Source organism: Xyrauchen texanus, chromosome 12 (genome assembly GCF_025860055.1).
Source record: "Xyrauchen texanus isolate HMW12.3.18 chromosome 12, RBS_HiC_50CHRs, whole genome shotgun sequence".
In the NCBI taxonomy this organism is placed as follows: Eukaryota; Metazoa; Chordata; class Actinopteri; order Cypriniformes; family Catostomidae; genus Xyrauchen; species Xyrauchen texanus.
Genome location: NC_068287.1, coordinates 25,041,502 through 25,185,680, shown reverse-complemented (window position 1 = coordinate 25,185,680; position 144,179 = coordinate 25,041,502). Strand labels below are relative to the sequence as shown.

The window sequence follows — 144,179 nt, the reverse complement described above, 5'->3', positions numbered from 1 at the left end:
CCAATTCACTGTACTTCTCATCCAGTCTCACCTGGTCAACATGCAACTCAAGTTGGCCTTGCACTGCTTCCTTGTATGGTTTTACAAGGTTTAAAATTGTATATGGTTTTCAAAATAATTCCTTCCAGATTTTTTAGTACAACCGTCTTCCCTCTGATAGTGGAAATGGAGTAGGGCCCAGAAAAGTCTGGCTGGTGTCTACCCCCCCTTCCATCATTTTTATTTTTTTTTTGTGCATTAAAGAGTAAAACCTTGTTACCAACATTGAAAGTGATGTTCTTGTATTTTTTCTTTTTTGCAAGCATTTTATATGTCTCCTTTTTCTGGGATTTCACTATATTTTCACTTGCCCTTTCTTTAACAAGTTCTATTTGTTCTGCTCTGGTTTCAACAAATGATCCAGAAGTGTGGGGGAGAACAATGTGTGACAGCTAAAAGGTAAAACAAAAATAGTTAGTTCACCTTTAACATAACTCAGTGTTAAATAATGTGCAGAGTAAGCCTATAGGTGCTGTTAGAAACTCAGCTAATCATAACAACAATGCTATATTTACACTGCTAGGCTTAATACACAAACCTTTGACACATATTAAATTTTTTGTTGTTTTCCCACTTGTTTACTATTAATTCTAATCTCATGTTACAATTAATATCTGTTAGTCTTAAAACATTGCAAATATCTATTCAGTCCTTTCTAATATTTTACTCTAAAATGTAATATATGGCTAATTGATATTGGCACTAATAACTTTAATGCATGTTTTCAATTATGAATTATGTATTTTAAGAAAATGATAACAGTTCTGTAAAGCTGCTTTGAAACAATGTGTACAGTGATAAGTGCAATACAAATACATTTGACTTGACATTGACAGACGCATATCCAATTTTTGTCCCACTTGTTTACATTCACTATAATATAACTGTTTGTTATAAGGTTTTACATTAATATTACTACATTAATACCCCGCAAAAAGATGGAAACTAACCTGTCTTTCGTGAACCACTTCCAGAATATTCATGTAATGTGCAAACAAAGCATGAAAAATGATTCTCGTGATTTCTACACATTCGTTTCATACTAACGAGCTGATGAGATTAATCAGGTGTGTTTGATTAAGGAGACAATGTAGTGTTGGGAAGCACTGGTCTATGACCATAAAAATGTATTTAACATCACCACATATACTACTTGCCAATTTAATATATTACGCTAGCATAAATCGTGGTTGTTTTTCACGTATGATGTCTTGTCAGTTACATAATTCAATAAGTTATTTGTGCTATACAAAGTTCCATTTGAGTAGATTTCAGAGTAGATTCAAAAATATACACTCACCTAAAGGATTATTAGGAACAACTGTTCAATTTCTCATTAATGCAATTATCTAATCAACCAATCACATGGCAGTTGCTTCAATGCATTTAGGGGTGTGGTCCTGGTCAAGACAATCTGCTGAACTCCAAACTGAATGTCAGAATGGGAGAGAAAGGTGATTTAAGCAATTTTGAGCGTGGCATGGATGTTGGTGCCAGACGGGCCGGTCTGAGTATTTCACAATCTGCTCAGTTACTGGGATTTTCACGCACAACCATTTCTAGGGTTTACAAAGAATGGTGTGAAAAGGAAAAACATCCAGTATGCGGCAGTCCTGTGGGCTGAAAATGCCTTGTTGATGCTAGAGGTCAGAGGAGAATGGTCCGACTGATTCAAGCTGATAGAAGAGCAACTTTGCCTGAAATAACCACTCGTTACAACCGAGGTATGCAGCAAAGCATTTGTGAAGCCACAACACGCACAACCTTGAGGCAGATGGGCTACAACAGCAGAAGACCCCACCGGGTACCACTCATCTCCACTACAAATAGGAAAAAGAGGCTACAATTTGCAAGAGCTCACCAAAATTGGACAGTTGAAGACTGGAAAAATGTTGCCTGGTCTGATGAGTCTCGATTTCTGTTGAGACATTCAGATGGTAGAGTCAGAATTTGGCGTAAACAGAATGAGAACATGGATCCATCATGCCTTGTTACCACTGTGCAGGCTGGTGGTGGTGGTGTAATGGTGTGGGGGATGTTTTCTTGCCACACTTTAGGCCCAATAGTGGCAATTGGGCATCGTTTAAATGCCACGGCCTACCTGAGCATTGTTTCTGACCATGTCCATCCCTTTATGGCCACCATGTACCCATCCTCTGATGGCTACTTCCAGCAGGATAATGCACCATGTCACAAAGCTCGAATCATTTCAAATTGGTTTCTTGAACATGACAATGAGTTCACTGTACTAAAATGGCCCCCACAGTCACCAGATCTCAACCCAATAGAGCATCTTTGGGATGTGGTGGAACGGGAGCTTCGTGCCCTGGATGTGCATCCCACAAATCTCCATCAACTGAAAGATGCTATCCTATCAATATGGGCCAACATTTCTAAAGAATGTTTTCAGCACCTTGTTGAATCAATGTCACGTAGAATTAAGGCAGTTCTGAAGGTGAAAGGGGGTCAAACACAGTATTAGTATGGTGTTCCTAATAATCCTTTAGGTGAGTGTATATTTAGACACCTTTTTCGAACACACGTATGCTTCAGTTATGTAAAGGTGGTGTTTAACCATCAAATTCCTACCGTGTATATTTGTATCAAAGAAAATGCAGAAATTATTATAATTATTGAGATTTGTATTTACCATAAAATACTACATATAATTGTTTTATTATTCAGCAAGATTTTTACTTACTTTTCTCACCCAAAATCGTGATTTTAAAGGCAAGGTAGCTCAAAATTTTGGGCGTGTCTTCAGATATACAATTTCCAAGCTAGAAAACGTCTTGCGCATGCGCAGTGCATGTGGGTAGCACATTCTGAGAGGTAGGTCAGATTGTCAGAACACCTGCCGGGATTTCTAAGTTTGTGAAAATGTCCGGGATTCATCTTTAGTTGCATTATGATGTGCATCTGGTCTAATATTTCATTGTATGTGTGCGCATATTTGCATTGCTTTAATCCCTCATTGTAAGTCCAGTCTTCTCGCACAAAAATTGGTCAATTATAAGAGGCTTGCAGCAACTATTGGCCAAATTCCTGCCTGTCAATCTCTCCACGAACACGCAAACTGCTGTTGTGTTCGGAATCGGCATCAAACAGTTGATTGACAGTAGCAGCTGAGTGGAAACTATGCCCAAACGAAAGTGCAAATTTACAGAAGATTTGCACAAATAATCCCCATGCTTTGGTCCAGGCCGAGATCTGTGGTAAGCAGAATGTATGACATGTAAAGCTGGCACTTATGTCAGTTGCTAATAAAGGTGTAAGTGATTTAGAAGCACACATTAGTTCTGCAAAGCATGAGGGGTCATGTGAAATGAATAAGGCTTCTCAACAACTTCTCTGGGTGATGTAGCTTGCTGTGTCATCACAAAGCAAAGCTGCCCCTTGTAAGAATAGGATGTTTCTATAGGAATGTGTTTCCTGTCTCTACTCTCACATTTCACACATAGCTCAAACATGTATGTCACCCCCATATAAGGTAAAAAACTATTTAATTGGTGGGGGTCCAGTGGAATGTGTTTTTTCTGGACCATATAACAAAGTGCTGAACAATAAACTTTGAAGAAGGATTTGATAGCATTGGGTCTCTGTGTAATTTATTTCTTCCCTCAGCTGAGCCGTATCGAGACGGGGATTGCAGATCAACAAAATAAATTAAATACATTGGATCACAAAATCTAATTATCAAAATCTGTTATCTAACAGGTCAGTAAAAGGTGAAAGTTCATCAGGTAAATTAACAGACTACTTTTTGCGACCAGGTAAAATTATCTAGTCAACGAAGGTACACACATGGCATCAATATTTTATTTTAGTACATGGACATTCAAAAGAATGTTGGAAATTTGTATTTATATATTTATGTTATGCTAATAGAGTGTATTTTTTACTGTATTAAAGTTTGCATTCATAGTAACACTGTTCTGAACCTATTATTCCACCCCACCCCAATCCCAAAACGTCTTCCAAGTTTCACAGAACAAGAGAATTGTGCATGGGACTGTACATAAATAGTGGAAATTTGGATTTGCTATTGGGACAGTAAATCCCAGCGTATAATTTCTGTGACACTAGCAACACCAAATGTGGTGGTAAAACTCGTAATACTAAAAAATCTAAATTTTAACAACAATCTCTTCTAAATCTCACACGGGACTTCTTCTTACCTCTATTCTCACCTCTAGTTTTATTCAGATGGAATTATTTTTTTTTAGTTTATGACTTATATAATGATCCTTCTATTCAGTCGTTTGTTTTCCAGCAAGACATGCAATCATGTGCTGACTTACATTTATGGCAAATACCTTTAACAAATACTTTTTACAGGTAGTTAAAAGGATAGTTCACCCAAAAATAACTCGACCATATTGTTCCAAGCCCATAGGAATTTCTCTCTTCTGTGGAACACAAAAGGAGACGTTAGGCTGAACGTTAGTCCCAGTCACCATTCGCTTACATTCATCTTTTTTTCTATACATTGAAAATGAATGGTGACTGAGACTAACAGTTTGCCTAACATAACATGAAATAAAACCATATGGGACTGGAAAAACATGAAGGTGAGTGATGACAGTTTAAAGTTGACAAAATGCACCGAAAATGTACAGAAGAAATCCTGAAAGAAGGGACCTTGCTGCTAAATAAGTTATGTTATTTATTGAAAATAGAAAATATTATGTATAAGAAAGATAGGTAATAACATGACATTTTAAATATTATGCATGTATATTATTAATAATATAGTTTTTATTTTAAGTAAATTGTTAAGCAGGCCTGGTTATTACTAAAATTACTATTTCACAAGGCAGAGAAAGGGGATGAAAGTACATTTATTTACATTTATGCATTTGGCAGACACTTTTATCCAAAGCGACTTACAGTGCAATTATTACAGGGACAATCCCCCCGGAACAACCTGGAGTTAAGTGCCTTGCTCAAGGACACAGTGGTGGTGGCCGTGGGGTTAGAACCTGTGACCTTCTGATTAACAGCCCTGTGCTTTAGCCACTACGCCACCACCACTCACAAAGTAACACCTTTTGTTTGAGCTTCAGTAACTTGTAAAATATTTCTGTGTGTGTGTGTGTGTGTGTGTGTGTGTGTGTGTGTGTGTGTGTGTGTGTGTGTGTGTGTGTGTGTGTGTGTGTGTGTGTGTGTGTGTGTGTGTGTGTGTGTGTGTGTGTGTGTGTGTGTGTGTGTGTGTGTGTGTGTGTGTGTGTGTGTGAGCGTGTATTTATCACTTTGTGGGGACCAAATGTCCCCATAAGGATAGTAAAACCGAAATGTTTGACCTTGTGGGGACATTTTGTCGGTCCCCATGAGGAAAACAGCTTATAAATCATACTAAATTATGTTTTTGAAAATGTAAAAATGCAGAAAGTTTTCTGTGAGGGTTAGGTTTAGGGGTAGGGTTAGGTTTAGGGGATAGAATATAAAGTTTGTACAGTATAAAAACCATTATGTCTATAGAAAGTCCCCATAAAACATGGAAACACAACATGTGTGTGTGTGTGTGTGTGTGTGTGTGTGTGTGTGTGTGTGATGTGTGTGTGTGAGCGTGTATTTATCACTTTGTGGGGACCAAATGTCCCCATAAGGATAGTAAAACCCGAAATTTTTGACCTTGTGGGGACATTTTGTCGGTCCCCATGAGGAAAACAGCTTATAAATCATACTAAATTATGTTTTTTGAAAATGTAAAAATGCAGAAAGTTTTCTGTGAGGGTTAGGTTTAGGGGTAGGGTTAGGTTTAGGGGATAGAATATAAAGTTTTTACAGTATAAAAACCATTATGTCTATGGAAAGTCCCCATAAAACATGGAAACACAACATGTGTGTGTGTGTGTGTGTGTGTGTGTGTGTGTGTGTGTGTGTGTGTGTGTGTGTGTGTGTGTGTGTGTGTGTGTGTGTGTGTGGACTGTATTCCTGAATGTGCATGTGTCACAGGTTCAATCACTCACAATTCAGTCACAATTGTGGCAAATGTAGATGGCTGCCCCTGGAGTGCAGGCAGTGTGGGCCCATAACTGACATTTTACACACTTGACCCATACACGATGCAGAAATTCTCATCATCTGAGGTTTCAGAATCCTCTTGATCATTGGGCTTGGGCCTCTTGCTTCTTTGCTTTGCTTTCTTCTTTTGCCCCTTTACAGATGGCAGGGTTATTCTTTTTTTTTTTTTACACTTTTTTTTAATGGTCCTCTTCCTTGCTTCCTCTTCAAGTGACTGTTTCACAGGTGTATTTGTCAGTATTTCCTCTTCTTTCTCTTCCCACTGGCAGTCTTCCTTGGTCCTGCTTTGGGAAATGGATGGAGAGCAGATGGACTGAAACCTTTTTGAGCAGCTTGAGTTGAGAGGTCCAGCTGAGTCTGAGAAAAGGCTTGACCTGCCTGGTCAACTGGAAAAGAGGCTTGGGCTGCCTCAGCTGAGATGGAGGCTTGGGCTGGGTAAGCTGAGGTGGAGTCTTGGGCTGGCTCAGCTGAGGTGAAGGCATGGGCTGCCTCAGCTGAGATGGAAGCTTGGGCTGGCTGGTCAGCTGAGGTGGAGACCAGAGAGGCAGATGGTTCAGGGTGATCTGTGACCTGTGATGGTGCATAGTCACACTCCTGGAAAATGTCTGGATTGAAAGGCCAGATGTTTGTACATCTAAAACCAGTTTGTACGTTGCTTGGCGGAGCATCATTGGGGAATGAAGTCTTGACCAGGCTTGGGATGTCATAAACTGACATTGTTTTGGCAGGATTCATTCTCATCCATGCATCACTGGCTGTGTTGATCAACTCCTTAAATGGACCATAGACATTACGATCAAGGGCCTGTAGCTTATGAGAACAGTGGGAAGGGAAAGAAAGGAGCTCTATCCCATTTTCTTTGCAGTAAGTGACTGCTTTCATCAAAAGGAGATGGTTATAAAAATTGTTATGAACTGTTACAACAATCCCCACAACAACCAGCCATTACATAGCTAACTGTTTAAGGTATGTGGGTTTAAAGTTAGCATGAATGCAAAGCATCAAATTAAACTAGAGAAACGGCTACTTTAGGTGATGTAAGTTGCAACACTGCATCTACAATAAAATGAACGCTAGGCAAAAAATAATCTTGATTAAAAAAAAAATACTTCATAAAATCAGTTTTTTGGTTGTAAAATTCACAGTGTTGCTTACAGCGACATGCCACTTCTCATGTGAGCTCGAAAAGGAAATGGGAGTCTATGATATTGATGACATCACCGCAGCTCTTTTCTGATTGGTCAAACTAATAGTGTTACAACTAACCCAGTGTTACAACACTCCCCGGTCTCCTCCTACTTGTACAGAACAGATGAAGTTTAACTGTGTTTAACAGGATGATAAAATAGGCTAGTATGATGAGTTTTTCTTCATCCTACAGCTGTTCTGGAAGCATTACACGCAATGCGATTTTGCTATTTCTGCCTTTGTTATCATAGCAGCTGTAAAATTAGTGAACACAACGATGTGACTAGGCAAAAAGATCGCTTGAGTGTCACGCGATTGCATTGTAGACAGCTCGTTTACTTTACAATCAGGCTAGGGCCGTAACCGCAATATACATTGAGTTAACATAAAGGTAAAGGCTTGTCAATATAATTTGAGATAGCCAATCATGAAGGCAGGATTCAAGCTTCGGATGTTGAGCGGGAATCTCGTGGATAATTCCAGTGCCATGCATCAGCAAGAAATTCAGGTTAAGAGTGTCAGTGACATTGACTGACTAAATGTTTAGATAGATACTTACATCTTACATGACACTGTGTCATGTTAGATGTAAGTATCTATTACCCACTGTTTTATGAATAACATGTTGTACCAACCGAAATAAATTTCCAAGGATGTATACTATTCACCATTTGTTGAAATTTGCCGTTTTGAACTGAAAAAATGTCATGTACAGTACATGATTTGTATGTCATTCATAATTTTTAATGTGAAAACATGAACAGGGTAGTTTTCAGCATATCAGGCTTAAGCATATATACAAGCATATATTGTAAAGGAGCTGAATGAATGTGGTAAACTGGTATGCTTTTGAAGGAGCCTTTTAGAAAATTCTCTTGACATTTTCTAAAAAAAAAATCTGTTAAACACAAAGTAGAGCATTTTCACTCACAGATTAAAACTAGAACAAAGACCTGTCACTTGTGGCTTCCATTGAGTTTTTAGGTTGTGACAAGGACAGTGTCATATATACTTAATGCAAATATTATTAGGTAATAATTAGAAATCAATTCAATATTTTCTAAATCATTTCTTTATGTCTTTAATTAATTCTGAATTTTGTACAGCATCTCCTAAGTGTCTTCTTTTAAAAGATACTTTATTTTGTATATGTCCTTGTCAGGCCTGTGCTCAAAAAATAATCCACCTAAGAATGGAAAATGTACTTTTACTCACTAATGTATTGTCAGGAATAAACTTGGATCTCTTTGTAATCTAGAATACAAAACTTCTGCCATCAAGAATTCCTCGGTCCCTTTCAGTGTATGCCCAGCTGAATGCAGTCGGGAGTCTGTGTCTCTGAAGACTTCATGAAGGGAGGAGAAAGAACGACAACATACAGAGTGCTTCTATTCAATCTACTCAAAGTTTATTACAGCAAGCATAATATTTATACCTTTCATAGAACAAGGAACAACCAACAGCCAATAGTATAGTGACAGCAGGACAGCAAGACAGACAAGGACAAGAAATTGTTGACCGGAATAGTACAGGAACAGTAATCATATGAGGTCAAGCAGTCCTAGATATTTGTTACATCTTATAACTGAGATATTTAGCTCAAGAAAAAGGAGTATGTGCTCGTTGGAGCACAGAACATTCCAAAAGAGGATAAGATAAGAGAAACTAACAGCATCTTGGAAGGTCATGGACTCTTCGTGCGTGTGGTGTGCTTCTGTGGTTAGCACACACACACATACGGATACATACACACATACATACAGAGTTAGATGTCAAACTAAAGACAGCATGTACAATTTATATTTCTCACATGTATTCACCCTTATGTTGTTCAAAACCCATATGCTGTTACAGCTCTATTCCATAGAATAACAGTTTATAGTGAGCGGGAGCTGTCAAGCTTCAAAAAGAGAAAAAACTGTAAAGAACTATTAAAGGATCAGTATAAATCATAGCACTAGTTCAAATGACTTGTGCACTATATTCCAAGATTTCTGGGGCCATAGCAAAGCTTAGTGTTGTATGGAATACATGTATGGTATTTTAATGATGATTTGTTCCCCTCTTTGGACCTTGACAGCAATTAAGTGTTTTTGAATGTAAAACAGCAGCGTTAGGATTCTTGAGGAAAAGATTGTGTTAAGATTCTTCAATAGGACAAGGACAGAGGACCATTACATTTGTGACCTCAACACCATGACCCCCCACCCCCAAAATGGTTTGGTCCCACTCAGTGTTCAAGACATGGTTACAGCCTTGGAAACAGGAGCAATTGTTTATCTTGTCACTCTCTTGAAGAGGCATGATATAGCAATGTGCTTCCTTGGCTCACTGCGTGTTTGTCTAGTGTCCAATGAGCCCAATGAGCAGCAGAATGCTGCATGCGTGAGTGACAGAGAGAGACCCAATGGCAGTAATAATATTATTATTATATCATTATTAAGGATTACAATTAGAAGTTTATGTTCATGTGTATTTATGTGCAGTTCCCTGTCTGTCACTCACTCGACACTGTGTTGATGTAGTGACACTAGGGGTCACTCTTGGGAGCACCAAACACCTCTTATCTTTGAGAAAAGGCCAATAGGAATACCCGGACATACGGGTAAAAAAGGAGCTGGCTCGCAACCACTCATTCAGATTTTTTCTTTGGAGCTGAGCGATTGATTCGCGGAGAGCTGAATTCCACTGCTGGTCCTCACTAAGAAGCACATGCTGTTGGATATACCAAGCATTTCATCTGCTTTATCTCCCTCTGTGCGATTGATGCACCCTGGTTGCTTCGACATCTTAAAGAGTATATATTCTTGCAAATAAAAGAGTATATTTCCTCTAAGAGAGTGCAATGACGGATAGTGTCTTTTTAAAGACACCTTTCCATCTGTGTGTAATTCCTGGTTACGGTCGTTAACTCTCAGTGATTGCTGCCTCATGTGCCTGGGACATAATCATGTTGAGGCAACGTTCGTGGATGGTTCATGTTGTCATTGCGAGAACATGACCATGGCAACTTTGCGGTCATGGCTTTCTTCTTCCGGGGGAAAACCACTCCAGCCGTCCCCCACTCCGGGCCTTCTACTTACAGGTACGAGGCCGGGTCGGTTGATGCTGGAGGCGATTTGGGGACTCCAATGGAGTCAATGCGGCTCAATGTTTCTTTCGCCTGAGCCAAGTCCTCGGCCCCGGTATAAAGCCCCCCGCAGGAAGCTGACACCCCCCTGTCTCATGGTCCAGGGCTAAGACCCAGAGGAAGGCTCCTAAGCGCCCCTAAGATGGACGACCAAGGGAGGAAGACATCTGCCAGAACCCTCAATCAATCAATCAATCAATTTATTATTTATAGAGCACTATTAAAAACATGGCACACAGTCAAAAAATAATACAAAAAGAGAGCAAATACAGAAAAGCATCACGTCACAAATTGTAGGCCAAATCAAATACAAATGTTTTTAGCTTAGATTTAAAAATAAGTAGTGTGGGGACAGTTCTAATTTGACTTGGTAGGCTGTTCCAAAGTTTGGGAGCTGCTATGGCGAATGCCCGATCACCCCAAGACTTTAACCTTGATTTTGGAACCATTAAAAGGCTTTGATCGGCAGACCTGAGAGCTCTCACTGGGTGGTGATCTATCAACAAGTCAGAAAGATATAAGGGTGTTAAACCATTTTGTGACTTAATAGCCAATATTAGCACTTTAAAATCAATTCTATAGAGAACAAGTAACCAATGTAATGACAAAATAGGGGTAATATGTTCCCGCTTTTGAGCCCCTGTTAAAACTCTAGCAGCCGCATTTTGAACCACCTGAAGGCGACCTAAAATGGTATGGCTAATTCCCAGGTATAGAGAGTTGCAGTAAGCGAGCCTAGTGGAAATAAAAGCATGAATCACCCTTTCAAAGTTCTCAAAAGAGAGAAAATACTTTTTTCCAAGGCTCGCAATTGATAAAAACTAGCTTTTATAACCTGGTTAACTTGTCTATCAAGTTTTAATGCACTGTCCAAACACCTTAACATAAGGTGTTAAGACATTAAATTTAAATTGGCTTTACTCTTGGTGTTAGAAGATGTAAATACCACAATCTCTGTTTTAGACTCTAGACTTTAGATTTTAAATTTGTGTGTCCCTGGAGCTGGTGTCCAGACCACTCCGTCCCATGGTGGGGGGCCGTGAGGAGAATCTTTTGTTCCCTTTTGTTTAGTCCTGGACGGGCTATGGTACACACATTTTCAAAAGAAAGAGCAGTTTCCTCACTGCTTGTGTCACACAGCCGGCGTCATCATGGCAACCGGACACCGAACACTCGCGTCCAAGGCACTGCGAACGCAGGCCCACAACACTCACACCCATGGTCAGTGGTTGTAACAAGCTACGAGCACGGTCATAGGGCCCCTCCTCCCCCCGTTGCTGACCCGCCCTATGCCGGGTACATGGTGCAAGTTAAGTGCTTCGAGGTTCCCCTCAGCGTAGCCACAAGCTCAGGATGATGCAAGACACCTTGACGTAGCGTCTCCTGCTCCCCCCTGCCGTGAGGCCCCACCCCCAGGTACATCAGACACGATTGTCCCCTTAGTGCCCCTCGCCCAGAACTAGGAGGCGTGGCTAGCACTCTCCAACCCATCGCAATGGCTGGCCAGGCCCATCTGACTCGGCTACGCGATTCAGTTTGCCAGGCCCCCGCCCCCGTTCAGACCTCAGTGAAGGGGTGAGAACACTGTCGCCCTGCGCTTGGAGATCGTGGTCCTTCTGCAGAAGGATGCAATATAGCCTGTCCCTCCAGCCGAGTTGAAGAAAGGGCTCCATTGTTGTATCCAGTTTGTGTATCCACCACCTGAGGCTGAATATCCAGTAATCTTACAGGCAATTGAAGATGATTCCCCAGGTTTTATTACCATGACTGCAGGTTGATCCAGTTTTATACAGTCAAGACTTTTAAACAACCATTCACAATTAGCTACACATTGCCTGTCTAAAAATGCTTGTGTTATGTTGAAGGCTAACACTCACAGGGTGCAGCTACCAGAATCAGCACTAATGACATACAGTACATGTTTGTGACTGTATTTTCTCTCTGCTGGTGGTCTGTAAAAAAAACTTTAATTATGTCTGTATGTTCCTATTTACATAAGAAAAGGGCAGAGATATGCATTGATGTAAAAAGGTTGCTAAATAAATGCAAATAAAAATGTAAAATACACAGAGATTTGATTTAGATTTTTGCATTTCAGCATTTTTTATGGGATTTATAAACAAAAATGGGTCCCACTTTATAAGTGTCTTTAACTACAATGTACTAACATTAAAACACATACAGTACAATACAATGTGCTTATTGTGTAATTTCTTCTGCACAATTCTCACAAGATTCACATTTGCTGCTACTGAGGTTGAGGTACGGCTAGGTTTAGAGGTAGGGATAAGGTTTAGATTATAGTTAAGGTTTCGAGTAAGGGTTGGGGCAGGGTTAGGTTGAGGTTAGGGCTTAGGGTAACTACAGATGTAATTAAATGCAGGTCCTTTAAATGTTACAATGCAACAACACATATGTATATAATAATTCATTGTATCAAATGCTTAAGTACATAGTAGTTAAAGACACCTAATTCAAGAGGGTCCCAATGATGCAAGATTCTGCTTCTGAAATGTGAATTTGTGGTATCGAGTTATAAAAAAGTTTCAAAGAGTAGCAAGATATATTTATTTACATTTTTAGTGTAAATTTGATCAAATAATTTTTTACAAATGAATGTGGAAATCACTTTAAATTTAATTCAATTTACAATCATGCATTGGATGAAGGAACAGAGGGATAGTGTCACGATGTGGGAAATCAGAAGGCAGACAGAGGGTAGGATCCAAATGCGGCTTTATTGAAACAATAAATAAACAAAACACGGGAACAAAAGAAAGGGCCACAATGGGAAAACAGAGACAGAACCTTGGAAGGACACGGGGACATCAACAGGGGAACAGGAACCACGAACGAGAGATTAGTCACAAGGAACTCGGGCTGGAAACAGGGAGCTAACAAATACATCCATACACAAACAACGACTGACAGAGACTGAACAAACAGACAGGGTTAAATACATGAACAAGGGAAAAAGGGGCCAATGAACAAACAGAACTCAAACAAGGTAACAAGGTGATAGACAGAAACCAATGGTAAATTAACGAGGGCAGGTGAAAACAATGAACGGAGAACACGAACGCTAACAGGGAGACTGTGGAGCTACAAAAGGGACAAAAGTGAAAACTAAGGAATTACAAAAGTGACAAAAATGACAAACAAAGGGCAACAGTGAAACAAGACAAGGTAATAAAGGAAACTACAAAGGACTACAAAAACCAAAACAGGAAACAGGAACTAAACTAAACTTCAACATAAAAGCACAAAACAAAAGACAACAGTGAACATGACAGATAGAGGTATGGATGAACATTTAAAGATAAATGGGGAATTTAGGGGGAAAATGTATTTTAAAGCACTTTTAAGGATAAGTACCAACTGCACTGGCCAATAACATGTACATATTAATTTGTATATGTATTGCATCCATTTGAAAGGCAAGGTATGATAGTATGTATAGTGCTAAATATTTTTAGACTTGTTTTTTTCCAGAGCTGTGGTTTGTTTTGTGGAAAAGATGTTTGTTGAGATGGAAAAAGATACTTGAGGTTTTAAAACCATAGATGAAGACTGAGTGAGAACAACACAGTAAACACCACTTGTGAATAACAATGAAAGAATGTGTTCTTAATTATGTCCCAAAACATTAATGATAACAGTTCAGTTTAATTTAGTGATTGAAAGCGGTAAAAAAAAACATAATTGAAGCTCACAGTATGCAGCTGCTGCCAGCAGTAGAGCTGATGAAAGGATCATCATTTGATGTTGATGTGAATGTAACTTTATTTTTCCTACTGACCCACAGATGCATTGAGTCCACTTTTGTACAAAAATCTGAAAATTTTCATACAGCTATTTGGATGTCATAGACATAAAACACCCTTGCAAAACACCAATGTTTTTTTATTTGGTATCTGGGAAAAATTGCTTTCCACAAAAGAGGACAACATTATTTTATGACCACATAATCACTCGGGGAGAGACATTGGACATTTACACTGGTGGACAAAAGTTTGTAAGGAAATTAGTATTTTAATTTACCAAAGTGGCATTCAACTGATCACAATGTATAGTCAGGACATTACTGATGTCAAAGAACAGCACCATCACTATTTCAGCAATAATTATTTATCAAATCTAGACAAGCCCCATTTCCACCAGTCATCACTCCAAAATATTATCCTTGAGTAATCATGTAATCATCAGTCAATCATTGTTTTGAGGAATGAAGGCTATACAATGCATGAAACTGCAAATTTGTATGAAAACTGAATATTTCATACAAATGTGTGCACTACAGTATTCAAAGACAAAGGACAACTGGCTCTAACAAGGACAGATAGAGATGTGGAAGGCCAGATGTACAACTAAACAAGAAGATAAGCACATCAGAGTCTCTAGTTTGAGAAATAGATGCCTCACATGTCCTCAGCTGACAGCTGCATTAAATTCTAACTGCCAGTTTCATGTACAACAGTAAAGAGAAGACTCAGGGGTTCAGGCCTTATGGGAAGAATTGAAAAGAAAAAGCCACTTTTGAAACAGAACAATAAAAAGAAAAGTTTAGTGTGGGCAAAGAAACACAGACATTGGACAACAGATCATTGGAAAAGAGTGTTATGGATCTTAACCCCATTGAGTTTTTGTTGGATCAGCTAGACTGTAAGTTGAGTGAGAATTGCCCGACAAGACAGCAACAACTATGGGAGTGCTACAGGAAGTGTGGGGTGAAATGTCACCTGAGTATCTGGAAAAACGGACGGCTGGAATGCCAAGGATTTGCAAAGCTGTCATTGCTGCATGTGGAGGATTATTTTATTAGAAGTCTTTGAAGTAGTTTAAGAAGTTCTTAAGCATTTTATTCAAATTGTAGTAGTAATTTTTCACATTATTAATGTCCTGACTATACATTGTTATCAGTTGAATGCCACTTTGGTGAAGTACCAATTTCTTTCCAAAATCTGTACATTATTCCAAACTTTTGGCAACCAGTGTATATGAGGTCCATTTGCATTCAAATTGTTCAATAAACAGATTCTTAACTTGTATTCTTAAATTCTTAAAGTATTTCATAATCTATTGAGGAAAAATAAACCTCTGATGTTTTGGAAGGTAAAATGACCCTCCAAAGATATTGTTAAAAAAACGGAAAGCCAAAGGATTTCACAGTATACACAGAATTTTGGTTGGTCAAGTATTTGTTGCTTTTATGTAGTTATTTAATTTTATTTAGCTTGTTTTAAGGTAAGAGATGATTGACCAATACATCTACCCGTCTATCACCTTTTACTGTATAACATTTATAGCATAAACATTCTTGGAGATTAATATTATTTTATTTATTTTTTGTAAATCTTTTAAATGATATAGAACTGTTTTTCTTCTCCCCTTTGTCAACAGTAATTATGCATGTATTTTTGGGATCTTTCACTGCATACAGTATGACACCAGTTGGTTCCCACTGAACAAATAAATGAGTGTGAAAAGAAAGAATATTTTATGGATTTTACTGGCTGTATATAAAGAACATTAAGGTTACACTTGTGCAGTTCTTTCAGTATTTTGAAAACAAATAATGAAAAATTAAAACAAAAAAATAATAAAAAATAAACAGTATGGTAAATAAACACTTTGAAAATAGTACCTTGTAAAAGGCTTGTAGCCGCAAGGATGGTAAATGGGTAAATGGGTAAATGAGCCTGTATTTTGAGTTGTGCAGTTATTTCCCCCTTAATAAATATAAACATAACAGACAGCAGACAAAGTGGCTTGTTGGCTTGGCTTGGGCTTGGGCTTGGGCATAACACGACATACACAATCAATGATAAATTAACAATACCTGACCACAGACAATGGCAAATATGAGGGCTTAAATACACAGACATGGGTAAACAAGACAACCAGTCACAAGACTATAACCACTGGGAACAGGACACTTGAACATGAGGGAAACAGGATAATCACATGACTTGTCATGGAAACATGACACGGAAACACTTTTTAAAATAAAAGACTTAGAAAGCAGAAGAAAGTGATCATAAAATGCAAAACAAAAATATATATATTGTTTTTTTTTTTGCACTTTTATATGACTACAATAATTTATGTTTGTGTGCTTCCTAAATATAACAGGATTATTGCACAGGTCCCTTAGCAATTTGTAGCACTGTGTATTTCGAACACAGTAATATACAGCTGTGTTCTTGGTATGAAACGTTTGCCCTTTTAAGAAAACGTTGTTGCTTGAAGTTTCAGCAGAGAAGCTGATCTTGTTCTTCATTGTGTCACTGGTGCCTGTATCACAAGAGCTACAGAACCAGCCAATCCATTCGAGTGCTTTTCCAGTTCAATGTTGTATCCACTTGGTACAACCACTTGCTGATGCTGAATATCCAGTATTCTTACATGTGTTATGATTACTACTCACTGGACACAATAGTTCATGTTTCTGTCTGTAGTCTCTCAGTTGGGGTCTGTGAATCTCACCACTACAGAACTTGAAGTGCTCTTTACTGTATCTGTATGCTCCTGTGTGTGTAAAGGAGTCCTTTCAAGTTATTATTTTATTTGTTTCCCTTTGACTACTTCATAGCAAGAATATAATCATCTCTCTCTCTCTCTCTCTCTCTCTCTCTCTCTCTCTCTCTCTCTCTCTCTCTCTCTCTCTCTCTCTCTCTCTCTTGTTTCAAAGTGTATTTTGAAAGTGTTACACATCTGTCAATTACAATAGAAGATAATAGTAAATATTTTAGATGTACTTGGTGCATCTAAAATATAGTTAAAGAGTACAGTCATACAGAGGGTAAAATTGAGGGTATAGGGTTAATGTCAGGAGCTGAATTACAGTATAAAGGGAAAATTAGAACATATATAGTTTAATTTATAAGGATATATGCTCTAAATTATCAAGTGTAATGTGATGCTCCTTCAGATTTCAAACTAATCAAATATGCAGATGGCACAGTCAGTTTATTTACAGCAAAAAAGATTCTTGGTTAACAGAAAAAAGTAACACTTTATTTTTCAGTGTCCTTGTTATACATATTACATGTATTTACTACAGTAATAACAGTGGTGTAGTGGGCTAAAGCACATAACTTGTAATCAGAAGGTTGCTGGTTCAATCCCCACAGCCTATTGTGTCCTTGAGCAAGGTACTTAACACCAGGTTGCTCCAGGGGGATTGTCCCTGTAATAAGTGCACTGTAAATCGCTTTTGATAAAAGCATCTTCCAAATGCATAAATGTAAATAAATGTAAATATAACTCAACACTTACTTTTGTAATTAACCTGTAACAAAGACAGTGTAAATTAAAGTGTAAACAAAACCACAAAAAAAACTATTGTCAGGTGATGTTTGTGTCAGTCAACCAATGAGATTAACAAATAGTTAATCTGATGGACAAGAGTGTTACCTCTTGGAAAAGTAACAGTACACCTGGAGCATGAGTAAAGATACTAATTAGATATTAACAATAAATAGTTGTTAATATTGTTCTAATAAAATTAAATAGATCATGCAAACACTAGCCTGCTGTATGCATTTATTGCAGCATTAGCATGATACAAGAATGAGGAAGTGGTTTTTGTGTTGCTTTGACATTGGACTGATTCACTGTGAATCTCTAGCACAATAATACACCGCAGTGTCCTCAGTCTTTAGGTTGTTCATCTGTAGGTACAGCTTACTGCTGGAGTCATCTCTGGATATTGTGAACCGTCCTTGGGTGGACTGGGAATAGTAGATTTGAGAACTGGCTGTGCCGATAGTTGCGACCCATTCAAGTCCTTTACCAGGAGCCTGTCTCACCACAGCTTGCCAGTATCCGCTGAATGTAAACCCTGAGGCTGTACAGATCAGCCTAAAAGATTCATCAGGTTTTTTCACCACTGCCTCAGACTGAGTGAAGGTTTGACAATGAATTTCTGTGGAAAATGTTAATATAGAGAAAATATTAATATATTGAAAATTCGGTAAAATGCATTAAAAGTATGTTTAATTTCACCAGAGAATTTTCTCAACAAACTTCAGTATTTACTGACCATTGAAAAATAATGTTATTAGGTAATAAATTAATATTGTCATTGTTGATTAATTCTCCTTCACAGTAATCGCATCTGAAGTCAGTAAATACAGACACACGTCAAAGATTCATTGCAGCTTATGAAGAAAATGCATCAGAGTTTTGCATTAACTCCTCCTCTTAACAAACTGCATGCCATCATTTTCTTATTCATACCTTTTCCTGCATGTCCTAAGTTTTTTTCATACAGTACGTGTGCACTTTGATTTTATTTATACAGTCCTTATTTTTATGATAAACAAGAGCATAAAACACTTTTTTTTTACGGCAAACCCTACATTAAATTGTCTTGAAAGCAATACACACTAGTTCTATTGAATCTTATTTGGATAATCTTAGATAATGTAATAGTTATCAGAAATCCCATTAATTACAGAGAATGAATAGAGGACAAAAGAAAAAGAATCTAAATAAAAGGTCATGTCAGCTGGCAACAAATGATATCACAGAAATGCGCAATGTTCACAGCCTTGTGTAGAAGCTGCACAATATCTTAAAGTATTAATAAATAGATAGTTGAGCACTGCACCTTTGTTGAAAAATATTGTACAATGTCTTCAAGTGAAAAATAAGATTTATATATGAATAAGAAATGGTTTATCAGACTGAAAATACATTGTTTTATTAGAAAAAATTCCAACCATGGAAAGGTTAAAAGATCATGATTTTAAAAGATGGTGATATTTAAAAGAAATTATGTATGGATGCAGTAAGAGGGAAGATAATATTTTCATATGTTTACTGCTGAGAAAGTTTTTGTCTAGCACTGTGGCTTGTTTTGTGACTGTGGTTGTCTTGCACAGTAATACACAGCTGTGTCCTCAGTCTGAAAATTATTTCCCTTTAGGAACACAGTGTTTTTGGAGGTGTCCTGTGTGAAACTGATTTTATTTTTTACTGAGTCTTTAACATTATTGCCACCACCACTACACTGATATCCAAGCCATTCCAGTGCTTTTCCAGCAGGTTGACGTATCCAGTTAATGCAATAGCTTGATTCTGAAATCTTGCAGGAGATGGAAAAAGATTCTTGAGGTTTTACAACCATAGATGAAGGTTGAGTGAGCTCAACACAGTATACACCACCTGTGAATAACAATGAAAGGCATGTTAGTATTTATCTCTCAAGACATATTTAGTTTAATAAGTTATGAAATATTACTTATTTTAGTGCTTTTAGAAGAATTTTGAGTTAAAATAATTCATCAATGAAGCTCACAGGATGTCGCTGCTGCCAGCAGTAGTAGAGCTGTTGAGAGGATCATGATTTGAGTGTGAATTATTCCACTTACTGACCCACAGACTTCACTTTTGTACTGAACAGATCGAGGATTTGCATACAGCAATTAGGATGTGCAAGATGTAAAACGCCAGTGCTTTGGTTATATAATATACGTGTTATCTGTAAAAATTGCTCTAAGGGGATATTGGTTTGTGAACACAAACAGATGTAAATGTCTATAGTTTTGTTAATGTATCATTGATTGTGTACGTCGTGTTATGCCCAAGCCCAAGATATTTGAAGCTTCAAAATGTGCATTCAGATCGTTTAATGAACAGATTTTTAACCCGTCAGTATTGTATTGTGAGAGGACATGAATTGTGTATATAAATGTATGGCAATGTGTTTTACAAAATTGGCCTTTGATGTGAAATTTGGATTTGAAAGGCCAATAAAATATTTTTTATAAAAGAACTGTGAGAAAGAAAGAAAAAAACATTTCACACGATTTGGTTGTCCAAAAATTCTGTTTTTGTTTGGTGAGTAGATTTGTTGTTGTTTTTTTTTTATTATTATTAATATTATTTAAAAGAATGTTCTGGGTTCAATACAAGTTAGGCTCAATCGAAAGCATTTGTAGAATAAGGTTGATAAACACAAAAATTTGTTTCAACTCGAGAATTAAAAAAAAAAAAAGCTCAAATCTGTGTTTCAGTAAATGGGGCTAATTTTTAGAGGGTTTAAACACAGAAATGTGAATGGTATAATTTTATAAAAGCGCTTGCATTTATTCTTCTGTTAAGACTTGAGTATTATTTGAGCTGTAAAGTTTTTAAATTGTCATTTTTACAGTCGTTTTATGGTTCGTTGACCTTACATCGTCGTGGTAATGAAGTTGTAAAATTAACTATAACTATATATAGAAAATGTTAGCATGTGATTTTATGACACTAAACTTATTTTTACATGCATATCCTTTATTTCTTGTTTCTATCATTTTGAAAAGTATTTTAATGTAAAAAAAATTGACCCCCATTCTCTTCCACTGTAAGTGATTCACATTTTGCCACAAAATACATTTTTGTGGTAATCAATATCATGCACAAATGCTGTTGATTGAGTTCAACTTGTATTGAACCTGGAACATGGAACTTTCCATTTGTTTGCCTCTCAAACCTTTCCACCACATATCAACCAATGAGATTCCACTGAAAAAAACAGTTCATCTGAGGACGAAGAGTGCCCCCTCTTGGAAAAAGGAACAGTTCATCTGGAGCACGACTTTTAATAAGCATCTCCAATCTTTCACAGTCATTACCTGGTCAGGTAATGACTGTGAAACATTGGAGATCGTATTCAACAACTACAAACTAAGCGATTCTTGGATTTGAAAAATAAATAAATACATTTTGTATTGCTGCATTAGCATGATACAGAAATGAGGAAGTGGTTTTTGTATTGCTTTGACCCTGAATTATTTCACGGTGTCTCTCTAGCACAATAATACACTGCAGTGTCCTCAGTCTTTAGGTTGTTCATCTGCAGGTACATCTGACTGCTGGAGTCATCTCTGGATATTGTGAACCTTCCTTGGACAGTCTGGGAATAGTAGATTTGAGAACTGGTTGTGCCGATAGTTGCAACCCATTCAAGTCCTTTACCAGGAGCCTGTCTCACCACCGCTGGCCAAAGTGTGCTGAATGTAAATCCTGAGGCTGTACAGATCAGCCTAAAAGATTCATCAGGTTTTTTCACCACTGCCTCAGACTGAGTGAAGCTTTGACAGTGAATTTCTGAGGAAAAGAGAAAACAAAATATTCAAAGAAGTGTCAGCTAAATGTTAAACCTAAGGAAATTGAAACACAATAAATAATGTAATTAAAAGATGATATGCAATATTTATATAATTAAAATACACACACACACACACATATATAGCCTATATATAGTTTGCGGAATCAAAAATTAAAGAAAAGCTAATTAAATCCCAATAAATACACTGCTTAAAAAAATCGCATTATTGACTGACCCTGTAAAAATACTGTTATCAAGAGTGAATAAATTATTATTGTCATTGTTAATTGATTCTCCTTTACAGTAATTTGTGAAGTCAGAAAATACAGACAAACTTCAAAGACTCATTGCAGCTTATGAAGAAAATGCTTCACAGTTTTGAATTAACTCCTCCTCTCGACTGTCTGTACTAATTTTCATATGTGTGTATGATAAACAAGTGTACAGTATTTTGTAAAAGATAAAACTTTGTTAGTTAACAATGTAAGTGTCACTGTAAAAGATAATGATTTTAAATGATGATGGAGGGATGTAGGAAGAGAGATGATACTGCAGTATAGTATATTATTTTAATGCTTACACTAGAGAAAGTTTTGAAATATGACTTGTTTTGATGATGAAAAAAGAAAGATGACTGAAACAAAATCCATATAAACATTTTAATATCCAGAGTTAGGGGTTAGATTAAACAATGATATTTCAACTAGAAACCGCTGTGGTTTCAAAACACTAATGTTACTCTTTAATACATGTTTAGTAATTATGGATCTGAATCAGAACCTATACCAATAATATCAAAGGTACTGAAGAATTTTGGTGTAAAGCTGAGTATTTGAATGTCAATGCTTCATAGTTTAAAAAAATATATTTTTATTGCGTTTTATCCAGCTTAATGGTGGGGCTTTGAGTCACAGTAAATCAAAATGTAAATTACTTTGCATCTATGTAAAATCACATGTAAGACCAATGATATTCCACCAAATGTTGTTCCAACTGGTCAAACAGTGTTGTATGAATGAACAATTTCATATTGAACAGTGTTGCTGATGTGTGAGTTCACAGCATACACTTCAACATGAATAAATTATATTATATTATATTATATTATATTATATTATATTATATTATATTATATTATATTATATTATATTATACTATATTATATTATTTAATGAATAGCTCATCTTTTAACTTAACAAGGTTTGCTGACTGTCACCGTTATTGAGGTTTCTGTCAAGCTCTGACTCCAGAGACTGTGGGAGGTGCTTCATCCTGCAGATTCGTCAAAAATCTATGATGCACAAAGCATTGAGAAAGGACAGGAGCCCACAGCCACCATCAACAACTAGCTGCCACTCAGAGGATTTTACAATTCCCTCAACTGAAATAAAATAAAACCAACAAAGTATCCAAAGAGGATCACCCGTTTCACATATGACTATACCGAAAATAAAGTAATTTCTGGATTATTGATTAATTTAGCTCTGTTATACACTAAACCTTCATGAAATCTAGTTTACATGAGGGAAGCATTTCAAGCCTGTTACTGTATGATAGAAGTCAATGAGTATTTCAGTACAGTCATTTTTGAGTAATAAAAGCCTTTATGGCAGGGCTGTAACAACGATATTCTTTGAGGTGAATATGGAAAATAATCAGGATACCCAATAATTGGATATGGCGATAAGTATTCTAACACCACTCGTCATTATGAGTCAATCAAATGGATTTAGGCAGGACTCAAACGGAAATCTCGTGAATTATTGCAGAGCAGTGCATCAGCAGTTCAGGTTAAGAGTGTCAGTGTCATGTAAGATGTAAGTATCTAACTAAACATGCAAATTGTGTCCACTGTTTATGTTGTAAAGACCAACGGTTATTTCCAAAGGTGTAAACTTTCACCATTTGGTGAAATTTGCCGTTTTGAATTGAAAAAATGTCAGCATATCAGGCTGAAGATAAAGCATGAATGTGTTTATTGTAAAGGAATTTAATAAATGTGTTAATCTGGCAAGTTTTGAAGGAGCTTTTTAAAAAATGCTCTTGACATTGTCTAAGAAAATATTCAATAAAACACAAAGTAGAGCATTTTCACCCTCAGATAAAAACTAGAACAAAGACCTGTGACTTGTGATTTTAGGTTTTGGCACGGACAGTGTCACATATTCTTAATGCAAATATTATTAGGAAATAATTTCTTTATGTCTTTAATTAATTCTGAATTATGTACAGCATCTAAGAGTCTACTTTTAAAAGAGACCATTTTATTTTGAGGAAGAGCCACAAGTTAATGTTTACTCATCCTTATGTAGTTCAAACCCATATGCTGAGTTTTTCTTTGGAACATAAAATTAGTTTTTTGTGAGCAGGAGCTGTCAAGCTTCAAAAAGGACAAATACTATACAGCAGACGCGGCGTCATCCGATTTTGCCGGAGCTTCAGCCCCAAATGTTTTGAGTGTAGCCCCGAATGTATTTTGAAAAGTTGACTGACAAATATGAAGCCAATAGCCTATGTAAACCCCCGAAATCATAAGTTGCTTTTTTTCATTGTGCTTTGGCTTTGCACATACTGCATACAGCCTGAAAAAATAGACATAGGTCTTAAAAATAATCTAGCCTATAGAATAAGTTTCTTTAATGCCGGTAGCCTATGGGCTACTCCGTTTCTTCCTCTCTCTTGAATATGCAGCAGGTAGGGGAGGAGCTAGCACAGTCGTTGACACAATACACAACAGTTCATATTATGTTCTACTAAAGTCTCACACAATTAAGATGTACTTTGACTGAAAGTAAAGTGTTACTGTAAAAAAAAAAACTCTTCGAGTGATCCCTGTGTTTGCATAAAATGGTCTGGCTAAGCCCCGGATGTCCTTCAATGCTGGAAACGCCTCTGCTATAAAGCACTATTAAAGGTTCAGTATAAATCATAACAGTAGACCATATGACTCATGCACTATATTCCAAGATTTCTGGGGCTATTTTTTATGGACTATTTTATTCTATTTTTATAATGATTTTTTTTTCTTTGTACCTTGACGGCAGTGGTCAATATGAACTGTTTTTATGTGGAAAAGAGCAGCGTTAGGATTCTTGAAGAAAATAATGTGTTAAGATGTCGTCCCTTTACTTCCTTTTCCCATCTTTCTTGCCACAATCCCTCAACACCCTTTTTAATGAATCCTTTGTCTTCAGATATACTTAATGGTTCATTGGTGTCAGTTTTTGAATGTGTAAGAGCCTGCTTAACCATATTATCCACTTCCTCATTACCTACTTCACTCCAACATGTGCAGGTACCCATAAAAATACAAGTATTATGCTCTGCTGACTTATTCTGAACAAACTCTGAAGAATTTCCAATAAAATATCTTGCCTAGATTGGGATTTTCCACTCATTAAAGTCATAAGTGCTGAATAAGAGTCAGGGCATATAACTGCATTTAGATGATGGATTTCTTCCACCCACTGTGTAATCAAAAGTATAATCTCAGTTGTATAAACTGATAAATGATTTGATGTCCTTCTATCAATATTATATTTGAAATGGGGAATGGACACTGCTGCAGCTGAATGCTCAGAAATAGGGTCTTTTGAACCATCAGGGAGTGTATACTTTCAGAAAGTATTACTCATCCAAATAATGCTTCACTACTACCTCCTTTGGAACTCACCTTGTTTATGGTTAATGATATTCAACAGTTGGAGATCAACTGATGGGATGTACGTTAAACCAAGAGGGTGAAACTGGTACAGCCACAGTTGAGCTAACATCAGAAGTAGCTTTATTGCCAGATTTGCTTACACATACAAGGAATTTGTCTTGGTGACAGGAGCTTCCAGTGAAAAGCAGACGCTTCTTACTTGAGTTTTTGATACAGAGAAACAAAATCGTCTAGGTTATGGATGTAACCTCCATTCCCTGATGGAGGGAACGAGACGTTGTGTCTGATAAGCGAAAATAGGGGTCTCTCTTGAGAGCCGAATATGCCTCTGATCTTTGAAAAAAGGCCAATGAGAAGTTGGCAGATAGTATTTGTATACCCACGGACATACAGTTATAAAGGCGAGGAAATAATATGAGTTCATTCAGGATTTTTCTGAGGAGCCGGAAATGGTCTGGCCACTACAGTGGCTCAGCTCAGCGACGTGGCCGGGAGGTCACAATGTCTCATTCCCTCCATCAGGGAATGGAGGTTACATCCGTAAACTAGACGTTCCACATCTGTCGCTCTCTAGGGGTCCAATTTAAATCACACCATGCGCTGAGCATGTATGTGTTTGCTGACACAGGAGCGGGCAGGTATTTTACGTGCACAGGCAACCAGCTGTGTCATACTGCACGTACCCATCCCCAATGCCCCAGAAAAGTCGTCGGAATCCTTCTGGTTACCCTAGACAGGGGAACAAGTCGATGATTGCCAACCTGGGAACAGGCCGAGCCTGGCTGGGCCTCTTTTCTCTCTATGTTTCTTGCATAGAGCAATAAACGGCTGGGGCCTTACATGCATCAAGGGAAGGGGGTCTTACCCAGTTTCCTATTCTTTCAGGGGAAAAGACCCTACGGAGACCACACCTGCCCGGAAGGGGAGGTAAGAGTGGTGAATACGTCACATGGGTTTTAGGCGACCTGTGGAAAGTGGCGTGGTGGTAGATCCAGCCTCAAGGAGGGGAAGTTGCTACAACACGGCGACCGAAGGAAAACGCGGGTCCACATTTGTAAGGGGACCATACCACGGATAGTGCACACAGGGGGAGTCCATGTAGGAGTCCTTAACCTGTGGAGCACCTATTCCAGTACAGGGTAGATTAAGTACCTGCAGTGGATTGGGTCGGCGAGTTCCTCCGCTGAACTGTGAACCCACAAGGGCTAGAGAGGAATCATCCAGGGATCCGAGGAGTGGGATCTCCTGGGATAAAAAGCACACAATTTTACCTCAACCGAGGGAAAGGGTGCTATATGCAAGTCATTCACACGGCCAGCCCATCAGCGTGTTACCGAGTTCTACTGGCTCGGACCTGAGAAAACATGGGATGATACTGAATCAACCCTGAGACTGTAAAATCTTGCAAAGGTATTGGGTGTTCATACATATGTGCTCTACATATGTATGCCAGGGAGGTCCCCCTGGCCAGTGCCCATGAGGACGCAACACTCCTTGTTGAGTGAGCTCGGACCTGCAAGGGGGGGCACAGCCTGGGTGTGATAGGCCAATGAATGACGTCCACTACCCAGTGGGAAAGCCTCTGTTTGGAGAAAGCGTTCCCTTTCCGCTGTACCCCAAAGCAGACAAAGAGCTGCTCAGAACATCTAAAGCTCTGCGTGCGGTCCAGATAGGTACGTAAAGCACGTACTGGACACAGCAACGAAGGGGCTGGGTCTGCCTCCTCCCAAGGCAGCGCTTGCAGGTTCACTACCTGGTCTCTAAAGGGCGTGGTAGGAACCTTGGGCACGTAGCCTGGTCGCGGTCTTAGGATCACGTACGTGTCTGCTGGACCGAACTCCAGGCAATTGTTGCTGACAGAGAACGCTTGCAAGTCCCCGACCCTCTTGATGGAGGCGAGCGCGATCAGCAGGGCAGTCTTAAAGAGAGGGCCCTGAGTCCAACTGATTCTAGCGGGAGGGATTTAACCTCCGGGCACCTCTTAGGAACCTGATGATTAAGTCGTGCTTACCCAAGGACTTGCCATCTACTGCGTCGTTGTGGGCCACGATAGCAGTGATATACACCTTAAGGGTGGAAGGTGACAGCCTCCCCTCCAGCCTCTCTTGCAGGAATAAGAGCACTGACCTAACTGCGCACCTCTGCGGGTCGTCGGCCCGGGAAGAACACCAATTTGCAAACAAGCGCCACTTCAGGGCGTAGAGATGTCTGGTAGAAGGGGCTCTGGCTTGGTTGATCGTGTCTACGATGGTAGGTGGTAGACCAGCTAGATCTTCCGCGTCCCGTCCAGGGTCCAGACGTGGAGGTTCCAAAGGTCTGGGTACGGATGCCAGAGCGTGTCCTGCCTCTGAGAAAGAAGGTCCTTCCTCAGGGGAATTTTCCAGGGAGGGGCTGTCACAAGGAGTATGAGGTCCGAGAACCAGACCCGGGTGGGCCAATAGGGAGCCACTAGTGTGACTTGTTCCTCGTCCTCCCTGACCTTGCACAGCACCTGTGCAAGAAGGCTCACTGGGGGAAAGGCGTACTTGCGCAGCCTCATGGGCCAGCTGTGTGCCAGTGTGTCTGCCCCGAGGGGAGCCTCTGTTCGGGCATACCAGAGCGGGCAATGGGAGGTCTCTCGGGAGGCAAACAGATCTACCTGGGCCTTGCCGAATCATTCCCAAATCAGCTGGACCAGCAAGCGTGATGGTTGGGAAGTGAAAGCCACGCATCCAATCTCTGTGCTAGGGGCACCAAAGGGACAAGTATTTTTGATGTACCCGGCAGGGTTTCGCAGCGGGCGGAGCAGGTAGTATGGCGTCGGGAGGCAAGGGTGCGTCCCGAGGCTCTAGTGCTGAGAAAAGACTCAAAGCACTTATCTTGCTCCGCACACCCGGCAGGGGGTGGGTTAGCAACTGAGGAGGAGGTCCGTCCGCTGAGGCGTCCTCTGAACTTGTCGGAACCGGCCGGCCGGGGAACAGTCGTGGGGCTGAAGGTGGGGGGTCCGCGTCCAGCATGCCGGGACTGTTGAGATCTGGTGGCAGAGTGCTGTAAGAATGGCATTTGCGGGCCAGGTGACCCAGAGACAAACGAAATAGCTCTATTATTGAGAATTTGGGTACCGCAGCCCCATCTGGGGGGGCGGCAAATGAAATGAATTCAACAAATGATTATCCTCCCGGTCCTCCAATGGTGGACGGAGTGGTCTTACCATCTCGAGGAGGTCCGTGAGACGGGGGGGGGGGGGTCTGCTTCCTGCGAGGACATGAACCATCCACAAACGCTGCCTCGGTGTGATCGCAGCCCAGACACACGAGACAGTGCCTGTGGCCGTCTGAAGCGGAGAGCACTCTACCGCATCCAGGAACTACACAGGGGCGGAAACGCATCTTTACAAAGACGCATCCTGAAAAGGACGTTCAACACCACTGTGTATTGCTCTTTTAGAGGGAATTACTCTTTTAGAGAAAATCACTCTTTTATGTAACACTCTTTTAAGTTTTGCACTGTCGAAGCGCCAACTGGGGAAAACTGCACTGCCGTGCAGAGAATGAGAAAGCCACTGAAGTGCACCGTAGATCCAACAGCAGTATCGCTCAGAGGTAGAGGAACAGGCGTGTGACTTGCAGCTCACTGCATACACGAACATCAGCTCCGAAGAAAATTTCTGAATGAAACAGACGTATTTCCCCGCCTTTATACCCATATGTCCGGTGGCAGGACATGCAAATTCTGTCCGCCAACTTCTCATTGGCCTTTTTTCATAGATCAGATGTATATTCGGCACTCAAGAGAGACCTCTAGTGTCGCTTCTTCGACACAACAAAGCTTCTGTGAGCTGAGAGCGCGGATCTCTTTCCAACAAGAGATGAGAGATTGCTGTGTTATCTGCCTTACAGAAACCTGGCTGGCTGCGGAGATTCCAGACTCGGCCATCGAAATCACGGGCTTTTCCGTGCACCTAGTGGACAGAGCGAAAGACCTCTCTGGTAAAAGCAGAGGTGGTGGTGTATGTTTTATGATCAACAAATCATGGTGTGATCAGAGGAACGTACATTTCATCAAGTCTTTCTGCTCTCCTGATCTGGAATATCTCATGCTTCTGTGTCGACCATTCTGGCTACAGAGGGAATTCACAGCGGTCATCATCACAGCTGTGTACGTCCCCCCACAAGCTGACACAGACCGGGCACTCAGTGAACTGTATGGGAGTATAAGTGAGCAGGAAACCGCGCACCCTGAGGCTTTGTTCATTGTTGCCGGGGACTTCAACAAAGCAAATTTTAAAACAATAGCACCAAAATACCACCAACACATAAACTTCAACACACGAGGGAACCGGGTTTTAGATCATTGTTACTCTCCTTTCCGGTATGGCTACAAATCCCTCCCCCGCCCCCCATTTGTCAAATCGGACCACTCTTCCGTTCTGCTACTGCCCGCTTACAGGCAGAAACTGAAACGGGAAGCACCCACCCTCAGAACGATCCAGTGCTGGTCGGACCAATCAGACTCTGCGCTACAAGACTGTTTTGATCACGCGGACTGGGAGATGTTCCGGTCCGCCTCTGATGAGGACATCGAGGTTTACGCTGACAGCGTAACGTGTTTCATCAGGAAGTGCGTAGGGGATGTTGTTCCGACCAAAACAATACGGATATACCCCAACCAGAAACCATGGGTTAACAGCGATGTTCGTGTGGCACTCAATGCACGGACCTCCGCTTTTAATTCTTCTAACACGGAGGAGCGTAAACAAGCCAGTTATGCCCTCCGTAACACTATCAGTGAAGCTAAACGCCAGTACAGGCACAAACTTGAAGGTCAGTTCAACAACACTGACTCTAGACGTATGTGGCAGGGAATTAACATCATCACGGACTACAAAGGGAATAAAGACACCGCTGCATCTCTCCCAGACGAACTTAATACATTTTATGCTCGTTTCGAGGACAATAACACCGCCCTCGCGGAGAGAGCACTCGCGGCTGACGCTTCAGAGGTTGGTTCACTCTCCGTCTCTGTTGTGAATGTAACCCAATCCTTCCAACGGGTGAACATCCGTAAAGCTGCGGATCCAGAGGGCATTCCGGGCCGCGTCATCAGAGCGTGCGCGAATCAACTGGCTGGTGTTTTTACGGACATTTTCAATCTGTCCCTCTCCTTGTCTGTAGTCCCCACATGCTTCAAAACATCAACCATTGTGCCTGTACCGAAGCAAGCCACAATCACTTGCTTAAATGACTGGCGTCCTGTTGCTCTGACTCCCATCATTAGCAAATGCTTTGAGAGGTTAATCAGAGATTACATCTGCTCTGTTCTGCCCACCTCTTTGGACCCATTGCATTTTGCCTACCGCAACAACCGCTCCACTGATGATGCCATTGCATCTACACTACACACTGCTCTCTCCCACCTGGAATAAAGGAAAACATATGTGAGAATGCTGTTTGTAGACTACAGCTCAGCATTCAACACCATAGTGCCCTCCAAGCTTGATGAGAAACTCCGGGCTCTGGGCTTAAACAGCTCGCTGTGCAGCTGGATCCTGGATTTCCTCTCAGGCAGACGTCAGGTGGTTAGAATGGGCAGCAACATCTCCTTATCACTGACCCTCAACACTGGAGCCCCGCAGGGCTGTGTTCTCAGCCCACTCCTGTATTCACTATACACACATGACTGTGTGGCAACACATAGCTCCAATGCCATCATTAAGTTTGCTGACGATACGACGGTGGTAGGTCTGATCACTGACAATGATGAAAGAGCCTACAGAGAGGAGGTGCACACTCTGACACGCAGGTGTCAGGAGCACAACCTCTCCCTCAACATCAGTAAAACCAAGGAGCTCATAGTGGACTTCAGGAAGAAAGACGGAGAACACAGCCCCATCACCATTAATGGAGCACCGGTAGAGAGAGTCAGCAGTTTCAAGTTCCTCGGTGTCCACATTACTGAGGAACTCACATGGTCCGTCCACACGGAGGCCGTTGTGAAGAAGGCTCACCAGCACCTCTTCTTCCTGAGACGGCTGAGGAAGTTTGGAATGAACCACCACATCCTCACAAGGTTCTACACTAGTACTGTAGAGAGCATCCTGACTGGCTGCATCACCGCCTGGTACAGCAATAGCACCTCCCGCAAAGGGTGGTGCGAACTGCCAGAAACATCATCGGAGGTGAGCTTCCCTCCCTCCAGGACATATATACCAGGCGGTGTGTGAAAAAAGCTCGGAGGATCATCAGAGACTCCAGCCACCCAAGTCATGGTCTGTTCTCACTGCTACCATCAGGCAAGCGGTATCGCCGCATCAGGACCCGTACCAGCCGACTACATGACAGCTTCTTCCCCCAAGCAGTCAGACTGTTGAACAATTGATCTATCAGGATCAATAATTAGCACTGCACTTTATTCATCTATAATCTCACTCTGGACTGTCAACATATTCTCCTCAATACAACTACTTATATATATTTCATATCCTCTTTACTTATTGTATATTGTGTGTATTGTCTACTGTACATTGTATATAACTGTGTTGTGTAAGTATGTGTACAGTTGATATGTAAATTGTGTTGTGCAAGTATGTTGTTTACTGTAATTGGTATATGTCTCATCACTGTCATGACTGCTATGTTGCTCGGACCTGCACACAAGAATTTCACCTACTGTTGCACTTGTGTACATGGTAGTGTGACAATAAAGTGATTTGATAAAGTGATTTGATTTAAAATAATCATAACAAAATCATTATAACAAGTGGTAACCTGCAATATAGCCTAGCATTTCTATCTATATCTACTTGACTTAAACATTGGAATGATTTTGTCTGAGATATTCAAGTTGATTGAGTTAAATAATATTTGTTATTGGAATCAAAACAGTTAATTTATATGTTTTAAGATTTACTTTTTTTCAGCAATGTTTAAACAACCGAAAATTAGTGCTATTAAATATACTGTAAGTTACTGCCACCTACTGCTATTGGGACCAAAATGTACTTGCAGCTCACACAGCACTTCAGTGACTATTGTAAAAGTGATTGGAAGAAAACAGAAAATATGCAGAAAAAGACAGCTTCAGGACGATTTCTCTTCCCAGTTCAGCCCTGTATATATATACTGTATACACTGTGTACACTGTGTAATATATATATATATATATATATTAGCTGTGCAGCAAAGCTGTTAACTGTATCTGTTCAAATTACAAAATGATCTGTCTATGTATTCGGAAATAACCGGGGTGTGGGCGGAGCTTAAATCGGAAGTGCATCAAAACTAAATCAAATGTCCATTTTTAAATGTTACTCTACCATTTATAGGCTATTTATATTTTATAGTTTCTATGAATAGAATATGCATTTTCATAACAATAGCATAATAATAATTATTATTGTTATTATTATACAACAATTATATAACATATTTTTTTCTCTTACCAGATTAATTTGTAGGCTACATTCCTGTGGAATATGTTGTGGATTCTCCTGGTATTTCAGATATTGATATCTGCATAAAACAGAATTTTATCTTGTACATGTATAACAACATTATTCAGGAGTGAAATGTGAAATGTCAAGAACACATTTTGCAGTGAATAATAAATACAAAGTCAAACATCAAAATAAATTCAAATAAAATATAGCATAAAAACAGGTGACAATTCCGTAAATCTATCAGTCTTTTTTATAATAAGACACCATTATTTAGTCAAATAAAATAATGTAAAATTTAGATAGTGCCTTACCAGAGTTAGCACAGTTTAAAGAACAAGAAAAAAGACAGAGCATGTTTCAGTTTCTTCATTTTACATAAGGAGGAATATTCAGAATAGAAGAATACACTATTGATCATTTACGGAGCATTTCAACTTTATTCAGAAAAAAAGTCTTAAAAAGATAATTTTCTTAATCGCTGATGTGGATATAAATGTGGTTACATTTCAAAGACAGATAGATCCGGCTCCGAAATGAATAACTTCAGGTCAGGAATTTAACATTTCCTCAGTTTTAGGCCATAAATAAATACATGAGAACCACACGTGAATCGTGTGATATATTAACATAGATAATTCAAGAAATGGAAAGTGTATATGATGTGGTATCTTAAGGTGGGTGCACACTGTACGATTTTGGCCACGATTCTGCCATCTGAGACAAAGACCTTCACTCGTCGCAGGGCAAAATCTGCAATCTTACAACAACTTTCACTTTTCATGTTCACAAAAGGCTGATTAATAGCCTTTGTGTTGATCTTTTGTTAATGCTACACTTGACAAGCTCCAGACGTGCACAAGAAACCGCAAACTGAGTCGAAAACGTGCCCATCCGATCTGAAATCACAACGTGCGCATTTTCATTCATAAGGTTTAAAATTTAGAAATATTAGCTGCACAGATTCAAAAATTCGTTGTAATTTTGGACATGTTTATTTAAAATGTCGCTTTATCCTTGTGCCTCTTGGATAATCAGTCATACAAATAACTTGTTTTTCAGTGAATCCTTGTAGTATAAGCTCCCACTATAGTAGATCACTCCAATCCACTCCAGAGCCTCTCCTGCAGGCTGACGAATCCAGCCTGTTGCTGCACTAGTAACTGAATAGGAGACTTTACAGTTGATAGTCAGAGTGTCACCAGGTCGAACAGTCAGGAACTCAGGCTGAGTGATGTCTAATGAAGAAATACCTGTTTGAAATTAAATAATACAAGATTTGTGAGATATAGTGCATTCAGTTTGAAGACTAAGATTTTATTTATTTTGATTTTATATATGTGTGTGTGTGTGTGTGTGTGTGTGTGTGTGTGTGTGTGTGTGTGTGTGTGTGTGTGTGTGTGTGTGTGTGTGTGTGTGTGTGTGAAATCAACATTGTTCTATATCACAGAGAAAAGTGAACTTACAGGATGCCATTGCCAGAAGCAACACTGAAAATGAAGAGATCATGATGAAGGTAGCAGCCATATTTTACAAGCCAGTTTGAACTGCCGCTGTTCTTTTCCCTTCCTCTAGTGATCAGATGAATGTCTATAAACTGGCTCACTGTTTAAATATGGAGCAGAAAATTTACATATATGTGCCGAGCTGGTAATGATCCTAACATACTCAGTCAAGAATACTTGGATTGCACAGTATACAGAACACACACACACACACACACACACACACACATACACATATATATAGTATACAGTATACATTATACAGTACATATAATATATATATATATATATATTAATGCTTTTGGAAAACCCTTAGTTATTTCAATCTAAGCGTTCAACTATTTTAACTATGTTAAAAAATAGCTTTCCCCCATATTTGTTTTGTAGCATCCAATCAAAGTGTTTCATTGTTGGCTTGTCTTATCCAATGTGTAACATGATCACAAAAATGATTGCCTTGCATGATAAGTCTGTCCTGGCCAACTTATTGAAGACACTATTGTAAAAGGTTGTTTAGTGCAACCAGTATGTTTTTGTGATTATTTACAAAAGACTGATGGCCTGACTTTTGCCTTTTTGCAGTAATAGCGTGTAATCCTTTTGCTTTTTCCTTTTTACATCCAAATGTCACTCACCACATCCAACATAGGAGGACTGTTAAGTTAAAATTAATCTACATGAATTGGTTTTACAATTTGAGCTTTGCTCTGTTTGACAATAGCCCTGTTCACACATGCAACCAGATAAATTACAGGAAAATCAGAGAGTTGGCTTTACTGGTAAATGTACCAAATGTGCTTTTCACGCATACTATCAAGGAAATGTACAGTATAGGTTATGATACAACTTCATATTAAGGAAAATTGCCAGAAAATATTTACCAGTATTTTCAAAAGGGTCGTGTTCACAAACTGGAAATTGTAGGTCATTTTCTGGAAAAGGCTGTATGTGTGAACGCGACTATTGTGTATACAGATAGTCTTTACATTTGTTGGCCTTCAAAAAATAGTCACATATAATTTAATAAAATATTTATATACTTTTGTTTTACATACTTTTTATTTCTTTTGTGCTTTTCATTCAACATGTTTTTGAACAGAAGTGCTTGTGGTTTGTGTCACTGTGTATTCTCGAGCACAGTAATACACAGCTGTGTCCTCAGTCTGCATATTCTGTCCTTTAAGAGTTACTGTGCTGCTGGAAGAGTCTCTGGTTACCTGATATCTACTCTTCAGTTTATCACTGTAATATGTGTTACCGCTACCACATATCTCTCCAATCCATTCCAGAGCTTTTCCTGCAGCCTGACGTATCCAGTGAGTGCAGTAGCTGCTGTCAGTCAGTGAATATCCAGATACCTGACAGGTCAGTGTCAATGCCTGACCAGGCCTTAAAACACTGGAAGCAGGCTGATTCAGTTCAACACAGTGGACACCTGGTGAAATTATGACATGATTAAGCATTGTAATTGCGAACATTAATTTGGAATAGTGCTGTGGTTACTAACACTTACAAGATATAGCTGCAAGCAACAGCAAGAACAGATTTGAGCAACACATGGCTTCAGTTGAGCTGAGCTGAGCTTGAGCAATCTGTTTATAGTCATCCATCTCTCAAACTGAGGAGAGGGTGTGGAATATTTGCATACAGGACTGTATTGTAACTTTTTAACTCATCTCTTTTTAGAAAGAAAGTAATTAGGAATTAGCAATAACATATAAATGGTGTTAAAAGAGTGAGATTCATATACGCTGAGTAATACTTGAGATTTTATTGTGTACTACACTGATGTGCTAATAGATATTAAGAGATAATACTTTAACTCAGTGGTTTTCAACCTTTTAGACTCCAAGAACACCCATTGTCGGAGAAAATATTCAAAGGCACTCCATGTAGTCCATAAGATATTTATATTATCAGATATTTCCTTAAAATTTGTGATTCCAGAAATGTGTAGAACTATATATTTGTCATAAAAAGCAAGCTGTTGAAAGGAGTTATTACATTTTTAGCATTTTCAGTAAGTTGAATTATAATAATTATATAAAAAGTATAACAATCTATCATATTTCAAATCATTTTAAGAGATCTTGAGGCCCCCTAGTGGGTCCCGACCCCCTGGTTGAGAATCACTGCTTTAACTTATCAGTAAATGCTGGAATTGAATGTGCATGGTGTACATTTATGTGGTGCACTTAAACAGGCACTGCCTGGTCTTTTTGAAGAGCTGCAACACTTGTCGAGCAAACTATTATACTATTATATTATTTGTGTGTGTGTGTGTGTGTGTGTGTGTGTGTGTGTGTGTGTGTGTGTGTGTGTGTGTGTGTGTGTGTGTGTGTGTGTGTGGGTGGGTGGGTGTGGGTGTTCACTAATATATGTGTAATAGCATATGGAATTAACCTTAAAGCTTAAATAGGATCCACATTTAGCAAGAAAATCTTTTTGTGCTTTATTTTATTTGTTTGTTACATCCACACAAATGCTCATGGGGTTTGCTATTAAATAGAAAATAAAGAATATTATATGTGTCTTGCTGATTTATACATGTAGCTGTATTAAATAAAACAGACCAGTAGAAAAGAAGAGAGAAGCAGACACAAATATGTGGTCTCATGCTGGAACAGGTGCATCCTGTGTCATTACTTCAACAGAAATATATTTGAATTTTCCATTTCGATAATGCTAAATAACACAAGAAATAAATGTAATCTGCATTATTAATATTTACTATTTTGATCAGATAAACTAACTTTAAAATTAAGATTATACAATAACTTCCTGTATTTTAGATTACATTTAAATTCTGCTTTAGATTCCACTAAATCGATTATTTATTACTGATCAAAAGTTAAAACATTTGATCTCATACTAAAAGGATCTGTATGAAAATCCAAATTGACTTGGGGTAGTCCATAAACCCTTTTCCACCTATTAAAACACTATGAACCAATGAATACACATAAACATTGTGTTTAGGCTCATCGTCCTCTGTGTTTAGCAGACTTTTTTATTAGTCTTTTATACAACTTAAAAACTTACAAATATTATACTGGTAAATTATAAAATTAAAGTAAATAATGGTGTTTGAATGTTCTAAAACACACTTTTCTTTTTTAACTTTCACAAGATCAGTGAAAATGAAACGTTTCCATCAGTAATGCCAAAAATGGCATCTACTATTTTATAAAAAATATTATATTTTGCCTGTATGTTAGTAATAGTAACAGTAATGGCAGTAGTTGTTGTTGTTGCAGACATTTTCCATGAATGTCCTAATTTATGATATGATGATGTTTTTGTACTGGAAGGCTGTTAGTGTGTGTCACTGTGATTCTCTGGCACAATAATACACAGCTGTGTCTTGAGCTTGTATATTATTCCCCTTCAATGTGATTGTGTTACTGGAGGTGTCTCTGGTGATACTGAACTTGTTTTTCAGTGAATCCTTGTAGTATAAGCTCCCACCACTGTAGATCACTCCAATCCACTCCAGCGCTTTTCCTGCAGACTGACGAATCCAGCCTGTTCCTGCACTAGTAACTGAATAGGAGACTTTACAGTTGATAGTCAGAGTGTCACCAGGTCGAACAGTCAGGAACTCAGGCTGAGTGATGTCTAATGAAGAAATACCTGTTTGAAATGAAATAACCAGATAGAGAGATAGAGAGAATTTAAAGAATATTAGGGAGCTTTTTAAAAAAAAAAAAAAAAATTCTGATTCACATAGAAAAGTGAACTTACAGGATATGATTGCCAAAAGCAACACTAAAGATGACCAGAACATGATGTATTTTACAAGACCGTTCAACTGGACTACAGCTCTTTGCAGCTCCTTCTGCTGATCAAATGAACATCCATAAACTGACGGATGCCCACTGTTTAAATATGGAACAGAACATTTACATAAGCATACAGAGCTGGTAATGAACCACCCATGCGGATAACAAGAACATACAGGTTACATGAAGAGACATGACACTATAAACGTGGTTTTAAACAAGACTTTGCTTGAATTTAATGATGAATTTAATAATTAATGATGAAGTCTTTTATTGTGTGTAAACAGTTTACAGACAATGTTGTTTAATTTATTTAATCTACCAAAATGTAGACTAAAGGAAGAAACATTTAATGACTCACGCTGCGTTTGTGCATGTGTGTGTGTGCATGTGTGTGTGTGTGTGTGTGTGTGTGTGTGTGTCCTGTTTATTGCATGGAATTAAGATGCATATTATGCATCTCTTTTGACCAATTGTGTTCAGATTTCGAGGAGATTTCTGCATAATTGAAAGCATATCAGTCATTACATTATTGTGTTACTGCATGATCAGTGTATCACTTTATTAATAAGGCACAAAAAAGTATAGTAACAAAATGAAAGCACTAAAAATCGGCACATCGTTGCAGCCAATTACTTGCATTTAATCAAATTGCAAACATTAGCTATACTATTAGAGCAGAATTGTCAGTTATTTTAGAGGAGTACCTGCAGTAGAGCTGTAGAGATGTGTATGCTTCTCATCTGACTTTATTGTTATAGGCTATCAGGCACATTGAAGAAGTTCCATGAACTTGTGCATTTTCTGACCAGACAGTTATTTCATTTAAAAGCCGCATGTACCGGTAAAGTTTAAAAATCTTGTTTTAACGCAGTCGTTGATTGACAGGTAGCTACTTTCCCCCAAGAATTCCTTGGTTTCACCAGACTTATGCTTAGGGAGTCAAAGATATCATCAAGCCTGTCCACTGGCATGTACAGTTGAAGTCAGAAGTTTACATACACTTAGGTTGAAGACATTAAAACACATTTTTTAACCACTCCACAGATTTCAAACTATGGTTTTGACAAGTTGCTTAGGACATTTACTTTGTGCATGACACAAGTAATTTTTCCAACAAGTGTTTACAGAGAGATTGTTTCACTTTTAAAGTTAACTGTGCCTTAAGCAGCTTGGAAAATTACAGAAAATGATGTCAAGCCTTTAGAAAATTAGCCAATTAGCTTCTGATCAATATGAGTCAACTGGAGGTGAAATGTATCCCACTACAGATGTAATGCTATTCCATTAGATTACTCAAGGTCAGTAACATATTCTAAATACTTTGGATTACTTCTTCAGCATTGGTAGGTTTTGACTATAAAAACTCTAAGACAAAATTCAAGACAAAACACACATGTTAAAAATACATTCTCTGTAAAACCTAAATATCTTCTTCAGTGTTATTTCTAAAACAAGATCAATCAAACTGATCTTGTTTTAAGGATTTTTAGATATTTTTACAGGAAAATAATACAATAATTATTATCAAGAAAATTTGTATGCCCTAATATCAAAGGTCTTACTAGAAAAAAGAAGTACGATCCAACGTGAATTTTCTTGATAAAAAAATATGATCGTGTCTGGTAACATGCATGTAAAATTGCTAGAAATAACATTTTAGCTTAACGTAAAGCTGACAATTTAAACAAGATTTATTTCTGTTTCTTCTGCTCCAAACTTACTCCAAACTTCTCTGTCTGCTCGTATGAATGTAACACATTATAAGAAAGTATTTAACCGCTGTTCAAATGCACATTAGAATGTTTTCCATCTGAAAGAACGAAATATTAAATGAAACAAATGACAATAAAATGCAAAGTAATCTCTTCAGTAATCAAAATACTTTTTTAATGTAACTGAATTATAATTACCAATGTTTTAAAATGTAACTTAAGTGGAAAACAGTTACTTATATTTTTATTTTAAATACGTGTTCCCGTTTTTAAAAAAGTTTTATAAAATCATCAGAAGATACAATGCCACATTGCCACAAACCTTAGGAACTTTGGCGGGTTCTTTATCATGTGTTGGAGTAAAAAAAAACAAAATTCTGAAATTTGCCTCTTCATATACCTATATTTATTTAATTCATTAATGGAATGCATTCATTATTAATTCATAGTACAACTCTTAAGAATTTTTTTAGATCAAATTCCAATTTATCAAATTAAGTTGTTTTTAAAGTTTACGTTTCATTAAATAATCAGATTATTTTTGCCAGTCCTAATATATGTTTAAATTGAGTACACAAAACTGAAATCCATACCTATAATAAGATTATGAAATATCTCCTTTATTGTCTCAAAATAAAACAATAGCCTACTTGATGGTATTATGTCACACCACAGTAGCGTCCTCTCTCCAAAACTCCACAAAACAGCATAGAACTACCATGTATTCAATGTTACGTAATGCGCAGTTCTTAATTTGTTCATATTAGCAGTGTCCATAAAATGTATGCAATTTCAAGAGACACTACATACGTACTGAATTTTTTTTTTAAATACATGCTATCTGGAGTCTTCTGTGTTTTACTGTCTTAACATTTACTAACTGTGACAGGCCTCTAGATTTCTTCTGAAGGAGGAAGCGGGAGCCGTGTACCAGAAACAACACAAAGCGATGTCATTTGGGGTGGCCGAGGGATTCATCAACTGACATTCACGGCATGCCATACACCACCTGAGAACATCTCAGTGAATACCCAACCAATAGAAACGGGCCATCAGATGGTCTTCTAGTGTTTTTCCCATAAACTAAGTGACCTGCCATCAGATTATAATGAGCCATCTGGAATAACATTTCCTGATGGCTCTTCGGTACTAACAATTGGGTTGTATTCTCCTTTGTCTGAGCGTCCTGCGTCACTCGATACAACCAATCTTTAATAATTTAAAAATATGGATATGCCCCACATACAAAAATGTCAATGTACAAAATTAACACAAGCATACAATACAATAAAGAGAAAATTACAACAAACAGGACTTAAAACCAAGAAAATAAAAATAAAAGGATAAATAAAGCACATGTACTAATTACTAATAAAGTACTATAGAAAAAGTAAATAGTATTAGGCTATAGGTAATGGACTTCTTAGAATTAAGGGAAAAAAATATCAGCTGACAATCGCAGCCAATGAGCATTAAGTTGTGTCGTCAGCAAGTCGTTTCCCATCATGCTTTTGATCAGCGCAGTCGGTGGAGAGCAACTGCGCGCGACTGCAGAATCCGACACGTGCGCCTTGCGCTCGCGAGTGTTTTTTGACATACGTCAGCATGACATCAGAGCAAGGCGGACTGCTCTCGGACACATTTCTAACCGGCATGCATTACGCGCTGATCACCGGTGATCGGTTCTGCGCAGATTTTGCTCATCTCAAACAAGCCTAAGATCTCGAGTCGAGGCCATGACTTCATATCGCGTGGCCACAACATAAGGATATCGTTCCCTCAACTTAAGATCTCGAGGCCATGACTTCACATTGCGTGGCCACAACATAAGGATGTCGTTCCCTACACAAAAATATATCGTGGCCACGACTTATCATCACATGATAAGCATATTATCACGTTCCCATGAGTTAATATGTCGTGGCCACGACAAAACCAAGTGAATCGAACATGTCCCCTCCCGGTCACCATAGCATACACCTTTTAAAAGTGATCCTGCATCTGTCATGCAGCTGAATTAAAGTTTTGAATTTAAGATAAAATCCAGTGGAGAGAATCTTCTTCACAAGCTCAAGAAATGATGATGGATTTATTTTCAGTCATCTCCATGCTGGATCATTTCAAGTTTGATCGGATGCTTATTTATTTAAATGTGAATGGATGCAATTAAAAAGGAATGTTACAAATGCGGAAACACTCGTTTCAATGCTACCAGAATCTAATAAATAAGTAGGCCTATTAATGTAAGAATTGCACTACATTATTTAATATTTGTTTTAAAATGTTAAATTCTTTCAGAAATAAAGACATTCTCCATGACATAAGAGATTAACATTTTAAGATGGATTTGCCCATGGCCACTGATCTAGAGTCAGCTTTCCCTTTACGCTTGTTAACGTTTGTATATGTGGTGGGGAAACCGATTTTAGACATTTTACAGGTGCAGCTATGAGCAGTGTTATTCCGGAGCAGCAACAAGAAATCCAGATCCCGAGTCTCTTGTTTTGAATTGAGTAGTGTTAAAGTCTCTAATATTATACTGTACTAGTGTAATCATTTAAAGACATTATTTTATTGAAATAATCTTGCAGGTGTCTTTTGATGTCTATATTTTTTTATATCACTGTGCAACATATCAGATGTGCAGAGTTTGTGTGTGAACCAAACCAGGTCTCCCACTGAGTAGCTTTATCATTATAAGCACTTTACTGTAATCATGGGTTTACTATAGTTACCCTGACTGCTGTGGTTACTAGGTTTTACTACAAATACCATCTTTAAACTATGATGACTGATCTATAATGTAGATATAATAATCAGTGATAAGTGTTTTAAAACCATGGTTCATTTTAGTAAGGTTAAATAAAACAGAAGTTTTTATGCCTTTAAATGTAAAAAAAACAAAAAAAACACACAAACAATATGGATTATAAATGACCACTTTTATCCTAAGTATTTGCTGAATTTTCAGATAACATTTTCATTTTAATAATTGAATAGAGTTATCGTATTGGTATCAGAATTAGCGATATTGGCCTTGATAATGCTTGGATTGAAAAGAAAATAAGTGGTATCGCCCATCCCTAGTGACTTATGCTCCAGCGTCATCTGCTGGTCTTGTGACAACATCTTTCATTTTCCTCTCTGATGTTTTCTTGTACAGCTCTGTGTAGTGTTTGCATCAATGTGTATGACTTGCACAGTAATACACAGCGGAGTCCTCTGTTTTCAGATCAGAGAGTTTCATATACACCATGCTGTTTGGATTGTCTCTGGTTATCTCTATTCGTCCCTCAAGACTTTTAGTGTACACTGTTTTACTGGCATCGTACCATATAACCCCCATCCAGATCAATGTTTTTCCTGCAGCCTGTCTGATCCAGTGCATGCCAGATTGTCCAAAATCAAATCCAGATCCTTTACAGGAGAGATTCAAAGTTTCTCCAGGTTTTTTGCTGACAGAACTTGAAGGGATGGACTCAAGACTCTGACCATTAACACCTAAAACAAAAGAACATTGAAATGAGCAGTTGACAGTGTCATATTTAATTCCTTACATTAGTTAATGAGTTCAACACTGAAGTCAGAATTAAATATGAATCCATAAAGAAACAGATTGTCTGTCCATACTTGTAAAGCACACCAAGACGAAGAATAAGAGTGAAATGTGTGCCATCTCAAGGCATGCAGGGAGACCAGAGAACTGCAAATGAATCATTGAAGACTGTAGGTAGAAATACTTTGTGTATTTACATTCTGATTACAAAAGGGGCGGGGCTTTAAAATATGGTATAAGAAGTTATGATAATATCACTGCTATCAGAATCTCTTCCTTTCATAACCTTAGATTACTGTATAAGATATAGTTTTGTGGGATATTTCTATAATTCAATTTATAATCATGGCACTTACAAACAATTTTTCACTTGAATCAGGCTTCAGTAGTCATGACCTTCAATTTCAAACTCATCTGAACTAAATTATTATCTTTTAAAATAATAATTTTAACTACTGTTCCTTAATATTACTTTGTTGGCTACGGCAAAAAAAAAAGTATAACAATCTATCATATTTTAAATCATTTTAAGAGATTTTGAGGCCCCCTGGTGGGTCCCGACTCCCTGGTTGAGAACCACAGTTTTAACTTATCAGTAAATGCTGGAATTGAATGTGCATGGTGTACATTTACGTGCTGCACTCAAACATGCACTGCCTGGTCTTTTTGAAGAGCTGTAACACTTGTCGAGCAAACTATTATACTTTTATATTATGTGTGAGTGTGTGTGTGTGTGTGTGTGTGTGTGTGTGTGTGTGTGTGTGTGTGTGTGTGTGTGTGTGTGTGAGCATGTATTTATCACTTTGTGGGGACCAAATGTCCCCATAAGGATAGTAAAACCCGAAATTTTTGACCTTGTGGGGACATTTTGTCGGTCCCCATGAGGAAAACAGCTTATAAATCATACTAAATGATGTTTTTTGAAAATGTAAAAATGCAGAAAGTTTTCTGTGAGGGTTAGGTTTAGGGGTAGGGTTAGGTTTAGGGGATAGAATATAAAGTTTGTACAGTATAAAAACCATTATGTCTATGGAAAGTCCCCATAAAACATGGAAACACAACATGTGTGTGTGTGTGTGTGTGTGTGTGTGTGTGTGTGTGTGTGTGTGTGTGTGTAAAATTAAAGTAAATAATGGTGTTTGAATGTTCTAAAACACACTTTTCTTTTTGTAACGTTCAAAAGATCAGTGAAAATTAAACGTTTCCATCAGTAATGGCAAAAATGGCATGTACAGTTTTATTAAAAATATTATATTTTGCCTGTATGTTAGTAATAGTAACAGTAATGGCAGTAGCTTGTTGTTGCTGACATTTTCCATGAATGTCCTAATTTATGATATGATGATGTTTTTGTAGTGGAAGGCTGTTAGTGTGTGTCACTGTGATTCTCTGGCACAATAATACACAGCTGTGTCTTGAGCTTGTATATTATTCCCCTTCAATGTGATTGTGTTACTGGAGGTGTCTCTGGTGATACTGAACTTGTTTTTCAGTGAATCCTTGTAGTATAAGCTCCCTTCATAGTAGATCACTCCAATCCACTCCAGCGCTTCTCCTGCAGGCTGACGAATCCAGCCTGTTGCTGCACTAGTAACTGAATAGGAGACTTTACAGTTGATAGTCAGAGTGTCACCAGGTCGAACAGTCAGGAACTCAGGCTGAGTGAGGTCATATGAATTAATACCTGTTTAAAATGAAATTAGAAGAAAGGGTTTTCAGTTTAATAACACTTAACAAGCTTTTTGAAAATCTGCAACAAACCTAAATGATGTTCAGAAAAATGACTTACTGTCTAAGCTTGCCAGAAGCAACACTAAAACTGCAGGCAACATTATGTATTTCTCAGGAATTTCTCAGCCTTAATGAATAGAAGTAGCTGTTCCCTCACACTAGTGATCAGAAGAATAAACTGACTCATGTCCACTCTTTAAAGGGAAGAAATTTACATAAACATATAAGCATATTTACTGTGTGTGGGCCGAGAGTGCCCCCTATCAGCAGTTACAAAACCTTTACTTAAACATCAAATATGAAAGAAAGGATTTCACGTGGTAACCTTTCTTAAAGCCTTCACAACTTAACATCATATATATATATATATAGTATATTGTATATAATATGCTGTTGTTGCCACCATTATAAACTCAAAACTTGCAAATCACATAAATGTGGGTTTCCTGCCTATCGAGCTTATTGTAGGTTATTAATTGAGTGTTATAGAACACACTGTTGTAATGCCGTAGACACTAGTGGTTCTTAAGTGGATTAACACATAACTATAACTGATGGGCTGTCTTCCTGTAATTCTATAACACAGAATGACACAGAATGACACATCAATGTATGTGCTCTTAAGACTAAATACTGTATAAGTGCAGCTAAAGCACAGTTGTCTCTGAACACTATGATAATATACCTGAAAGCCGCATTGTATAAACCTTTTGAAAACAAATGTTGTTAAAGAAAACATCAGTGGTTCTATCATAGACCACAGTATTGTGGGTTTCCTGACTACTGGGCCTAATGTGGGACAGGTCTAAAAACAAGCAGGACATGTTTTATGAGATTGTATGCGTGACATCCCTTTTCATGCTATTGACATTAAAGCGCAAAATATCTTTTCTGTTGTTCTTTTCATTCAAGCTGATTTGAACAGAAGTGCTTGTGGTTTGTATCACTGTGTATTCTCGTGCACAGTAATACACAGCTGTGTCCTCAGTCTGCATATTCTGTCCTTTAAGAGTTACTGTGCTGCTGGAAGAGTCTCTGGTTACTTGAAATCTACTCTTCAGTTCATCACTGTAATATGTGTTACCGCTACCACATATCGCTCCAATCCATTCCAGAGCTTTTCCTGCAGCCTGTCGTATCCAGTGAGTGCAGTAGCTGCTGTCAGTCAGTGAATATCCAGATACCTGACAGGTCAGAGTCAATGCCTGACCAGGCCTTAAAACACTGGAAGCAGGCTGATTCAGTTCAACACAGTGGACACCTGGTGAAATTATGACATGATTAAGCATTGTAATTGCAAACATTAATTTGGAATAGTGCTGTGGTTACTAACACTTACAAGATATAGCTGCAAGCAACAGCAAGAACAGATTTGAGCAACACATGGCTTCAGTTGAGCTGAGCTGAGCTTGAGCAATCTGTTTATATTCATCCATCTCTCAAACTGAGGAGAGGGTGTGGAATATTTGCATACAGGACTGTATTGTATCTTTTTAACTCATCTCTTTTTAGAAATATAGTAATTAGGAATTAGCAATAACATATAAATGGTGTTAAAAGAGTGAGATGCATATTCGCTGAGTAATACTTGAGATTTTATTGTGTACTACACTGATGTGCTAATAGATATTAAGAGATAATACTTTAACTCAGTGGTTTTCAACCATTTAGACTCCAAGAACACCCATTGTCGGAGAAAACATTCAAAGGCGCCCCATGTAGTCCATAAGATATTTATATTATAAGATATTTCCTTAAAATTTGTGATTCCAGAAATGTGTCGAACTATATATTTGTCATAAAAAGCAAGCTGTTGAAAGGAGTTATTACATTTTTAGCATTTTCAGTAAGTTGAATTATAATAATTATATAAAAATTATAACAATCTATCATATTTTAAATCATTTTTAGAGATCTTGAGGCCCCCTAGTGGGTCCCGACCCCTGGTTGAGAATCACTGCTTTAACTTATCAGTAAATGCTGGAATTGAATGTGCATGGTGTACATTTATGTGGTGCACTCAAACAGGCACTGCCTGGTCTTTTTGAAGAGCTGTAACACTTGTCGAGCAAACTATTATATTACAGTTTTTGCCCGTTGCTTGAACACTATAGACCCATGCTTAGACTAAAGTAACACAACTTGAAGCTTTTGTTACCATACCTCAAACACATGTACCCATACCTTAAACAAAAGCGCTGCTTGGCACTCTAGTTGCAATTCTGCAACACACTTGGTCCTGCATACTACACTCTATTTCATACATAAGACATTTCGTTCAAAAATTAAATCTCAGGGTGCCATTTGGAAAACACATGTATCCAAAATACAAAACACATCGGTAAAACACATCGGTAAAACATGTGTATTTGAGTTGCAACCACTCAAATACACACCTGAAGGCACTTACTTGCAAAACTGAACACTAATCAGCCAGCTACGACAGAAAATACTTGCAGACAGGCAAGTGTTCAACAACATAAACCATGTGAGCATCACCACCATCAGACACATCTTGGGAAAACACAACATCACCATGAAGCAGCTCTACAGGGTCCCATTTGAGAGGAACAGTGTCAGGGTCAAAGGACTTCGAGCTGAATATGTACGGGTAAGTGTAACTGTCCTTTACATTTACAATACAGTATTGGTGAAATCCAGTAGCAGCTGAATATGTACCATATCAGTACCACATGGATCCATTCGGAAAGCTACACAGGTACCTGTGTGATGGGGTGAGGGTTCTGTATGTGTAGCACTGCAGTGCAGTAATATGTTTTTTTTTGTTACAGAGAATCTTGGTCATGGATGGAGCAGCACAGCCTCATGAATTCATTTTCATTGATGAAGCTGGATTCGACCTGAGCAAAACAAGATGACGGGGTCGTAATGTAATTGGCCAAAGGGCAATTGTGCACGTCCCGGGGCAGCGCAGCGGAAATATCACATTGTGTGCCGCCATAAGTCTTCGAGGGCTTCTGCGTTATCATGCAAATCTAGGTCCATACAATAGCCAACATATACTCACATTTCTAGATGCTCTCCATAATATAGTTGTACAGAACAGACCAGATCAGCCCATGTTTGTGGTGGTATGGGATAATGTCAGTTTCCATCGGGCTGCTCTGGTCCAGGCCTGGTTCACCAACCACAATCAATTTGAAGTGGTATTCTTGCCCCCTTACTCACCCTTTTTAAACCCTATAGAACCACATGCCCGCATGCCTCTTCTGCAGGCAATGGAACAGGCCTGCGGCGACATTCAGGTGACAGCAATACATGGATGGTTTCGACATGCTAGGGGATATTTTCCACGGTGCCTAGAGGGAGAAGACATTGCTTGCGATGTCGATGAGGTCCTGTGGCCAGACCCCAACAGACGGCGGGATCCATGAGCCCACGTATGCACAATTGCCATGATTTTCTGTGTTTACAGTATAGTGTTTTTTCTATTGTCATAATTTTTTTTTTGATTTATCTGAATTCATGTTACTGCACTATACAGTGCTGCAATGTACAATATTGAGTAGTCCTATTTGCTTTTTTGGTTGTTTGAAAATGTGCCTCCTGAAAATATGCCTTCTGAATGTAACCCACTAGAAAATAACCTACTAATTATGTAATGTTTCCCCTGCACACCGTATTAGTTCAGTAGGTGGCGGTGTGGTGCTGAACAGAGGGAAATAGTTACGCTGATTTCTTTCGGAGAAGAAGACCGGACTCGTGCAGATCGATAGAGCTGAAGCGTTGCCTCAATTTTCTTTGCTGAAATAAAAAAAGTTAAGGGTAAAAAAAAATAAAAAATAGGTGACAGTTAAGAGCTAGTTAGAAGGGTTTTCACACTAAACTTACTTCTAATGCAGAGATAACCGAGCAAAGTGTCAAAATTACGACAAGGAGGTTACCTATTTTTATGATTTTTCTCCGGTGAGTGTTTTACACGTGTCAATTGTGTTACTAGCAGACATGGTGATAGATGTAATTAGTGAGTTAAGTGTGGAAAAGTTATCATTGTTTTATTTTTTTCTTGACTGTAACTCAGTTTAATGCATTGTGTGAGAATGTATTGATAAGATATGCTAAAAAAAAAAAAACAAAAGGAAAAAAACCAATCGGAGTTGAACATGAGTTTAATGATCTGAAGTGTGTTTCATGCTATATTGAAGCCATGTTGCTACGTGATATGCTAGTGCTTGAGTTTCATGTATGTAGTGAATGTATAGTTCGGAAATAAGAATTTAAGCTACTACATTTCATGGATATATGTTATGTTTTCAGAACTAGTAAAGTTTATCGAGAGAATAATGAAATATTGCCCTGCTATGCAGGTTGGTTTTTTTGATGCATGATTCGAAAAGGAGTTCCATTGGATAAATTCATCATCGGACGTGTGAGGCAGAACTGCAGAGGGCGCGACTGCAGTGTTGCCAACTAATTTTCAGCGGAAGTTGCTAAAGGCTGGTCGATTTGTTGCTAAAAGTTGCTAAATGACGTTGTGACGTCATTGCGCTATGACGTCATTACGTAATCCCAACGCAAAACTACGCCATTATCTAATACGTAGATATTATTTGAAATACACACACACAGCATTTGTAAAAGTAATTCAAACAACACTTTTTCATGATCAGATTTTTTTTATTTTTTTAATAAAACATTGATATTGAACAGTTTTGAACAATTACATTTTGTGTAGGCTATTTTCTTATTAACCAGTGAAACACATGAACTAAACAATTAAAGCACTGTGGTAGTTAATATGCTACCAAAATGATCAACAATTATACAAGATAATAACAAGGTGTATCAGTAAATGAACAATTAGGCTATATTGAACAATTGAAGCTAGCATCTTAACTTAAATGTGTTTGTCTATTGCTAGGCACCTCTTCCCAACTCTTTCCATAGAATGGTGTGCTGCTGGGCTGGTTAGCAGTGGTTTCCTCCATTACTTTTCTCATTCACAGTGCAGTCTACACTGTCACCATCAGCATTGATTCCCCCAGTTCCGGAAAATCCATTCCTTGATGAATCATAGATTTACAAGCAAATCATTTTCATCTTCACTGTCCAATGAGCTGGTATCAGCAGAAAAGGATGGCATGGCTTTAAAGCTGTATGCTGCTGTGGTGCCAAACTGTTGCAGAACTTCATTAGGTAGTTTATGCTGGTAACAAGTATCACCAGCCAGCTTCAGTCCGTACCGCACAAGGAGTATGGAGTTGAGAGTGTGCAGTGACAGTCTATTTCTTAACTTTGACTTGACCACACTCATTTGGCTAAACAGCCGTTCAACCTCTGCATTTGAGTGTGGCAAGGAGAGGGCAGCCAGTGCAGCTTTGCACAGTTCTTCAAATGGTTTTAACCCTGAAGCGTCTGTGTAGTTATACACTTCGCTCCAAAACTCAGTGGAATTTTCAGTTGATTCCCACCTCAATAAATGGATATTTCTCCATTGGGAAACAATTTTGTCAATTGACTGTGGCTGGTATCCCAGTAGCTCAGCTACTTTAATAATTTCATTGGTGCCTTTATTGTGTTTTAGTGTTTCCTTAACACTGAACAGGGCCATGTTTCGTAAGGTTTCGAGATTGTCTGGGAGCCTTCCTTGTAGCTCCTTGCTTAGAGCAACAACATAGTTGATGCATCGTTTCCGAATTACTTTTTCGTCCTCTGGCGCAAGGCTGAGTTGGGACATTGTGTTTTCGAAAAGGTACCCAAGATATGGAGCTGGACTGAGATGTCCATCAATGGCATCCTTCAGGACATTAATTTTTGCCATTGGGTTGACTACTCTGCTACAAATTGATGATATGAGGTGTACCAGATTGTCTAAAAGCTTGACAGGATCTGTATGTTCTCCCTCAAATGACTTCACTGCAACTTGAACTTCAGACAGAATTGATTTGAAGAATGTAAGGTAGACATAGTTGGTCTTGTCCATGTACATGGCATGGAGCACATCTGCCATATAGCAATGCTCACTGGCCTTGGTCAACTCAAAGTGGAGTTTCAGTTCTTCCCACTGGTCCAATATACGAGTTACCGCAGGCTCAATCGATAGCCAACGTGTGGCACACACTTTGGTGATCTGCAGGGGTTTCTGACCACAATTAATGGTGGCATACACTGCTTTGTATGCCTCTCGCCGTTTTGGGGAAATAGAAAACCAGTTGTAGGTTTCCCTGATTAAGTATTCGACACATCTAGGGATGGTTTCTTTGGATGCTGCACTGACAGCCAATTGTAAAGAATGGCACACACAGCGGATGAGTACCAAATTGGGCAAAGCACATTCTTCCTTTAAAATCTTGTGTACGCCATTGTGCACCCCAGTCATCACAGATGCATTATCAGTGCCAATACCCTGAAGATTCTCCTTTTTAAGGGTACACTTTTCAAGAAACTCAACTATTGCCTTTGCTATTGATCTGGCATCGCCCGCCTCCAATTCAACCAGCCCAAGAAATGTGGACACAATTGTTCTTTTTTTAGCACTAAAATACCGAATCACCACACCCAGGTATTTTGAGACACTGACATCAGTGGACTCATCCAAAAGGAGACTGAACCTCTCATCCCCCACATCTGATGTTATCCTTTTCAGAAAATAAGGAGCCAATACTCCCTTAATCATTTCTGTGCACTTGGTGCGGTGCATTTGGAAGTTTGTTGCTGCAACAGAATCTGAAAAGGCAGCTTTGCAAGCCATACCTAAATGGTCGCATGCTAGCAGTGAACAGTGTTCTGCAGTGAACATTGCCATAGTAGCTTCTGCACTTTTGGAGTTATCCACTTTCTTAACTAGCTGCGGTAATGTAGACTGCTTTGCGGGGTTATATGGTTTTGATTTATTTATATGCTTTGCTGTAGCACAATGTTTTTTGATGTCATACATTTTTGCAAGCATATCTGATTTGCAATATGCACAGTATGCTCGACAGTCATCCCCAACTACTGGCTTCAGCCACCCTTTAAATTCAGGTAAAGACTCCCACTCTTTTCTGTACTTCTGGCTGTACAGTTTTGATTGAGACATGCTGATAGATTAAATGAAATGCGTGCTACTGCTGCTGCACTCAGCCGACAATTTTTGCTGCTGCCTGCCCGCGCAGCCTCTGTGTCCTGGCTATATAGACCTTTGTCTTCCTGTTTTCACATTTCCACAGCGATCTTAAAGGGTAACTAAACCCTAAAACAACTTTTTTTAGTTAATGATCTGTAAGACTTTGGCTTTATTAATGCTGTTCATTTATTCAAGTAATTTTGTTGACATACATTTTTTGACATTTGGGTATAAAGTGTTTTAATTCTACAATATATGGTATAAAAACGTCTGAGTGCTGCCCTCTTCAGGTTGAACGGTGGCTACTGCAGTTGAATTTTCCTATTGGAAGTTGTGGTGCCCTTGCCCTGACGTAAGCAGGTACCAGCTCACCACGCCCTTGCCATGTGTTGTTTGGATTAGAGTCACTTTCCAAAAGTTGCTAAAAGTTGCCAATTTTTTTTAAAAAATTGCTAAATTTGTTGCTAGGTGCTTTTTGAAAAAAAAGTTGCTAGGGTAGTCTGAAAAGTTGCTAAATCTAGCAACAAAATTGCTAAATTGGCAACACTGCGCGACTGATCATCTTGCCTGCACTACGGACTGCTTCCACTCACCATTTCTCCATTGCATCGTACAGATAAGCGCGAGATCTCACCCCACTAAAACAAAATTACTACCCTGGTAGATGGACATTGAGTTAATTTTTGTTTTCATATTTTCCCCACTTGTGAAAAAAAAAGAACAGAAAAAGTTGAGAACTAAGGGAAATACAAAATTTAACAACTCAAAGGACATTGTATGTAAAAGATTAATAGAGCGATATTGGTTGATATGTATTGTTCAATAAATGCCGGCTTTATGTTCTAAGTAAATTATCTTGGTACGTTAATCTATCTACTCCTCCTGTGAAAAGTTCCTTAGAAAGGCAGCACTTCAAGCTACATTATAATAAGTGCCCCTTACATAATTTGGCGAGCCAGTGGCCAGGAGGAGAAATTAGATTAAATTAGTATTTGTTTACATTGCCGGTTAAACCTGACTATTGACCCACTGTAATATTTTTTTTCTATGGTAACATCTTTTTCAGTTTGTTTTTGTAAATTGTGTTAAATTCAATGCAGTCATGGATACTGAACAAGAGTATGGTGTGATTTTGAAAATGGCTGTGTACGTTGAGGGTATTACCACAACTGATACTGATGAACAGATAACTGAATCCTGTTCAGCTTTTGGGCCTGTGAACAAGGTTCTTAGGGTAAGGCAAACAGGACAAGAGAATGGAGTTAAAGCTCTAGTTGAGTTTGAGTCTGAGCAATCAGTCATAGACCTAGCTCCTAACCTCCCACAATATCTATCTAGTGCTAGAGATCCTAATATTATGTGGCGTATAGATAGGGCTTATAAAGTAGCTCCTACTCCTGAGAAATCCTTACCCACAGTGCGAGCAGAGCTTTTAGGCTCAAGGTACAGTTCAAACTCTGATAGTGAGGCAGATTCTGATGACAGCAGGACCCCTTTAGTCCGTAAAGCACACACTAAGTTTTACCCAACCCAACATGCTTCCCCTACATTCACCACTAAAACAAGGAAACAGACAACACAGTCAGGTCAGATCAACCAAGGAGCCTCAGACAATGACATAATCAATCCACCTGACATTCAGAGGATCATTGTAGAGCATGTTATTAAAAACGACAACTCCAGTGCCCCAGGCCAGGGATCTAAGCGACTTCGTCCCTTTTCAGGCAAGCTTCCTAAACCTACCAACGAAGCTGACTTTCAGACATGGTCTCTCCATGTGGAGCTTATGATTCAGGATAAAACCCCTGTTTACATGCAGCGACGTAAAATTCTAGAAAGCCTGCTTCCCCCAGCCTCTGATTTAATCAGGCAACTAGGCCCAGATGCAACCCCTCGTGATTATGTGAAGCTCCTTGACTCAGCCTATGGATTAGTTGAGGATGGGGAAGAGATTTTCGCAAGATTCCTCAGCACTCATCAAAACACAGGAGAGAAAGCCTCAGACTACCTGCAGCGGTTACAGGTGCTTATCACTACAGCTGTGCTGAGGGGCGGCATTGTGAAAGCAGACGCCAATAAACAGCTGTTGCGACAGTTTCGGCGTGGATGTTGGGACCAGTCCCTTATTCTAGCACTGCAATTAGGGCTTAAAACTGAAAACCCGCCTGATTTCTCTGATTTCCTACTACAAGTTAGGACAGAGGAAGACAGGAGAACTGCAAAGCAGGATCGCATGCAACGTCATTTAGGGAACACGAAGCTCAGGTCCTCTATGAATATGCAACTCGTGCATGAACCGCCTTTCTCTGATGATGCAGGCGCAAATGTCCTCCAGACATACGTCACAGAAACTGAAGCTTTACGGAAACAAGTCTCTGAACTAAAAATGCAACTTACCAAAAAGAAAGATCTAAGGATGCAAAAGCATGCTAACAAAATCCAGAATTCAGCTCAAGATACCCCCTCAGTTAGGGTAGCTGAAATTCAAGCCCAACAAACAGCGCCAAAAACCAGGCCGAAGGCTTGGTTCTGTTTCAAATGTGGCAATGATGGCCATCTAGCACGACAGTGTGAAAATCCCCCAAATAAGCTGTTAGTTGATCAGAAATATAAAGAACTCAAAGCAAGACAAAATGAATGGGAAACCAAATATGACCATTTAAACTGGACAGGGTCGCAGTGGAGAGACTAACTGCACCCGGAAATATAATGAAACGTCCCACACAAACCAAAGGCACGAAAACCCTTGTCTGTGAAACACATTCCTCACCTCAGTCATTGGATGGTGCTCTCCCAAGAGGGTTGATAGGGCCAAAATGTACATCGACTGTTGTAGTCGAAGGAGTTCAATGTGATAGCCTTCTAGATTCAGGTTCCCAGGTTAGCACAATTTCTAAATCTTTTCATGAGAGCTATCTCTCACATCAGCCCATTTTCCCCATTCAAGACCTATTAGACATAGAAGGCGCTGGTGGTCAGGAAGTACCCTATTTAGGCTACATCCAAGTCAACATAAACATTCCAGAGCACATCATGGGGAAACCTGTAGAGATTCTTACCTTAGTACTGGTCGTGCCTGACCACAGAACCAACAAGGACGTCCCCTTGTTGATAGGTACCAACACCCTGGATCCACTATATGAAAAGTGTGTACTTATTCAGGATGGTTGCGTAGAACACGGGACCAACGGTGGTCAATGCACCCCGCTTGTGAAACAATTGTATCACAGATTCAAAATAAATCAACAAAATGGCAGAGTAGGGACTGTGAAGCTGCAAAGCAAAAAGAGTGTCGTCATTCCTGCAGGTGAAAGAGTGGCTTTAACTGGATATGCAAAGCATGTCCCAGTAGCTACCGATACTCCCCTTATGGTAGAGCCCCCCAAATCCAACTTACCTGCTGGTCTCTTGTTCTGTAGCTACGTCATGACAAGCCCGCCATTTCCATCCTTCAAGATGCCTGTTTTGGTAAAAAATGAAACCGCACATGACATCAAATTATCAGCAGGTCATAGCATTGCTGAGTTATCCTTTCCTAAAGCTGTGTCATTCTTACCAGGTCACGATGACAGAGTCACATTGAGTGAGCCATCCCACCTGACTTCATCCTTCGCGACGTGCAATTCCATGCATGTGTCTGATTCGGTAAACTCACTTTTGACTTTGCAGACTCTCCCTTGTCTGAAGAGTGGAAGGAGAGAATTACCAGGAAGTTGAATTCAATGTCAGACGTTTTTGTACTCAACGACCTTGATTTTGGTCATACCACTGAGATCAAACACAGGATACGCTTGTCCGATCCATCTCCATTTAAACAGAGGCCCAGACCGATTCATCCCTCTGATTATGAGGCTGTCAGGCGTCATTTAAAAGAGCTTCAAGATGCGAACATCATACGCGAGTCAGAAAGCCCCTTCGCTTCACCAATAGTAGTGGTGAAGAAAAGAACGGTGATATTAGGCTATGCGTCGATTACGAAAACTGAATAGACAAACCATCAAAGACGCATATGCATTACCTAACATAGAAGAAGCCTTCTCAGCCTTGAACGGATCTAAGTGGTTTTCCATCATGGACCTCAAGTCTGGCTACTATCAAGTAGAAATGGAAGAGGAAGACAAGTGCAAAACAGCTTTCGTGACACCTATGGGGTTCTGGGAGTTTAACAGGATGCCACAGGGAGTTACAAATGCCCCCAGTACTTTTCAGAGAGTAATGGAGAAGTGTATGGGTGGAATGAACTTGAGAGAAGTCTTAGTCTTTCTTGATGACGTTATCGTTTTCTCGGCCACACTTGAAGAGCATGAGGATCGGTTACTCAGAGTTCTCCAGAGGTTAAAGGAATTTGGCTTAAAACTTTCACCAGAGAAATGTCAATTCTTCAGAACATCTGTTAAATACCTCGGTCATGTTGTGTCTGCTACTGGGGTAGAGACCGACCCAGCCAAGATAGCTGCTCTGACGACGTGGCCTAGGCCTAATAACATCAAAGAGCTTAAGTCTTTCCTTGGATTTACGGGGTATTATAGGAGGTTCATAAAGGACTACTCCAAAATCGCAAGGCCTCTAAACGACTTAACAGCTGGTTATCTGCCACCAAAAAGGAAGTCAGCCTCCTCATATAGTAGCTCAACACGTCTCTCAAGTGTAGATTTCAGAAAACCGTTTAATGAGAAATGGATGTCAACCTTTCGAGGATGCATTTAAGACTCTCATTCAAAAGCTCACAACAGCTCTTATCCTTGGGTTTGCTGACCCGAAAAAGCCTTACGTAGTACATACAGACGCAAGCACTCATGGTCTTGGTGCAGCTTTATATCAAGAGCAAGAAGGTAAATTGAGAGTAATAGCTTATGCGAGCAGGGGACTCAACCGCTGTGAAAGAAGATACCCTGCACACAAACTCGAATATCTATCTTTAAAGTGGGCTGTCACGGAGAAATTTTTTGATTACCTCTACGGAGCAAAATTCACTGTGGTGACAGACAACAACCCACTGACGTATGTACTGACGTCAGCCAAGCTTGATGCGGCAGGCCATCGCTGGCTGGCTGCCCTTTCCAGTTTTGACTTTAACATTCAGTATAGAGCTGGGAGGAAGAACCAAGACGCAGACGGTCTCTCAAGGCGCCCACATCCTTATGATGAATACCAACCTGACTTCGCTTCTCAGGATGAGGATACTCGCATTCAGCGTTTCCTTGCCCAGTTCCTGCAGAGTGACAGAGGAGCCGATTTTCCATCCGATGCTGTGAAGGCAGTGTGTCAGAGGTACCAGCACATCTCAGCAGCAGGTACGGGGATGGACTTCCAAACGCCAGTACCGGTGGAATGTTTAGCAATCGAGGCCTCTGCCATTCCTGTAGGATTCTGTCAAGCTGATGTGCTTGGGTCATGTACGTTGCCGCAAATGTCACTTCAAGATTGGGCACGTGAGCAAAGGCAAGACCCAATCATCAGTAGAGTAATAGAGCTGGTCAAAGCAAGAAAACGACTTCCATATAGGCTGAGACGTCAGGAGAACCGAGAGGTTCAGCTGATGTTGAGAATAATGGAGCAACTGGTTTTCTCCAATGAAGTCTTATACCGAAAACGCATAAATCAAGGTGAGCCTTTCCATCAACTTGTCCTTCCGACGAAATACAGAGCAATCGCTCTAGAAAACCTCCATGATGCTGTCGGACACATGGGTACTGACAGAACTTTGGACTTGGTTCGTGCCCGATTCTATTGGCCTCGTATGGCCATGGACGTGACTGGAAAAATCAAGACCTGTGGGAGGTGTATACGGAGGAAGGCACGGGCTGAGAAAAATGCTCCCCTGGTGAATATAAAAACAAGCCGTCCTTTGGAGTTGGTCTGTATGGACTATCTTTCACTGGAGCCTGATGAAAAAGGAACAAAGAATATCTTGGTCATCACAGACCATTTCACTAAGTATGCAGTAGCGGTTCCCACAGCAGATCAGAAGTCAAGAACTGTGGCAAAAGCTTTATGGAACAGCTTTTTCATTCATTATGGATTCCCCGAGCGATTGCACAGTGACCAAGGTCGTGACTTTGAATCAGCCCTGATCAAAGATCTGTGTATGCTACTCGGCATTAAAAAGACAAGGACAACACCTTATCATCCACGTGGAAATCCCGTGGAGCGGTTCAACAGAACACTTCTTGAGATGTTAGGTACATTAGAAGAGGGAGACAAAGCGAGATGGAGGGAGTTTGTGCAGCCTCTTGTCCATGCGTATAATTGTACAAAAAATGATACTACTGGCTATTCCCCATATCAGCTGATGTTTGGTCGCCAACCAAGACTCCCAGTTGATATCGCTTTTGGGCTGAGCCCTGAGGGAAGCAGTAAACTATCTCATTCTGAATATGTCAAGAAGCTGACGGAAAGTCTAACTGAAAGCTATCGACTAGCCAATGAACACAGTTTAAAGGCTGCTTTACAGAACAAACAGAGATTTGACAGCAAAGTGAGAGAGTCCACACTGGTAGCAGGAGATAGAGTCCTTGTGCGGAATGTCGGCATTAGAGGGAAACACAAAATTGCTGATCGATGGAGCAAAACTATATATACTGTTGTTAAACAGATCCAAGATTCCCCCGTCTATGTTGTCATCCCAGAACATACAAGTGGACCTGAAAGAGTCTTACATAGAGACCTGCTTCTGCCATGTGGATTTCTTCCATCCACTGTCAAGGAAGTATGTCCCAGAGAGTCTAAATCCAGACAGAAACCTGATTCCTCACCTTTACCCGTAGATGATGGAGCTGAAGATGGAGAACTGTCTGAAGAGGAGGATGAGGTTGAGTATTACTCTCTGTACGACCAACGTTCGACTTCCACTATTGCTGAACAAGATGGAGGAATTCTACAAAAAGAAACCAGACTAAATCAAAAATCTCATGTTGTAGAGTCCACTGAAGAGGATACTCAGATGGAAACTGAGCCTGTCTCTGAAAGTCAGGAAGCGAATGTGAGTTTTGATGTCTCTACATTAAACCCTGTAGCTCCAGCATTCGAACCTGAGGGTGTTGGAAGTGATAGAAATAGTGAGGTTAGTCAAGTTCAATACTCACCTGCACCTGATATTGTACAAGCTGAAGAAACTACTCCTAATGTTCCTGCAGCGGAATTGAGTGAGCACTGTAGTCTTAGAGACATATCAGGAATTGGATTGAGGTTAACAGAGGAAAGTGGAACTGAAAAAAAACATAACGGGGTTGTTCCTGAAGAAGACGTGACGTTGAGAAGATCCTCTAGGGATAAAACAGCTCCCAAAAGGCTGACCTACCCAACTTTAGGGAACCCATTAGTCACAGTTATACACTCCATTTTAACTGGGTTAGACCAAGCTTTTTCCCAAACCTTTTCCCCTGACACTGTACCTTACATATGTCATTTAACACCCTTAGCATCTGAAATAGTGTAGCATGCAACATGCAAGGATGCATGTAGATTAAGGAGGGGAGGATGTAACCCACTAGAAAATAACCTACTAATTATGTAATGTTTCCCCTGCACACCGTATTAGTTCAGTAAGTGGCGGTGTGGTGCTGAACAGAAGGAAATAGTTACGCTGATTTCTTTCGGAGAAGAAGACCGGACTCGTGCAGATCGATAGAGCTGAAGCGTTGCCTCAATTTTCTTTGCTGAAATAAAAAAGTTAAGGGTAAAAAAATAAAAATAGGTGACAGTTAAGAGCTAGTTAGAAGGGTTTTCACACTAAACTTACTTCTAATGCAGAGATAACCGAGCAAAGTGTCAAAATTACGACAAGGAGGTTACCTATTTTTATGATTTTTCTCCAGTGAGTGTTTTACACGTGTCAATTGTGTTACTAGCAGACATGGTGATAGATGTAATTAGTGAGTTAAGTGTGGAAAAGTTATCATTGTTTTATTTTTTCTTGACTGTAACTCAGTTTAATGCATTGTGTGAGAATGTATTGATAAGATATGCTAAAAAAAAAACAAAAGGAAAAAAACCAATCGGAGTTGAACATGAGTTTAATGATCTGAAGTGTTGTTTCATGCTATATTGAAGCCATGTTGCTACGTGATATGCTAGTACTTGAGTTTCATGTATGTAGTGAATGTATAGTTCGGAAATAAGAATTTAAGCTACTACATTTCATGGATATATGTTATGTTTTCAGAACTAGTAAAGTTTATCGAGAGAATAATGAAATATTGCCCTGCTATGCAGGTTGGTTTTTTGATGCATGATTCGAAAAGGAGTTCCATTGGATAAATTCATCATCGGACGTGTGAGGCAGAACTGCAGAGGGCGCGACTGATCATCTTGCCTGCACTACGGACTGCTTCCACTCACCATTTCGCCATTGCATCGTACAGATAAGCCGAGATCTCACCCCACTAAAACAAAATTACTACCGGGTAGATGGACATTGAGTTAATTTTTGTTTTCATATTTTCCCCACTTGTGAAAAAAAAAGAACAGAAAAAGTTGAGAACTAAGGGAAATACAAAATTTAACAACTCAAAGGACATTGTATGTAAAAGATTACAGTTTTTTCTGATTGCTTAAGCACATTTTTTGTAACTATTGGCTATTTTTGCAAAACTCTACACACAAATAAGAAAACCTTTCACCCAATTATCAAAACATTGTAGTTCTCTTGCAAAAGCGAACACAGCTAGATTAACTCTTCACACCTTCGTAAAAATGGTGTTTTCGTATCAAACAGTAAACACAAGCCATCATCTACTAAGCACACAATGTGCCAACTACAAACTGATGGTATGAATACAAAACACATCTGGCTTTTGCTTTCTCTGTGTACAGATGTCAATTTGAGGTCATACTTTTGTCATAGTGTCATGTAAACATACAAGGATCCAAACTTCAAGTATTGGTGTTTATTCACACTCATCAAAACAGTCAGAACACAAAATAGTAATTTCACAAAAAAAAAACCCAAAAAAAACAATCAGCCTACATCATGTCGTCTTTCTGGGTCCGGCCACAAAATTTTGTCCACATCGCATGCGATATCCTCCAGTCCAAGGCACCGGGAAAATATCTCCTTGAATGCCGTATCCAGGCCTGACATGATGCCTGGTCAATATCTCCACATGCCTCCTCCATTGCCAGTAAAAGGGCTACCTGTTGATGAGGATGACGGTCGTACACTTTCCAGCGCCAGGCAGAGAAGAACTCCTCGATGGGATTTAAGAATGGAGTGTATGGAGGGAGGTTGAGTGCCATGAAGAATGGGTGGTCTGTAAACCAGTTGTGGACCAAAGCAGCCCTATGGAAACTAACATTGTCCCATATGATGACATATCGGGTATGCTCTGGTCTCTGAACAGTGAGCATGTCATGTAAGGTGTCCAGGAATGCAATAATGTGTGCAGTGTTGTATGGGCCTATGGTTGCATGATGGTGAACAACACCATTTTGGCTTATAGCTGCACACATGGTTATGTTACCACCACGTTGTCCTGGGACATTGATGATGGCACGGTGTCCAATAATGTTCCTGCCACGTCTCCTGGTTTTACTGAGGTTAAAACCGGCCTCATCTACAAAAAGTAGCTCATGTCCCATGGCATCTGCTTCTAGTTCCATCACTCTCTGGACAAGACAAAACAAATGCAACACATCAGGCCCATGCACAGCACTACAGTATGCACTTCCAAATTCAGAACCAATGACACTATAGCTTACCTGCACATAGTCATATCGCAGTTGCTTTACACGTTCTGTGTTTCTCTCGAAAGGAACTCTGTAAATTTGCTTCATTCTTATTCTGTGGCGCGCAAGTACACGACTTAGTGCAGAAATGCTTACACTGTGTATATTTTGAAAGATGGTGTCATTATCAATTATCGCTGCTGTATTTCACACAGTCTTATTGCATTATTGGCAATCACCATGTTCACTATATGGGTCTCTTGCTCTGGAGTGAACATTCTTCCTCTGCCCCCAACATCTGGACGTCTAGCAATTCTGTAAAGTAACATTTTCAGTATTTTTGCATGTATGGTACTGTTGTGTTTCTCATTAGAGTATGGCAGTGCTACAAAGTACTTACCGATTTTTATTTCGAAATGTCCTAATGATGCTTGCCACAGTGTAGCGGCTCAAATTAGGCTGAACCCGTTGGCCAGCTTCCCTCAGGGTCATCCCATGGTTGATGACATGGTCCACTATTGTAGCTCTGATGTCATCAGTTATTCTATTTCTTACTCTTCTTACCCTTCCTCTTTCCCCTCCACGTCCTCTCCCTCGGCCTCCTCGGCCTCCTCTGATTCTCACTCTTCTCACTCTTACTGCTCCTTCCATTGTACTCCACACAGACAGCTTACCTGTGGCTTATTTATAGTGCTTATAGGCTGATTGCAAAGTGAACTAATTATCTAAAACAGTTTTCACATGTGAAAGTGTGCCAGACAGTTGGCAAAATAGTGTTAATGCTAGCCATACATGTGTATAATTTTGCTAGGAGTGTGTTGGAAATTTGGTAATTCAGTGTAAGCAGTGAGTTGTGTTTAAAATTTCTGCAAAAAGAGTGTTGTGCAGTGAATTGTCCCTACAGTTTTGCAAAGTGTGTGTTACAAAATTGCAAACTGAGTGCAAAGCAGTGTTTGTGCTTTTAGTTTTGCATACTCAGTGAGTGGTTTTGCTATACGTATTAATAGTTTTAGAAATTGTGCTACAAGAATCACGATTAGCGCTTAAGCATTCAGAAAAAACTGTAATAGAGCGATATTGGTTGATATGTATTGTTCAATAAATGCCGGCTTTATGTTCTAAGTAAATTATCTTGGTACGTTAATCTATCTACTCCTCCTGTGAAAAGTTCCTTAGAAAGGCAGCACTTCAAGCTACATTATAATAAGTGCCCCTTACATGAATAAACAGTGAAAATCAAAGACTGCAGTGTTTTATATAAAGTAGAGTAGTGTGATCCCCCTGATCTGAAAGTGTATGCATATGATGCAAGTATGTGTCATTTTGTCATCAGAGTTACATTTTGAAAAAGGAATGTTAGGTTTTGATAGCAGAGTTTAGGTTTTGATAGCAGAGTTTCAATTTGACACAGATGTGAATGGTATATTTCCCAATGTTGTGTCATGTTTACTTGTGTGTAGAGTTTTGGCAAAATCTTTTTGTGCTTTATTTTATTTGTTTGTTACATCCACACAAATGCTCATGGGGTTTGCTATCAAATAGAAAATAAAGAATATTATATGTGTCTTGCTGATTTATACATGTAGCTGTATTAAATAAAACAGACCAGTAGAAAAGAAGAGAGAAGCAGACACAAATATGTGGTCTCATGCTGGAACAGGTGCATCCTGTGTCATTACTTCAACAGAAATATATTTGAATTTTCCATTTCGATAATGCAAAATAAGACAAGAAATAAATGTAATCTGCATTATTAATATTTAATATTGTGATCAGATAAACTAACTTTAAAATTAAGATTATACAATAACTTCCTGTATTTTAGATTACATTTAAATTCTGCTTTAGATTCCACTAAATCGATTATTTATTACTGATCAAAAGTCAAAACATTTGATCTCATACTAAAAGGATCTGTATGAAAATCCAAATTGACTTGGGGTAGTCCATAAACCCTTTTACACCAATTAAAACACTATGAACCAATGAATACACATAAACATTGTGTTTAGGCTCATCGTCCTCTGTGTTTAGCAGACTTTTTTATTAGTCTTTTATACAACTTAAAAACTCATATTATACTGGTAAATTATAAAATTAAAGTAAATAATGGTGTTTGAATGTTCTAAAACACACTTTTCTTTTTTAACTTTCACAAGATCAGTGAAAATGAAACGTTTCCATCAGTAATGCCAAAAATGGCATCTACTATTTTATAAAAAATATTATAATTTGCCTGTATGTTAGTAATAGTAACAGTAATGGCAGTAGTTGTTGTTGTTGCAGACATTTTCCATGAATGTCCTAATTTATGATATGATGATGTTTTTGTACTGGAAGGCTGTTAGTGTGTGTCACTGTGATTCTCTGGCACAATAATACACAGCTGTGTCTTGAGCTTGTATATTATTCCCCTTCAATGTGATTGTGTTACTGGAGGTGTCTCTGGTGATACTGAACTTGTTTTTCAGTGAATCCTTGTAGTATAAGCTCCCTTCATAGTAGATCACTCCAATCCACTCCAGAGCTTCTCCTGCAGGCTGACGAATCCAGCCTGTTCCATAATTACTCGAACTAGTAACTGAATAGGAGACTTTACAGTTGATAGTCAGAGTGTCACCAGGTCGAACAGTCAGGAACTCAGGCTGAGTGATGTCTAATGAAGAAATACCTGTTTGAAATTAAATAACCAGATAGAGAGATAGAGAGAATTTAAAGACTATTAGGAAGCTTTTAAAAATAAAATAAAAATTCTGATTCACATAGAAAAGTGAACTTACAAGATATCATTGCCAAAAGCAACACTAAAGATGACCAGAACATGATGTATTTTACAAGACCGTTCAACTGGACTGCAGCTCTCCTTCTCCCTCCTTCTGCTGATCAAACGAACATCCATAAACTGACGGATGCCCACTGTTTAAATATGGAACAGAACATTTACATAAGCATACAGAGCTGGTAATGAACCACTCATGCAGATAACAAGAACATACAGGTTACATGAAGAGACATGACACTATAAACGTGGTTTTAAACAAGACTTTGCTTGAATTTAATGATGAATTTAATAATTAATGATGAAGTCTTTTATTGTGTGTAAACAGTTTACAGACAATGTTGTTTAATTGAGTGCTTGTGTGTGTGTGTGTGTGTGTGTGTGTGTGTGTGTGTGTGTGTGTGTGTGTGTGTGTGTGTGTGTGTGTGTGTGTGTGTGTGTGTCCTGTTTATTGCATGGAATTAAGATGCTTATTAACAGGCTTCATCACCATTAACTCCTGGTAGTATGCGTCTCTTTTGACCAATTGTGTTCAGATTTCGAGGAGATTTCTGAATAATTGAAAGCATATCAGTCATTACATTATTGTGTTACTGCATGATCAGTGTGTCACTTTATTAATAAGACACAAAAAAGTATAGTAACAAAATGAAAGCACTAAAAATCGGCACATCGTTGCAGCCAATTACTTGCATTTAATCAAAGTGCAAACATTAGCCTTTACTATTAGAGCAGAATTGTCAGTTATTTTAGAGGAGTACCTGCATTAGAGCTGTAGAGATGTGTGTGCTTCTCATCTGACGTTATTGTTATAGGCTATCAGGCACATTGAAGAAGTTCCATGAACTTGTGCATTTTCTGACCAGACAGTTATTTCATTTAAAAGCCGCATGTACCGGTAAAGTTTAAAAATCTTGTTTTAACGCAGTCGTTGATTGACAGGTAGCTACTTTCCCCCAAGAATTCCTTGGTTTCACCAGACTTATGCTTAGGGAGTCAAAGATATCATCAAGCCTGTCCACTGGCATGTACAGTTGAAGTCAGAAGTTTACATACACTTAGGTTGAAGTCATTAAAACACATTTTTTAACCACTCCACAGATTTCAAACTATGGTTTTCACAAGTTGCTTAGGACATCTACTTTGTGCATGACACAAGTAATTTTTCCAACAAGTGTTTACAGAGAGATTGTTTCACTTTTAAAGTTAACTGTGCCTTAAGCAGCTTGGAAAATTACAGAAAATGATGTCAAGCCTTTAGAAAATTAGCCAATTAGCTTCTGGTCAATATGAGTCAACTGGAGGTGAAATGACCACAGATTACAGAATACATGCTGTAATGTACATGTAATGTAATGCTATTCCATTAGATTACTCAAGGTCAGTAACATATTCTAAATACTTTGGATTACTTCTTCAGCACTGGTAGATTTTTCACTTGTTTTGACAATAAAAACTGCCAGTACAGTAAGACAAAATACACATGTTAAAAATACATTCTCTGAAAAACCTAAATATCTTCTGCAGTGTTGTTTCTAAAACAGGATAAATCAAATTGATCTTGTTTTAAGGATTTTAAGGACAAAAATTATTATCAAGAAAATTTTTTTTGCCCTAATATCAAAGGTCTTACTAGAAAAAAAGAAATTACGATCCAACATGAATTTTCTTGATAAAAAAATATGATCGTGTCTGGTAACATGCATGTAAAATTGCTAGAAATAACATTTTAGCTTAACGTAAAGCTGACAATTTAAACAAGATTTATTTCTGTTTCTTCTGCTCCAAACTTACTCCAAACTTCTCTGTCTGCTCGTATGAATGTAACACATTATAAGAAAGTATTTAACCGCTGTTCAAATGCACATTAGAATGTTTTCCATCTGAAAGAACGAAATATTAAATGAAACAAATGACAATAAAATGCAAAGTAATTGTCACGTTCCTGTTTCATCTGCCCCGTGTTTTCTGTTTCACTCAGCACGTCACATTCCATGTCACGTTCCTTGTGATCCGGTCCGTGTTTTCACCAGTCATTGTCTAGAAAACTACACTTCCCAACTCTCCTTGCCCTCACCACCTGCCAGCACTCACTCATTGTTTTCACCTGCGTATCGTTTAGTTCCATCACCTCTGTGTATATAACCCTGTTTATTTCTCCATTCCCTTGTCGGTCTTTGATGTATGTGGATGCCTGTTACCCGTGCTGTCTGTGCTTATTCCCGTTTGTATGCCTTTCGTGTTTCGTTTTACTTTTTCCCGTCGTGGATGTTTTCCTTTGTTTGTGTTTTCGTGTTACCCTTTTATTAAATAAACCTTCGCTGCAAGTAGATCCTCGTCCTGTGTGCCTTCACCTACAATCGTGACAGTAATCTCTTCAGTAATCAAAATATTTTTTGAATGTAACTATATTCTAATTACCAATGATTTAAATTGTAACTTTAGTGGAAAACAGTTACTTATATTTTGTATTTTAAATAAGTGTTCCCGTTTTTATAAAAAGTTTTTAAAATCATCAGAAGATGCCACATTGCCACAAACCTTAGGAACTTTGACGGGTTATTTTTCATGTGTTGGAGTAAAAAAAGAAATTTCAGAAATTTACCTCTTCATATACCTATATTTATTTCCTTCATTAATGGAATGCATTCATTATTAATTCATAGTACAACTCTTTAAGAATTTAGATCCAATTTATCAAATTAAGTTGTTTTTAAAGTTTACATTTCATTAATAATCAGATTATTTTTGCCAGTCCTAATATGTTTAAATTGAGTACACAAAACTGAAATCCATGCCTATAATCTTCATTGTCTCAAAATAAAACAATAGCCTACTTGATGGTATTATGTCACACCACAGTAGCGTCCTCTCTCCAAAACTCCACAAAACAGCACAGAACTACCATGTATTCAATGTTACGTAATGCGCAGTTCTTAATTTGTTCATATAGCAGTGTCCATAAAAGTTATGCAGTTTCAAGAGACACTACATACATTCTGATTTTTTTTTTTTAAATACATGTTATCTGGAGTCTTCTGTGTTTTACTGTCTTAACATTTACTAACTGTGACAGGCCTCTAGATTTCTTCTGAAGGAGGAAGCGGGAGCCGTGTACCAGAACCAACACAAAGCGATGTCATTTGGGGTGGCGAGGGATTCATCAACTGACATTCACGGCATGAGAACACCACCACCTGAGAACATCTCAGTGAATACCCAACCAATAGAAACGGGCCATCAGATGGTCTTCTAGTGTTTTTTCCCTGAACTAAGTGACCCGTCATCAGATTATAATGAGCCGTCTGGAATAACATTTCCTGATGGCTCTTCGGTACTAACAATTGGGTTGTATTCTCCTTTGTCTGAGCGTCCTGCGTCACTCGATACAACCAATCTTTAATAATTAAAAAATATGGATATGCGAGTGCAGCATCTGGCTGGAAGCGCTGACCATCAATCACTTTCACTTGGTCAAAAGCGTGCAGATGGGTCTCGTCTTGAGATGATATGTACAGGTGAAACTCGAAAAATTAGAATATCTTACAAAAGTTCATTAATTTCAGTAATTCAACTTAAAAGGTGAAACTAATATATTATATAGACTCATTACAAGCAAAGTAAGATATTTCAAGCCTTTATTTGATATAATTTTGATGATTATGGCTTACAGCTTATGAAAACCCCAAATTCAGAATCTCAGAAAATTAGAATATTGTGAAAAGGTTCAGTATTGTAGGCTCAAAGTGTCACACTCTAATCAGCTAAACACCTGCAAAGGGTTCCTGAGCCTTTAAATGGTCTCTCAGTCTGGTTCAGTTGAATTCACAATCATGGGGAAGACTGCTGACCTGACAGTTGTGCAGAAAACCATCATTGACACCCTCCACAAGGAGGGAAAGCCTCAAAAGGTAATTGCAAAAGAAGTTGGATGTTCTCAAAGTGCTGTATCAAAGCACATTAATAGAAAGTTAAGTGGAAGGGAAAAGTGTGGAAGAAAAAGGTGCACAAGCAGCAGGGATGACCGTAGCCTGGAGAGGATTGTCAGGAAAAGGCCATTCAAATGTGTGGGGAGCTTCACAAGGAGTGGACTGAGGCTGGAGTTACTGCATCAAGAGCCACCACACACAGGCGGGTCCTGGACATGGGCTTCAAATGTCAAGCGTCTTACCTGGGCTAAAGAAAAAAAAGAACTGGTCTGTTGCTCAGTGGTCCAAAGTCCTCTTTTCTGATGAGAGCAAATTTTGCATCTCATTTGGAAACCAAGGTCCCAGAGTCTGGAGGAAGAATGGAGAGGCACACAATCCAAGATGCTTGAAGTCCAGTGTGAAGTTTCCACAGTCTGTGTTGGTTTGGGGAGCCATGTCATCGGCTGGTGTTGGTCCACTGTGCTTTATTAAGTCCAGAGTCAAGCATGGCCGTCTACCGGGACATTTTAGAGCACTTCATGCTTCCTTCAGCAGACAAGCTTTATGGAGATGCTGACTTCATTTTCCAGCAGGACTTGGCACCTGCCCACACTGCCAAAAGTACCAAAACCTGGTTCAATGACCATGGTATTACTGTGCTTGATTGGCCAGCAAACTCGCCTGACCTGAACCCCATAGAGAATCTATGGGGCATTTATAGAGAAAGATGAGAGACATGAGACCAAACAATGCAGAAGAGCTGAAGGCAGCTATTGAAGCATCTTGGTCTTCCATAACACCTCAGCAGTGCCACAGGCTGATAGCATCCATGCCACGCCGCATTGAGGCAGTAATTAATGCAAAAGGGGCCCAAACCAAGTACTGAGTACATATGCATGATTATACTTTTCAGAGGGCGACATTTCTGTATTTAAAATCCTTTTTTTATTGATTTCATGTAATATTCTAATTTTCTGAGATTCTGAATTTGGGGTTTTCATAAGCTGTAAGCCATAATCATCAAAATTATATCAAATAAAGGCTTGAAATATCTTACTTTGCTTGTAATGAGTCTATATAATATATTAGTTTCACCTTTTAAGTTGAATTACTGAAATTAATGAACTTTTGCACGATATTCTAATTTTTCGAGTTTCACCTGTATGTATAGTATATATATATTGTCTTTCTATATATACTTATATTTTCTATTCACTTTTTATTTTTATTCTATATTTTTTTATTATCATCTCTGTCTTGTTGCTGTATTGTTTGTGCACTGGAAGTTTTTTCCTTGTATTCCTTTTATGTGCAATCATACTTGGCAATAAAGCTAATTCTGATTCGGAATCGCTGCTCCTGTTCCTGGCACAGCTCAATGAGAGCCTGATGTTGCATTTGGTGGATGCTGGTGAGGGTCTTGATCCACAAAGGGCGAGGATTCCATGACGACGTGTCTTCCTCCAAATTCTTGGGTTTCGGCATCACTGTGACAGGTCTCTAGATTTCTTCTGAAGGAGGAAGGGGGAGCCGGGTAAAGATGCATACGTTCTTTTATTTTTCAATGCTTTTCAGTATAAAGAACTAAATGGTCTTGCTTTTTAGTAAAAAAATGTACTCGGTCACACACACACAGCTTTGTGCATCTCTCTCTCTCTCTCTTCCCTGCGGCAGTCTGGATTGCCCTTTTCTCCCTCTCCACTCTCACTACAATCACAAAACAGCTGTTAGAAGTGATTCCCCACAGGTGTCTGTCCTTACCGTTCTGTCTCTCTCTCTCTCTGCAAATGTCGCTCGGCCTCACCCCCATCACCACACTAACAATTAATTAATTAAATAACTTTCGCCTATTAAAAATCCTGAAAATGTACATATCTTACTATTATTTTTGTATTATTATTATTATTAATAATAATAATAAAATAAGGGATGTTGAGTTACGCTTCATGACACCCTTGAACGAGTCTGTGCCCCACATGGGCCACCCTAGTTAAAAAAGTCTGGACATGCCACTGGTCATGCAACTGTACTGTTGTAACCTATGTAAACCATAAAAACTAAACCAGCTATGTACAATCTAACCACACACAACAATAACACAAGGTATTTAAAAGTTGCACTTTATTAAACAACTGACTAGAACCTCATACTGTAAAGGTGATCTACCTTGAATTTACAATCTGTCATAGGCTACATGAATGGCAAAGGAACTTTTTTATCAGCTAATTGTATTCACATGTTAATTCTATTAGCACATTATATTATATCCTGTGGTTTATTATGTTTCATATTTTTTATTATGATGAATGCCCTAACATGACAATGCGCAATGTGAATAGTTTAAATATGGAACAGAAAATGTGCATATACATAAAGAGCTGATAATGGAACCTGGATGCGTGGATATAAAGAATATTAAGATAATGATATTGTTATCATATTTAAATACAGTTATTGCCATCTGGAGTCATATTCAGTCAGGGCTTAAACGGTCCGGCATCTTTGCTTGTATGTCAACCTATTCTATTTCTTCTATGTTCCGACATGGTTTTTGTTTGTTATTTCACACATTCTGGCTTTCACACATTTCACGAGTATACTTGCTCAGACACCTTTCAAAAATGATGCTTCGCTCTAATCAGTTCTGCATGCTGGCAGAGGTAGCTATTCAAGAGCAGCGCTTTGACCTGCATACTACGGTGACCAGGAGGGGACATGTTCGGTTCACTAGTTTTGTCGTGGCCACGACATATTAACTCATGGGAACATGATAATATTCTGTGGCCACGAGATATTAATTCGTGGGAACGTCATATTAACTCGTGTGAAAGCGATGTGAAGTCGTAGCCTCGAGATCTTATGTTGAGGGAATGACATCCGTTACTGTAACCATATGCTACAGCAGTCGGCATGAGATGGAGATGACTAATGAAATAAAATTTTACTTTGAATTAGGACTGTCATATATATAGTGCGGTCTCTGGCATTAAGACATGGGTCAGAATAATATTCTGAGAGTTTTACATTTGGTTTTATGCCTCTAGGTCACTTGCTCATTGAGATTAATGGAATTAGAACATTACAAACATTTACACCTCTATATTTATTTGAAAGAAAACATACAGAATGTAAATTCCACAAACAGAGCCTTGTGTCATGAAAGGGATATTTTATATTTGTTGTGATTTCATAATATCAAATGGTTACATTGTTTAATTGATTTATAGAGCTAATCAATTTACATATATAAAAAAAAAAGCTTTGTGCTAGGCAAAGAAAACCCATTCATGCATGTCTAAGTTGGTTTGGCTTGAAAATGTGATTTGCACAAGAGTTTAATGAGTATTGTCGCGAATGTCAAATATAAAACTAACGTGGAGGCGTCCGGGACTGTTCAACTGATCAATGATGAATCCGAATATTTCATTCAAGCCAGCAAATTTCCGAAGGCAAAGCCCATTAAACTTAAGAATTCGCTTCATGTGTCTTTCACTTATAACCTCTCATGCTGACTACTGTAGCATATGGTTACAGTGACGGATGTCGTTCCCTCAACATAAGATCTCGAGGCCACGACTTCACATCGCGTGGCCACAACATAAGGATGTCGTTCCCTCGACAAAAACATATCGTGGCCACGACTTATCATCACATGATAAGCATATTATCACGTTCCCATGAGTTAATATGCCGTGGCCACGACAAAACCAAGTGAATCGAACATGTCCCTTCCCGGTCACCATAGCATACACCTTTTAAAAGTGGTCCTGCATCTGTCATGCAGCTGAATTAAAGTTTTGAATTTAAGATAAAATCCAGTGGAGAGAATCTTCTTCACAAGCTCAAGAAATTATGATGGATTTATTTTCAGTCATCTCCATGCTGGATCATTTCAAGTTTGATCGGATGCTTATTTATTTAAATGTGAATGGATGGAATTAAAAAGGAATGTTACAAATGCGGATACACTCGTTTCAATGCAGAATCTAATAAATAAGTAGGCCTATTAATGTAAGAATTGCACTACATTATTTAATATTTGTTTTAAAATGTTAAATTCTTTCAGAAATAAAGACATTCTTCATGATTTAAGAGATTAACATTTTAAGATGGATTTGTTCATGGCCACTGATCTAGAGTCAGCTTTCCCTTTACGCTTGTTAACGTTTGTATATGAGGTGGGGAAAACAATTTTAGACATTTTACAGGTGCAGCTATGAGCAGTGTTATTCCGGAGCAGCAACAAGAATTCCCGATCAACATAATAAGCATTAATACAAAAATCATGCCCATCGCCAGAGGAAGGCTAAGCCTTGCCCAGCCATACACACACCCCGCCTATGATTGGGACTATAAAGAAACATTGTACTATCATTACAGTGTTATATTAAACAAGTCTCTTGTTTTGAATTGAGTAGTGTTAAAGTCTCTAATATTATACTGTACTAGTGTAATCATTTAAAGACATTATTTTATTGAAATAATCTTGCAGGTGTCTTTTGATGTCTATATTTTTTTATATCACTGTACAACATATCAGATGTGCAGAGTTTGTGTGTGAACCAAACCAGGTCTCCCACTGAGTAGCTTTATCATTATAAGCACTTTACTGTAATCATGGGTTTACTATAGTTACCCTGACTGCTGTGGTTACTAGGTTTTACTACAAATACCATCTTTAAACTATGATGACTGATCTATAATGTGGATATAATAATCAGTGATAAGTGTTTTAAAACCATGGTTCATTTTAGTAAGGTTAAATAAAACAGAAGTTTTTATGCCTTTAAATGTAAAAAAAAAAAAACACACAAACAATATGGATTATAAATGACCACTTTTATCCTAAGTATTTGCTGAATTTTCAGATAACATTTTCATTTTAATAATTGAATAGAGTTATCGTATTGGTATCAGAATTAGCGATATTGGCCTTGATAATGCTTGGATTGAAAAGAAAATAAGTGGTATCGCCCATCCCTAGTGACTTATGCTCCAGCGTCATCTGCTGGTCTTGTGACAACATCTTTCATTTTCCTCTCTGATGTTTTCTTGTACAGCTCTGTGTAGTGTTTGCATCAATGTGTATGTCTTGCACAGTAATACACAGCGGAGTCCTCTGTTTTCAGATCAGAGAGTTTCATATACACCATGCTGTTTGGATTGTCTCTGGTTATCTCTATTCGTCCCTCAAGACTTTTAGTATACACTGTTTTACTTGCATCGGACCATATAACCCCCATCCAGATCAATGTTTTTCCTGCAGCCTGTCTGATCCAGTGCATGCCATATTGTCCAAAATCAAATCCAGATCCTTTACAGGAGAGATTCAAAGTTTTGCTGACAGAACTTGAAGGGATGGACTCAAGACTCTGACCATTAACACCTAAAACAAAAGAACATTGAAATGAGCAGTTGACAGTGTCATATTCAGTACCTTACAAACACTGAAGTCAGAATTAAATATGAATCCATAAAGAAACAGATTGTCTGTACATACTAGTAAAGCACACCAAGACGAAGAATAAGAGTGAAATGTGTGCCATCTCAAGGCATGCAGGGAGAACAGAGAACTGCAAATGAATCATTGAAGACTGTAGGTAGAAATACTTTGTGTATTTACATTCTGATTACAAAAGGGGCAGGGCTTTAAAATATGGTATAAGAAGTTATGATAATATCACTGCTATCAGAATCTCTTCCTTTCATAACCTTAGATTACTGTATAAGATATAGTTTTGTGGGATATTTCAATAATTTTATTTGTAATCATGGCACTTACAAACAATTTTTCACTTGAATCAGGCTTCAGTAGTCATGACCTTCAATTTCAAACTCATCTGAACTAAATTATTATCTTTTAAAAGATAAAAGTGCCCTCTACTGTTCCCTAATATTACTTTGTTGGCTACCGCATGCACTGTTGCAAAACAAGATTACCTTTCCATGATTATTAAATTAATTAATAATTTGTCTGTCTGTGCCTTACACACAATTGCAAATAACTCATGGCAAATGTCAAAGATATGTGACTGATTCTAAAGATGGTGATTGTTGAGTTGTTATTCGCTTACTTTAATATTATAACAAATTGTACACAGTTACTTATCTACTAATTGTTAGTATATCCTTGTAGTACTATAAGTCTCCTGTTTTAAGAACTATAATATAGCTCAGGCTGACCCACTCTAGATCTTTTATTGCAGGATGACAAATCCAGGATGTATCTATTTCTATGAAATACCCTGCAGTTAATAAATATATTTTCAACATGTGCATACAATACATGAATGAGGAAGTGTTTTTTGTATGGCTTAGTGACATTAACGTTCACTGTGTCTCTTTTAGCACAGTAATAAACCGCAGTGTCTTCAGTCTTTAGACTGTTCATCTGTAGGTACAACTGGCTTCTGGAATCATCTCTGGACACCGTGAACCTTTCTTGAACAGACTGAGAATAGTAGATAGGAGAACTGGATGTATGGATTAAAGCAATCCATTCCAGTCCTTTTCCAGGGGTCTGTCTGATCCAGTTCAAAACAAGACTGCTGAAAGTAAATCCAGTTATTGTACATGTAAGTTTGTGAGATTCTCCAGGTTTTTTAACTGCTTCTTCAGACTGAGTGAATGTCTGACACTGTACACCTATGGAAAAAAAGAACATAATTAAGTATAAAGTAGAACTCGTTAGCAGCAATTTAGCATTTTTGTGGTGACTTACATGATAAAACTGCCAGAATTACAAATACAGCAATCTTTTGTAACATGGTGTATGCTAAGTTTATGTTATGTTTATTCCCAGAGCTGTTCAGATCACACACATGCACAGGGACAGCACATTTAAAGAAGGAATGTGCTTTGCATAAATGAATATCAGAGGACTAATGGTACACTGTAAAAGGTGGTAACCATGTTTACTTGATCTGACCCTAAAAATTGGTTTTATTGGTTATCCTAATGTATTCAGGTTAATTCAGTGATGTTAAATCATATTTTCACTTGAATAAAACCAGGTAATTTAGAAGTTACCACATTATGACAATTTATTTAGGTTAATATGAAATGTGTGATGAGATATTATGCTGGAATTTGAGATATATCAGATACTGTTATTTTTCTGTTAGGATATTAGAGATAAAAGTATTTTTAATGCATTGCATTTCTTTTTATTTTGTATTCCCAAATGGCTTTTAATTAAGTCTTTATTGTAGCTAAATTACAGAAAATTATGCCTGTATGCATACATTACATTAAAATAATCATAACAAAATCACTATAACAAGTGGTAACCTGCAATATAGCCTAGTATTTCTATCTATATCTACTTGACTTAACCATTGGAATTATTTTGTCTGAGATATTCAAGTTGATTGAGATAAATAATATTTGTTATTGTAATCAAAACAGTTAATTTATATGTTTTAAGATGTACTTTTTTCAGCAATGTTTAAAACAACTGAAAATTAATGCTATTCAATATACTGTAAGTTACTGCTATTGGGACCAAAATGTACTGTTGCAGCTCACACAGCACTTCAGTGACTCTTGTAAAGTGATATATATATATATATATATATATATATATATATATATATATATATATATATATACAGAGCTGGACCAGTAATCTGGCATACGGGCATTATCGGTGGGCCGATGCATTTTGTGGCTGATCAGGTGTGGACTGGCCTTTGGAAGAAAAGCAGCCAGCGACATGCTGAAAAGGACAGCTTCAGGATGATTTCTCTTCCCAGTTCAGCCCTGTATATATATATATATATATTAGCTGTGCAGCAAAGCCGTTATCTGTATCTGTTCAAATTACAAAATTATCTGTCTATGTATTCGGAAAGAACCGGGGTGTGGGCGGAGCTTAATGTTACTATACCATTTATATTTATATTTTATAATTTCTATGAATAGAATATGCATTTTCATAATTATAGCATAATAATAATTATTATTGTTATTATTATACAACAATTATATAACGTATATTATTATTTTTATTTTTTTCTCTTACCAGATTAATTTGTAGGCTACATTCCTGTGGAATATGTTGTGGATTCTTCTGGTATTTCAGATATTGATATCTGCATAAAACAGAATTTTAGCTTGTACATGTATAACAACATTATTCAGGAGTGAAATGTGAAATGTCAAGCACACATTTTGCAGTGAATAATAAAAACAAATTCAAACATCAAAATAAATTCAAACAAAATATAGCATAAAAACAGGTGACATTCCCGTAAATCTATCAGTCTTTTCTATGATAAGACACCATTATTTAGTCAAATAAAATAATGTAAAATTTAGATAACGCCTTACCAGAGTTAGCACAGTTTAAAGAAGAAGAAAAAAGACAGAGCATGTTTCAGTTTCTTCATTTTACATAAGGAGAAATATTCAGAATAGAAGAATACTCTATTGATCATTTTTGGAGCAACTTTATTCAGAAAGAAAAAGTCTTAAAAAGATCATTTTCTTAATCGCTGATGTGGATATAAATGTGGTTAAATTTCAAAGACAGATAGATCCGGCTCCGAAATGAATAACTTCAGGTCAGGAATTTAACATTGTGTTCAGTTTTAGGCCATAAATTAATACATGAGAACCACACGTTAATCGTGTGATACATTAACATAGATAATTCAAGAAGTGGAAAGTGTATATGATGTGGTATCTTAAGGTGGGTGCACACTGTATGATTTTGGCCACGATTCTGCCATCTGAGACAAAGACCTTCACTCGTCGCAGGGCAAAATCTGCAGTCGTACAACAACTTTCAGTGAGACATGTTCACAGAAGGCCCATTACTGTAATAGCCTTTGTGTTGATCTTTTGTTAATGCTACACTTGACAAGCTCCAGACGTGCACAAGAGACCGCAAAACAAAGTCGAGACCGTGCCCATCCGATCTGATATCACAACGTGCGCATTTTCATTCATAAGGTTTAAAATTTAGAAATATTAGCTGAACAGATTCAAAAATTTGTTGTAATTTTGGACATGTTCATTTAAAATGTCGCTTTATCCTTGTGCCTCTTGGATAATCAGTCATACGAATATTTTTCATGTTATATATATATATAGTACTTCCTATTTCTTATAGCTAATTATTATGTATTTTTATGTGATTGTTCATCGTGAATGCCCTATTTTTAACATGAAAATTGTTTTTGTACAGGGAGGCTGTAATTGTCTGTCATTGTGGTGTATCTAGCACAATAATACACAGCTGTGTCTTGAGCTTGTATATTATTCCCCTTCAATGTGATTGTGTTACTGGAGGTGTCTCTGGTGATACTGAACTTGTTTTTCAGTGAATCCTTGTAGTCTGAGCTCCCACTATAGTAGATCACTCCAATCCACTCCAGAGCTTCTCCTGCAGGCTGACGAATCCAGCCTGTTCCATAATTACTCGAACTAGTAACTGAATAGGAGACTTTACAGTTGATAGTCAGAGTGTCACCAGGTCGAACAGTCAGGAACTCAGGCTGAGTGATGTCTAATGAAGAAATACCTGTTTAAAATGAAATAATACCAGATTTGTGAGATATAGTGCATTCAGTTTGAAGACTAAGATTGTATTTATTTTGAGTATGTGTGTGTGTGTGTGTGTGTGTGTGTGTGTGTGTGTGTGTGTGTGTGTGTGTGTGTGTGTGTGTATAAAATCAACATTGTTCTATATCACAGAGAAAAGTGAACTTACAGGATGCCGTTGCCAGAAGCAACACTGAAAATGAAGAGATCATGATGAAGGTAGCAGCTGTACTTTACAAGCCAGTTTGAACTGCCGCTGTTCTTTTCCCTTCCTCTAGTGATCAGATGAATGTCTATAAACTGGCTCACTGTTTAAATATGGAGCAGAAAATTTACATATATGTACCGAGCTGGTAATGATCCTAACATACTCGGACAAGAATACTTGGATTGCACAGTATACAGAACACACACACACACACATATACAGTGAGGAAAATAAGTATTTGAACACCCTGCTATTTTGCAAGTTCTCCCACATAGAAATCATGGAGGGGTCTGAAATTGTCATCGTAGGTGCATGTCCACTGTGAGAGACATAATCTAAAAAAAAAATCCAGAAATCACATTGTATGATTTTTTAACTATTTATTTGTATGATACAGCTGCAAATAAGTATTTGAACACCTGAGAAAATCAATGTTAATATTTGGTACAGTAGCCTTTGTTTGCAATTACAGAGTCAAGCGTTTCCTGTAGTTTTCACCAGGTTTGCACACACTGCAGGAGGGATTTTGGCCCACTCCTCCACACAGATCTTCTCTAGATCAGTCAGGTTTCTGGGCTGTCGCTGAGAAACACGGAGTTTGAGCTCCCTCAAAGATTCTCTATTGGGTTTAGGTCTGGAGACTGGCTAGGCCACGCCAGAACCTTGATATGCTTCTTACAGAGCCACTCCTTGGTTATCCTGGCTGTGTGCTTGGTCATTGTCATGTTGGAAGACCCAGCCTCGACCCATCTTCAATGCTCTAACTGAGGGAAGGAGGTTGTTCCCCAAAATCTGCATAATACATGGCCCGGTCATCCTCTCCTTAATACAGTGCAGTCAGCCCTGTCCCATGTGCAGAAAAACACCCCCAAAGCATGATGCTACCACCCCCATGCTTCACAGTAGGGATGGTGTTCTTGGGATGGTACTCATCATTCTTCTTCCTCCAAACACGGTTAGTGGAATTATGACCAAAAGTTCTATTTTGGTCTCATCTGACCACATGACTTTCTCCCATGACTCCTCTGGATCATCCAAATGGTCATTGGCAAACTTAAGGCGGGCCTTGACATGTGCTGGTTTAAGCAGGGGAACCTTCCGTGCCATGCATGATTTCAAACCGTGGCGTCTTAGTGTATTACCAACAGTAACCTTGAAGCGGTGGTCCCAGCTCTTTTCAGGTCATTGACCAGCTCCTCCCGTGTAGTTCTGGGCTGATTTCTCACCTTTCTTAGGATCATTGAGACCCCACGAGGTGAGATCTTGCATGGAGCCCCAGTCCGAGGGAGATTGACAGTCATGTTTAGCTTCTTCCATTTTCTAATGATTGCTCCAACAGTGGACCTTTTTTCACCAAGCTGCTTGGCAATTTCCCTGTAGCCCTTTCCAGCCTTGTGGAGGTGTACAATTTTGTCTCTAGTGTCTTTGGACAGCTCTTTGGTCTTGGCCATGTTAGTAGTTGGATTCTTACTGATTGTATGGGGTGGACAGGTGTCTTTATGCAGCTAACGACCTCAAACAGGTGCATCTAATTTAGGATAATAAATGGAGTGGAGGTGGACATTTTAAAGGCAGACTAACAGGTCTTTGAGGGTCAGAATTCTAGCTGATAGACAGGTGTTCAAATACTTATTTGCAGCTGTATCATACAAATAAATAGTTAAAGAATCATACATTGTGATTTCTGGATTTTTTTTTTAGATTATGTCTCTCACAGTGGACATGCACCTACGATGACAATTTCAGACCCCTCCATGATTTCTAAGTGGGAGAACTTGCAAAATAGCAGGGTGTTCAAATACTTATTTTCCTCACTGTACATATATATAGTATACAGTATACAGTACATATAATATATAAATATATATATTAATGCTTTTGGAAAACCCTTAGTTATTTCAATCTAAGCGTTCAACTATTTTAAATATGTTAAAAAATAACTTTCCCCCATATTTGTTTTGTAGCATCCAATCAAAGTGTTTCATTGTTGGCTTGTCTTATCCAATGTGTAACATGATCTCAAATATGATTGCCTTGCATGATAAGTCTGTCCTGGCCAACTTATTGAAGACACTATTGTAAAAGGTTGTTTAGTGCAACCAGTATGTTTTTGTGATTATTTGCAAAAGACTGATGGCCTGACTTTTGCCTGTTTGCAGTAATAGCGTTTAATCCTTTTGCTTTTTCCTTTTTACATCCAAATGTCACTCACCACATCCAACATAGGAGGACTGTTCAGTTAAAATTAATCTACATGAATTGGTTTTACAATTTGAGCTTTGCTCTGTTTGACAATAGCCCTGTTCACACATGCAACCAGATAAATTACAGGAAAATCAGAGAGTTGACTTTACTGGTAAATGTACCAAATGTGCTTTTCACACATACTATCAAAGAAATGTACAGTATAGGTAATGATACAACTTCATATTAAGGAAAATTGCCAGAAAATATTTACCAGTATTTTAAAAAAAGGGTCGTGTTCACAAACTGGAAATTGTAGGTCATTTTCTGGAAAAGGCTGTATGTGTGAACGCGACTATTGTGTATACAGATAGTCTTTACATTTGTTGGCCTTCAAAAAATAGTCACATATAATTTAATAAAATATTTATATACTTTTGTTTTATATATATTTATTTCTTTTGTGCTTTCACTGAACATTTTTTTGAACAGAAGTGCTTGTGGTTTGTATCACTGTGTATTCTCGAGCACAGTAATACACAGCTGTGTCCTCAGTCTGCATATTCTGTCCTTTAAGAGTTACTGCTGCTGGAAGAGTCTCTGGTTACTTGAAATCTACTCTTCAGTTCATCACTGTAATATGTGTTACCGCTACCACATATATCTCCAATCCATTCCAGAGCTTTTCCTGCAGCCTGTCGTATCCAGTGAGTGCAGTAGCTGCTGTCAGTCAGTGAATATCCAGATACCTGACAGGTCAGTGTCAATGCCTGACCAGGCCTTAAAACACTGGAAGCAGGCTGGATTAGTTCAACACAGTGGACACCTGGTGAAATTATGACATGATTAAGCATTGTAATTGCGAACATTTATTTGGAATAGTGCTGTGGTTACTAACACTTACAAGATATAGCTGCTAGCAACAGCAAGAACAGATTTGAGCAACACATGGCTTGAGCTGAGCTGAGCTTGAGCAATCTTTTTATATTCATTCATCTCTCAAACTGAGGAGAGGGTGTGGAATATTTGCATACAGGACTGTATTGTATCTTTTTAACTCTTTTCTTTTTAGAAATATAGTAATTAGGAATTAGCAATAACATATAAATGGTGTTAAAAGAGTGAGATGCATATACGCTGAGTAATACTTGAGATTTTATTGTGTACTACACTGATGTGCTAATAGATATTAAGAGATAATACTTTAACTCAGTGGTTTTCAACCTTTTAGACTCCAAGAACACCCATTGTCGGAGAAAACATTCAAAGGCGCCCCATGTAGTCCATAAGATATTTATATTATAAGATATTTCCTTAAAATTTGTGATTCCAGAAATGTGTAGAACTATATATTTGTCATAAAAAGCAAGCTGTTGAAAGGAGTTATTACATTTTTATCATTTTCAGTAAGTTGAATTATAATCATTATATAAAAAGTATAATATTTTAATATATCATATTTTAAATCATTTTACTGTAAGAGATCTTGAGGCCCCCTAGTGGGTCCCGACCCCCTGGTTGAGAATCACTGCTTTAACTTATCAGTAAATGCTGGAATTGAATGTGCATGGTGTACATTTACGTGCTGCACTTAAACAGGCACTGCCTGGTCTTTTTGAAGAGCTGTAACACTTGTCGAGCAAACTATTATATTATGATATTATTTGTGTGTGTGTGTGTGTGTGTGTGTGTGTGTGTGTGTGTGTGTGTGTGTGTGTGTGTGTGTGTGTGTGTGTGTGTGTGTGTGTGTGTGTGTGTGTGTGTGTGTGTGTGTGTGTGTGTGTGTGTGTGTGTGTGTGTGTGTGTGTGTGTGTGTGTGTGGGTGGGTGGGTGTGGGTGTTCACTAATATATGTGTAATAGCATATGGAATTAACCTTAAAGCTTAAATAGGATCCACATTTAGCAAGAAAATCTTTTTGTGCTTTATTTTATTTGTTTGTTACATCCACACAAATGCTCATGGGGTTTGCTATCAAATAGAAAATAAAGAATATTATATGTGTCTTGCTGATTTATACATGTAGCTGTATTAAATAAAACAGACCAGTAGAAAAGAAGAGAGAAGCAGACACAAATATGTGGTCTCATGCTGGAACAGGTGCATCCTGTGTCATTACTTCAACAGAAATATATTTGAATTTTCCATTTTGATAATGCAAAATAACACAAGAAATAAATGTAATCTGCATTATTAATATTTAATATTGTGATCAGATAAACTAACTTTAAAATTAAGATTATACAATAACTTCTGTATTTTAGATTACATTTAAATTCTGCTTTAGATTCCACTAAATTGATTATTTATTACTGATCAAAAGTCAAAACATTTGATCTCATACTAAAAGGATCTGTATGAAAATCCAAATTGACTTGGGGTAGTCCATAAACCCTTTTCCACCTATTAAAACACTATGAACCAATGAATACACATAAACATTGTGTTTAGGCTCATCTTCCTCTGTGTTTAGCAGACTTTTTTATTAGTCTTTTATACAACTTAAAAACTCATATTATACTGGTAATTATAAAATTAAAGTAAATAATGGTGTTTGAATGTTCTAAAACACACTTTTCTTTTTTAACTTTCACAAGATCAGTGAAAATGAAACGTTTCCATCAGTAATGCCAAAAATGGCATCTACTATTTTATAAAAATATTATATTTTGCCTGTATGTTAGTAATAGTAACAGTAATGGCAGTAGTTGTTGTTGCTGACATTTTCCATGAATGTCCTAATTTATGATATGATGATGTTTTTGTACTGGAAGGCTGTTAGTGTGTGTCACTGTGATTCTCTGGCACAATAATACACAGCTGTGTCTTGAACTTGTATATTATTCCCCTTCAGTGTGATTGTGTTACTGGAGGTGTCTCTGGTGATACTGAACTTGTTTTTCAGTGAATCCTTGTAGTCTGAGCTCCCACCACTGTAGATCACTCCAATCCACTCCAGAGCTTTTCCTGCAGGCTGACGAATCCAGCCTGTTGCTGCACTAGTAACTGAATAAGAGACTTTACAGTTGATAGTCAGAGTGTCACCAGGTCGAAAAGTCAGGAACTCAGGCTGAGTGAGGTCATATGAATTAATACCTGTTTAAAATGAAATTAGAAGAAAGAGTTTTCAGTTTAATAACACTTAACAAGCTTTTTGAATATCTGCAACAAACCTAAATGATGTTCAGAAAAATGACTTACTGTCAAAGCTTGCCAGAAGCAACACTAAAACTGCAGGCAACATTATGTATTTCTCAGGAATTTCTCAGCCTTAATGAATAGAAGTAGCTGTTCCCTCACACTAGTGATCAGAAGAATAAACTGACTCATGTCCACTCTTTAAAGGGAAGAAATTTACATAAACATATAAGCATATTTAGTGTGTGTGTGTGGGTAGAGAGTGCCCCCTATCAGCAGTTACAAAACCTTTACTTAAACATCAAATATGAAAGAAAGGATTTCACGTGGTAACCTTTCTTAAAGCCTTCAACTAACATCATATATATATATATATATATATATATATATATATATATATATATATATATATATATATATATATATATAGTATATTGTATATAATATGCTGTTGTTGCCACCATTATAAACTCAAAACTTGAAAATCACATAAATGTGTGTTTCCTGCCTATCGAGCTTATTGTAGGTTATTAATTGTGTGTTATAGAATACACTGTTGTAATGCCGTAGACACTGGTGGTTCTTAAGTGGATTAACACATAACTATAACTGATGGGCTGTCTTCCTGTAATTCTATAACACAGAATGACACATCTATGTATGTGCTCTTAAGACTAAATACTGTATAAGTGCAGCTAAAGCACAGTTGTCTCTGAACACTATGATAATATACCTGAAAGCCACATTGTATAAACCTTTTGAAAACAAATGTTGTTAAAGAAAACATCAGTGGTTCTATCATAGACCACAGTATTGTGGGTTTCCTGACTACTGGGCCTAATGTGGGACAGGTCTAAAAACAAGCAGGACATGTTTTATAAGATTGTATGCGTGACATCCCTTTTCATGCTATTGACATTAAAGCTCAAAATATCTTTTCTGTTGTTCTTTTCATTCAAGCTGATTTGAACAGAAGTGCTTGTGGTTTGTATCAGTGTGTATTCTTGTGCACAGTAATACACAGCTGTGTCCTCAGTCTGCATATTCTGTCCTTTAAGAGTTACTGTGCTGCTGGAAGAGTCTCTGGTTACTTGAAATCTACTCTTCAGTTCATCACTGTAATATCCAGATGCCTGACAGGTCAGTGTCAATGCCTGACCAGGCCTTAAAACACTGGAAGCAGGCTGATTCAGTTCAACACAGTGGACACCTGGTGAAATTATGACATGATTAAGCATTGTAATTGCGAACATTAATTTGGAATAGTGCTGTGGTTACTAACACTTACAAGATACAGCTGCTAGCAACAGCAAGAACAGATTTGAGCAACACATGGCTTCAGTTGAGCTGAGCTGAGCTTGAGCAATCTTTTTATATTCATTCATCTTTCAAACTGAGGAGAGGGTGTGGAATATTTGCATACAGGACTGTATTGTATCTTTTTAACTCATCTCTTTTTAGAAAGATAGTAATTAGGAATTAGCAATAACATATAAATGGTGTTAAAAGAGTGAGATGCATATACGCTGAGTAATACTTGAGATTTTATTGTGTACTACACTGATGTGCTAATAGATATTAAGAGATAATACTTTAACTCAATGGTTTTCAACCTTTTAGACTCCAAGAACACCCATTGTCGGAGAAAATATTCAAAGGTGTCCTATGTAGTCCATAAGATATTTATATTATAAGATATTTCCTTAAAATTTGTGATTCCAGAAATGTGTAGAACTATATATTTGTCATAAAAAGCTAGCTGTTGAAAGGAGTTGTTACATTTTTAGCATTTTCAGTAAGTTGAATTATAATAATTATATAAATATTATAACAATGTATCATATTTTAAATCATTTTTAGAGATCTTGAGGACCCCTAGTGGGTCCCGACCCCTGGTTGAGAACCACTGTTTTAACTTATCAGTAAATGCTGGAATTGAATGTGCATGGTGTACATTTATGTGGTGCACTCAAACAGGCACTGCCTGGTCTTTTGAAGAGCTGTAACACTTGTCGAGCAAACTATTATATTACAGTTTTTGCCCGTTGCTTGAACACTATAGACCCATGCTTAGACTAAAGTAACACAACTTGAAGCTTTTGTTACCATACCTCAAACACATGTACCCATACCTTAAATAAAAGCTGCTTTGCACTCTAGTTGCAATTCTGCAACACACTTACTCCTTTATGCAACACACTTGGTCCTTTATGCAACACACTTGGTCCTGCATACTACACTCTATTTCATACATAAGACACTTCGTTCAAAAATTAAATCTCAGGGTGTCATTTGGAAAACACATGTATCCAAAATACAAAACACATCGGGTAATTGCAACCACTCAAATACACACCTGAAGGCACTTACTTGCAAAACTGAACACTAATCAGCCAGCTACGACAGAAAATACTTGCAGACAGGCAAGTGTTCAACAACATAAACCATGTGAGCATCACCACCATCACACGCATCTTGGGAAAACACAACATCACCATGAAGCAGCTCTACAGGGTCCCATTTGAGAGGAACAGTGTCAGGGTCAAAGGACTTCAAGCTGAATATGTACGGGTAAGTGTAACTGTCCTTTACATTTACAATACAGTATTGGTAAAATCCAGTAGCAGCTGAATATGTACCATATCAGTACCACATGGATCCATTCGGAGAGCTACACAGGTACCTGTGTGATGGGGTGAGGGTTCTGTATGTGTAGCACTGCAGTGCAGTAATATGTTTTTTTTTTGTTACAGAGAATCTTGGTCATGGATGGAGCAGCACAGCCTCATGAATTCATTTTCATTGATGAAGCTGGATTCGACCTGAGCAAAACAAGATGACGGGGTCGTATTGTAATTGGCCAAAGGGCAATTGTGCACGTCCCGGGGCAGCGCAGGGGAAATATCACATTGTGTGCCGCCATAAGCCTTCGAGGGCTTCTGCGTTATCATGCAAAACTAGGTCCATACAATAGCCAACATATACTCACATTTCTAGATGCTCTCCATAATATAGTTGTACAGAACAGACCAGATCAGCCCAGGTTTGTGGTGGTATGGGATAATGTCAGTTTCCATCGGGCTGCTTTGGTCCAGGCCTGGTTCACCAACCACAATCAATTTGAAGTGGTATTCTTGCCCCCTTACGCACCCTTTTTAAACCCTATAGAACCACATGCCCGCATGCCTCTTCTGCAGGCAATGGAACAGGCCTCGCGGCGACATTCAGGTGACAGCAATACATGGATGGTTTCGACATGCTAGGGGATATTTTCCACGGTGCCTAGCGGGAGAAGACATTGCTTGCGATGTCGATGAGGTCCTGTGGCCAGACCCCAACAGACGGCGGGATCCATGAGCCCACGTATGCACAATTGCCATGATTTTCTGTGTTTACAGTATAGTGTTTTTTCTATTGTCATAATTTTTTTTGGCTTTATCTGAATTCATGTTACTGCAATGTACAATATTGAGTAGTCCTATTTGCTTTTTTGGTTGTTTGAAAATGTGCTTCCTGAAAATATGCCTTCTGAATAAACAGTGAAAATCAAAGACTGCAGTGTTTTATATAAAGTAGAGTAGTGTGATCCCCTGATCTGAAAGTGTATGCATATGAGGCAAGTATATGTCATTTTGTCATCAGAGTTACATTTTGACAAAGGAATGTTAGGTTTTGATAGCAGAGTTTCAATTTGACACAGATGTGAATGGTAAATTTCCAAAGTTGTGTCATGTTTACTTGTGTGTAGACTTTTGGCAAAATGAGCGAAGTTTTGCAAAATGTGTTCAAGCAACGGGCAAAAACTGTATTTGTGTGTGTGTGTGTGGGGGGGGGGGGGGTGTTCACTAATATTTGTTTAATAGCATATGGAATTAACCTTAAAGCTTAAATAGGATCCACATTTAGCAAGAAAATCTTTTTGTGCTTTATTTTATTTGTTTGTTACATCCACACAAATGCTCATGGGGTTTGCTATCAAATAGAAAATAAAGAATATTATATGTGTCTTGCTGATTTATACATGTAGCTGTATTAAATAAAACAGACCAGTAGAAAAGAAGAGAGAAGCAGACACAAATATGTGGTCTCATGCTGGAACAGGTGCATCCTGTGTCATTACTTCAACAGAAATATATTTGAATTTTCCATTTTGATAATGCAAAATAACACAAGAAATAAATGTAATCTGCATTATTAATATTTAATATTGTGATCAGATAAACTAACTTTAAAATTAAGATTATACAATAACTTCTGTATTTTAGATTACATTTAAATTCTGCTTTAGATTCCACTAAATTGATTATTTATTACTGATCAAAAGTCAAAACATTTGATCTCATACTAAAAGGATCTGTATGAAAATCCAAATTGACTTGGGGTAGTCCATAAACCCTTTTCCACCTATTAAAACACTATGAACCAATGAATACACATAAACATTGTGTTTAGGCTCATCTTCCTCTGTGTTTAGCAGACTTTTTTATTAGTCTTTTATACAACTTAAAAACTCATATTATACTGGTAATTATAAAATTAAAGTAAATAATGGTGTTTGAATGTTCTAAAACACACTTTTCTTTTTTTAACTTTCACAAGATCAGTGAAAATGAAACGTTTCCATCAGTAATGCCAAAAATGGCATCTACTATTTTATAAAAAATATTATATTTTGCCTGTATGTTAGTAATAGTAACAGTAATGGCAGTAGTTGTTGTTGCTGACATTTTCCATGAATGTCCTAATTTATGATATGATGATGTTTTTGTACTGGAAGGCTGTTAGTGTGTGTCACTGTGATTCTCTGGCACAATAATACACAGCTGTGTCTTGAACTTGTATATTATTCCCCTTCAGTGTGATTGTGTTACTGGAGGTGTCTCTGGTGATACTGAACTTGTTTTTCAGTGAATCCTTGTAGTCTGAGCTCCCACCACTGTAGATCACTCCAATCCACTCCAGAGCTTTTCCTGCAGGCTGACGAATCCAGCCTGTTGCTGCACTAGTAACTGAATAAGAGACTTTACAGTTGATAGTCAGAGTGTCACCAGGTCGAAAAGTCAGGAACTCAGGCTGAGTGAGGTCATATGAATTAATACCTGTTTAAAATGAAATTAGAAGAAAGAGTTTTCAGTTTAATAACACTTAACAAGCTTTTTGAATATCTGCAACAAACCTAAATGATGTTCAGAAAAATGACTTACTGTCAAAGCTTGCCAGAAGCAACACTAAAACTGCAGGCAACATTATGTATTTCTCAGGAATTTCTCAGCCTTAATGAATAGAAGTAGCTGTTCCCTCACACTAGTGATCAGAAGAATAAACTGACTCATGTCCACTCTTTAAAGGGAAGAAATTTACATAAACATATAAGCATATTTAGTGTGTGTGTGTGGGTAGAGAGTGCCCCTATCAGCAGTTACAAAACCTTTACTTAAACATCAAATATGAAAGAAAGGATTTCACGTGGTAACCTTTCTTAAAGCCTTCACAACTTAACATCATATATATATATATATATATATATATATATATATATATATATATATATAGTATATTGTATATAATATGCTGTTGTTGCCACCATTATAAACTCAAAACTTGAAAATCACATAAATGTGTGTTTCCTGCCTATCGAGCTTATTGTAGGTTATTAATTGTGTGTTATAGAATACACTGTTGTAATGCCGTAGACACTGGTGGTTCTTAAGTGGATTAACACATAACTATAACTGATGGGCTGTCTTCCTGTAATTCTATAACACAGAATGACACATCTATGTATGTGCTCTTAAGACTAAATACTGTATAAGTGCAGCTAAAGCACAGTTGTCTCTGAACACTATGATAATATACCTGAAAGCCACATTGTATAAACCTTTTGAAAACAAATGTTGTTAAAGAAAACATCAGTGGTTCTATCATAGACCACAGTATTGTGGGTTTCCTGACTACTGGGCCTAATGTGGGACAGGTCTAAAAACAAGCAGGACATGTTTTATAAGATTGTATGCGTGACATCCCTTTTCATGCTATTGACATTAAAGCTCAAAATATCTTTTCTGTTGTTCTTTTCATTCAAGCTGATTTGAACAGAAGTGCTTGTGGTTTGTATCAGTGTGTATTCTTGTGCACAGTAATACACAGCTGTGTCCTCAGTCTGCATATTCTGTCCTTTAAGAGTTACTGTGCTGCTGGAAGAGTCTCTGGTTACTTGAAGTCTACTCTTCAGTTCATCACTGTAATATCCAGATGCCTGACAGGTCAGTGTCAATGCCTGACCAGGCCTTAAAACACTGGAAGCAGGCTGATTCAGTTCAACACAGTGGACACCTGGTGAAATTATGACATGATTAAGCATTGTAATTGCGAACATTAATTTGGAATAGTGCTGTGGTTACTAACACTTACAAGATACAGCTGCTAGCAACAGCAAGAACAGATTTGAGCAACACATGGCTTCAGTTGAGCTGAGCTGAGCTTGAGCAATCTGTTTATATTCATTCATCTCTCAAACTGAGGAGAGGGTGTGGAATATTTGCATACAGGACTGTATTGTATCTTTTTAACTCATCTCTTTTTAGAAAGATAGTAATTAGGAATTAGCAATAACATATAAATGGTGTTAAAAGAGTGAGATGCATATACGCTGAGTAATACTTGAGATTTTATTGTGTACTACACTGATGTGCTAATAGATATTAAGAGATAATACTTTAACTCAATGGTTTTCAACCTTTTAGACTCCAAGAACACCCATTGTCGGAGAAAATATTCAAAGGTGTCCTATGTAGTCCATAAGATATTTATATTATAAGATATTTCCTTAAAATTTGTGATTCCAGAAATGTGTAGAACTATATATTTGTCATAAAAAGCTAGCTGTTGAAAGGAGTTGTTACATTTTTAGCATTTTCAGTAAGTTGAATTATAATAATTATATAAATATTATAACAATGTATCATATTTTAAATCATTTTTAGAGATCTTGAGGACCCCTAGTGGGTCCCGACCCCCCGGTTGAGAACCACTGTTTTAACTTATCAGTAAATGCTGGAATTGAATGTGCATGGTGTACATTTATGTGGTGCACTCAAACAGGCACTGCCTGGTCTTTTTGAAGAGCTGTAACACTTGTCGAGCAAACTATTATATTACAGTTTTTGCCCGTTGCTTGAACACTATAGACCCATGCTTAGACTAAAGTAACACAACTTGAAGCTTTTGTTACCATACCTCAAACACATGTACCCATACCTTAAATAAAAGCGCTGCTTTGCACTCTAGTTGCAATTCTGCAACACACTTACTCCTTTATGCAACACACTTGGTCCTTTATGCAACACACTTGGTCCTGCATACTACACTCTATTTCATACATAAGACACTTCGTTCAAAAATTAAATCTCAGGGTGTCATTTGGAAAACACATGTATCCAAAATACAAAACACATCGGGTAATTGCAACCACTCAAATACACACCTGAAGGCACTTACTTGCAAAACTGAACACTAATCAGCCAGCTACGACAGAAAATACTTGCAGACAGGCAAGTGTTCAACAACATAAACCATGTGAGCATCACCACCATCAGACGCATCTTGGGAAAACACAACATCACCATGAAGCAGCTCTACAGGGTCCCATTTGAGAGGAACAGTGTCAGGGTCAAAGGACTTCGAGCTGAATATGTACGGGTAAGTGTAACTGTCCTTTACATTTACAATACAGTATTGGTGAAATCCAGTAACAGCTGAATATGTACCATATCAGTACCACATGGATCCATTCGGAGAGCTACACAGGTACCTGTGTGATGGGGTGAGGGTTCTGTATGTGTAGCACTGCAGTGCAGTAATATGTTTTTTTTTTTGTTACAGAGAATCTTGGTCATGGATGGAGCAGCACAGCCTCATGAATTCATTTTCATTGATGAAGCTGGATTTGACCTGAGCAAAACAAGACGACGGGGTCGTAATGTAATTGGCCAAAGGGCAATTGTGCACGTCCCGGGCAGCGCAGGGGAAATATCACATTGTGTGCCGCCATAAGCCTTCGAGGGCTTCTGCGTTATCATGCAAAACTAGGTCCATACAATAGCCAACATATACTCACATTTCTAGATGCTCTCCATAATATAGTTGTACAGAACAGACCAGATCAGCCCAGGTTTGTGGTGGTATGGGATAATGTCAGTTTCCATCGGGCTGCTTTGGTCCAGGCCTGGTTCACCAACCACAATCAATTTGAAGTGGTATTCTTGCCCCCTTACGCACCCTTTTTAAACCCTATAGAACCACATGCCCGCATGCCTCTTCTGCAGGCAATGGAACAGGCCTGCGGCGACATTCAGGTGACAGCAATACATGGATGGTTTCGACATGCTAGGGGATATTTTCCACGGTGCCTAGCGGGAGAAGACATTGCTTGCGATGTCGATGAGGTCCTGTGGCCAGACCCCAACAGACGGCGGGATCCATGAGCCCACGTATGCACAATTGCCATGATTTTCTGTGTTTACAGTATAGTGTTTTTTCTATTGTCATAATTTTTTTTTGGCTTTATCTGAATTCATGTTACTGCAATGTACAATATTGAGTAGTCCTATTTGCTTTTTTGGTTGTTTGAAAATGTGCTTCCTGAAAATATGCCTTCTGAATAAACAGTGAAAATCAAAGACTGCAGTGTTTTATATAAAGTAGAGTAGTGTGATCCCCCTGATCTGAAAGTGTATGCATATGAGGCAAGTATATGTCATTTTGTCATCAGAGTTACATTTTGACAAAGGAATGTTAGGTTTTGATAGCAGAGTTTCAATTTGACACAGATGTGAATGGTAAATTTCCAAAGTTGTGTCATGTTTACTTGTGTGTAGACTTTTGGCAAAATGAGCGAAGTTTTGCAAAATGTGTTCAAGCAACGGGCAAAAACTGTATTTGTGTGTGTGTGTGTGGGGGGTGTTCACTAATATTTGTTTAATAGCATATGGAATTAACCTTAAAGCTTAAATAGGATCCACATTTAGCAAAAAAATCTTTTTGTGCTTTATTTTATTTGTTTGTTACATCCACACAAATGCTCATGGGGTTTGCTATCAAATAGAAAATAAAGAATATTATATGTGTCTTGCTGATTTATACATGTAGCTGTATTAAATAAAACAGACCAGTAGAAAAGAAGAGAGAAGCAGACACAAATATGTGGTCTCATGCTGGAACAGGTGCATCCTGTGTCATTACTTCAACAGAAATATATTTGAATTTTCCATTTTGATAATGCTAAATAACACAAGAAATAAATGTAATCTGCATTATTAATATTTAATATTTTGATCAGATAAACTAACTTTAAAATTAAGATTATACAATAACTTCCTATATTTTAGATTACATTTAAATTCTGCTTTAGATTCCACTAAATCGATTATTTATTACTGATCAAAAGTCAAAACATTTGATCTCATACTAAAAGGATCTGTATGAAAATCCAAATTGACTTGGGGTAGTCCATAAACCCATTTCAACCAATTAAAACACTATGAACCAATGAATACACATAAACATTGTGTTTAGGCTCATCGTCCTCTGTGTTTAGCAGACTTTTTTATTAGTCTTTTATACAACTTAAAAACTCATATTATACTGGTAAATTATAAAATTAAAGTAAATAATGATGTTTGAATGTTCTAAAACACACTTTTCTTTTTTAACTTTCACAAGATCAGTGAAAATGAAACGTTTCCATCAGTAATGCCAAAAATGGCATCTACTATTTTATAAAAAATATTATATTTTGCCTGTATGTTAGTAATTGTAACAGTAATGGCAGTAGTTGTTGTTGTTGCAGACATTATCCATGAATGTCCTAATTTATGATATGATGATGTTTTTGTACTGGAAGGCTGTTAGTGTGTGTCACTGTGAATCTCTGGCACAATAATACACAGCTGTGTCTTGAGCTTGTATATTATTCCCCTTCAATGTGATTGTGTTACTGGAGGTGTCTCTGGTGATACTGAACTTGTTTTTCAGTGAATCCTTGTAGAATAAGCTCCCTTCATATAGGATAACTCCAATCCACTCCAGAGCTTCTCCTGCAGGCTGACGAATCCAGCCTGTTCCATAATTACTCGAACTAGTAACTGAATAGGAGACTTTACAGTTGATAGTCAGAGTGTCACCAGGTCGAACAGTCAGGAACTCAGGCTGAGTGATGTCTAATGAAGAAATACCTGTTTGAAATTAAATAACCAGATAGAGAGATAGAGAGAATTTAAAGACTATTAGGAAGCTTTTAAAAATAAAAAAAAAATTCTGATTCACATAGAAAAGTGAACTTACAGGATATCATTGCCAAAAGCAACACTAAAGATGACCAGAACATGATGTATTTTACAAGACCGTTCAACTGGACTGCAGCTCTTCTTCTCCCTCCTTCTGCTGATCAAACGAACATCCATAAACTGACGGATGCCCACTGTTTAAATATGCAACAGAACATTTACATAAGCATACAGAGCTGGTAATGAACCACCCATGCAGATAACAAGAACATACAGGTTACATGAAGAGACATGACACTATAAACGTGGTTTTAAACAAGACTTTGCTTGAATTTAATGATGAATTTAATAATTAATGATGAAGTCTTTTATTGTGTGTAAACAGTTTACAGACAATGTTGTTTAATTGAGTGCTTGTGTGTTTGTGTGTGTGTGTGTGTGTGTGTGTGTGTGTGTGTGTGTGTGTGTGTGTGTGTGTGTGTGTGTGTGTGTGTGTGTGTGTGTGTGTGTGTGTGTGTGTCCTGTTTATTGCATGGAATTAAGATGCTTATTAACAGGCTTCATCACCATTAACTCCTGGTAGTATGCGTCTCTTTTGATCAATTGTGTTCGAATTTCGAGGAGATGTCTGAATAATTGAAAGCATATCAGTCATTACATTATTGTGTTACTGCATGATCAGTGTGTCACTTTATTAATAAGGCACAAAAAGTATAGTAACAAAATGAAAGCACTAAAAATCGGCACATCGTTGCAGCCAATTACTTGCATTTAATCAAAGTGCAAACATTAGCTATACTATTAGAGCAGAATTGTCAGTTATTTTAGAGGAGTACCTGCATTAGAGCTGTAGAGATGTTTGTGCTTCTCATCTGACTTTATTGTTATAGGCTATCAGGCACATTGATGAAGTTCCATGAACTTGTGCATTTTCTGACCAGACAGTAATTTCATTTAAAAGCCGCATGTACCGGTAAAGTTTAAAAATCTTGTTTTAACGCAGTCGTTGATTGACAGGTAGCTACTTTCCCCCAAGAATTCCTTGGTTTCACCAGACTTATGCTTAGGGAGTCAAAGATATCATCAAGCCTGTCCACTGGCATGTACAGTTGAAGTCAGAAGTTTACATACACTTAGGTTGAAGTCCTTAAAACACTTTTCAGTGCAGATTTCAAACTATGGTTTTGACAAGTTGCTTAGGACATCTACTTTGTGCATGACACGAGTAATTTTTCCAACAAGTGTTTACAGAGAGATTGTTTCACTTTTAATTTTAAAGTTAACTGTGCCTTAAGCAGCTTGGAAAATTACAGAAAATGATGTCAAGCCTTTAGAAAATTAGCCAATTAGCTTCTGGTCAATATGAGTCAACTGGAGGTGAAATGACCACAGATTACAGAATACATGCTGTAATGTACATGTAATGTAATGCTATTCCATTAGATTACTCAAGGTCAGTAACATATTCTAAATACTTTGGATTACTTCTTCAGCACTGGTAGATTTTTCACTTGTTTTGACAATAAAAACTGCCAGTACAGTAAGACAAAATACACATGTTAAAATACATTCTCTGAAAAACCTATATATCTTCTGCAGTGTTGTTTCTAAACCAAGATAAATCAAATTGATCTTGTTTTAAGGATTTTAAGGACAAAAATTATTATCAAGAAAAAAAAATTTGCCCTAATATCAAAGGTCTTACTAGAAAAAAAGAAATTACGATCCAACATGAATTTTCTTGATAAAAAAAAATATGATCGTGTCTTGTAACATGCATGTAAAATTGCTAGAAATAACATTTTAGCTTAACGTAAAGCTGACAATTTAAACAAGATTTATTTCTGTTTCTTCTGCTCCAAACTTACTCCAAACTTCTCTGTCTGCTCGTATGAATGTAACACATTATAAGAAAGTATTTCACCGCTGTTCAAATGCACTTTAGAATGTTTTCCATCTGAAAGAACGAAATATTAAATGAAACAAATGACAATAAAATGCAAAGTAATTGTCACGTTCCTGTGTCATCTGCCCCGTGTTTTCTGTTTCACTCAGCACGTCACATTCCATGTCACGTTCCTTGTGGTCCGGTCCGTGTTTTCACCAGTCATTGTCTAGAAAACTACACTTCCCAACTCTCCTTGCCCTCACCACCTGCCAGCACTCACTCATTGTTTTCACCTGCCTATCGTTTAGTTCCATCACCTCTGTGTATATAACCCTGTTTATTTCTCCATTCCCCTGTCGGTCTTTGATGTATGTGGATGCCTGTTACCCGTGCTGTCTGTGCTTATTCCCTTTTGTATGCCTTTCGTGTTTTGTTTTACTTTTTCCCGTCGTGGATGTTTTCCTTTGTTTGTGTTTTCGTGTTACCCTTTTATTAAATAAACCTTCGCTGCAAGTAGATCCTCGTCCTGTGTGCCTTCACCTACAATCGTGACAGTAATCTCTTCAGTAATCAAAATATTTTTTGAATGTAACTATATTCTAATTACCAATGATTTAAATTGTAACTTCAGTGGAAAACAGTTACTTATATTTTGTATTTTAAATACGTGTTCCCGTTTTTAAAATCATCAGAAGATGCAATGCCACATTACTACTAACCTTAGGAACTTTGACGGGTTCTTTATAATGTGTTGGAGTAAAAAAAGAAATTTCAGAAATTTACCTCTTCATATACCTATATTTATTTCCTTCATTAATGGAATGCATTCATTATTAATTCATAGTACAACTCTTAAGAATTTAGATCCAATTTATCAAATTAAGTTGTTTTTAAAGTTTACATTTCATTAAATAATCAGATTATTTTTGCCAGTCCTAATATATGTTTAAATTGAGTACACAAAACTGAAATCCATGCCTATAATCTTCTTTATTGTCACAAAATAAAACAATAGCCTACTTGATGGTATTATGTCACACCACAGTAGCGTCCTCTCTCCAAAACTCCACAAAACAGCACAGAACTACCATGTATTCAATGGTACGTAATGCGCAGTTCTTAATTTGTTCATATTAGCAGTGTCCGTAAAATGTATGCAGTTTCAAGAGACACTACATACATTCTGATTTTTTTTTTTTAAATACATGTTATCTGGAGTCTTCTGTGTTTTACTGTCTTAACATTTACTAACTGTGACAGGCCTCTAGATTTCTTCTGGAGGAGGAAGCGGAGCCGTGTACCAGAACCAACACAAAGCGATGTCATTTGGGGTGGCGAGGATTCATCAACTGACATTCACGGCATGAGAACACCACCTGAGAACATCTCAGTGAATACCCAACCAATAGAAACGGGCCATCAGATGGTCTTCTAGTGTTTTTTCCCTGAACTAAGTGACCTGCCATCAGATTATAATGAGCCGTCTGGAATAACATTTCCTGATGGCTCTTCGGTACTAACAATTGGGTTGTATTCTCCTTTGTCTGAGCGTCCTGCGTCACTCGATACATCCAGTCTTTAATAATTAAAAAAATATGGATATGCGAGTGCAGCATCTGGCTGGAAGCGCTGACCATCAATCACTTTCACTTGGTCAAAAGCATGCAGATGGGTCTCGTCTTGAGATGATATGTATGTATAGTATATATATATTGTCTTTCTATATATACTTATATTTTCTATTCACTTTTTATTTTTATTCTATATTTTTTTATTATCATCTCTGTCTTGTTGCTGTATTGTTTGTGCACTGGAAGTTTTTTCCTTGTATTCCTTTTATGTGCAATCATACTTGGCAATAAAGCTAATTCTGATTTGGAATCGCTGCTCCTGTTCCTGGCACAGCTCAATGAGAGCCTGATGTTGCATTTGGTGGATGCTGGTGAGGGTCTTGATCCACAAAGGGCGAGGATTCCATGACGACGTGTCTTCCTCCAAATTCTTGGGTTTCGGCATCACTGTGACAGGTCTCTAGATTTCTTCTGAAGGAGGAAGGGGGAGCCGGGTAAAGATGCATACGTTCTTTTATTTTTCAATGCTTTTCAGTATAAAGAACTAAATGGTCTTGCTTTTTAGTAAAAAAATGTACTCGGTCACACACACACAGCTTTGTGCATCTCTCTCTCTCTCTTCCCTGCAGCAGTCTGGATTGCCCTTTTCTCCCTCTCCACTCTCACTACAATCACAAAACAGCTGTTAGAAGTGATTCCCCACAGGTGTCTGTCCTTACCGTTCTGTCTCTCTCTCTCTGCAAATGTCGCTCGGCCTCACCCCCATCACCACACTAACAATTAATTAATTAAATAACATTCGCCTATTAAAAATCCTGAAAATGTACATATCTTACTATTATTTTTGTATTATTATTAATAATAATAATAAAATAAGGGGTGTTGAGTTACGCTTCATGACACCCTTGAACGAGTCTGTGCCCCACATGGGCCACCCTAGTTAAAAAAGCCTGGACATGCCACTGGTCATGCAACTGTACTGTTGTAACCTATGTAAACCATAAAAACTAAACCAGCTATGGAAAATCTAACCACACACAACAATAACACAAGGTATTTAAAAGTTGCACTTTATTAAACAACCGACTAGAACCTCATACTGTAAAGGTGATCTACCTTGAATTTACAATCTGTCATAGGCTACATGAATGGCAAAGGAACTTTTTTATCAGCTAATTGTATTCACATGTTAATTGTATTAGCACATTATATTATATCCTGTGGTTTATTATGTTTCATATTTTTTATTATGATGAATGCCCTAACATGATAATGCGCAATGCGAATAGTTTAAATGTGGAACAGAAAATGTGCATATACATAAAGAGCTGATAATGGAACCTGGATGCATGGATATAAAGAATATTAAGATAATGATATTGTTATCATATTTAAATACAGTTATTGCCATCTGGAGTCATATTCAGTCAGGGCTTAAACGGTCCGGCATCTTTGCTTGTATGTCAACCTATTCTATTTCTTCTATGTTCCGACATGGTTTTTGTTTGTTATTTCACACATTCTGGCTTTCACACATTTCACGAGTATACTTGCTCAGACACCTTTCAAAAATGATGCTTCGCTCTAGTCAGTTCTGCATGCTGGCAGAGGTAGCTATTCAAGAGCAGCGCTTTGACCTGCATACTACGGTGACCGGGAGGGGACATGTTCGGTTCACTAGTTTTGTCGTGGCCACGACATATTAACTCATGGGAACATGATAATATTCTGTGGCCATGAGATATTAATTCGTGGGAACGTCATATTAACTCGTGTGAAAGCGATGTGAAGTCGTAGCCTCGAGATCTTATGTTGAGGGTATGACATCCGTTACTGTAACCATATGCTACAGCAGTCGGCATGAGATGGAGATGACTAATGAAATAACATTTGACTTTGAATTAGGACTGTCATATATATAGTGCAGTCTCTGGCATTAAGACATGGGTCAGAATAATTTTCTGAGTGTTTTACAGTTGGTTTCATGCCTCTAGGTCACATGCTCATTGAGATTAATGGAATTAGAACATTACAAACATTTACACCATTAAATTCCACAAACAGAGCATTGTGTCATGAAAGGGATCTTTCTAAGAACATTTTATATTTGTTGTGATTTCATAATATCAAATGGTTACATTGTTTAATTGATTTATAGAGCTAATCAATTTATATATATATAAAAAAAAAGCTTTGTGCTAGGCAAAGAAAACCCATTCATGCATGTCTAAGTTGGTTTGGCTTGAAAATGTGATTTGCACAAGAGTTTAATGAGTATTGTCGCGAATGTCAAATATAAAACTAACGTGGAGGCGTCCGGGACCGTTCAACTGATCAATGATGAATCCGAATATTTCATTCAAGCCAGCAAATTTCTGACGGCAAAGCCCATTAAACTTAAGAATTCGCTTCATGTGTCTTTCACTTATAACCTCTCATGCTGACTACTGTAGCATATGGTTACAGTGACGGATGTCGTTCCCTCAACACAAGATCTCGAGGTCATGACTTCACATCGTGTGGCCGCAACATAAGGATGTCGTTCCCTCGACAAAAACATATGGCGGCCACGACTTATCACATTCCCACTAATTAATATATCGTGGCCACAGCATATTATCACATTCCCATGAGTTAATATGTCGTGGCCACGACAAAGCCAAGTGAATCGAACATGTCCCCTCCCGGTCACCATAGCATACACCTTATAAAAGTGGTCCTGCATCTGTCATGCAGCTGAATTAAAGTTTTGAATTTAAGATAAAATCCAGTGGAGAGAATCTTCTTCACAAGCTCAAGAAATTATGATGGATTTATTTTCAGTCATCTCCATGCTGGATCATTTCAAGTTTGATCGGATGCTTATTTATTTAAATGTGAATGGATGGAATTAAAAAGGAATGTTACAAATGCGGATACACTCGTTTCAATGCTACCAGAATCTAATAAATAAGTAGGCCTATTAATGTAAGAATTGCACTACATTATTTAATATTTGTTTTAAAATGTTAAATTCTTTCAGAAATAAAGACATTCTTCATGATTTAAGAGATTAACATTTTAAGATGGATTTGTTCATGGCCACTGATCTAGAGTCAGCTTTCCCTTTACGCTTGTTAACGTTTGTATATGAGGTGGGGAAAACAATTTTAGACATTTTACAGGTGCAGCTATGAGCAGTGTTATTCGGAGCAGCAACAAGAATTCCGATCAACATAATAAGCATTAATACAAAAATCATGCCCATCGCCAGAGGAAGGCTAAGCCTTGCCCAGCCATACACACACCCCGCCTATGATTGGGACTATAAAGAAACATTGTACTGTCATTACAGTGTTATATTAAACAAGTCTCTTGTTTTGAATTGAGTAGTGTTAAAGTCTCTAATATTATACTGTACTAGTGTAATCATTTAAAGACATTATTTTAGTGAAATAATCTTGGAGGTGTCTTTTGATGTCTATATTTTTTTATATCACTGTACAACATATCAGATGTGCAGAGTTTGTGTGTGAACCAAACCAGGTCTCCCACTGAGTAGCTTTATCATTATAAGCACTTTACTGTAATCATGGGTTTACTATAGTTACCCTGACTGCTGTGGTTACTAGGTTTTACTACAAATACCATCTTTAAACTATGATGACTGATCTATAATGTGGATATAATAATCAGTGATAAGTGTTTTAAAACCATGGTTCATTTTAGTAAGGTTAAATAAAACAGAAGTTTTTATGCCTTTAAATGTAAAAAAAAAAAAAACACACAAACAATATGGATTATAAATGACCACTTTTATCCTAAGTATTTGCTGAATTTTCAGATAAAATTTTCATTTTAATAATTGAATAGAGTTATCGTATTGGTATCAGAATTAGCAATATTGGCCTTGATAATGCTTGGATTGAAAAGAAAATAAGTGGTATCGCCCATCCCTAGTGACTTATGCTCCAGCGTCATCTGCTGGTCTTGTGACAACATCTTTCATTTTCCTCTCTGATGTTTTCTTGTACAGCTCTGTGTAGTGTTTGCATCAATGTGTATGTCTTGCACAGTAATACACAGCGGAGTCCTCTGTTTTCAGATCAGAGAGTTTCATATACACCATGCTGTTTGGATTGTCTCTGGTTATCTCTATTCGTCCCTCAAGACTTTTAGTATACACTGTTTTACTTGCATCGGACCATATAACCCCCATCCAGATCAATGTTTTTCCTGCAGCCTGTCTGATCCAGTGCATGCCATATTGTCCAAAATCAAATCCAGATCCTTTACAGGAGAGATTCAAAGTTTCTCCAGGTTTTTTGCTGACAGAACTTGAAGGGATGGACTCAAGACTCTTGACCATTAACACCTAAAACAAAAGAACATTGAAATGAGCAGTTGACAGTGTCATATTCAGTACCTTACAAACACTGAAGTCAGAATTAAATATGAATCCATAAAGAAACAGATTGTCTGTACATACTAGTAAAGCACACCAAGACGAAGAATAAGAGTGAAATGTGTGCCATCTCAAGGCATGCAGGGAGACCAGAGAACTGCAAATGAATCATTGAAGACTGTAGGTAGAAATACTTTGTGTATTTACATTCTGATTACAAAAGGGGCGGGGCTTTAAAATATGGTATAAGAAGTTATGATAATATCACTGCTATCAGAATCTCTTCCTTTCATAACCTTAGATTACTGTATAAGATATAGTTTTGTGGGATATTTCTATAATTCTATTTGTAATCATGGCACTTACAAACAATTTTTCACTTGAATCAGGCTTCAGTAGTCATGACCTTCAATTTCAAACTCATCTGAACTAAATTATTATCTTTTAAAAGATAATAAGTGTCTAACTACTGTTCCTTAATATTACTTTGTTGGCTACGGCAAAAAAAAAGTATAACAATCTATCATATTTTAAATCATTTTAAGAGATTTTGAGGCCCCCTGGTGGGTCCCGACTCCCTGGTTGAGAACCACAGTTTTAACTTATCAGTAAATGCTGGAATTGAATGTGCATGGTGTACATTTACGTGCTGCACTCAAACATGCACTGCCTGGTCTTTTTGAAGAGCTGTAACACTTGTCGAGCAAACTATTATACTTTTATATTATGTGTGTGTGTGTGTGTGTGTGTGTGTGTGTGTGTGTGTGTGTGTGTGTGTGTGTGTGTGTGTGTGTGTGTGTGTGTGTGTGTGTGTGTGTGTGTGTGTGTGTGTAAAATTAAAGTAAATAATGGTGTTTGAATGTTCTAAAACACACTTTTCTTTTTGTAACTTTCACAAGATCAGTGAAAATTAAACGTTTCCATCAGTAATGCCAAAAATGGCATGTACAGTTTTATTAAAAATATTATATTTTGCCTGTATGTTAGTAATAGTAACAGTAATGGCAGTAGCTTGTTGTTGCTGACATTTTCCATGAATGTCCTAATTTATGATATGATGATGTTTTTGTACTGGAAGGCTGTTAGTGTGTGTCACTGTGATTCTCTGGCACAATAATACACAGCTGTGTCTTGAGCTTGTATATTATTCCCCTTCAATGTGATTGTGTTACTGGAGGTGTCTCTGGTGATACTGAACTTGTTTTTCAGTGAATCCTTGTAGTATAAGCTCCCTTCATAGTAGATCACTCCAATCCACTCCAGAGCTTTTCCTGCAGGCTGACGAATCCAGCCTGTTCCTGCACTAGTAACTGAATAGGAGACTTTACAGTTGATAGTCAGAGTGTCACCAGGTCGAACAGTCAGGAACTCAGGCTGAGTGAGGTCGTATGAATTAATACCTGTTTAAAATGAAATTAGAAGAAAGGGTTTTCAGTTTAATAACACTTAACAAGCTTTTTGAAAATCTGCAACAAACCTAAATGATGTTCAGAAAAATGACTTACTGTCTAAGCTTGCCAGAAGCAACACTAAAACTGCAGGCAACATTGTGTATTTCTCAGGAATTTCTCAGCCTTAATGAATAGAAGTAGCTGTTCCCTCACACTAGTGATCAGAAGAATAAACTGACTCATGTCCACTCTTTAAAGGGAAGAAATTTACATAAACATATAAGCATATTTAGTGTGTGTGGGCCGAGAGTGCCCCCTATCAGCAGTTACAAAACCTTTACTTAAACATCAAATATGAAAGAAAGGATTTCACGTGGTAACCTTTCTTAAAGCCTTCACAACTTATCATCATATATATATATATATATATATATATATATATATATATATATATATATATATATATATATATAGTATATTGTATATAATATGCTGTTGTTCCCACCATTATAAACTCAAAACTTGCAAATCACATAAATGTGGGTTTCCTGCCTATCGAGCTTATTGTAGGTTATTAATTGTGTGTTATAGAATACACTGTTGTAATGCCGTAGACACTGGTGGTTCTTAAGTGGATTAACACATAACTATAACTGATGGGCTGTCTTCCTGTAATTCTATAACACAGAATGACACATCTATGTATGTGCTCTTAAGACTAAATACTGTATAAGTGCAGCTAAAGCACAGTTGTCTCTGAACACTATGATAATATACCTGAAAGCCGCATTGTATAAACCTTTTGAAAACAAATGTTGTTAAAGAAAACATCAGTGGTTCTATCATAGACCACAGTATTGTGGGTTTCCTGACTACTGGGCCTAATGTGGGACAGGTCTAAAAACAAGCAGGACATGTTTTATGAGATTGTATGCGTGACATCCCTTTTCATGCTATTGACATTAAAGCGCAAAATATCTTTTCTGTTGTTCTTTTCATTCAAGCTGATTTGAACAGAAGTGCTTGTGGTTTGTATCACTGTGTATTCTCGAGCACAGTAATACACAGCTGTGTCCTCAGTCTGCATATTCTGTCCTTTAAGAGTTACTGTGCTGCTGGAAGAGTCTCTGGTTACTTGAAATCTACCCTTCAGTTCATCACTGTAATATGTGTTACTGCTACCACATATCGCTCCAATCCATTCCAGAGCTTTTCCTGCAGCCTGTCGTATCCAGTGAGTGCAGTAGCTGCTGTCAGTCAGTGAATATCCAGATACCTGACAGGTCAGTGTCAATGCCTGACCAGGCCTTAAAACACTGGAAGCAGGCTGATTCAGTTCAACACAGTGGACACCTGGTGAAATTATGACATGATTAAGCATTGTAATTGCGAACATTAATTTGGAATAGTGCTGTGGTTACTAACACTTACAAGATACAGCTGCTAGCAACAGCAAGAACAGATTTGAGCAACACATGATTGAGCTGAGCTGAGCTTGAGCAATCTGTTTATATTCATTCATCTCTCAAACTGAGGAGAGGGTGTGGAATATTTGCATACAGGACTGTATTGTATCTTTTTAACTCATCTCTTTTTAGAAATATAGTAATTAGGAATTAGCAATAACATATAAATGGTGTTAAAAGAGTGAGATGCATATACGCTGAGTAATACTTGAGATTTTATTGTGTACTACACTGATGTGCTAATAGATATTAAGAGATAATACTTTAACTCAGTGGTTTTCAACCTTTTAGACTCCAAGAACACCCATTGTCGGAGAAAACATTCAAAGGTGTCCCATGTAGTCCATAAGATATTTATATTATAAGATATTTCCTTAAAATTTGTGATTCCAGAAATGTGTAGAACTATATATTTGTCATAAAAAGCAAGCTGTTGAAAGGAGTTATTACATTTTTAGCATTTTCAGTAAGTTGAATTATAATAATTATATAAAAATTATAACAATCTATCATATTTTAAATCATTTTTAGAGATCTTGAGGCCCCCTAGTGGGTCCCGACCCCCTGGTTGAGAATCACTGCTTTAACTTATCAGTAAATGCTGGAATTGAATGTGCATGGTGTACATTTATGTGGTGCACTCAAACAGGCACTGCCTGGTCTTTTTGAAGAGCTGTAACACTTGTCGAGCAAACTATTATATTACAGTTTTTGCCCGTTGCTTGAACACTATAGACCCATGCTTAGACTAAAGTAACACAACTTGAAGCTTTTGTTACCATACCTCAAACACATGTACCCATACCTTAAACAAAAGCGCTGCTTTGCACTCTAGTTGCAATTCTGCAACACACTTGGTCCTGCATACTACACTCTATTTCATACATAAGACACTTCGTTCAAAAATTAAATCTCAGGGTGCCATTTGGAAAACACATGTATCCAAAATACAAAACACATCGGGTAATTGCAACCACTCAAATACACACCTGAAGGCACTTACTTGCAAAACTGAACACTAATCAGCCAGCTACGACAGAAAATACTTGCAGACAGGCAAGTGTTCAACAACATAAACCATGTGAGCATCACCACCATCAGACGCATCTTGGGAAAACACAACATCACCATGAAGCAGCTCTACAGGGTCCCATTTGAGAGGAACAGTGTCAGGGTCAAAGGACTTCGAGCTGAATATGTACGGGTAAGTGTAACTGTCCTTTACATTTACAATACAGTATTGGTGAAATCCAGTAGCAGCTGAATATGTACCATATCAGTACCACATGGATCCATTCGGAGAGCTACACAGGTACCTGTGTGATGGGGTGAGGGTTCTGTATGTGTAGCACTGCAGTGCAGTAATATGTTTTTTTTTGTTACAGAGAATCTTGGTCATGGATGGAGCAGCACAGCCTCATGAATTCATTTTCATTGATGAAGCTGGATTCGACCTGAGCAAAACAAGACGACGGGGTCGTAATGTAATTGGCCAAAGGGCAATTGTGCACGTCCCGGGGCAGCGCAGCGGAAATATCACATTGTGTGCCACCATAAGTCTTCGAGGGCTTCTGCGTTATCATGCAAAACTAGGTCCATACAATAGCCAACATATACTCACATCATAATATAGTTGTACAGAACAGACCAGATCAGCCCAGGTTTGTGGTGGTATGGGATAATGTCAGTTTCCATCGGGCTGCTCTGGTCCAGGCCTGGTTCACCAACCACAATCAATTTGAAGTGGTATTCTTGCCCCCATACTCACCCTTTTTAAACCCTATAGAACCACATGCCCGCATGCCTCTTCTGCAGGCAATGGAACAGGCCTGCGGCGACATTCAGGTGACAGCAATACATGGATGGTTTCGACATGCTAGGGGATATTTTCCACGGTGCCTAGCAGGAGAAGACATTGCTTGCGATGTCGATGAGGTCCTGTGGCCAGACCCCAACAGACGGCGGGATCCATGAGCCCACGTATGCACAATTGCCATGATTTTCTGTGTTTACAGTATAGTGTTTTTTCTATTGTCATAATTTTTTTTTTGCTTTATCTGAATTCATGTTACTGCACTGTACAGTGCTGCAATGTACAATATTGAGTAGTCCTATTTGCTTTTTTGGTTGTTTGAAAATGTGCCTCCTGAAAATATGCCTTCTGAATAAACAGTGAAAATCAAAGACTGCAGTGTTTTATATAAAGTAGAGTAGTGTGATCCCCCTAATCTGAAAGTGTATGCATATGATGCAAGTATGTGTCATTTTGTCATCAGAGTTACATTTTGAAAAAGGAATGTTAGGTTTTGATAGCAGAGTTTCAATTTGACACAGATGTGAATGGTATATTTCCCAATGTTGTGTCATGTTTACTTGTGTGTAGACTTTTGGCAAAATGAGCGAAGTTTTGCAAAATGTGTTCAAGCAACGGGCAAAAACTGTATTTGTGTTGGTGTGGGGGGGGGGTTGGTGTGGGTGTGGGTGTTCACTAATATATGTGTAATAGCATATGGAATTAACCTTAAAGCTTAAATAGGATCCACATTTAGCAAAAAAATCTTTTTGTGCTTTATTTTATTTGTTTGTTACATCCACACAAATGCTCATGGGGTTTGCTATCAAATAGAAAATAAAGAATATTATATGTGTCTTGCTGATTTATACATGTAGCTGTATTAAATAAAACAGACCAGTAGAAAAGAAGAGAGAAGCAGACACAAATATGTGGTCTCATGCTGGAACAGGTGCATCCTGTGTCATTACTTCAACAGAAATATATTTGAATTTTCCATTTCGATAATGCAAAATAAGACAAGAAATAAATGTAATCTGCATTATTAATATTTAATATTGTGATCAGATAAACTAACTTTAAAATTAAGATTATACAATAACTTCCTGTATTTTAGATTACATTTAAATTCTGCTTTAGATTCCACTAAATCGATTATTTATTACTGATCAAAAGTCAAAACATTTGATCTCATACTAAAAGGATCTGTATGAAAATCCAAATTGACTTGGGGTAGTCCATAAACCCTTTTCAACCAATTAAAACACTATGAATGAATACACATAAACATTGTGTTTAGGCTCATCGTCCTCTGTGTTTAGCAGACTTTTTTATTAGTCTTTTATACAACTTAAAAACTCATATTATACTGGTAAATTATAAAATTAAAGTAAATAATGGTGTTTGAATGTTCTAAAACACACTTTTCTTTTTTAACTTTCACAAGATCAGTGAAAATGAAACGTTTCCATCAGTAATGCCAAAAATGGCATCTACTATTTTATAAAAAATATTATATTTTGCCTGTATGTTAGTAATAGTAACAGTAATGGCAGTAGTTGTTGTTGTTGCAGACATTTTCCATGAATGTCCTAATTTATGATATGATGATGTTTTTGTACTGGAAGGCTGTTAGTGTGTGTCACTGTGATTCTCTGGCACAATAATACACAGCTGTGTCTTGAGCTTGTATATTATTCCCCTTCAATGTGATTGTGTTACTGGAGGTGTCTCTGGTGATACTGAACTTGTTTTTCAGTGAATCCTTGTAGTATAAGCTCCCTTCATAGTAGATCACTCCAATCCACTCCAGAGCTTCTCCTGCAGGCTGACGAATCCAGCCTGTTCCATAATTACTCGAACTAGTAACTGAATAGGAGACTTTACAGTTGATAGTCAGAGTGTCACCAGGTCGAACAGTCAGGAACTCAGGCTGAGTGATGTCTAATGAAGAAATACCTGTTTGAAATTAAATAACCAGATAGAGAGATAGAGAGAATTTAAAGACTATTAGGAAGCTTTTAAAAATAAAATAAAAATTCTGATTCACATAGAAAAGTGAACTTACAAGATATCATTGCCAAAAGCAACACTAAAGATGACCAGAACATGATGTATTTTACAAGACCGCTCAACTGGACTGCAGCTCTCCTTCTCCCTCCTTCTGCTGATCAAACGAACATCCATAAACTGACGGATGCCCACTGTTTAAATATGGAACAGAACATTTACATAAGCATACAGAGCTGGTAATGAACCACTCATGCAGATAACAAGAACATACAGGTTACATGAAGAGACATGACACTATAAACGTGGTTTTAAACAAGACTTTGCTTGAATTTAATGATGAATTTAATAATTAATGATGAAGTCTTTTATTGTGTGTAAACAGTTTACAGACAATGTTGTTTAATTGAGTGCTTGTGTGTGTGTGTGTGTGTGTGTGTGTGTGTGTGTGTGTGTGTGTGTGTGTGTGTGTGTGTGTGTGTGTGTGTGTGCGTGCAGTATTTATCACTTTGTGGGGACCAAATGTCCCCATAAGGATAGTAAAACCCGAAATTTTTGACCTTGTGGGGACATTTTGTCGGTCCCCATGAGGAAAAAAAGCTTATAAATCATACTAAATTATGTTTTTTGAAAATGTAAAAATGCAGAACGTTTTCTGTGAGGTTTAGGTTTAGGGGTAGGGTTGGGTTTAGGGGATAGAATATAAAAATTGTACAGTATAAAAACCATTATGTCTATGGAAAGTCCCCATAAAACATGGAAACACAACATGTGTGTGTGTGTGTGTGTGTGTCCTGTTTATTGCATGGAATTAAGATGCTTATTAACAGGCTTCATCACCATTAACTCCTGGTAGTATGCATCTCTTTTGATCAATTGTGTTCGAATTTCGAGGAGATGTCTGAATAATTGAAAGCATATCAGTCATTACATTATTGTGTTACTGCATGATCAGTGTGTCACTTTATTAATAAGGCACAAAAAAGTATAGTAACAAAATGAAAGCACTAAAAATCGGCACATCGTTGCAGCCAATTACTTGCATTTAATCAAAGTGCAAACATTAGCTATACTATTAGAGCAGAATTGTCAGTTATTTTAGAGGAGTACCTGCATTAGAGCTGTAGAGATGTTTGTGCTTCTCATCTGACTTTATTGTTATAGGCTATCAGGCACATTGAAGAAGTTCCATGAACTTGTGCATTTTCTGACCAGACAGTAATTTCATTTAAAAGCCGCATGTACCGGTAAAGTTTAAAAATCTTGTTTTAACGCAGTCGTTGATTGACAGGTAGCTACTTTCCCCCAAGAATTCCTTGGTTTCACCAGACTTATGCTTAGGGAGTCAAAGATATCATCAAGCCTGTCCACTGGCATGTACAGTTGAAGTCAGAAGTTTACATACACTTAGGTTGAAGTCATTAAAACACATGTTTTAACCACTCCACAGATTTCAAACTATGGTTTTGACAAGTTGCTTAGGACATCTACTTTGTGCATGACACGAGTAATTTTTCCAACAAGTGTTTACAGAGAGATTGTTTCACTTTTAAAGTTAACTGTGCCTTAAGCAGCGTGGAAAATTACAGAAAATGATGTCAAGCCTTTAGAAAATTAGCCAATTAGCTTCTGATCAATATGAGTCAACTGGAGGTGAAATGACCACAGATTACAGAATACATGCTGTAATGTACATGTAATGTAATGCTATTCCATTAGATTACTCAAGGTCAGTAACATATTCTAAATACTTTGGATTACTTCTTCAGCACTGGTAGATTTTTCACTTGTTTTGACAATAAAAACTGCAAGTACAGTAAGACAAAATACACATGTTAAAAATACATTCTCTGAAAAACCTAAATATCTTCTGCAGTGTTGTTTCTAAAACAGGATAAATCAAATTGATCTTGTTTTAAGGATTTTAAGGACAAAAATTATTATCAAAAAAATTTTTTTTGCTCTAATATCAAAGGTCTTACTAGAAAAAAAGAAATTACGATCCAACATGAATTTTCTTGATAAAAAAATATGATCGTGTCTGGTAACATGCATGTAAAATTGCTAGAAATAACATTTTAGCTTAACGTGAAGCTGACAATTTAAACAAGATTTATTTCTGTTTCTTCTGCTCCAAACTTACTCCAAACTTCTCTGTCTGCTCGTATGAATGTAACACATTATAAGAAAGTATTTCACCGCTGTTCAAATGCACTTTAGAATGTTTTCCATCTGAAAGAACGAAATATTAAATGAAACAAATGACAATAAAATGCAAAGTAATTGTCACGTTCCTGTGTCGTCTGCCCCGTGTTTTCTGTTTCACTCAGCACGTCACATTCCATGTCACGTTCCTTGTGGTCCGGTCCGTGTTTTCACCAGTCATTGTCTAGAAAACTACACTTCCCAACTCTCCTTGCCCTCACCACCTGCCAGCACTCACTCATTGTTTTCACCTGCGTATCGTTTAGTTCCATCACCTCTGTGTATATAACCCTGTTTATTTCTCCATTCCCCTGTCGGTCTTTGATGTATGTGGATGCCTGTTACCCGTGCTTATTCCCTTTTGTATGCCTTTCGTGTTTTGTTTTATTTTTTCCCCATCGTGGATGTGTTCCTTTGTTCGTGTTTTCGTGTTACCCTTTTATTAAATAAACCTTCGCTGCAAGTAGATCCTCATCCTGTGTGCCTTCACCTACAATCGTGACAGTAATCTCTTCAGTAATCAAAATATTTTTCGAATGTAACTATATTCTAATTACCAATGATTTAAATTGTAACTTTAGTGGAAAACAGTTACTTATATTTTGTATTTTAAATACGTGTTCCCGTTTTTATAAAGTTTTTAAAATCATCAGAAGATGCCACATTGCCACAAACCTTAGGAACTTTGACGGGTTATTTTTCATGTGTTGGAGTAAAAAAAGAAATTTCAGAAATTTACCTCTTCATATACCTATATTTATTTCCTTCATTAATGGAATGCATTCATTATTAATTCATAGTACAACTCTTAAGAAATTAGATCCAATTCCAATTTATCAAATTAAGTTGTTTTTAAAGTTTACATTTCATGATGAGAGCCTTGATCCACAAAGGGCGAGGATTCCATGACGACGTATCTTCCTCCAAATTCTTGGGTATCGGCATCACTGTGACAGGTCTCTAGATTTCTTCTGAAGGAGGAAGGGGGAGCCGGGTAAATATGCATACGTTCTTTTATTTTTCAATGCTTTTCAGTATAAAGAACTAAATGGTCTTGCTTTTTAGTACAAAAATGTACTCGGTCACACACACACAGCTTTGTGCATCTCTCTCTCTCTCTCTCTCTCTTCCCTGCAGCAGTCTGGATTGCCCTTTTCGCCCTCTCCACTCTCACTACAATCACAAAAAAGCTGTTAGAGTTGATTCCCCACAGGTGTCAGTCCTTACCGTTCTGTCTCTCCCGGCCTCTCTCTCTGCAAATGTCGCTCGGCCTCACCCCCATCACCACACTAACAACTAATTAAATAACATTCGCCTATTAAAAATCCTGAAAATGTACATCTTACTATTATTTTTGTATTATTATTAATAATAATAATAAAATAAGGGATGTTGAGTTACGCTTCATGACATCCTTGAACGAGTCTGTGCCCCACATGGGCCACCCTAGTCAAAAAAGTCTGGACATGCCACTGGTCATGCAACTGTACTGTTGTAACCTATGTAAACCATAAAAACTAAACCAGCTATGGAAAATCTAACCACACACAACAATAACACAAGGTATTTAAAAGTTGCACTTTATTAAACAACCGACTAGAACCTCATACTGTAAAGGTGATCTACCTTGAATTTACAATCTGTCATAGGCTACATGAATGGCAAAGGAACTTTTTTATTAGCTAATTGTATTCACATGTTAATTGTATAAGCACATTATATTATATCCTGTGGTTTATTATGTTTCATATTTTTTATTATGATGAATGCCCTAACACGATAATGCGTAATGCGAATAGTTTAAATGTGGAACAGAAAATGTGCATATACATAAAGAGCTGATAATGGAACCTGGATGCGTGGATATAAAGAATATTAAGATAATGATATTGTTATCATATTTAAATACAGTTATTGCCATCTGGAGTCATATTCAGTCAGGGCTTAAACGGTCCGGCATCTTTGCTTGTATGTACCTATTCTATTTCTTCAATGTTCCGACACGGTTTTTGTTTGTTATTTCACACATTCTGGCTTTCACACATTTCATGAGTATACTTTCTCAGACACATTTAAAAAAATGATGCTTCGCTCTAGTCAGTTCTGCATGCTGGCAGAGGTAGCTATTCAAGAGCAGCGCTTTGACCTGCATACTACGGTGACCGGGAGGGGACATGTTCGGTTCACTAGTTTTGTCGTGGCCACGACATATTAACTCATGGGAACATGATAATATTCTGTGGCCACGAGATATTAATTCGTGGGAACGTCATATTAACTCGTGTGAACGCGATGTGAAATCATGGCCTCGAGATCTTATGTTGAGGGAATGACATCCGTTACTGTAACCATATGCTACAGCAGTCGGCATGAGATGGAGATGACTAATGAAATAACATTTTACTTTGAATTAGGACTGTCAAGCATCACTGTGCAACATATCAGATGTGCAGAGTTTGTGTGTGAACCAAACCAGGTCTCCCACTGAGTAGCTTTATCATTATAAGCACTTTACTGTAATCATGGGTTTACTATAGTTACCCTGACTGTTGTGGTTACTAGGTTTTACTACAAATACCATCTTTAAACTATGATGACTGATCTATAATGTAGATATAATAATCAGTGATAAGTGTTTTAAAACCATGGTTCATTTTAGTAAGGTTAAATAAAACAGAAGTTTTTATGCCTTTAAATGTAAAAAAAAAAAAAAAACACAAACAATATGGATTATAAATGACCACTTTAATCCTAAGTATTTGCAGAATTTTCAGATTACATTTTCATTTTAATAATTGAATAGAGTTATCATATTGGTATCAGAATTAGCGATATTGGCCTTGATAATGCTTGGATTGAAAAGAAAATAAGTGGTATCGCCCATCCCTAGTGACTTATGCTCCAGTGTCATCTGCTGGTCTTGTGACAACATTTTCATTTTCCTCTCTGATGTTTTCTTGTACAGCTCTGTGTAGTGTTTGCATCAATGTGTATGTCTTGCACAGTAATACACAGCGGAGTCCTCTGTTTTCAGATCAGAGAGTTTCATATACACCATGCTGTTTGGATTGTCTCTGGTTATCTCTATTCGTCCCTCAAGACTTTTAGTATACACTGTTTTACTTGCATCGGACCATATAACCCCCATCCAGATCAATGTTTTTCCTGCAGCCTGTCTGATCCAGTGCATGCCATATTGTCCAAAAATCAAATCCAGATCCTTTACAGGAGAGATTCAAAGTTTCTCCAGGTTTTTGCTGACAGAACTTGAAGGGATGGACTCAAGACTCTTGACCATTAACACCTAAAACAAAAGAACATTGAAATGAGCAGTTGACAGTGTCATATTTAATTCCTTACATTAGTTAATGAGTTCAACACTGAAGTCAGAATTAAATATGAATCCATAAAGAAACAGATTGTCTGTACATACTAGTAAAGCACACCAAGACGAAGAATAAGAGTGAAATGTGTGCCATCTCAAGGCATGCAGGGAGACCAGAGAACTGCAAATGAATCATTGAAGACTGTAGGTAGAAATACTTTGTGTATTTACATTCTGATTACAAAAGGGGCGGGGCTTTAAAATATGGTATAAGAAGTTATGATAATATCACTGCTATCAGAATCTCTTCCTTTCATAACCTTAGATTACTGTATAAGATATAGTTTTGTGGGATATTTCAATAATTTTATTTGTAATCATGGCACTTACAAACAATTTTTCACTTGAATCAGGCTTCAGTAGTCATGACCTTCAATTTCAAACTCATCTGAACTAAATTATTATCTTTTAAAAGATAAAAGTGCCCTCTACTGTTCCCTAATATTACTTTGTTGGCTACAGCAAGCACTGTTGCAAAACAAGATTACCTTTCCATGATTAATAAAAAAATATATTATTTATAAATTATTAAATTAATTAATTATTTGTCTGTCTGTGCCTTACACACAATTACAATTAACTCATGGCGAATGTCAAAGATATGTGACTGATTCTAAAGATGGTGATTGTTGAGTTGTTATTCGCTTACTTTAATATTATAGCAAATTGTACACAGTTACTTATCTACTAATTGTTAGTATATCCTTGTAGTACTATAAGTCTCCTGTTTTAAGGACTATAATATAGATCAGACTGACCCACTCTAGATCTTTTATTGCAGGATGACAAATCCAGGATGTATCTATTTCTATGAAATACCCTGCAGTTAATAAATATATTTTCAACATGTTCATACAATACATGAATGAGGAAGTGTTTTTTGTATGGCTTAGTGACATTAACGTTCACTGTGTCTCTTTTAGCACAGTAATAAACCGCAGTGTCTTCAGTCTTTAGACTGTTCATCTGTAGGTACAACTGGCTTCTGGAATCATCTCTGGACACCGTGAACCTTTCTTGAACAGACTGAGATTAGTAGATATGAGAACTGGATGTATGGATTAAAGCAATCCATTCCAGTCCTTTTCCAGGGGTCTGTCTGATCCAGTTCAAAACAAGACTGCTGAAAGTAAATCCAGTTATTGTACATGAAAGTTTGTGAGATTCTCCAGGTTTTTTAACTGCTTCTTCAGACTGAGTGAATGTCTGACACTGTACACCTATGGAAAAAAAGAACATAATTAAGTATAAAGTAGAACTCGTTAGCAGCAATTTAGCATTTTTGTGGTGACTTACATGATAAAACTGCCAGAATTACAAATACAGCAATCTTTTGTAACATGGTGTATGCTAAGTTTATGTTATGTTTATTCCCAGAGCTGTTCAGATCACACACATGCACAGGGACAGCACATTTAAAGAAGGAATGTGCTTTGCATAAATGAATATCAGAGGACTAATGGTACACTGTAAAAGGTGGTAACCATGTTTACTTGATCTGACCCTAAAAATTGGTTTTATTGGTTATCCTAATGTATTCAGGTTAATTCAGTGATGTTAAATCATATTTTTCACTTGAATAAAACCAGGTAATTTAGAAGTTACCACATTATGACAATTTATTTAGGTTAATATGAAATGTGTGATGAGATATTATGCTGGAATTTGAGATATATCAGATACTGTTATTTTTCTGTTAGGATATTAGAGATAAAAGTATTTTTAATGCATTGCATTTCTTTTTATTTTGTATTCCCAAATGGCTTTTAATTAATTCTTTATTGTAGCTAAATTACAGAAAATTATGCCTGTATGCATATATTACATTAAAATAATCATAACAAAATCACTATAACAAGTGGTAACCTGCAATATAGCCTAGTATTTCTATCTATATCTACTTGACTTAACCATTGGAATTATTTTGTCTGAGATATTCAAGTTGATTGAGTTAAATAATATTTGTTATTGGAATCAAAACAGTTAATTGATATGTTTTAAAATGTACTTTTTTCAGCAATGTTTAAAACAACCGAAAATGAATGCTATTCAATATACTGTAAGTTACTGCTATTGGGACCAAAATGTACTGTTGCAGCTCACACAGCACTTCAGTGACTCTTGTAAAAGTGATATATATATATATATATATATATATATATATATATATATATATATATACATACAGAGCTGGACCAGTAATCTGGCATACCGGGCATTATCCCGGTGGGCCGATGCATTTTGTGGCGCCTTACCAGAGTTAGCACAGTTTAAAGAAGAAGAAAAAAGTCAGACCATGTTCCAGTTTCTTCATTTTACATAAGGAGGAATATTCAGAATAGAAGAATACTCTATTGATACTTTTTGGATTATTTTAACTTTATTCAGAAAAAAAAGTCTTAAAAAGATAATTTTCTTAATCGCTGATGTGGATAAAAATGTGGTTAAATTTCAAAGACAGATAGATCCGGCTCTGAAATGAATAACTTCAGGTCAGGAATTTAACATTGTGCTCAGTTTTAGGCCATAAATAAATACATGAGAACCACACGTTAATCGTGTGATACATTAACATAGATAATTCAAGAAGTGGAAAGTGTATATGATGTGGTATCTTAAGGCGGGTGCACACTGTACGATTTTGGCCACGATTCTGCCATCTGAGACAAAGACCTTCACTCGTCGCAGGGCAAAATCTGCAATCTTACAACAACTTTCAGTGAGACATGTTCACAGAAGGCCCATTACTGTAATAGCCTTTGTGTTGATCTTTAGTTAATGCTACACTTGACAAGCTCCAGACGTGCACAAGAGACCGCAAACTGAATCGAGACCGTGCCCATCCGATCTGAAATCACAACGTGCGCATTTTCATTCATAAGGTTTAAAATTTTTAAATATTAGCTGCACAGATTCAAAAATTCGTTGTAATTTTGGACATGTTAATTTAAAATGTCGCTTTATCCTTGTGCCTCTTGGATAATCAGTCATACGAATATTTTATATGTTATATATATATATAGTACTTCCTATTTCTTATAGCTAATTACGTATTATGTATTTTAATGTGATTGTTCATCGTGAATGCCCTATTTTTAACATGAAAATGTTTTTGTACAGGGAGGCTGTAATTGTCTGGCATTGTACAATAATACACAGCTGTGTCTTGAGCTTGTATATTATTCCCCTTCAATGTGATTGTGTTACTGGAGGTGTCTCTGGTGATACTGAACTTGTTTTTCAGTGAATCCTTGTAGTCTGAGCTCCCTTCATATAGGATAACTCCAATCCACTCCAGAGCTTCTCCTGCAGGCTGACGAATCCAGCCTGTTCCATAATTACTCGAACTAGTAACTGAATAAGAGACTTTACAGTTGATAGTCAGAGTGTCACCAGGTCGAACAGTCAGGAACTCAGGCTGAGTGATGTCTAATGAAGAAATACCTGTTTGAAATGAAATAACCAGATAGAGAGATAGAAAGAATTTAAAGACTATTAGGGAGGTTTAAAAAAAAAAAAAAATTCTGATTCACATAGAAAAGTGAACTTACAGGATATCATTGCCAAAAGCAACACTAAAGATGACCAGAACATGATGTATTTTTCAAGACCGTTCAACTGGACTGCAGCTCTTCTTCTCCCTCCTTCTGCTGATCAAACGAACATCCATAAACTGACGGATGCCCACTGTTTAAATATGCAACAGAACATTTACATAAGCATACAGAGCTGGTAATGAACCACCCATGCAGATAACAAGAACATACAGGTTACATGAAGAGACATGACACTATAAACGTGGTTTTAAACAAGACTTTGCTTGAATTTAATGATGAATTTAATAATTAATGATGAAGTCTTTTATTGTGTGTAAACAGTTTACAGACAATGTTGTTTAATTGAGTGCTTGTGTGCGTGTGTGCGTGCGTGCGTGCGTGCGTGCGTGCGTGTGTGTGTGTGTAAAATCAACATTGTTCTATATCACAGAGAAAAGTGAACTTACAGGATGCCATTGCCAGAAGCAACACTGAAAATGAGATCATGATGAAGGTAGCAGCTGTATTTTACAAGCCAGTTTGAACTGCCGCTGTTCTTTTCCCTTCCTCTAGTGATCAGATGAATGTCTATAAACTGGCTCACTGTTTAAATATGGAGCAGAAAATTTACATATATGTACCGAGCTGGTAATGATCCTAACATACTCAGACAAGAATACTTGGATACAGAACACACACACACACACACATATATATATATATAGTATACCGTATACAGTACATATAGTATATATATATATATATATATATATATATATATATATATATATATATATATATATATATGTATATATATATATATATTAATGCTTTTGGAAAACCCTTAGTTATTTCAATCTAAGCGTTCAACTATTTTAACTGTGTTAAAAAATAACTTTCCCCCATATTTGTTTTGTAGCATCCAATCAAAGTGTTTCATTGTTGGCTTGTCTTATCCAATGTGTAACATGATCTCAAAAATGATTGCCTTGCATGATAAGTCTGTCCTGGCCAACTTATTGAAGACACTATTGTAAAAGGTTGTTTAGTGCAACCAGTATGTTTTTGTGATTATTTACAAAAGACTGATGGCCTGACTTTTGCCTGTTTGCAGTAATAGCGTGTAATCCTTTTGCTTTTTCCTTTTTACATCCAAATGTCACTCACCACATCCAACATAGGAGGACTGTTATGTTAAAATTAATCTACATGAATTGGTTTTACAATTTGAGCTTTGCTCTGTTTGACAACAGCCCTGTTCACACATGCAACCAGATAAATTACAGGAAAATCAGTGAGTTGGCTTTACTGGTAAATGTACCAAATGTGCTTTTCACGCATACTATCAAGGAAATGTACAGTATAGGTAATGATACAACTTCATATTAAGGAAAATTGCCAGAAAATATTTACCAGTATTTTCAAAAGGGTCGTGTTCACAAACTGGAAATTGTAGGTCATTTTCTGGAAAAGGCTGTATGTGTGAACGCGACTATTGTGTATACAGATAGTCTTTACATTTGTTGGCCTTCAAAAAATAGTCACATCTAATTTAATAAAATATTTATATACTTTTGTTTTATATATATTTATTTCTTTTGTGCTTTTCATTGAACATGTTTTTGAACAGAAGTGCTTGTGGTTTGTGTCACTGTGTATTCTCGAGCACAGTAATACACAGCTGTGTCCTCAGTCTGCATATTCTGTCCTTTAAGAGTTACTGTGCTGCTGGAAGAGTCTCTGGTTACTTGAAATCTACCCTTCAGTTTATCACTGTAATATGTGTCACCACCACCACATATTGCTCCAATCCATTCCAGAGCTTTTCCTGCAGCCTGTCGTATCCAGTGAGTGCAGTAGCTGCTGTCAGTCAGTGAATATCCAGATACCTGACAGGTCAGTGTCAATGCCTGACCAGGCCTTAAAACACTGGAAGCAGGCTGATTCAGTTCAACACAGTGGACACCTGGTGAAATTATGACATGATTAAGCATTGTAATTGCGAACATTAATTTGGAATAGTGCTGTGGTTACTAACACTTACAAGATATAGCTGCTAGCAGCAGCAAGAACAGATTTGAGCAACACATGGCTTCAGTTGAGCTGAGCTGAGCTTGAGCAATCTGTTTATAGTCATCCATCTCTCAAACTGAGGAGAGGGTGTGGAATATTTGCATACAGGACTGTATTATATCTTTTTAACTCGTCTCTTTTTAGAAAGATAGTAATTAGGAATTAGCAATAACATTAAAATGGTGTTAAAAGAGTGAGATGCATATACGCTGAGTAATACTTGAGATTTTATTGTGTACTACACTGATGTGCTAATAGATATTAAGAGATAATACTTTAACTCAGTGGTTTTCAACCTTTTAGACTCCAAGAACACCCATTGTCGGAGAAAATATTCAAAGGCACCCCATGTAGTCCATAAGATATTTATATTATAAGATATTTCCTTAAAATTTGTGATTCCAGAAATGTGTCGGACTACATATTTGTCATAAAAAGCTAGCTGTTGAAAGGAGTTATTACATTTTTATCATTTTCAGTAAGTTGAATTATAATCATTATATAAAAAGTATAACAATCTATCATATTTTAAATCATTTTACTGTAAGAGATCTTGAGGCCCCCTAGTGGGTCCCGACCCCCTGGTTGAGAACCACTGCTTTAACTTATCAGTAAATGCTGGAATTGAATGTGCATGGTGTACATTTACGTGGTGCACTTAAACAGGCACTGCCTGGTCTTTTTGAAGAGCTGCAACACTTGTCGAGCAAACTATTATACTATTATATTATTTGTGTGTGGGTGTGGATGTGTGTGTGTGTGTGTGTGTGTGTGTGTGTGTGTGTGTGTGTGTGTGTGTGTGTGTGTGTGTGTGTGTGTGTGTGTGTGTGTGTGTGTGGGTGTGGGTGTGGGTGTGGGTGTGGGTGTGGGTGTGGGTGTTCACTGTTTGTGTAATAGCATATGGCATTAACCTTACATCCACACAAATGCTCATGGGGTTTGCTATCAAATAGAAAATAAAGAATATTATATGTGTCTTGCTGATTTATACATGTAGCTGTATTAAATAAAACAGACCAGTAGAAAAGAAGAGAGAAGCAAACACAAATATGTGGTCTCATGCTGGAACAGGTGCATCCTGTGTCATTACTTCAACAGAAATATATTTGAATTTTCCATTTCAATAATGCAAAATAACACAAGAAATAAATGTAATCTGCATTATTAATATTTACTATTTTGATCAGATAAACTAGCTCCAATTAAGATTATACAATAACTTCCTGTATTTTAGATTACATTTAAATTCTGCTTTAGATTCCACTAAATCGATTATTTATTACTGATCAAATGCCAAAACATTTTATCTCATACTAAAAGGATCTGTATGAAAATCGAAATTGACTTGGGGTAGTCCATAAACCCTTTTCCACCTATTAAAACACTATGAACCAATGAATACACATAAACATTGTGTTTAGGCTTATCGTCCTCTGTGTTTAGAAGACTTTTTTATTAGTCTTTTATACAACTTAAAAACTCATATTATACTGGTAATTATAAAATTAAAGTAAATAATGTTGTTTGAATGTTCTAAAACACACTTTTCTTTTTTAACTTTCACAAGATCAGTGAAAATGAAATGTTTCCATCAGTAATGCCAAAAATGGCATCTACTATTTTATTAAAAATATTATAATTTGCCTGTATGTTAGTAATTGTTACCATTCCTCGTTGTCTGTCCCGTGTTTTCCGTTTCACCGTTCATATTCCATGTCACGTTTTCTCTGTTGTCCGCCCCGAGTCTCACTGTCCTTGTGAAAAACTACACTTCCCACAATTCCCAGATCTTCTCACTGCCATTATTGTGTCATTGTTTGCACCTGTTTGTCATTTGTGATCCTCCTGTGTCTGTGTATATAAACCCTGTGTGTTTTCCACTCCTTGTCGATCATTGTATGTGTTAGCTCCTTGTTTCCTGCCCATGTTTCCTGTGATTACTCACTCGTTCGAGGTTCCTGTGCCCCTTGTAGATGTCCGCGTGTCCTTTCAAGGTTCAGCCTCTGTTTTCCCATTGTGGATGTTTTCTTTTTTTCCCGTGTTTTTATGTTATTTTAGTTGCCTATAATAAAGTTCCGCGTTTGGATCCACACCTCCCGTTTGCCTCTTCCTCTATTCTTAACAGAACGATCGACCCACTATGGATCCAGCGGTACAACAGGCAAGCTACTGGCTGCTCTGCCTAAAACAAGGGGACCGACCGGTAGAAGACCACATCCGCGACTTCTTCGTTCTGGCGAGCGTTTCGGACTTCCCTGACTCTTCCCTTGTGGTCTTCTTCAGGGACAACCTTAATGACTGGCTAAAAGAGCGGTTGCCACCAGCAACGTGCTACTGGAATCTCCGTGACTTCATGGAGGTAACTTTACTTGTCAGTGGCTCACCGTTCACCGTGGGCGCCGCGGAGGAGGACCCTACCTCTCCTCCCTCAGTGGTGACTCTCCAGTCACCCATGGTACTTGCTGTCACACCAGCCCCATCTGTCAGCGAGCTCACCCCCACGCCAGCGCGGTCTGCCCGGAGGAGGAAGAGAAAACGGGCTTCCACCTCCCGGCCCACGCCTGCCACGGTGAGCCAGCGCCAGTAGCCTCGACCGTCCCAGAGCCAGCGCCAGTAGCCTCGACCGTCCCAGAGCCAAAGCCTCTCGAGCCTCCCAGGGCTCCGCCTCCCAAGCCTCTCGAGCCTCCCAGGGCTCCGCCTCCCAAGCCTCTCGAGCCTCCCAGGGCTCCGCCTCTCGAGCCTCCCAGGGCTCCGCCTCCCAAGCCTCTCGAGCCTCCCAGGGCTCCGCCTCCCAAGCCTCTCGAGCCTCCCAGGGCTCCGCCTCCCAAGTCTCTCAAGTCTTCCAGGGCTCCTCTCGAGCCTAATAGGGCTCCGCCCCTCAAGTCACTCGAACCTTCCAGGGCTCCGCCTCTCAAGCCTCTCGAACCTTCCAGAGCTCCGCCTCTCAAGTCACCCGAGCCTTCCAGGGCTCCACCTCTCGAGCCTCCCAGGGCTCCGCCCCTCAAGCTTCTCGAGCCTCCCAGGGCTCCGCCTCTCAAGCCTCTCGAGCCTCCCAGGGCTCCGCCTCTCAAGCCTCTCGAGCCTCCCAGGGCTCCGCCTCTCAAGCCCCTTGAGCCACCCAGGGCTCCGCCCCTCGAGCCTTCCAGGGCTCTGCCTCTCGAGCCTCTCGAGCCTTCCAGGGCTCCGCCTCTCGAGCCTTCCAGGGCTCCGCCTCTCGAGCCTCCTACGGCTCTGCTCCCAAAGACTCCAGAGCTTTCTAGGGCTCCGCCTCCTCAGCTTCCTACGGCTCTTCTCCCCGAGCCTCCTACGGCTCCGCCTCCAGAGCCTCCTTCAGCTCCACCTCCTGAGCCTCCCGAGCCTCCCACGGCTCCGCCTCCAGAGCCTCCTTCAGTTCCACCTCCTGAGCCTCCCCCGGCTCCACCTCCAGTGGCTCCCTCAGCTCCACCTTCTGAGCCTTCTAAGCCATGGCCTCCCTCGGCCCCGCCTCACGTGGCTCCGCTGGCTCCCCCAATGGCCACTCCTCCTCCCAGGCCCCCTGAACCGGTCCTTGCCCTAAAGCCACCTCCTAGGCCACCTCAACCAGCCTCTGTCCTGTGGCCACCTCCCAGGCTCCCTGAACCGGCCCTTGCCTTGTGGCCAGCTCCCGGGCCACCCAAACCTGTCCCCATAGTGTGGCTGCCTCCTAGACCACCTAAACCAGTCCCTACCTGGTGGATGCCCCCCAGGCCACCTGACCCTGGCCCCGTCTCACTCCCCCGTGGACTGCCTGTCTGCCCTCTCGGCCTCCTTGGTCTGCCTGTCCACCCCTTGTTCCTCCGTGGACTGTCTCTGTGCCCCCTTTGGTCTGTCTGTTCACCCCCAGTTCTAGCCCCTCTCTCCTTGAACATTTGGTTGGTTTTGTTATTATTGTGTTTTTCAGGACCGTCTGGAATCCGGTCCTTTTGAGGGGGGTTATGTTACCATTCCTTGTTGCCTGTCCCGTGTTTTCCGTTTCACCGTTCATATTCCATGTCCCGTTTTCCCTGTTGTCCACCCCGAGTCTCACTGTCCTTGTGAAAAACTACACTTCCCACAATTCCCAGATCTTCTCACTGCCATTATTGTGTCATTGTTTGCACCTGTTTGTCGTTTGTGATCCTCCTGTGTCTGTGTATATAAACCCTGTGTGTTTTCCACTCCTTGTCGATCGTTGTATGTGTTAGCTCCTTGTTTCCTGTGATTACTCACTCGTTCGAGGTTCCTGTGCCCCTTGTAGATGTCCGCGTGTCCTTTCAAGGTTCAGTCTCTGTTTTCCCATTGTGGATGTTTTCTTTTGTTCCCGTGTTTTTATGTTATTTTAGCTGCCTATAATAAAGTTCCGCGTTTGGATCCACACCTCCCGTTTGCCTCTTCCTCTATTCTTAACAGTAATAGTAACAGTAATGGCAGTAGTTGTTATTGTTGCAGACATTTTCCATGAATGTCCTAATTTATGATATGATGATGTTTTTGTACTGGAAGGCTGTTAGTGTGTGTCACTGTGATTCTCTGGCACAATAATACACAGCTGTGTCTTGAGCTTGTATATTATTCCCCTTCAATGTGATTGTGTTACTGGAGGTGTCTCTGGTGATACTGAACTTGTTTTTCAGTGAATCCTTGTAGTCTGAGCTCCCACCACTGTAGATCACTCCAATCCACTCCAGAGCTTCTCCTGCAGGCTGACGAATCCAGCCTGTTGCTGCACTAGTAACTGAATAAGAGACTTTACAGTTGATAGTCAGAGTGTCACCAGGTCGAACAGTCAGTAACTCAGGCTGAGTGAGGTCATATGAATTAATACCTGTTTAAAATGAAATTAGAAGAAAGGGTTTTCAGTTTAATAACACTTAACAAGCTTTTTGAAAATCTGCAACAAACCTAAATGATGTTCAGAAAAATGACTTACTGTCTAAGCTTGCCAGAAGCAACACTAAAACCGCAGGGAACATTATGTATTTCTCAGGAATTTCTCAGCCTTAATGAATAGAAGTAGCTGTTCCCTCACACTAGTGATCAGAGGAATAAACTGACTCATGTCCACTCTTTAAAGGGAAGAAATTTACATAAATATATAAGCATATTTAGTGTGTGTGGGCCGAGAGTGCCCCCTATCAGCAGTTACAAAACCTTTACTTAAACATCAAATATGAAAGAAAGGATTTCAAGTGGTAACCTTTCTTAAAGCCTTCACAACTTAACATCATATATATATATATATATATATATATATATATATATATATAGTATATTGTATATAATATGCTGTTGTTGCCACCATTATAAACTCAAAACTTGCAAATCGCATAAATGTGGGTTTCCTGCCTATCGAGCTTATTGTAGGTTATTAATTGTGTGTTATAGAATACACTGTTGTAATGCCGTAGACACTGGTGGTTCTTAAGTGGATTAACACATAACTATAACTGATGGGCTGTCTTCCTGTAATTCTATAACACAGAATGACACAGAATGACACATCAATGTATGCGCTCTTTAGACTAAATACTGTATAAGTGCAGCTAAAGCACAGTTGTCTCTGAACACTATGATAATATACCTGAAAGCCACATTGTATAAACCTTTTGAAAACAAATGTTGTTAAAGAAAACATCAGTGGTTCTATCATAGACCACAGTATTGTGGGTTTCCTGACTACTGGGCAGGCCCGGACTGGTGGCGACTAAGTTGGCCTGCTGCCAGCCAGCGTTTTTTTATTTATTTTTTTATATTATTATTATTTTATATTACTACCTTTACCAGTGATCATTTTTGAATTCATCATTCAATAAAATTATTATTAATATTAATAACAATTAAAAAAAAAATATTCATGAATCTGTTAGTCTTGACTGGCAAGGCTACGATTCGACTTTACACTTCAGACAAACGGTTAAACAGAAAATGCGAGCAGCAACCGATGATAGAGAGAAAACGGCCAGGTGGAGCAGAGAGGGAAAGGACACAAAAAAAAGAAAGCACTCCAAGAAGAAGCAGCAAAATTACTGACCTGTTCAGGGCTTCAAGTGCAGGTCAGTTTCATCTGTAAATACTGTACTTTTTTCTTCGTTAACTTAGTATTGAACTGCTAGCAAATGTAAGCAGTAGCGCCCGTCTAACGTTACATTCGTGGAGAAATCAAAACAAATGAGTGCACACAGAAAACTCACAGAAGAAATGTAATGAGGTAAAAATTCTAAGTGTTGTTTTTTTTATTTATAACATATGATTTAGTTTAACATAACAACTAAGGGAGCTGTTTTGCTGAATATTATCACGATTGAAAATGTTACATTGAATTTATTGTTCAATAAACAAGTAGCGTAGTTAATATTTATTATTAAGTTACTTACATTTTAGACACAAACCATAATAATTGTTTTTGTTCTATTTCACCGACTAAAATAGTTCCAAAGGAAAGCTACAGCAGCGCGGTGTTTTCAATGATTCAGCGTTTTGAACGAATCTTTTGTATGAATGACTCACTAATTAAGACGGTCACTTGCCGCCACCTATTGGCGGTTTAGTTTAATGTTTAAGTATTGTATTTTTTTAATATTCAAACATTTATTTAAAACACCAATCTCATAACATTATTTATTGCAGTTGTAATTGCAGTGCACATTTTTAATTTGATGGGAAATAGCCCTATAGTGTCTTATTATTATAACTGAATTTATTGATCAAATGTAAGAATTTGACATGAAAGATGATGCATACATTTAATAAGGTAATACAAATTTCCTTTTTTTATATACACTTATGAGTGAGAAGTAGAGAGGTAGAAACAGCTTTGGACTTCTAGAGTAAATGCTTGTACGTTATGTGCAGAGTGCAGACCCATTTGATATTAGGACTGCTATACTTCTAGGTTGGTTGTTTATGTTTTTATTTTATGGTCATACTGTGAAATAAATGTAATTTAGGGGGATAAAAAACAAGGTTGTCCGTGTTTATACATTTTATTTCGGTGCATAGGATGGCCTGGATGGGTGTAGGATTTCCCGGCCTGAAATTGTGTCCCAGTCCGGCCCTGCTACTGGGCCTAATGTGGGACAGGTCTAAAAACAAGCAGGACATGTTTTATAAGATTGTATGCATGACATACCTTTTCATGCTATTGATATTAAAGCTCAAATATATTTTCTGTTGTTCTTTTCATTTAAGCTGTATTTGAACAGAAGTGCTTGTGGTTTGTGTCACTGTGTATTCTCGTGCACAGTAATACACAGCTGTGTCCTCAATCTGCATATTCTGTCCTTTAAGAGTTACTGTGCTGCTGGAAGAGTCTCTGGTTACTTGAAATCTACTCTTCAGTTTATCACTGTAATATGTGTCACCACCACTACATATCTCTCCAATCCATTCCAGAGCTTTTCCTGCAGCCTGTCGTATCCAGTGAGTGCAGTAGCTGCTGTCAGTCAGTGAATATCCAGATACCTGACAGGTCAGTGTCAATGCCTGACCGGGCCTTAAAACACTGGAAGCAGGCTGATTCAGTTCAACACAGTGGACACCTGGTGAAATTATGACATGATTAAGCATTGTAATTGCGAACATTAATTTGGAATAGTGCTGTGGTTACTAACACTTACAAGATATAGCTGCTAGCAACAGCAAGAACAGATTTGAGCAACACATGGCTTCAGTTGAGCTGAGCTGAGCTTGAGCAATCTGTTTATATTCATTCATCTCTCAAACTGAGGAGCGGGTGTGGAATATTTGCATACAGGACTGTATTATATCTTTTTAACTCGTCTCTTTTTAGAAAGATAATAATTAGGAATTAGCAATAACATATAAATGGTGTTAAAAGAGTGAGATGCATATACGCTGAGTAATACTTGAGATTTTATTGTGTACTACACTGATGTGCTAATAGATATTAAGAGATAATACTTTAACTCAATGGTTTTCAACCTTTTAGACTCCAAGAACACCCATTGTCGGAGAAAACATTCAAAGGCACTCCATGTAGTCCATAAGATATTTATATTATAAGATATTTCCTTAAAATTTGTGATTCCAGAAATGTGTCGGACTACATATTTGTCATAAAAAGCAAGCTGTTGAAAGGAGTTATTACATTTTTATCATTTTCAGTAAGTTGAATTATAATCATTATATAAAAAGTATAACAATCTATCATATTTTAAATCATTTTACTGTAAGAGATCTTGAGGCCCCCTAGTGGGTCCCGACCCCCTGGTTGAGAATCACTGCTTTAACTTATCAGTAAATGCTGGAATTGAATGTGCATGGTGTACATTTACGTGGTGCACTTAAACAGGCACTGCCTGGTCTTTTTGAAGAGCTGCAACACTTGTCGAGCAAACTATTATACTATTATATTATTTGTGTGTGGGTGTGGATGTGTGTGTGTGTGTGTGTGTGTGTGTGTGTGTGTGTGTGTGTGTGTGCGTGTATTTATCACTTTGTGGGGACCAAATGTCCCCATAAGGATAGTAAAACCCAAAATTTTGACCTTGTGGGGACATTTTGTCGGTCCCCATGAGGAAAACAGCTTATAAATCATACTAAATTATGTTTTTTGAAAATGAAAAAATGCAGAAAGTTTTCTGTGAGGGTTAGGTTTAGGGGTAGGGTTAGGTTTAGGGGATAGAATATAAAGTTTGTACAGTATAAAAACCATTATGTCTATGGAAAGTCCCCATAAAACATGGAAACACAACGTGTGTGTGTGTGTGTGTGTGTGTGTGTGTGTGTGTGGGTGTGGGTGTGTGGGTGTGGGTGTGGGTGTTCACTTTGTGTAATAGCATATGGCATTAACCTTACATCCACACAAATGCTCATGGGGTTTGCTATCAAATAGAAAATAAAGAATATTATATGTGTCTTGCTGATTTATACATGTAGCTGTATTAAATAAAACAGACCAGTAGAAAAGAAGAGAGAAGCAGACACAAATATGTGGTCTCATGCTGGAACAGGTGCATCCTGTGTCATTACTTCAACAGAAATATATTTGAATTTTCCATTTCGATAATGCAAAATAAGACAAGAAATAAATGTAATCTGCATTATTAATATTTAATATTTTGATCAGATAAACTAGCTTTAAAATTAAGATTATACAATAACTTCCTGTATTTTAGATTACATTTAAATTCTGCTTTAGATTCCACTAAATCGATTATTTATTACTGATCAAAAGTCCAAACATTTGATCTCATACTAAAAGGATCTGTATGAAAATCCAAATTGACTTGGGGTAGTCCATAAACCCTTTTCCACCAATTAAAACACTATGAACCAATGAATACACATAAACATTGTGTTTAGGCTCATCGTCCTCTGTGTTTAGCAGACTTTTTTATTAGTCTTTTATACAACTTAAAAACTCATATTATACTGGTAAATTATAAAATTAAAGTAAATAATGGTGTTTGAATGTTCTAAAACACACTTTTCTTTTTTAACTTTCACAAGATCAGTGAAAATTAAATGTTTCCATCACTAATGCCAAAAATGGCATCTACTATTTTATTAAAAATATAATAATTTGCCTGTATGTTAGTAATAGTAACAGTAATGGCAGTAGTTGTTGTTGTTGCAGACATTTTCCATGAATGTCCTAATTTATGATATGATGATGTTTTTGTACTGGAAGGCTGTTAGTGTGTGTCACTGTGATTCTCTGGCACAATAATACACAGCTGTGTCTTGAGCTTGTATATTATTCCCCTTCAATGTGATTGTGTTACTGGAGGTGTCTCTGGTGATACTGAACTTGTTTTTCAGTGAATCCTTGTAGGCTAAGCTTCCATCATAGTAGATCACTCCAATCCACTCCAGAGCTTCTCCTGCAGGCTGACGAATCCAGCCTGTTCCATAATTACTCGAACTAGTAACTGAATAGGAGACTTTACAGTTGATAGTCAGAGTGTCACCAGGTCGAACAGTCAGGAACTCAGGCTGAGTGAGGTCATATGAATTAATACCTGTTTAAAATGAAATTAGAAGAAAGGGTTTTCAGTTTAATAACACTTAACAAGCTTTTTGAAAATCTGCAACAAACCTAAATGATGTTCAGAAAAATGACTTACTGTCTAAGCTTGCCAGAAGCAACACTAAAACTGCAGGCAACATTATGTATTTCTCAGGAATTTCTCAGCCTTAATGAATAGAAGTAGCTGTTCCCTCACACTAGTGATCAGAAGAATAAACTGACTCATGTCCACTCTTTAAAGGGAAGAAATTTACATAAACATATAAGCATATTTAGTGTGTGTGTGGGCCGAGAGTGCCCCCTATCAGCAGTTACAAAACCTTTACTTAAACATCAAATATGAAAGAAAGGATTTCAAGTGGTAACCTTTCTTCAAGCCTTCGCAACTTAACATCATATATATATACAGGTATATATTATATTTTATATAATATGCTGTTGTTGCCACCATTATAAACTCAAAACTTGCAAATCACATAAATGTGTGTTTCCTGCCTATCGAGCTTATTGTAGGTTATTAATTGTGTGTTATAGAATACACTGTTGTAATGCCGTAGACACTGGTGGTTCTTAAGTGGATTAACACATAACTATAACTGATGGGCTGTCTTCCTGTAATTCTATAACACAGAATGACACATCAATGTATGTGCTCTTTAGACTAAATACTGTATAAGTGCAGCTAAAGCACAGTTGTCTCTGAACACTATGATAATATACCTGAAAGCCACATTGTATAAACCTTTTGAAAACAAATGTTGTTAAAGAAAACATCAGTGGTTCTATCATAGACCACAGTATTGTGGGTTTCCTGACTACTGGGCCTAATGTGGGACAGGTCTAAAAACAAGCAGGACATGTTTTATAAGATTGTATGCATGACATCCCTTTTCATGCTATTGACATTAAAGCTCAAAATATCTTTTCTGTTGTTCTTTTCATTCAAGCTGATTTGAACAGAAGTGCTTGTGGTTTGTATCACTGTGATTTGATATTCATGTGCACAGTTCAACACAGTGGACACCTGATATTATGACATGATTAAACATTTAAGAAAACATTTCCAATTGTAATATCCCTGTAGCTATCAAGACTTACAAGACATATCTGCGGAAAACAGCAAAAACAGATATGAGGAAAACATGGCTTGAGATGTGCTGTGCTTGAGCAATCTGTTTTATATTCATTCATCTCTCAAACTCAGGAGAGGGAGTGGAATATTTGCATACAGCACTGTATCGTACCTAAGAATAAACAGTGCCCATCTAACTGCTAAATTACTAATAGTGTACAACAGGGCTAAAGGACCCCTAGGGTAAAAGGCACTTTAATTTTCTCCCAAAACATTAAATGGCAAAAAAAACCAACACAGCACTTTCCTAAATAGCCGTTTGTAACTATACACTGCAAAATATTCCTGATTCATGAGATCACTGCGTGTGTAACCAGGTTGAATTTATATTTTCATTTTTTTGTTGAAACTTCACCAAATCCTGATAAATATTGAAGAATATGTGTTTTATTAAGTTCATAACATGTTTTGTACGGTTTAGAGTATATTCAAACTGAAGTGTTAATACCTGTACTGTCACTTTAAGAGGTCTCAGTATTACGACGTCAACTCTGCGCCTCTCTCAGTTCGCGCTTTGCTCACTGAGAGGAGGAGACTGATGAACAACGTGTGTGGAAGAGACTGCCTGTTACAGAGCATTTTTTGTTTTCTAATGATTTGTACAGATTTGTACAGATACCACTGCATTAACAGCTTATAAGCTATACAGCTATACAGCTTGCATTAAAGGAGCAACCAGTAGCTGTTTGTAGTCCGGGTCCTTCCTTCAATCAGTACTGTCACAATCACAGAACACAACACAGATCACACAGACATCAACGGATGTGCATTTAGCCAGATATACGGCAGACCACGCACACCCGTTACAATGGTGCCGTGACCTTTCAAGGATTGGTCTAAAGATCGACGTCAGCTCGTTCACCGAGGGAGGCTACTATCACTTTGGGTACTCGGGTATTTCTCTGGACTGTGCCAAGTATTTCACTGGACTTTTTTTTTTTAGTTAATCCCACGAACTGAGCTATTTCAGCGAAGACAGGACATAAAAGGGAGAAAACAGTATTGGTCATTGTCAATATAACAACATCTATGAGATTTATTTATTGCTGTATAAGTGCATGCTGAATGATATGGTTGTTCAACTTTGTTATTTAATGCTCTTTGATTTTTACCACATCATTGCTGATTCTATTAGATTTTTGTTTCTCAGTTTCATGTGTGTGTAGAGTGACTGAAACATGGCAGAGGGTAAAACATATTCAGTTGAGAGTGACGGTGATGATGCCGAACGTGCTTGCTTTGAGTGCCAGTTTGGTGTAGGTAGGGGGTTTCTCCATCGACCCTTAGAGACCAGAACACCAGGGCCTAGTGTTGTAGAGTTAGGCTCTCCATGACTTACCTCTACTCGATATGTAGATCATGTCAGGTCAAGCCAGGGTGAGCAGAGCCCAGACTTAGGTTCACTCATTACACAGTTAGCTGAACAGCTAGGCAAGTCATTTACAGCTCAGCTACAATCTGACAGGGTCTCACATAGCACCACAACAACCACCCCTATTCAGCCTACAGAGATGATGCTACCTAATGTTAGTGTCGTCATGCGGTCAGATGCAAGGGAGCCACCTATATTCAGAGGTGACGGCTCAGACAAGTTTACGGTTCACGAATGGGAAAATCTAACGTCTTTGTACTTAACGAAGCGAGCAGTCCCAGTCTCTGAGCATTCACAAGAAATTCTGGCGAGGCTTATGGGCAAAGCAGGGAATGTGGTAAGGATAAAGCTGCGGAACGACAAATCTATTGACCACACTGCCAATCCTCACATAATCTTTGACATTCTGAAACAACACTTTAGCGAACTAACATACACAAGCATGCCTCTAGCAGATTTCTATAATACTCTGCCCATGCCAGGTGAAGACGCTATGGTGTATTGGATCAGGCTGAATAAAACGGTGGATGTAGCAGATGACTGCCTAAAGAGACAGGGCCGTAGCATCGATGACCCAGGCCATGAAGTCAGCATGATGTTTATTAAACACTGCCCTGACCAGTCTCTCGCAGGTGTTTTCAAGTTCAAGTCGGCAGAGAAATGGTTGGCCTGTGAAATCCAAGAGAGGCTTGATGAGCACATGCAAGGTAAGAAGGCTCGAGCTGCAGCTGTTAAGCCACCTGAGTCTAGTACAGCAGTGCACAAAGTTCATTCCCAGTGTCAGGTGCCTATGACTGACTCACCTGTTCCGCACGCCGCTGTTCCTGTAACTTCCCCAAATATTGCTGGTGTCGACAATGACTGCATGAAGAGCCTGGTGAGCTTGCTAGACCGACTGGTCTCACAACAGACACAGGTGCCAGCTAAATTCGTCCCTCAAGCGGCTGTGCCACATTTCTCCCAGAGGGCATGTAGGGTCTGTGGGACTCCTGATCATTCAACACTGTCTCACTGCAGACGGGAAAACAGATGTCTAAAGGGTTTATCCCCTGGTCACTGGAAAAGGGACTGTCAGCAGACCAACCAGCGCAACCGCTTTCAGCCTGGTTACGGTGCTGGTGGGCAAAATCAGCAGTTAAACTAGGAGACCCACACCTGGGGAGGGGCGGTGTGGGTAATGTGGATGAATCCCTCTTTGACACCTGCGACCTGGCAAATCTATATGAGGATAGTTGCGCTGCTGCAACTAAGGGGTCCCGCATAGTCATCCAAGCTGCTCAGAAGATCCAAGCCTTCGGCGAGCTGTTCTACACACCTGTCCTTGTCAATCAAGATGTGCAACTTACAGGCATGTTAGACTCTGGCTCGATGGCATGTAGCATCAGTGAACACGCAGTAGAGAGACTCAGCTCTGCTGGTGTCTTGCCTGAGAAACAGCACCCTGAAGAGAACATTGTCCTGATTGGCTGTGGTGGCTTGCAGGCTTGGCCTGAGGGCTTTTATGACTTGGAGATGCAGATTTACGGTGTTCGCTTTGTTGTACCCACCTTGGTTGTGCCCGGTCAGCATGACGATCTCATCTTGGGCTCCAATGTCATTAAACATCTGATACGGGTCCTGAAAAGTGACGACGATTACTGGGATATTGCATCCAGACATGACCATCAGTCTGAGCCTGAGGTTGAGCGCTTCTTGTCGATGTTCACCAATGTCGAACGCTGGAGAGGGATTGCAGTCCTCGACAAAATAGGCACTGTCAAGCTCACCCAGGCGGTGACACTCCTACCCAGACATCCCAGACATGAACACTTGGTTTGGGGCAGACTCCCTGCTAATGTGCCTATGTCACCTGGCAGCATAGTTGTTGTGGAGCCGACCAGTTCAAAGGCCATGCCACGAGGTGTGCTCGTATGTCGTCTTGTCACACCTCTCTGGGGTGATGGGTGGGTGCCAATGACAGTTGTGAAACCTTCTGACAAAGCGATCACCCTGAAGAGGAATTGCAAATTGGCTGATGTATCTCCATGCTTGGCAATCGAAGACCTAGATGCTTTCCAGGGTCTACATGTCGTTGCAGAGAAACCACAGGGCACAGAGAAACGGAAATCCCAGGCAGAAAAGCAACAGCCTAACAGAGATAAACAACCAGATGCAGAGAATCTGGGAACTAACATCTCTTCCAGTGCCTGTCCTGATACTCCGCTGACAAAGAGTCTGTTGGAGTTAGGCCTTGGCGACATTGACATAAGCTCATGTCAGGTTAGTGAAGCCTGTAGGTCTCAACTAACGCAGCTGCTAACCGAATACCAGGACATCTTCTCCAAGCACCCACTGGACTGTGGTGAAGTCAAGGGGTATACGCACCGCATTCATCTCACTGATGATCGGCCTTTTCGCTTACCATACAGGAGAGTCCCCCCAGCCCATTACCAGAAGTTGAGGCAGGTTCTCACTGATATGGAGGAGAAAGGGATTATCAGGAAGTCGTCAAGTGAGTATGCTTTGCCACTGGTGATGGTGTGGAAGAAGGACGGTGGGTTGCGTATTTGCACTGACTTCAGGTGGTTGAATGCCAGGACTTTAAAGGACGCCCATCCATTGCCACACCAGTCTGACTGCTTGGATGCCCTTGGTGGCAACTGCCTCTTCAGTACAATGGACATCACCTCTGGCTTTTTCAACATCCCGATGCACAAAGACGACAAGAAATACACAGCTTTCACAACTCCCCTTGGACTGCAAGAATACAACCGCATGCCACAGGGGCTGTGTAACAGTCCGGCATCCTTCATGAGGATGATGACTGGGATCTTTGGGGACATGAACTTCACAAAACTCCTGTGTTACCTTGATGATCTTCTAGTCTTCGCACCATTGGAGGAAGAGGCTCTGTCCAGGCTCCACACAGTGCTTCAGAGGTTACGGGAGAACAACTTGAATCTGGCCCCTAAGAAGTGCCATCTGCTACAAAAACAAGTCGGCTTCCTTGGTCATGTCATCAATGGTGGGGGTGTGTCCGTTGACCCCACCAAGGTGGAGGTAATTTATAAAATGAAAGTTCAAGTCCTGATGGAGGATGATGAGTGCACGCCCTCTGTTAAATCATTCCTTGGCATGGTATTTTATTACCAGCACTTCATCCCAAACTTTTCCTCCATTGCAAAACCTTTGTTTGCACTAACGGCAGGGCAAAAGATACGAGGAAAGTTGGCGAAGGACAGGAAGTCTCTCGGTGTCTATCGCAAGCTTACCCCTGCAGATTGGTCAGTGGAATGTGAGGTCGCCTTTGACCAGTTGAAAACCATGCTGTTGGAATGTGTCGTACTTGCCCACCCAGACTTCGATGAACCATTTATATTGTCAGTTGATGCGTCCTTGGACGGGCTTTGTGCGGTGCTGTCTCAAGTGCCCCAAGGGGAATCCAAGGCCAGACCTATTGCTTTTGCGAGCAAGACTCTCAGTGCGTCACAGCAGAAATATCCAGCCCATAGACTGGAGTTCATGGCTTTTAAGTGGAGGGTATGTGATAAGTTTAGCCACTGGCTGAAGGGGCATAGCTTCACTGTTTGGACAGATAATAATCCACTTACCTTCTAACAAAGCCAAAACTTGACGCGTGTGAAATCCGCTGGGTGTCTAAACTTGCATCGTACACCTTTGATCTCAAACACCTGCCTGGAAGGAGAAATGTGGTGGCTGATGCCCTGAGTCGTGTCCCTTTTTCAAAATCCATTTGACGGAGGCTGCTGAAGGAGTCATATTCCAATCTGATTCAAGTAGCCAATGCGGTGGAGGAGGATTCTGTGCAGGATGTTTTCAGGGTCAGCTGCCAGTCCCAGACCCACAGATCTAAAAATAACTGTGTGTGTAATGCAGCCGAGATCAGAGCTCTTTGCCAGGCACACTGTGACTGGGTGAATGCGGCAGAGTCCAGAGCACTCTGTTTAGCCCAACGTGTTCATCAGCTATCAAGTGGTCTGGATCTTTTGCCCGTGCTCTCTGCCCAGGAGCTACAGTTGAGTCAGCAGCAAGACATTGACATCGCTCAGGTTTTGCCCTTCATTGCCACCAGGAGGCGACCATCTAGGCGAGAAAGGCATGGTGCTGACTCAAAAGTACTCAGGTTGTTCAAACAATGGGACAAGCTGGAAGACTGTTGAACAACGTGTGTGGAAGAGACTGACAGAGCATTTTTTGTTTTCTACTGATTTGTACAGATACCACTGCTATACAGCTTGCATTGAAGGAGCAACCAGTAGCTGTTTGTAGTCCGGGTCCTTCCTTCAATCAGCACAGTCACAATCACAGAACACAACGCAGATCACACAGACGTCAATGAATGTGCATTTAGCCAGATATACGCCAGACCTCGCACACCCGTTACACGTGCGATATCCGAAGTTTAATTTTGTGATAATTTGATCTTATATTTTATAACTTTTAAAATCAAATCTCTTTATTGTCACTCAACCATACACACAAGTGCAACAGTTAAAGTCTTGGGTGCGGTTCCAAGCAACATAGCAGTATGACAATTACAAAAAACATCTGATTTACACATAACACAGTTTACACATCTTGTTACGCAACTCAATATACACCTAATAATATACAAATATACAAAGGTGATTAAATATAAAAATAAATAACTGTCTGTAACGGGGTTCACGATAGATAACGAGGAGGCGGGAACTAGCAGATCAGTTCACATACATACACACATGCACGCATGCCTTTATACCCCTTTCGGCTGATTAGGATTCAGCCCCGGGCATGCGTCCTCACGGCCCGACCACACCCTCCTCCTCGTCACACTGTCCAATAAGTAAAAGAACAGTTTTTGGGATTAAAATAAAATGTCCCCTTCTTGTAGGGACAAATTAATTTGTTTATAGAAAACTTTGTTTATATAAACTGTCTATTATGAAATTGTAAATGTGAATAATGTTAACAGAAACTGCACTATTTTCTGAAGTGGTTGAGTAAGCAGTATCTTAATTTGTTACTTGCTGTCTAAAAAGTACAGTATTTGCATAAGTTGAAAAATGTTGTCCTTTAACTATGTTACCATATCTGCACTGTATTACTATAACACCCTAAATATAAATTATTCTAAATATGATTTGTGTCTGCTTTGTTATTGAACACATCACAGGTTTTATCATAGACCACAATGATATGTAGGTTTTCAGCACATTAACCTTTATAGGTCAAGTATAAAAACAAGCAGGAAGCCTTTTTTGATACACATTTACAACCTGCCTATGTGTGACACAATTTACCTGCCACTAAACATAGAGAATAATTCTACTGATTATTTAAGTCTGATAATGGAAACTTTTTAGATTGAAATTCCAGATATTGAAATTCTTGAATTGGAAGGTTTTGAAGTGGAGAGGGAGATGGAGTATGGAGAGATGGAGGAAGGAACTAAGAATTTTGAGGACATAGAAGTGGAAGAACTGGAAAGTCAAAAACAATCTTAACCAAATATTTGAAATCCAAACCGTCAAGCCACACTAAAGAGAGAATGTCCCTGCAAAGTCCAGGTGAAGGTGAAAGACAACATATACTGCACTGTGCTCACCCTCACCTTCTGCAACAACCTGTTTCTGGTCATAGCTGCATTGATGTGTTCCCTACTGGTCAGTTAGTCATTTGAATAAAACATTAAATAAAATGGTGTATATCCCCAAAGTGCACGTATTTGTTTGCTATATTTTATACATATGTTTTAACATACACTCAATAAGCACTTTATTGGGAACACTATTGGCAGGTTTCCACTGCACGTTACAGTTCGACTCGCCTCAACTCTACTCTCTTTACTTTTCTGAGCTTGCATTTCCACTGCAGTTTAATGCCACATCAACTTGGGTTGGATTATAGGCTGATTGTCATAGTTGCGCCGCCTCTACTGCGTGACATCATCTTAACCATGACACAAACTGACCAAAACAATAACACAACCGCTAGCTGTTAGCTACTATCTCATTGTGCTGCATAAAGCAGTTGTTGCATGGGGATTTTACACAAGTGTAACAGTTAAATTGGCCTGGTTGTTTTAGAAGCAAGCTTTCCAGTAGTTGGTCAACTAAATAAAATGAAGCTTTCAAGCAGAGTATAGAGTTAACGTAACAAAACGTACCATCCTCCATCGTGGCTGCATTCAGGGCACTCTCCCTCCCATTGCTCTCCGGTTTAGATAGTGTCCATTTGGTCGAACCACTTCCACTTTTCCTTTATGGTTCTGTAGTCACTTTTTAATTTTTTTTTTACTTTTCCCTACACTGTTGGTAGGTCCGGTGGTAACCGTGTGCAGTCAACAGCTGAGACACTTCCTGAGAGACTTTATTGTTTCGCTCATTGCTAACGAGTGGACCGTCTGCACCTCGTTTATTTACCACGCCGTGGTTTTTCGCACAGCCATTTCTTTTTTCACAGTTCGAAAGTCGCGTGAACAAATGATACTGCTATCGCAGTTACTAACTTTAAAACTAGCGGGTTGATGTCGCGTGTCAGAAATCCAGTGATGTTGGTAGTGACGATTCTCTCTGACCAATCAGTGATCTGCAGGATTTGACATCACATTTAGTATAGGCTCGGCTCCTTGACCGAGGTGGTACTAAAAAAATTATCAGGTACCAGGTACTATCCACTGTGGAGAACCGATTTGAGTCGATTTGAACCGTGCAGTGGAAAAGCCCCCTATGGTTCTAATAAAGTGCCCGACATGGTCTTCTGCTGTTGTAGCTCATCCGCCTCAAGGTTTCTCTTGTTCTGCATTCTGAGAAGTTATTCTGCTCACTACATTTGTACAGAGTGGTTATCTGAGTTACCGTAGCCTTTCTGTCAGCTCAAATCAGTCTGGCCATTCTCCGTTGACCTCTTTCATCAACAAGGCACTTCTGTCTGGAGAACAACCGCTCACTGGATGTTTTTGGTTTTTGGCACCATTCTGAGTAAACTCTAGAGACTGATGTGTATGAAAATCCCAGGAGCTCAGCCGTTACAGAAATACTCAAACCAGCCTGTCTGGCACCAACAATCATGTCACGGTCGAAATCACTGAGACGGGGCATAGGAACTATTATAACTGAGAGGGGCATGACCCCCTCACTTTTAAAAGTTATTAATTGATTTAAAGTTCAGTTGATATTCTGATGGTTAATGTGAACATTAACTGAAGCTCCTGACCCATATCTGCATAATGTTATGTATTGCACTGCTGCCACACGATTAGCTGATTAGACAATTGCATGAAAAAGTAGGTGTACAGGTGTTCCTAATAAGGTCCTTAGTGATTGTATCTTGGCATGCCATCTTCAGTCAAATGTAAAAATAATAATAATAATAATTTTAAACATAATAATAAAAACATTTTACTGACATATTATCAAATACTTCTTCCATCAAAATGTTTGTTTATCAACATATCTCTGCATATCTCTTTAAATGTGTAAATAATAATGTGTAAAAATATATTCAGAGGCATTGAAAAGGAAGTTTAAAAGAGATGTTAAAGGTGCCAGGAAGTTCAGCTTCTGCGGTTTGTTTGCATATATTGCAGCAAACATCTTGACCATCATCACTGTTATTCTTGTTATATTTTCTTTGTCTAGGTCCAAATATTATAGTATAAATAATTATCCAATCATGCATAAATATTTTACTAATTGCATGTAAATGTTTAAAACTCACTGTTTCATTAAACATTGTGTACAGAGACAATTATTATTATAAAAGTAATGTAGGACACTGAAGACAAATAAATGTAGTCTCAACCTGTACATTGAACCATAGGTTAATACCTGAGGAAACTGCTGGATTACCCGTGATGTACAAGTACAACTTGTATTTAACTACATTCTGTGGCACGTGAAATGTGAATCTCAGATTATACATTTTATGATAATCTGGCTGCTGACACCTGTTTAAATGAGGATCAGAGTATTACAGCTTGGTTTTTGTTCAGCCTTATACAAAGTTTGTGAAACTGTGCTTGTCTTGCAGTAATACACAGCTGTGTCAATCCTGATAGTTTCAAATAAATCCTGCTTTGTGAATCATCTCTGGTTATTTGAAGTCTCCCCTTAAAGTATTCTGCCTTGTGTCCACTTCCACTACTGTAACCAAGAACCATCCACACAAGTGGTTTCCCAGCTTGTTGTCTGATCCAGTGTACAGCACAGCAATCAAAGCTGAATCCAGAACCTCTACAGAGTATCTCCAGGCCTTTCTGAACTGTGCTTTTAATGGACTACATTTTTTGACATTTTAAACCTTTAAGGGAAATAAGGAGAATTCTTTGGATTAAAATAAATTTAATTTACAAATACAATTTAGAATTGCATTCAGAAAAAACAACTCCTTTAATAGCTCACAATTTAGGCTGAGCAAAATTATGAATAAGGATATACTCTTCATCTTGTGAGTGTTGATGGGACTCTGTCATCTCTCTTCTTAGTAGCTCATAAATACTTGTCTCATGCTGGGTCCTGTTGAAATTGCATAATGAGGTAATGATGGAAGACCACTGTGATGACCACTATTCAAACCACACAGTTACAAATTTGATAACCAGAGCCTATGAAGGGGATTTCTAAATAGATTAGTATTATAACTTGTAATTTTTTATTAGTATTACAATTCTACATCTATATATTCAGACTCAATAAAACCAAATATATTATTAATTAGAATATTTGTGAAATAAAATGTATCTAGAAAAAGTTTTGGAAGGGCCACAGCAAAGAATCTCTATGGTAGGGCTAAGTCTAGACTCTTAATAAGAGTGTCTGATTAAGTGTTGAGAATAAATTATTCTGTGATTGTGTGGGTCACAGTGTGTGACTTTATTTGTGGCATTCTATTGCAATCTACTGACACAGCTGAGAACTGAAGTTTTAGACTGTGAGTGTGTAATGTCCTTTGTATCAAGCTTTTGAATCATTGCAACCCATGCTAGTGGCACTGTCATTGTCTTGCACAGAAATACATAGCTGAGTTCTCCTCTGTCAGATTAGACTGTTTCAGATAGACCATGCTATTTGAATTGTCTCTAATGATTTATATTCATCCCTCAAAACATTTGGCATAGTCATGTCCATTTCCACCAGTCCAGACATGGCCCATCCACATCAGTCCTTTCCCAGGTTGCTGTCTGACCCAGTGCATTTCGTAGCTTCCAAAATTATATCCTGATCCCCTACAGGAAAGACTTTACCACTATTTCAGAGGAAATGGACTTTAAAAGGTTCATAATATTATGGCACACGCTTGTAACGGCAAGTAAAAGCAGAAGGTAAAGTTGTTTGTTCAACATCTTTGGGACAATGAGGTGAGCAAGGTCAAGGTGACATGCACTACATTAATAGAGAAGGACGGGTCATATATGGCCATGTCAATCGGAAGGTGGTGACATTTTGCAGATACAAAAAGACAAAGGGCTTTTTTTAAATCTTCAAACAGGCAGAACATTTGTTATATTTTATCCATCAATATTTGGAGTATCTATAGCTGAAATTAAGCTGCCTTTTGAAGTTGCCATTCACATACATTTCCAATATAATTGTTTTTACATTCTAAATATAAATACATGGAGAGTAATAGCATGATTTCACATGGCATGATTGTTTTTTATAAATAATTACATGAATAAAAATATGAGCCTGATGAGAAATGTCTGTCCACTTTACACTTCCCATTTTAAGAAGATGTTGCATACTCAAACCATATTAACACAACTGTGTTCATTAAGGGATTGTCAATTTGTAATTTTGTGCTGATAAATTAATGGAAACATAATGGGGACACAAGAAACACAGCCTTTAGTGAGAGAGCAGGTGCATCCTGTATATATGCCATCATTTAACAGTAACCAGATGTCTTTCTCTTTGTATCAAATATGTAAAAATGCAGTGTCACAACAAATAAAATATGACTTTTTCAGCCTAAAAAGAAAATAGCTCAATAATTTTACCCATGATTTTTTTTTAAATACACCAAAATATTTATAGTGTATTTTTAAGATTTAAGCATTTCAATTTTATAACAAAATGACATCAATATGAATTGAATTAAACTTAAAAAAAAAACAACAACAACATTATCTTATCAAACATTAATCAATTCAGTTTGATGGAACTTTGTAATGAAATTGAAATGTGTACATCTTAAAATTAATTTTGAGTGTATTTAATCATGTAAATTCTTTACATTTTATGACTTTTTAATTATTAATGTATAAACAAAAATCATAGCATTATATCTAGCTACAGTAGATAATGTATAGATCAGATTTTAATTGCATTAAAGCAGAAAGCTTATGATTTAATAAAAAAATAAAACTGAAACCACCCATTTTAATATGCAAAAATAACAAAATAAATGTTCACCCCCTCGAAGAAGGAGACTACTTGGGCTGGAATGACAATTCCCTAGGGCAACCCCTGAAACTGTTTTTACCCAAGTGTATAATAACCAAAGTCTATTACAGCTCACTGAAACAACCATGTGCATACTAGTGAACCTTTCAAGCATTAAACTGCCTGGTTTTGCCAGTCAAAACATTAACCGCTGTTACACGCACCTGGCATTAGTAAATTGAATACACTTCCAGAAAATATATCAGTGATATCACACTATAAGTAACTACTTAAATAATAAAAAAAAATTTACCAAATGCATGTGGTGATTCTTCAATACCTTCAAACCTTTTCAAACAATCTTTGTGTCATCAATGTTAAAACATTTAGCATGTCCTGAAATAAAGACCTGATCACAGCCTTGATCAACTTTAAGAAAATAAGTTTTTGGTTTAATGTTTGGCATTGTTAAAATGTAATATTGTGTGTCTTTTTGGAAAAAGTGCCGGATATTAAACTTGTATTTGTTTTTATTTTTCACAAAAAGTTGGATAAGCCATTAATTAGGTTTTTGGTAACACTTTGCAATAAGGTTCCACTATCCACTATGAACTAACATGAACTAACAGTGAAAAATTGCATTTTATTAACTAACATTAACAAAGATTAATAAATGCTGTGAAAATAAATTGTTCATTATCGTTCATGATACCTATCCATTCAATAAAGTAATTAACTCTTATTGTAAAAGTGATATCAATTTTTTTATGAATAATTTATTTAATCTAACACAACAAGATAGCCAGCTCTCAATTAACTTTGAATTTGTAAAAAAAAAAAAAAAAAAATGTAGAAAGTAATTGTTTCTAAATTGAAATTCTCAAAAATTACCCGAATCGGTAATGACAACGAATAAATCTACTCTCAGATCTTGGTGCAAAAATCTGAAAGTGCATCCCAAACCGCACACTTCTGCACAATTCTATGCCATTTTGTAGTGTAAGTAGTGTGGTATGTTAACACTGAAAATGCAACAAAAGGTAGTGTTGTGCTGTGCATCAATACTCAGAGGTCCTTAGAGGAAATAAAAACTGCCATAAAAATATAATATTTTAATATTATTTTCCACTTTCAATGAGTTATTTTTTTTTAACAAAACATCAGTCCTGATCATAACTACCAAATATTCCTTATTTTTCATGATTTTAACCCTTTAAATGTCCATTTGTTTATATAATGCCACTGTTGTTTTTATGAAGAAAAAAAAAGAATTATTTCCCATATACTAAATGCTATGGGTTTATTTCGTTTTTGGGGGTGGTTATCACCGTCTGGGATATGTCAATGTTCAGCAACAAAATAGATTTTTATGTATTATTTTTTTTTTATTATCTTCATGTACATAGCGGAAGGGGCAGAGTTACCTGCTGCTGGTCTGACAAAACAGTTGTAAATAATGATGAATGTAGCAGCTAGCAAAACTTCAGTGGATACAGCACCTCACAAATGTGAGTTGGATGCTTTACCCTCACCCCAAGCTGTGTGAATATGTACATTGTTTAAGAGGCAAGTGTTGAACTGAGGTTGGCTAATGCGCTAAAGCTAGCACAACATTTTCGCTTGAAACATCACTTCCATCAGCTGTTAAAGGCGCACACTTCTGTGTAGTAAAAATCCATTAAGTGTTCCATTTGGGACAATAATACACTTTGAAAATTCATACACTACATGGCAGTGCATAGTATATTTTGTAAGTGCATACTGTATAGTGTGTTGTTTGGGACACAGCTTTATTGCATTTCTTGTTTTAGAACCTTCTGCAGCTCTTAATTTATTATAGATGGTGGTAAACTAAAAGACTGGACAAGCCCAAAATTATGTAACCTTTCAAAACTCTTAAAAATTAGGCTATTAAAAAAATCTATTATAAACGCATTAATTCACTTCTCATTTAAAAATAGTATTGTTTCACAACTGTCTAAAGGACCGC

General features: G+C 38.1%; 18 gene segments (V, D, J or C); all 18 read right to left on the bottom strand.

Moving 5' to 3' along the window:
* Window positions 1-35,144: 35,144 nt before the first annotated feature.
* On the bottom strand, window positions 35,145-35,628 carry LOC127652314 (Ig heavy chain V region 914-like). The segment is given in 2 exon segments: window positions 35,145-35,503; window positions 35,582-35,628. Coding segments are annotated over 2 exon segments (405 nt in total).
* Window positions 35,629-37,393: 1,765 nt separating this feature from the next.
* LOC127652313 (Ig heavy chain V region 5A-like) lies at window positions 37,394-37,912 on the bottom strand. The segment is given in 2 exon segments: window positions 37,394-37,701; window positions 37,813-37,912. Coding segments are annotated over 2 exon segments (351 nt in total).
* A 4,695-nt stretch (window positions 37,913-42,607) lies between these two features.
* On the bottom strand, window positions 42,608-43,263 carry LOC127652953 (immunoglobulin heavy variable 3-33-like). The segment is given in 2 exon segments: window positions 42,608-43,066; window positions 43,196-43,263. Coding segments are annotated over 2 exon segments (366 nt in total).
* Window positions 43,264-44,497: 1,234 nt separating this feature from the next.
* On the bottom strand, window positions 44,498-45,005 carry LOC127652957 (immunoglobulin heavy variable 4-28-like). The segment is given in 2 exon segments: window positions 44,498-44,805; window positions 44,911-45,005. Coding segments are annotated over 2 exon segments (351 nt in total).
* Window positions 45,006-45,679: 674 nt separating this feature from the next.
* LOC127652312 (Ig heavy chain V region 914-like) lies at window positions 45,680-46,237 on the bottom strand. The segment is given in 2 exon segments: window positions 45,680-46,113; window positions 46,192-46,237. Coding segments are annotated over 2 exon segments (480 nt in total).
* Window positions 46,238-63,938: 17,701 nt separating this feature from the next.
* On the bottom strand, window positions 63,939-64,486 carry LOC127652311 (immunoglobulin heavy variable 4-39-like). The segment is given in 2 exon segments: window positions 63,939-64,255; window positions 64,365-64,486. Coding segments are annotated over 2 exon segments (360 nt in total).
* A 10,349-nt stretch (window positions 64,487-74,835) lies between these two features.
* On the bottom strand, window positions 74,836-78,090 carry LOC127652310 (immunoglobulin heavy variable 4-61-like). The segment is given in 3 exon segments: window positions 74,836-74,916; window positions 77,460-77,797; window positions 77,987-78,090. Coding segments are annotated over 3 exon segments (462 nt in total).
* A 2,691-nt stretch (window positions 78,091-80,781) lies between these two features.
* On the bottom strand, window positions 80,782-81,159 carry LOC127652961 (immunoglobulin heavy variable 3-23-like). The segment is given in 2 exon segments: window positions 80,782-81,035; window positions 81,114-81,159. Coding segments are annotated over 2 exon segments (300 nt in total).
* Window positions 81,160-82,996: 1,837 nt separating this feature from the next.
* On the bottom strand, window positions 82,997-88,646 carry LOC127652309 (Ig heavy chain V region 5A-like). The segment is given in 2 exon segments: window positions 82,997-83,304; window positions 88,551-88,646. Coding segments are annotated over 2 exon segments (351 nt in total).
* Window positions 88,647-93,261: 4,615 nt separating this feature from the next.
* On the bottom strand, window positions 93,262-93,782 carry LOC127652308 (immunoglobulin heavy variable 4-39-like). The segment is given in 2 exon segments: window positions 93,262-93,578; window positions 93,688-93,782. Coding segments are annotated over 2 exon segments (360 nt in total).
* Window positions 93,783-102,549: 8,767 nt separating this feature from the next.
* On the bottom strand, window positions 102,550-103,141 carry LOC127652956 (immunoglobulin heavy variable 4-28-like). The segment is given in 2 exon segments: window positions 102,550-102,872; window positions 102,978-103,141. Coding segments are annotated over 2 exon segments (351 nt in total).
* A 641-nt stretch (window positions 103,142-103,782) lies between these two features.
* On the bottom strand, window positions 103,783-104,340 carry LOC127652307 (Ig heavy chain V region 914-like). The segment is given in 2 exon segments: window positions 103,783-104,216; window positions 104,295-104,340. Coding segments are annotated over 2 exon segments (480 nt in total).
* Window positions 104,341-107,763: 3,423 nt separating this feature from the next.
* On the bottom strand, window positions 107,764-108,245 carry LOC127652306 (immunoglobulin heavy variable 4-39-like). The segment is given in 2 exon segments: window positions 107,764-108,080; window positions 108,190-108,245. Coding segments are annotated over 2 exon segments (360 nt in total).
* Window positions 108,246-114,561: 6,316 nt separating this feature from the next.
* On the bottom strand, window positions 114,562-117,825 carry LOC127652960 (immunoglobulin heavy variable 4-39-like). The segment is given in 4 exon segments: window positions 114,562-114,941; window positions 116,955-117,165; window positions 117,273-117,408; window positions 117,725-117,825. Coding segments are annotated over 3 exon segments (285 nt in total).
* A 1,039-nt stretch (window positions 117,826-118,864) lies between these two features.
* On the bottom strand, window positions 118,865-119,376 carry LOC127652305 (Ig heavy chain V region 914-like). The segment is given in 2 exon segments: window positions 118,865-119,223; window positions 119,302-119,376. Coding segments are annotated over 2 exon segments (405 nt in total).
* A 2,781-nt stretch (window positions 119,377-122,157) lies between these two features.
* Window positions 122,158-124,353, bottom strand: LOC127652955 (Ig heavy chain V region 5A-like). The segment is given in 2 exon segments: window positions 122,158-124,152; window positions 124,258-124,353. Coding segments are annotated over 2 exon segments (351 nt in total).
* A 2,153-nt stretch (window positions 124,354-126,506) lies between these two features.
* On the bottom strand, window positions 126,507-126,989 carry LOC127652304 (Ig heavy chain V region 914-like). The segment is given in 2 exon segments: window positions 126,507-126,865; window positions 126,944-126,989. Coding segments are annotated over 2 exon segments (405 nt in total).
* A 1,910-nt stretch (window positions 126,990-128,899) lies between these two features.
* On the bottom strand, window positions 128,900-129,510 carry LOC127652954 (immunoglobulin heavy variable 4-39-like). The segment is given in 2 exon segments: window positions 128,900-129,310; window positions 129,416-129,510. Coding segments are annotated over 2 exon segments (360 nt in total).
* Between the last annotated feature and the right edge of the window lie 14,669 nt (window positions 129,511-144,179).